The following is a 144,179-nucleotide window of genomic DNA, read 5'->3' on the forward strand; positions in this document are numbered from 1 at the left end:
GCCAGATATTACCTTGTTTAATATCTTTTAATCTGCAGCAACGTAATTCCGAAATCAGGCCTCCACAGCAGCACACACCTACTTCGGCCAACTCTCGACACAGAAGTACTGACGATGCTGACTCGACAACAGTACATGCTTTGGAATCCAGAAAGTTTCCTTTATACATGCACCCAGGAAATACGCTTACTGTTGAAAATATCATAAACAAAATTGCCATTTCTCTTAATGCATAAAACCTACGACTAAGACACGTTTTTGTGATCTTACAAAATAATATCTTCAAGAAATCTCGCTCAGAAAATATAATTAGCTTCTAGTGGCTGGTGTTTAAAGCAACGTAAATTTTGTAAATAATTTCACGGCCGACTTTTGACTGGAAAATTATTTATTAGTAAAACCTAGAATTGCAATTCCGATCGTGCGGTCGTTATCAAGTGAAAATAATTGCTTCTTAGCACTTACCAAAATCTAAAAATGATATGGAATGAAATTCACAGTAGCTGGTTTTATCGCATAGTAACACGACATAAATGTATTGAATACTAATTCTGTCAAAGGCTTGATTATTTGCTTGATTATTGTTGCATTTTCACGGAAGAATGATTCACGACGACCGTAAGTACACTCACCTACATCTACTTCCATACTCTGCAATCACTGTGAAACCTTCTTGTGTTTCTTGCCTGTTTTGAACTACATTGCCGGCCGAAATGGCCGAGCGGTTCTAGGCGCTACAGCCTGGAACCGCGCGGTCGCTACGGTCGCAGGTGCGAATCCTGCCTCGGGCATGGATGTGTGTGATGTCCTTAGGTTAGTTAGGTTTAAGTAGTTCTATGTCTGACCTCAGATGTTAAGTCCCATAGTGCTCAGAGCCATTTGAACCATTTTTTTTAACTGCATTGTAAATATGTTGCTCGTCTTCTGCTTAATTTTTGCTCGCGTCCTTAACACACTATCGAGTGGGGTAAATGGTTCCATAATTGTTTTTGTCTCTTATTAGGAAATAGCTGGTGTCGTCGCATGATATTCTGTGGACTTATATCTGTCTGTTATTGCTTTAGAATCTGTGTGTGAACCGCTGGATTTGAATGCACTGTAAGTGTACTCTTCGGAGCCTACGTTGTTTTTCATGGTTAATCACTTTTAAAAGAGGCCTCCGAAATTTTCATGGGAGTGAGAGTATGAGTCTGGTACCACTAATCTCTGATAAAATGTATTGTTTGTAGAACCTGTTAATAACACCTGTTAATAACGCGTGAAGACATTTGCTTGATTATTGTTGCATTTTCACGGAAGAATGATTCACGACGACCGTAAGTACACTCACCTACATCTACTTCCATACTCTGCAATCACTGTGAAATGTGTGGCAGTCACTGGCAAAAATCAACACCATTCAGGTCAGAATTAAATACTCTTTCCATGACAACATGTAACAAAGTTGAATACTAATTCTGTCAAAGGCTGCTAACATGGAATTCTCATTGTCTGCGAGAAAGTATGGGAAACGGATTCAAACCAAAATAAACTAGAATAGAAGCAATGTGCGCATTTAAAACGAGTGATTCAGAACCACTAACAAATAAATGTAACTTCACACAACATCATGCGACGAAACCAGTTTCTGTATGACACAGAGACAAATGTAGAATCATTTACTCTTCTGAACATTATGCATTCGAGCAGAAATCATATATATAGGATGCAGTTCATAGAGAAGTACACAAAAGAAGTTCTAATCAGAAAACACAATGCGATTTCACCAGAGTCTGTTTACTACAAAATAAAAATATATATGGGGCACTTTAACTAACGCAATAAGAAAACAGGGCGAAGAAGGATTAATAAAATTGCAGCGCTCCAAGTGGCCTGGCAGTGAACCAAGGTAATGTTACCGTAAGTCCATATATCCATGTATGAACCCCCCCCCCCCGATATAACCAGAGTCCAATGAAAATAAGTAATGAAAATCACACAGTTTTTTAATTTTATTTTTTGCGGCATGATTAAACAGAGTGCGAAACGATTGTCAAGTGTGTATATACGGAGTGAAGAAGCACATTCAAAATCTCAAGATCGTATTTCTGATGTTATTGTGGCGATATTAACATGGTTCATATGGTTCAAATGGCTCTAAGCACTATGGGACTTAACATCTGAGGTCATCAGTCCCCTAGACTTAGAACTACTTAAACCTAACTAACCTAAGGACATCACACACATCCATGCCCGAGTCAGGATTCGAACCTGCGAGCCTAGCAGCGGCGCGGTTCCGGACTGAAGTGCCTAGAACCGCTCGGTCACCGCGGCCGGTGAATATTATGGGTACACGCAAGGCGTAGAATAGGGGTAAGTCAAAAAATCTTTTGTAAGAATAAAAAGCAGATAGTCTCCAAGAATGTAAAAATCGTGCATAGTTTTGAATGTATTAAAATGAGTTTTTAAATCTCTAAGAAAACTCGCGAAACGAACGATGTTCAACGCAAAACATTAGAAAGAAAGTGGCAAGGAAGCGGATACACTAATAACCAGATCATTTTGAAGAGAAACACATCAGATCACAATTCATTCTTTGTTTTAAAGGATTTTCGAAGATGCAATTACGACTTGGCTGCTATGAACCGTGTGTATTACCCTGCGCTCAGATTTCCTTATTATACACCCATCAGTCAGAACATTAGGACTTTTTTTTTTTTGTCATCAGTCTACTGACTGGTTTGATGCGGTCCGCCACGAATTCCTTTCCTGTGCTAACCTCTTCATCTCAGAGTAGCACTTGCAACCTACGTCCTCAATTATTTGCTTGACGTATTCCAATCTCTGTCTTCCTCTACAGTTTTTGCCCTCTACAGCTCCCTCTAGTACCATGGAAGTCATTCCCTCATGTCTTAGCAGATGTCCTATCATCCTGTCCCTTCTCCTTATCAGTGTTTTCCACATATTCCTTTCCTCTCCGATTCTGCGTAGAACCTCCTCATTCCTTACCTTATCAGTCCACCTAATTTTCAACATTCGTCTATAGCACCAGATCTCAAATGCCTCGATTCTCTTCTGTTCCGGTTTTCCCACAGTCCATGTTTCACTACCATACAATGCTGTACTCCAGACGTACATCCTCAGAAATTTATCCCTCAAATTAAGGCCGGTATTTGATATTAGTAGACTTCTCTTGGCCAGAAATGCCTTTTTTGCCATAGCGAGTCTGCTTTTGATGTCCTGCTTGCTCCGTCCGTCATTGGTTATTTTACTGCCTAGGTAGCAGAATTCCTTAACTTCACTGACTTCGTGACCATCAATCCTGATGTTAAGTTTCTCGCTGTTCTCATTTCTACTACTTCTCATTACCTTCGTCTTTCTCCGATTTACTCTCAAACCGTACTGTGTACTCAGTAGACTGTTCATTCCATTCAGCAGATCATTTAATTCTTCTTCACTTTCACTCAGGATAGCAATGTCATCAGCGAATCGTATCATTGATATCCTTTCACCTTGTATTTAAATTCCACTCCTGAACCTTTCTTTTATTTCCATCAATGCTTCCTCAATGTACAGATTGAAGAGTAGGGGCGAAAGGCTACAGCCGTGTCTTACACCCTTCTTAATACGAGCACTTCATTCTTGATCGTCCACTCTTATTATTCCCTCTTGGTTGTTGTACATATTGTATATGACCCGTATCTCCCTATAGCTTACCCCTACTTTTTTCAGAATCTCGAACAGCTTGCACCATTTTATATTGTCGAACGCTTTTTCCAGGTCGACAAATCCTATGAAAGTGTCTTGATTTTTCTTTAGCCTTGCTTCCATTATCAGCCGTAACGTCAGAATTGCCTCTCTCGTCCCTTTACTTTTCCTAAAGCCAAACTGATCGTCACCTAGCGCATTCTCAATTTTCTTTTCCATTCTTCTGTATGTTATTCTTGTAAGCAGCTTTGATGCATGAGCTGTTAAGCTGATTGTGCGATAATTCTCGCACTTGTCAGCTCTTGCCGTCTTCGGAATTGTGTGGATGATGCTTTTCCGAAAGTCAGATGGTATGTCGCCAGACTCATATATTCAACATACCAACGTGAACAGTCGTTTTGTTGCCACTTCCCCCAATGATTTTAGAAATTCTGATGGAATATTATCTATCCCTTCTGCATTATTTGACCGTAAGTCCTCCAAAGCTATTTTAAATTCCGATTCGAATACTGGATCCCCTATCTCTTCTAAATCGACTCCTGTTTCTTCTTCCATCACATCAGACAAATCTTCACCCTTATAGAGGCTTTCAATGTATTCTTTCCACCTATCGCTCTCTCCTCTGCATTTAACTGTGGAATTCCCGTTGCACTCTTAATGTTACCACCGTTGCTTTTAATGTCACCAAAGGTTGTTTTGACTTTCCTGTATGCTGAGTCTGTCCTTCCGACAATCATATCTTTTTCGATGTCTTCACGTTTTTCCTGCAGCCATTTCGTCTTAGCTTCCCTGCACTTCCTATTTATTTCATTCCCCAGCGACTTGTATTTCTGTATTCCTGATTTTCCCGGAACATGTTTCTACTTCTTCCTTTCATCAATCAACTGAAGTATTTCTTCTGTTACCCATGGTTTCTATGCAGCTACCTTCTTTGTACCTATGTTTTCCTTCCCAACTTCTGTGATGGCCCTTTTTAGAGATGTCCATTCCTCTTCAACTGTACTGCCTACTGCGCTATTCCTTATTGCTGCATCTATAGCGTTAGAGAACTTCAAACGTATCTCGTCATTCCTTAGTACTTCCGTATCCCACTTCTTTGCGTATTGATTCTTCCTGACTAATGTCTTGAACTTCAGCCTACTCTTCATCACTACTATATTGTGATCTGAGTCTATATCTGCTCCTGGATACGCCTTACAATCCAGTATCTGATTTTGGAATCTCTGTCTGACCATGATGTAATCTAATTGAAATCTTCCCATATCTCCCGGCGTTTTCCAAGTATACCTCGTCCTCTTGTGATTCTTGAACAGGGTATTCGCTATTACTAGTTGAAACTTGTTACTGAACTCAATTAGTCTTTTCCTCTTTCATTCCTTGTCCCAATCCCATATTCTCCTGTAACCTTTTCTTCTACTCCTTCCCCTACAGCCGACCGCTGGTGGCCGAGCGGTTCTGGCGCTACAGTCTGGAACCGCGCGACCGCTACGGTCGCAGGTTCGAATCCTGCCTCGGGCATGGATGTGTGTGTTGTCCTTAGGTTAGTTAGGTTTAAGTAGTTCTAAGTTTTAGGGGACTTATGACCTCAGCAGTTGAGTCCCATAGTGCTCAGAGCCATTTGAACCATTTGAACCTTCCCCTACAACTGCATTCCAGTCGCCCATGACAATTAGATTTTCGTCCCCCTTTACATACTGCATTACCCTTTCAATATCCTCATACACTTTCTCTATCTGTTCATCTTCAGCTTGCGACCTCGGAATGTATACCTGAACTATCGTTGTCGGTGTTGGTCTGCTGTCGATTCAGATTAGAACAACCCGGTCACTGAACTGTTCACAGTAACACACCCTCTGCCCTACTTTCCTATTCATAACGAATCCTGCACCTGTTATACCATTTTCTGCTGCTGTTGATATTACCCGATACTCATGTGACCAGAAATCCTTGTCTTCCTTCCACTTCACTTCACTGACCCCTACTATATCTAGATTGAGCCTTTGCATTTCCCGTTTCAGATTTTCTAGTTTCCCTACCACGTTCAAGCTTCTGACATTCCACGCCCCGACTCGTAGAACATTATCCTTTCGTTGATTATTCAATCTTTTTCTCATGGTAACCTCCCCCTTGGCAGTCCCCTCCCGGAGATCCGAATGGGGGACTATTCCGGAATCTTTTGCCAATGGAGAGATCATCATGACACTTCTTCAATTACAGGCCACATGTCCTGTGGATACACGTTACGTGTCTTTAATGCAGTGGTTTACATTGCTTTCTGCATCCTCATGTCGTTGATCATTGCTGATTCTTCCGCCTTTAGGGGCAATTTCCCACCCCTAGGACAAGAGAGTGCCCTGAACCTCTATCCGCTCCTCCACCCTCTTTGACAAGGCCGTTGGCAGAATGAGGCTGACTTCTTATGCCGGAAGTGTTCGGCCGCCAATGCTGATTATTTATCAAAATTTAGGTAGTGTCGGGGATCGAACCCGGGACCGAAGACGTTTTTGTTTACGGATCAAAGACGATACCCCTAGACCACGGGTACTGCTACCTATCTAATAGCCGGTATGTCCATCTTTGTTACGGATAACAGTGACGACACGTTATGACATGGGAGGAGTGAGGCCTTGGTAGGTCAGTCATCTACACACTCAAGTCACCTAATTCCCGTCAATTCCGAGGAGCTGGGCGACGAGCTCTGATGCCACCTTCAATCACATTCCAGATGAGCTCGTTCGGAACCAGATCTGGCGAGGTGGGGGGCCAGCACATCAACTGGAAATCGCCACTGTGTCCCTCGAACCACTCCATCACATTCCTGGCCTTGTGACATGGCGCATTATCTTGTTCAAAAATGCCACTGCAGTCGGGAAACATGATCATCATGAATGGGTGTAAGTGGCCGGCCTGTGTGGCCGTGCGGTTCTAGGCGTTTCAGTCTGGATCCGCGTGCCCGCTACGGTCGCAGGTTCGAATCCTGCCTCGGGCATGGATGTGTGTGATGTTCTTAGGTTAGTTCTACGTTCTAGGGGACTGATGACCACCCATAGTGCTCAGAGCCATTTTAACCATTTTTTTGAAGGGGTGTAAGTGGGCTACAACCAGTGTACGTTACTCCTTGGCCGTCAGGATGCCTTGCACGACCTCCATTTGACCCATGGTTGCCCCCGTGTATGGACCCAGAGCATGCCGGAGTTGCCGCCAGCTTTTCTCCGTCCGACGTTACAGATGTCAAGATGTTGTTCCCCTACAAGATGGTGCATTCGCGTCCACCCATCGGCAGGATGAAAAAGGTATTGGGATTCATCAGATCATGTAACTCTCTGCCACGGCACCAACCTCTAGTGCTGATGGTCACGTGCCCATTTCAGTGGTAGTTGTCGATGTCGAGGCGTTAACATTGGCACATCTAAGGGTCGTCGGCTGCAGAGGCCCGTCCTTAGTAGTGTTCGGTGCACTGGGTGCTCAGACACACTTGTGCTCTGCCCAGCATTGAAGTCTGATGTTAGTTCCGCCACAGTTCGCCGCCTCTCCCTTTTTAACAATTTGCGCAACCTATGACATCTGACATGTCTAACAAAGTGTGGTCGCCCAGCATCACGACGTCTTCGTGTGGTTTCAACTTGGTTTCGCCAACTATTGAAGACACTCACCACAGCATCCTCAGAGATCGACAAATCGTGCAGTTTCCGAAATCCTCGTGCTGAGCTTCCGAGCCATCGCAATCAGCCCTCGGTCAAACTCAGATAGATAGCGCGCCTTCCCCATTCTTCAGCCGCGCGGTATTAGCCGAGCGGTCTCAGACGCTGCAGTTATGGACTGTGCGGCTGGTCCCGGCGGAGGTTCGAGTCCTCCCTCGGCCATGGGTGTTTGTGTGTTTATTCTTAGGATAATTTAGGTTAAGTAGTGTGTAAGCTTAGGGACTGATGACCTTAGCAGTTAAGCCCCGTAAGATTTCACACACATTTGAACATTTGAACCCATTCTACACACGGACAGCACGCACAGTGATCCTACGTGCACCGTACGTGTGTCTGACAAGTAGTCATTCCTCGCAGGTGACGCTGCTATCGCCTGGACATTTATATCGAGAATAATTCGGTGGTGGTACTGATCTGAGTGATTAGTGTATTCGTATGTTAACAGTAGCAGTAGATGATATGACATTAGTTTAATTACTTTTTCCTCTTCATTATCGTCCCCCCTTTTTTGCGCTATGAAGATTTGCGTCTGTTTGTCGTAGACTGTGATACAACTTCTAGTGAGCTTCTTTGCTCTATGAATTGTTTGGTAGTATTAAAGGACTTGGAGTAATGTTTTTCTCTACATAGTGCGTTTCAATCATTATGTTTACTAGAAACCGGTTTTTTTTCCTTATGAAGTATCCACTCCACACTTTCCAGCAAACTGCTAATGTCATGTCCAGGAGTTACAGTTGAAGAGTTTTCTAACTATCCGCTTTACCCCATAAAAAGCTGTCGCTAACAGATATCGACCAATTATTATTTTCACATTCGTGACGAACGAGCAAAATTACACATTTTGTTCTTTGAGAAAGATGTCTTAATACAGCTAGCAGTCTGTTGCTCTCTGCATCTGGGAACGTCGATGCTTTTTATTCGCTGTTTACTTGAAAAGGATAGACACTGGTAAGTCCTCAACTGATTTTAGTTCCAGTACGCAACACTACGGTCGGTGACATTTGCCTGTCGTAACTCAGTATTATGTCACATCCATTTTCTTTGTTGTTATTGTCTATTTTGTACATCTCGTCACTACGTCCAACCCCGTTTGATTTTGTTTATGACACTGTATACGCACCATCAAAGCAGCCTCTTTAATTACTTCACTGGCAGGAGGTAGGTCACATATCAAAGGAAAAAAGTGAATGGATCTCATTCGTTGAGCCGTTAGATGTACAACTTCGAGTGCTTGTAGATGCTAAAATTGTGGAGTAAGTACGAAGCAAATTGTAAGAATTCGAGATACATGCGTCCTTAAAAAAGTAATTTTGAAGACAGTTCGCCTGCTTAGATGGGTGGAAATTTGCTTGCCTCCCCTGCAGAGGGTTCGATTCCCGGCCGGGTTAGGCCTTTTCTTCGCTAGTGGACAGGTTGTGTTGTGTTGTCCTCATTATTTCATCCTCATCACCTGCACGCCTGTCGCCCAATGTGGCGTCGGCTGGAAAAAGACTTGCACTCGGCGGCCGTACTTCCCCGAATGAGGCCTCCCGGCCAACGATGCCACATGATCAGGTAATATTGAAGACAGTGATTATATTGGTACCCTGTATAGGGACACAAATATTACTCTGTAAGTACCTCGTGTTTCAGCTCGCAGTTTAGAATCCGATCTCTTTAGGAACTCTTTATTTGACTGAATTTGACCTCTTTTATGTTAATTATCGTTCCTTTAGTTCAGTTCTTAAGTTTTCTGATTTGCGTAAATTTCTGGTTTTCATACATTACACGGCCAATCTATACGTAATCATTTACATATCTTTATTTTCGGCGCATGTCGAGTATCGTGAAGCATCAAAAGGGCATAAAAATTTATACTAATTTTTACTAACATGAATGTGGAGAGTAGTTTAATATTGACAATGGTTTGCAGAACAGTCATCCTGCAACTACTGAAACACAGTAATCAAAAAACAATAATGTCAAAATGGACAATAGTTCTATTTTATTTGTATTTTTAGAAGTTGTTGTAAACATTTGTCGAAAAAGTAGTGATTGGCGTTTCAGTTGACTGATGTGTACATTTTATTGTCTCATAGTTCAAAATGGTTCAAATGGCTCTGAGCACTATGGGACTTAACATCTGAGGTCATCAGTCCCCTAGAACTTAGAACTACTTAAACCTAACTAACCTAAGGACATCACACACATCCATGCCCGAAGCAGGATTCGAACCTGCGACCGTATCTGTCGAGCGGTTCAAGACTGAAGCGCCTAGAACCGCTCGGCCACTCCGGCCGGCCTGTCGCATAGTGGGGAAACTGTAACTTCTACATACCTCTTGTATTTTTTGTTCCGACTGAATCTTTCATTTGAAATTTAGCTTTAACATTCACTTGCAGAACTTACGTTTACACGCGTATTTCATTGTTGCCTGTCCTTTGTTCGACAGTAAAATGCGCTGTATAGAGTCAGCTTTCGGAATGATGCTGAAGTAAAATAGCCCAAGAATGCTCTGAGTGTTTCAGAGAGTAAAAGTGTAAAATTACAATGAAATTAAGACCCCTAGCTGCATACAGGCGGTGATATAAGTCAACGGGGACAGTTGAAAATGTGCGCCCCGACTGGGACTCGAACCCGGGATCTGCTTACTGGCAGATGCTCTATTCATCTCTCTCTCTCTCTCTCTCTCTCTCCTTTTTTTTTTTTTTTTGTTTTTTGTTTGTTGATCGATGTGTTTGGTAGTTCCGAACGTCACATGACTTCCATTCACCATTCAAGTTCGTTTGTTGATCCACTCAGTTTTTATTACAAAGGCCAACTGGCTCTCTGACCGAACACGCAGAGCTATCGTGCCGGTATCCATCTGAGCCACCGAGGACACAGAAGAATAGTGCGACTGCAGGAACTTATCTCTGGCCCGGCTCCCGTGACAGCCACATTCGCAACTGATTGTCCCGCACTATCTTCATAGTTCCCCTGCCCATTATACTAATTACTCGCGGCTTTACGGCCGATTCCCGTAAGAGTTCGGGCACTCTTTGTGCATCCGCACAGAAGAATAAGGTCAAATGGTCGGTGAGTCTGAACGATATATATATATATATATATATATATGTTGTGGTTTTCAGTCCTGAGACTGGTTTGATGCAGCTCTCCATGCTACTCTATCCTGTGCAAGCTTCTTCTTCTCCCAGTACCTACAGCAAACTACATCCTTCTGAATCTGCTTAGTGTATTCATCTCTTGGTCTCCCTCTACGATTTTTACCCTCCACGCTGCCCTCCAATGCTAAATTTGTGATCCCTTGATGCCTCAAAACATGTCCTACCAACCGATCCCTTCTTCTAGTCTCGCCTGTCTCATACATCTTGCTCACCAGATGGTAGAGTTTTGTCATGACTGGTTCTCCCAAGGCCATCAGTAGTTCTAATGGAATGTTGTCTACTCCCGGGGCCTTGTTTCGACTCAGGTCTTTCAGTGCTCTGTCAAACTCTTCACGCAGTATCTTATCTCCCATTTCATCTTCATCTACATCCTCTTCCATTTCCATAATATTGTCCTCAAGTACATCGCCCTTGTATAAACCCTCTATATACTCCTTCCACCTTTCTGCCTTCCCTTCTTTGCTTAGAACTGGGTTGCCATCTGAGCTCTTGATATTCATACAAGTGGTTCTCTTCTCTCCAAAGGTCTCTTTAATTTTCCTGTAGGCAGTATCTATCTTACCCCTAGTGAGACAAGCCTCTACATCCTTACATTTGCCCTCTAGCCATCCCTGCTTAGCCATTTTACACTTCCTGTCGATATCATTTTTGAGACGTTTGTATTCCTTTTTGCCTGCTTCATTTACTGCATTTTTATATTTTCTCCTTTCATCAATTAAGTTCAATATTTCTTCAGTTACCCAAGGATTTCTATTAGCCCTCGTCTTTTTACCTACTTGATCCTCTGCTGCCTTCACTACTTCATCCCTCAGAGCTACCCATTCTTCATCTACTGTATTTATTTCCCTCATTCCTGTCAATTGTTCCCTTATGCTCTTCCTGAAACTCTCTACAACCTCTGGTTTTTTCAGTTTATCCATATCCCATCTCCTTAAATTCCCACCTTTTTGCAGTTTCTTCAGTTTCAATCTGCAGTTCATAACCAATAGATTGTGGTCAGAATCCACATCTGCCCCTGGAAATGTCTTACAATTTAAAACCTGGTTCCTAAATCTCTGTCTTACCATTATATAATCTATCTGATACCTTTTAGTATCTCCAGGATTCTTCCAGGTATACAACCTTCTTTTATGATTCTTGAACCAAGTGTTAGCTATGATTAAGTTATGCTCTGTGCAAAATTCTACAAGGCGGCTTCCTCTTTCATTTCTTCCCCCCAATCCATATTCACCTACTATGTTTCCTTCTCTCTCTTTTCCTACTGACGAATTCCAGTCACCCATGACTATTAAATTTTCGTCTCCCTTCACTACCTGAATAATTTCTTTTATCTCATCATACATTTCATCAATTCCTTCATCATCTGCAGAGGTAGTTGGCATATAAACTTGTACTACTGTAGTAGGCGTGAGCTTCGTGTCTATCTTGGGCACAATAATGCGTTCACTATGCTGTTTGTAGTAGCTAACCCGCACTCCTATTTTTTTATTCATTATTAAACCTACTCCTGCATTACCCCTATTTGATTTTGTATTTATAACCCTGTAATCACCTGACCAAAAGTCTTGTTCCTCCTGCCACCGAACTTCACTAATTCCCACTATATCTAACTTTAACCTATCCATTTCCCTTTTTAAATTTTCTAATCTACCTGCCCGATTAAGGGATGTGACATTCCACGCTCCGATCCGTAGAACACCAGTTTTCTTTCTCCTGATAACGACGTCCTCTTGAGTAGTCCCCGCCAGGAGATCCGAATGGGGGACTATTTTACCTCCGGAATATTTTACCCAAGAGGACGCCATCATCATTTAATCATACAGTAAAGCTGCATGTCCTCGGGAAAATTTACGGCTGTAGTTACCCCTTGCTTTCAGCCGTTCGCAGTACCAGCACAGCAAGGCCGTTTTGGTTAATGTTACAAGGCCAGATCAGTCAATCATCCAGACTGCTGCCCCTGCAACTACTGAAAAGGCTACTGCCCCTCTTCAGGAACCACATGTTTGTCTGGCCTCTCAACAGATACCCCTCCGTTGTGGTTGCACCTACGGTACGGCCATCTGTATCGCTGAGGCACGCAAGCCTCCCCACCAACGGCAAGGTCCATGGTTCATGGGGGGTCTATATATATATATATATATATATATATATATATATATATATATATATATATATATATAGTGTAAAATATTGCAATGTTTCTGCCGCTGCTGCAGATGACTTTTATCATCCTAGTGACAGAACTATTTTAATTACATTGCTGTTACACGCCTACAGAAGCGTGCTCTGAAAATCAAGCCTATTTGAATCTGGAAAATATCTCTGATATTATCTGTTTTGACACCTAATAGTTCTAATGATCATCGAGCAATGGGCGGACGTTATTCCCGTTCAAACAGAATTGAAATAGCTTGCGACAAACAGTCGTTCCGAATAGTAGTGCCGTCGTCGTACTGTGTCAGTACGTTGCTGCGACACAGGAATCAGACTTCAGATCACAGCTGAGGAAGACAACGCTTTGGAAGTGAACCTTTAATGTGGGGAGAGATACATGATTTCTCTGTGTTCTAGAAATATGATCCTGACAGCAGATCGTGTTTGCTGTGAAACGAATTATGACGTGACCAAAAATTGTTCTGTTGATATTGAGAGTACCTGTGTTGAGTGTCGCTATGATTCGGTCATTATATATCCGTTTGAAGACAGGAACATACTTCCTCTTATGTGTATGAAGTAGACTTAATGTATATGTGTTTGACGAAAGTCTATCTACATAATTTTTCAACCGTAACGAGCATTAGGGTTATTTACTCGTTTTAGAAGCAACAGAGTTTGAATAAAAATGTTTTTACCTGATAATATTCAAAAATGGCTCTGAGCACTATGGGACTCAACTGCTGAGGTTATTAGTCCCCTAGAACTTAGAACTAGTTAAACCTAACTAACCTAAGGACATCACAAACATCCATGCCCGAGGCAGGATTCGAACCTGCGACCGTAGCGGTCTTGCGGTTCCAGACTGCAGCGCCTTGAACCGCACGGCCACTTCGGCCGGCCCTGATAATATTGCTTGGACTTGGAAAAGTATATAAAATGATACTAGACCGGCGCTTTAAAAAGAAACGTTACACATGCCAATATAGGAACATTCCTAACAGCACAATTTAGCTCTTTCCTGTTCAAGCCCCCGCATAACGCTGAGTGCCTTTGATTTTAGCTGTACGACCGTTTCGTGATATACTGGGTGTTCCCAATTCTTTGCATGAAACGTTTAGCACTGATGGAGCACGTCATGATGAGCAACTCTTACTGCAAACAAAATACTTGCTGACGCTTCCCGGTGCCGGTAGGCGTCCCGTAATCCCCGGGCCGGCCGCTGTGGCCGAGCCGTTCTAGGCGCTTCAGTCCGGAACCACGCTGCTGCTACGGTCGCAGGTTCGAATCCTGCCTCGGGCATGGATGTGTGTGATGTCCTTAGGTTAGTTAGGTTTAAGTAGTTCTAAGTTCTAGTGGACTTATGACCTCAGATGTTAAGTCACATAGTGCTCAGAGCCATTTGATTTTTTTTTTTTTTTATAATCTCCGCCGCTCTGGACTGACGAGGTTTCACCGAATTAGCAGAGGTTAATTATCAGATAAACTGCATAGTACCTAACCCAGTAAACTGGTATAGTGATTTTCAACAAGGAACCTTGAGAATTTACGTCTCCAAGCTCAGAAACATATTTTAGGAGCGAATCAGGAACTTGAAATTAGCTTGGACTACCCCTTTTCATGCGAAGCAGCTGACTGGATGCAGGCAATGCATACGTCCTTCGTAGTGTACCTACGCCCTGCCATCTCTATCGCTCTTTATCAATATGAAATGATGCCTAGCGCAGTCGGGAGACTTCATGGAACATTTTGTCTCTAACGCAAGTTTTTACCCATGACGTGATTTGACGTGATTTATCACCCCGAGACATCTGATGCAATATGCCCCTCCTAAAAGTAGTCAGATGTATCATACTTACGTTCTGGCAGATGTTTGCATTGCAATCTATAGTTTGAGTCAGTACTAACAAATACTGCTCTCCCCTTTCTTCACGCGATGCCAAGTTTCAACGGAAAATTTCTGTTTCTTTCCCTTACAAATATAATTACTGCTAAAGCGGAATTTTACGTGCGCACTCGTTACATAGGCCTCAAATTAGTCTAGTGCGGCACAGAGCCCAAAGAATAACTAGTTTTCCAGCAGCAACAGCACCATCCCAGCCTACGATGACGGTTACTGCCTTACTGCAGCGCTGCTCAGTCGCTAGTGTAGTACTGGTTGTCATACGTATTTTACTCTGCCTGTTAATACATTTCGATAAAACAAATACCTTACTGGACTGAACAGGTACATGAAATGTATTCACATTTGTGAATACGGAAATCTCACGGTTAGACCCAGACTTGCGTATGTTATCAACCACTTGTTTACAGCCTGCACTCAGTCATTATTCTTGCGCATTATTCATATTCCCATACGAGGGAGACATTTCAATTGAAATTCACTTGCCCAGTGTCGGCAGATGAATACGATATTGCAGCGCCTGTGTTATTCAGAAGTACAATGCCAAGTTCTTTCAGACATGCATGCGTGTCGTGCTCGGATAGCCTAATTGTAAGGCGACAGCTTGCGACAGGCGGAAAATCGTGGTTCGAGTCACAGTCCGACACAAAATTACATTGTCTTCATCCCATTATGCAGCTGATGTTTGTCAATATTCGCAAATGCAAATATATTTCGTTCACCAGACCAGCGAATATTTGTTTTATCGAAATGTGTTAACAGGCAGAGTAAAATACGAAGAACGACAAGTACTCCTGCAGCGCCTGAGCAGCGCTGCCGCATGGCAGTAACAGACACGTTGGACAGGGACGTACTATTGCTGCTGTTGTGTTCTACATCTGCATCTACAAGGATACTCTGCAACTCACACATAAGTGCCTGGCAGCCGGCTTATCGAAACACCTCCACAATAATTCTCTATTATTCCAATCCCGAACAGCACGCGGAAAAGACGAACACCTGTATTTTCTGTGCGAACCCTGATTCACCTGCTGTTATTATGATGATTATTTCTCCTTACGTAGGCCGGCGTCAACAAAATATTTTCGCATTTGGAGGAGAATGTTGGTGATTGGAATATCGTGAGAAGCTTCCGTCGCAACGAACAACTCCTTTCTTTTAATGATGTCCAGCCCAAATCCTGTATCATTTCAGTGACGCTTTCTCCCATATTTCGCGATAATACAAAACGTGCTGCTCTTCTTTGAACTTTTTCGATGTTCTCCGTCAGTCCTATCTGATAAGGATCACACACCGCGCCGCAGTATTCTAAAAGAGGACCGACAAGCGTAGGGTAGGCAATCTCCTTAGTAGATATGTTACATTTTCTAAGTGTCCTGCCAATAAAACGCAGTCTTTGGTTAGCTTCCTCCATAACATTTTCTATGTGTTCCTTCCAATTTAAATTGTTCGTAACTGTAATTCCCAGGTATTTAGTTGAATTTACGGCCTTTAGATTTGACTGATTTATCGTGTAGCCGAAGTTTACCGAATGACTTTCAGCAAAAGAAAGAAAAAAATAAATAAAAATAAAAATAATAAAAAAAGGATGTTCAAATGTGTGTGAAATCTTATGGTACTTCACTGCTAAGGTCATCAGTCCCTAAGCTTACACACTACTTAACCTAAATTATCCTAAGGACAAACACACACACCCATGCCCGAGGGAGGACTCGAACCTCCACCGGGATCAGCCGCACAGTCCATGACTGCAGCGCCTTAGATCCTTTAAGCAGTCATCTGGATGACCTAACACTTTTCGTTGTTCAGGGTCAACTTCCACTTTTCGCACCATTCAGATATCTTTTCTAAATCGTTTTTCAATCTGTTTTTATCTTCTAATGACTTTATTAGTCGATAAACGACAGCTTCATCTGCAAACAAGCTAAGACGGCTGCTTAGATTGTCTCCCAAATCGTTTATATAGATAAGGAACAGCAAAGGGCCTATAACACTACCTTGGGGAACGCCAGAAATCACTTTTGTTTTACTCGATAACCTTCCTTCAATTACTACCAACTGCGACCTCTCTGACAGGAAATCACAAATCTAGTCACATAACTGAGACGATGTTCCATAAGCACGCAATTCCACTACGAGCCGCTTGTGTGGTACAGTGTCAAAAGCCTTCCGGAAATCCAGAAATACGCAATAGATCTGAAATCCCTTGTCAATAGCACTCAACACTTAATGGGAATAAAGAGCTAGTTGTGTCTCACAAAAACGATGTTTTCTAAACCCATGTTGACTGTGTGTCAATAGATCGTTTCTTTCGAGATAATTTATGTTAGAACACAATATATGTTCCAGTATCCTGCTGCATATCGACGTTAATGATGTGGGCCTGCAATTAAGTGGATTACTCCTACTACCTTTCTTGAATATTGGTGTGACCTGTCTTTGGGTACTGATCTTTCGTCGAGCGAAGGGTTGTATATGGTTGTTAAGTATGAAGCTAATGCATCAGCATACTCTGAAAGGAACCTAATTATTATGCAGTCTGGACCAGAAGACTTGCTCTTATTAAGTGATTTAAGTTGCTTCACTACTCCAGGATATTTACTTCTACGTTACTCATGTTGGCAGCTATTCTTGATTCGGGTTCTGGAATACTTACTTCGTCTTTTTTGGTGAAGGAGTGTTGGAAGGCTGTGTTTAGTAAGTCGGCTCTAGCAGCAATGTCACCGGTAGTATTTCCATTGCTATCGCGCAGGGTACGCATTGATTGTGTCAGGCCGCTAGTATGCTTTACATACGACCAGAATCTAACAGTAAACTTGGCCATGACACAGAATACCTCATATCATTTGACATTATTTTTGGGTGATTGATACTGAATTTCGATTTATGAGTTTCACGTTTTGATCTGATCACAATAGCTGAAACGTCATAATAAATTATGGCTGCATTTCATTTAGTGAACATTTTTTGTTGTTGTTGGTAATAGTAGATATAATCGTACTGCATTTGCAGCGACCTGGTTATCTACTTTTACTTTGAGTGGAAGAAGGTGTGTGTTTAAAGAAGTTGGATCTAGCTCTTATACGTTGCAATATGAAATGATTTCCGTTATGACAAAAGGTGGCCGAGTAAGTTACAAAATAAAACCTAAATTCATTACATTACAATTTTCTTTTATTTCGTCTACTTTTTGTGTTCCATAATTCTGCTACAAAATTTACACAAGCAGGAATTTTGTCGTTGCATGCCGTGTAATCCGCCCGAGCATTGCGTGGGCCCGGTTTTTTCTCTCTCTTCTCCTGCCCCTGTTTCTGTAAATAGTGTCTGTCTCCATTGTCTCCAGCGACGAGCTATATTCCATCTGCACGCATCCGCAACCTAGACACAGAGGGGCTGGAAGATTTTTGTGCTCGTACTCCGCTTTAGCGAGGCGGTAAGCGGCAAGCGGCAAGCGGGTCCCGTGAAATTCGCATCAGCTTGCCTGCCCGCCATTGTTCTCTTTCAGAGCTACCTCGCTTCGTACAGTATCTGCCGCGCGCAGGCGCAAGCGCTGGAGAGAGAGAGAGAGAAGAGGCTGGGGCGCCGTATATAAGGCTAACTGAGTCGCAGGCGCCCCGTATTATATTAATTCAGACAGACGTGCGCTCGAGTGGCCTTCCGTGTCCCATCGGGCGCAGCTGATTGTCTCGGTCCCGGCGTGACTTACGGTGGGTAGGCCGGCCGTTTCGCGGACCAGACGCTTCCCGCCAATCTGTCTGATCTCGTTACGCTGCCTGGCGGAGCGTGTCTGATCGGAAAAAAGACTTCCGCGCTCCCAACCCAGTCTTCTCTCTTTTTGGTAGACCAACGTCTCAATCTGCGGATTAGTGAATAAATTCTCACTCGGTTCTCAAAGTAAAATACCTTACCGTTCGTTTTAGTAATACAACGGTGGGAAACAGTGCATTACTAATTGCTGGACTTACATAAAATACTTTCTCTTCATTATTAGAAGTTTGCAGATACTTTTGATAATTCGGCTAGTGCGACTGTCAACATTCATTTTACACTTAGGTGACAAATGTCATGGGATAGCTCCTAATATCGTGTTTGACCTCCTCCTCTCCGGCGTAGTGCTGCGTCTGGAAGTGGTGTGGTCTCCAAAAGTCGTTGGAAGTCTACTGCAGAAATACTGAGCTGTACTGCTTCCATAGCCGTCCATAAATACGAACGTGTTGCGATGAAGTATTTTGCGTATGAACTGATCTCTCGATTATGTCCCAATAAATGTTCGATGGATTTTCGTCCGGCGATGTGGCTAGCCAAATCATTCCCCCGAACTGTCCAGAATGTTCTTCACCCATCGCGAACACTTGTGGCCCCGTGACATTGTGGACTGTCATCTATAAAAATTCCAACGGTGTCTGGGAGTATTACTTGGGAATATAAATTACTTGAATGGCTGCAAATGGTCTCCAAGCAGCGTGAGCATAACCATTTCCAGTCAACGAACGGTTCAGCTGGACCAAAGGACAAAGTCGTTTCCATTTGAACACTGTCCACGCCATTCTGTAGGCACCACCAGTTCGCACAGTGGGTTGTTGACAACTTGGGTCCATGGCTTCAAAAATGGCTCCAATCACATTGGGACTTAACATCTGAGTTTGTCAGTCCCCTAGACTTAGAACTACTTAAACCTAACTAAGATAAGGACTTCACACACACCCATGCTCGAGGCACGATTCGAACCTGCGACCGTAGCAGCAGCGCGGTTCCGGACTGAAGCGTCTAGAACCGCTCGGCCACAGCGGTCGCCGCTTCACGGCTTCGTGGGGTCTGCTCCACACTCGAATCCTACCACCAGCTGTTACCATCTCATATCGGCAGTCATCTGTTCAGGCCAGGGTTTTCCAGTCGTCTAGGGTCCAACCTGTATGGTCACGAAACCAGGAGAGTTGAGGCATTCAGTATCTTGCTGTTAGCGAAGGCGATATCTTGTTGTTATGGGCGGCCATAGCCCCTTAAGTCCAGATTACTCTGGGTTAACTCATTCGGTTTTCTCGTCAAAGGAAGGGTTCAGACTTCGAGGTAGGTCAAGCACACAGTTTTAACCTGCCAAGAAGTTTCAGTCCACATCTGTGTACCTAGCTCTCGGCGCATAACACCAAAAGTGAACATTCCCGGTGGAAGTGAGGGGGTGGTGCACTGGTAAGTATAAGGGACTCGCATTTGGGAAGACATGAGATTCAAATCACTGTCTAGTCACCTGTCTGAAATTTTCCGCGGTCCGGTGATTCGATGCGTTTGAATGCTGATGTGTTACGATTTAGTGGTTTAACACACAGTTAATGCCTCGCCACACTCGTCTTCTGGCGCCGAAGATGGTGATGCGTTCCTGCCGCGATAGAAGGCGAGCGAAGCACCAAAGCAGCCGAGCACAGCGTTACCCGGGTCGACGGGCAGGCGAGAGCGGCAGCAGGTGGGCGTTTGGTGCGTGCCGACGGAGCAGCCGCAACTGGAAACCAGCGCTGCGACCGTGGACGGAGGCCCACGGAAAACACTTGGCGAGTGGCATCAGACGCGTGGAGCGGGCGCCAGCGGCTGTTGCCTTCGTCCCAGAGTTTGTTGGTTCCTGAGTTTTGTACGCGAGCAGCGGAACCTCCAGGTCTGGGAGCGTGCGCCTGTGGAGACAAGTCGCAGTTGGAGGCTCGCAACACGAGTGGCCCCGTATGCACGGAACATGGGCCGGTCGGTGTTGCGTACGTTGAGCGGTAACGGAACCACGGAATCCTGGAGCGCGCGCCTGGGGGAGGAGTGGTATCTGGCCGTCGCCAACACGTGAAAGCAGCTCTCACTGTGTAGTGAATGGGGAAGGCGCTGTTGCCTTGTGTTGTGGAGCAACGGAAAAGGACGGCCTGGAAGAGGCGCCTGAGCAGTCGACTGGTAGTCGATCTGATTAACTAGTGTGGAGTCCTGAAGACTGGACGTAAGGGATCCGTGGTGTTGTCTTCGTGCTCAGATGTCGATGCTTTGCTGTTCATGGAGAGCATTGATTGGGGCAGCGTCCTGGACTGTTTCTGTCGTGCATACATCGTTCCGCAGTGGCCAGTACGAGTTTTTCCGAGGTTTCCCTGCTGCACTGCTGGCCTTGTACTTGCAGGAAACAGAGCAGGCGCTATTGGTACGTAGAGTGTATGGGCAGTAGCTCTAGGGCGTAGAGGAGTGTTCGAGACTAGCCGACGGCTTTGGCCTGTGACGTAATAGCTGTTGTGATGCCACGTTTTGGTGGTATTTCTATGTAGCCGTACATCCTATCGTCCGTAATCTCGTTTTTGTATTCGGAAAGTAATCTGTTACTCTTTGCGCGGAATGTGAAGTTTATTTTCAAGTGTTAGCAGCATCGCGAAATATGAGGTAAGTGTGGGGCCAAGTTCTGCTCCCGATTTCGAAGATACAGAAAATAGAGGGAATGGCGACGACGTATTCGTCACGTTCGCTTCACTACTGTGAAATTGGGTGATGAATTGAGGAAACTAGTGAATGTCATCGATTTTGCCAGACTGCTATTGTACGTGTAGTGTTTGTGGTAACGACACGACATTTTCCAAGGTTTTGAAGAAACGGATGAGCGATTTCTTTACGTGGCGCTGTGCAAAATATCGTGTGTGGTGGTCTGTTCGTTTGAGGGATGTGGTTTGAGAAATCAAGGCTTCCTATGAAAAGTATTTTATTGCTTTCTCACTTTTTTCGTTAAAGACCTCTTATGTGGCCGGCTGGGGAGGCCGAGCGGTTCTAGGCGCTACAGTCTAGAACCGCGCGACTGCTACGGTCGCAGGTTTGAATCCTGCCTCCGGCATGGATGTGTGTGATGTCCTTAGGTTGGTTAGGTTTAAGTAGTTCTAAGTTCTGGGGGACTGATGGCCTCAGAAGTTAAGCCACATAGCGCTCAGAGCCATTTTCTCTTATGTGGCTTGCTGCTCATGAGAGAGAAACAGGCCGTACAACTGTTATAGAGCGGAACTCGTTTTGCCGGGAAGTTTGTTCGGATTTTGTTATGAGAAGGAGCAAAAATGGTGGGCCGGAGATTATTATAGAAATTTAAGAATCGCAATTTGCAAAAAAGAAAGAAAAGAAATCGAGGTAAAAGAGGGCATAATGTTACTGAACCATGGGTGATGGGTGTGTGGGTCACTTGTTCAGGGAATCACTCTTTTCCAGACATGATTTTTAAGGTAATTAAAGATAGTACAACTTGTACAACATTTCAGTTAGTAAAACGTTATATAGCAGATGGGTCAGTCATAGTGTCAGATGGGTGGGGTAGTTCTAAGGGATTACACGAGATTGTGTGCATCCATTTGGCTGTGAATCATTGCGTTGAATTCAGGGAAAAAAACGGGGGCATGTACAGACACAATTGAAGGGTACCTTGGGAGGGGAGGGGGCAATAAAAAGTGTTCCAACGCATGGGAAAAAGAGAATTCGACTACTACATAGTTATTTAAATGGGTATGTCTCGAGCCAGAATGTTCCTTAATATAGGTGCTTGTTTGAGGTTTTTTCGAAGGTGTGAGTAGGCTGTACGTGCCAAAGAAAGTTAAGTTTCTGTTTTTGAACAGCGGTGTGTTTTCCGTTTCTTATTTTAGTTTTTGCAATAACTTCTGCTAGGGCAATTTTGTTTCACGTTTGGTTTTGAAGTATGAGGATGGTTTTTTTAATGGTTCACAGAAGGCCTTGATTTCTTGGATTTAAAGCATAGGTGATACTAATCTGCTATTGGTAAGTACTGGTACGTATCCAATTACCGTAATTTTTATTTGTATACTAGTTTTGTCTAACAGTGACTTGACGTGTGATGGTTCTTGCATTGTGCTGATGTTGGAGATTGTTTGACGTTAGAGTTAGCGAATTTATAAATAGCAGTTGAGTACATGTGGAGGAATAGGTGTAGTGAAAAGAGAGATGTATTTTCTGAAGTTATTGAAGAAGCTTCGAATTTCTGATAGATTGGTTATCTCGCGAGTCAATAGGACACTATAATGTCATTATAATGGACCAGTTTAACTGGAGGCCTTGGTTAGGATAGAATGTGACGATTTTGATATGAGTTTGCAAAGTCAACGAATCTTACAGTGGAAAAGGTGTCTCTGGGGACACACTGATCTGTAGCGTATCTCGAGGTGTAGGTTAAGTTGGAATGCAACAGTTTAGTTGTGAGTTGTCGAAACCAACGAATTTGATACCAAAAGATTTCTGTGGTGACAGGCTGATGAATAGCGTCCCCTGAAGTCTGTGATAGGTTATAATTCGACAGTTTTCTCGTGCTAAGACATTCAGCTGTAATGTAGCAAGAGATGTGTGTTAGTTGTAAGATGAAAATTTCATTAAGGTGTGGAAGGAAACGAATGCCAACAAGAATGTACAGTGTATGGCTGATCTGTATCGTATATCGTGACATATGATGCTCTTCGCAATATCCTACTTGTATTTACGACTTCGCAAAATATTGGACTGTATGGTTCAGTTACGAGTTATTAGTAGAAAACTGCAGCTAATATTACCTATTAATAAGAACTATTGTCATTGGCTGCTGTCTAAAATACTAACGATTTAACGTTATTAGTTTGTTCGTTGCAATGCTTGTATGGCTCAATTCTGAATATTACTTGATGTACGAGAAATTATTTACTAAAAATATTTCGCTGTTTCTGAGTAAAACTTGAACTGCAGTTATTAGAGAAGCAAATATTAATTCCGAGAATCATGGGAGCCATTATCAACACTAGCAGACTTTGGAAAAGTAGCTGAGCCTGTAAGTCTACTCCTAGTTTACTTTTTTGTGTGATAGTTTTGATTCTTTCGTTCAGTAGCATATTTTTTCAGTTAAATGGGCTGCATTTTGAGAAAATTAATGTGTAGTTTTTGTTTTTGAGTTTCTGGCGTTTTTAACAGATTCCGATTGTTACAGTTCTCGATTATGATTCGATTTAGTATCCTACAGTTCATATACAGCATTTGTAAATTCGTAATGAAATTATCTCTCTCTAAAATAGTGAGTAAAAGAAAAAAGCAAAACACACACTTCAGATTATGGACATTGTAAAGAAAGAAATAGCTTTTAGAACGAAAAAGGGATCGAGCATGCGCTATAGTAAAAAGACAGACTACGCTGCAATTGACGTCGGAACATAAAATATGAAGTGGAAAGAAATGATTGTGGTAAAAATGGAAAGTATTCGAAAATACACGTTTTGTATTTTCTAGTACTATCCATTTTTACCAGAATCATTTCTTTCCACTTCATATTTTATGTTCTGACGTAGATTATTGGCGTAGAGTGTGTTTTACGTTAGCGCCTACTCGATTAGTTTTTCGTTCTAAAAACTGTTTCTGTCTTTACAATATTTGTAACCCGAAGTGTTTGTTTCGTGACATTGTTAGTTTTTTTTACTCAGTGTTTCTATTTATTGCGTTCAAGAAATCCACACTGGTATGACATCACATTGGAGATAAAATTACGTCCAAAATTTAAATTTGTGATTTACTTGTAAATTTGCGTCTGAGAGGTGATATTCCTTCCGTGTTAATTAGTCTGTAACGATTCTGATTTCTTTCGTTGTCATTTGTGCGGGTTTGTCAGGCCGAGGAACTGAGGCAAAATTCTCGGTGCACTTTGTTGCTAGGATCTAGCGTTAATTAATTGTGCTTTGTGTTCCCATCCCATTGAGCGTTATTATAAAATTGTATCTATTCTTCTTTATATAAAATCTGTGGCGCGCCCAAGTATAAAACAATTATCTTGTTTTGGGTACAATTACTACTGTCCCTTCGTTCCTCCGGTTGTACTCTCCCATTTTTCGGATTTTAATTACCGTAGGATCGGGTCTTGTTATTCTGCATTGATCAGACAAGAATTTTGATGCTGTTACGACAAGTTAAGTGTAATTGCTATTATTGTGTATAACTCTCTGAAAGATCTACAAATGGTTGAAATGGCTCTAAGCCCTATGGGACTTAACATCTGAGGTCATAAATCCCCTAGACTTAGAGCTACTTAAACCTAACTAACCTAAGGACATCACACACAACCATGTCCGAGGCAGGACTCGAACCTGAAACCGTAGCAGCAGCGCGTTTCCGGACTGAAGCGCCTAGAGCTGCTCGATCACAGGGGCCGGCAAAGATCGACAAATGTTGTTGACTTTATTGCTTGTTCGAAATTTTTTGGCTAGTTAACGCATCCACAACCGCTACCTAGGCCACTCTTCAATCTATGCCACTGTTAAGCCTTAAGATTCCAGAGGGACGGTGTCTGTTAGAAGGACGCGACCGACTTCCTTCTCTATCCTTTCCTTTCCTAGCTTATGCTTTGGCTGGAACGACCCTGTTGAAGCCTAACCTTCCTTGCTTTCTCTTACGTGTCAGTAACCGAAAGAACGCCATCATAGCTGACACAGCATCGCCAAGAGGAACTATAACGGAAGAAGACGTGATCGTCAGTCAACCTCTTCCATGTAGGCTCTTCTAATTTGGAGTCGATTGATGTTTTTTCGGTCTTTTTTTGAACTGCAATATCATCCCAGAATACGTACAGTTAATACAAAGCAGACACACACAATGGTGTTTCACTCATGTGGATCGCGTCGCTAAAATAGTCGCTCTTTATAGTAAATGCGTCGCAAGATGTGATGTGGACTGGATCCTAGTGAAGGAACTAAACTGAAGTATGGTGGCTGAGGTCAAAGAGCCGACGTAAGAAGCTACTCATAACAAAAGTTGATCTGCAAGCCACAATACTTGTCGTCTGCCAAACGAAACGAAAGTGTCCTTCCACACTTCACACAGCCAATGTCTTCATGGGTTCCTGAACGTTTTGATACATACTCGTCGAGGTACTGTTTCAGTTCCATTTACTTTTGTAGAGTAGTAGCCTTGAAAATAGACTGCTCTGCTGAGGTATATCGAAACGTAAGATGGAGAAGTGTGATGGGTCCTTTCTTGTTCTCTAAATACATAAACCATGTGACAGATACGGTGAGCAGCACTGTGCGAGGTTTGCTGATGACGGTGTAGTACACGGGAAAGTATCGTCTTTTAGTGACTGCAGAGAGACACAGGATCAATTTCTGTTTGCTGCGCTGAATGGCAGCTTGCTGTATCGTAGAAATATGTAAGTATTCGCCGACGAGTGGGAAAAACAATCTTGCAGTGATAAAATTCAGTATTAGTGGTGTACTGCTAAACACACTCACGTTGATTAAACATCTAGGCGATATGAAATGGAACGCTGCACGTAAAGTCGACAGTAGGGAAGACTTATGGTCAGCTTCTGTTTATTGGGAGAATACTAGAAAAGTGCCACTTAAAAGTGTCACTTGTTTATAAAGGAGACGAGGTATAGAACGTTATTGCGATCCATTCTTGAGTACTGCTCCAGTACTGGGAATCTGCACCAGGTCGGATTAAAGGAAGACATCGGGGTAAGTTTCAGAGGTGTGCGGCTGGGCTTGATAGCGACAGGCTCGACTGACACGCGAGTAATTATAGCGGACATGCTCCCTGCACTCAAATGGAAATCCTTTGAGGGGAGACGATGTTCGTTTCATGAAACGCTGCTGAGAACCGACATTTGGAACTGACTGCAGAACCATCCTACCGCTGCCATCGTACATATCGCGTAAAGGATCGCGAAGACAAGAGAAAGCAAGGCTGGTACGGAGGCGTACAGAAGGAAAGGAAATGACTAGTAGTGGTACAAGGTGACCTCCGCCATACCCAGTACGGTGGCTTGTGGAGTACGTATGTAGATGTAGATGAAGACCTAGAACGCGTACATTTCGGCAAAATGGTGTTTATTGTACAAAGCTTTTTATATCACTGCAGTTTAGCACAATTGTATTAACACGAAGCAGACGTGACGATTATAATCAGAAAATGATTGCTTTGGACGGCCGGGGTGGCCGAGCGGTTCTAGACGCTACAGTTTGGAACCGTAACCGGCTAGTGTGGCCGTGCGGTTCTAGGCGCTTCAGGCTGGAACCGAACAACCGCTACGGTCGCAGGTTCCAATCCTGCCTCGGGCATGGATGTGTGTGCTGTCCTTAGGTTAGTTAGGTTTAAGTAGTTCCAAGTTGTAGGGGACTGATGACCTCAGATGTTAAGTCCCATTGTGCTCAGAGCCATTTGAAACATTTTTTTCTGGAACCGCGCGACCGTTACGGTCGCAGGTTCGAATCCTGCCTCGAGCATGGATGTGTGTGATGTCCTTAGGTTAGGTAGGTTTAAGTAATTCTAAGTTCTAGGGGACTGATGACCTCAGAAGTTAAGTCCCAGAGTGCTCAGAGCCATTTGAACCATTTTTTGACTGCTTTACCGGAAAACTATGATATGGAAAAAGAAACTATAGTATTGATCCAAATTAGCAATGAGTGTAGTACGTAATTCAGAAGTGATCGCCATGATTTTCCATTATGCATTAAAATGAATGTTGATCGTTAAGACACTACACTTTATTTCCAGCACTATAAAATGTATTGTTTAAGATTTCATAAAATACCATTGTTATCGCAGTGGGACACGGACAGCCAGGAATGCTGCCAAAGACTTTAGCGTCTCATCGACAATGCTGTCGTTATAGGTGGCACCCAGGTTGGGACGGTACAGGTGTGTCGTAAGAAAGGCAAGGATCTTTAATTTCGAAACTTTGCATAGTGCGCTGTCGGTATTACACGGTAATACAGATAACCTGAAGAATATTTTTTAAAGTTATTCAGTGAATTTTTATTTATATATCATTATTCCATCGACACCTCTTCTCTTGAATATCTATTCGAGAATTCTTCATCGCAGATTTGTCGCCATAGTGCAATTCATCATTGTTGAATTTAGAGCCATAAAGTTATTTGTAAGAAATCAAAATGATTAACACAATAATGAAATAAAAAAGACAAAAACTTCTGTATCATTGTTTTAAACACAACACCAGCTAAAGATACGAAACCAAGCCGCCCCTATGAACTAGTATGTTATTGTTGTCGTACACACCTCCATGGTTTCGTCCATTCTCATCAACTGTTTTTTCCACCTGTTGCAAACAAATACGTGTTCAGAGATTTAAGGAGTGGGATTCTTTGTATATGGCAGAGATAAGTTTGTTGCAGACTATTGCATAATGTATGTTCAAGTACAAAATTTCATTTTATCACTCTGTGTTAGATCTGGAGAAAAGGAGTCGGTAGTTAGTTACAAAAGAAAAAAAAATAGAACCTTAAATCGTTGAAAGTGGAGCAACAGCTCATAGTTTTCTGTACGTAATTTCTTTCTATGCATAAATATTTGATTATTCCACGGGATAAAAAATGTAATTTAAGCTCTTGATTTCTCTACAGTTTTTTTTTTCTTTTCAGTTCTGCAAACGAAGTTTCTTCTGTCACGGTACCGTTAAAGTATACTCCGGCAAGAGGATTATTTTCTCTGGAAGTAATTTTCTGGAAGTGACAATATTTTCTCTTATTGTTTGCCTGAGTGCGAAAATAAAGCTTCATTAAGACGGTAGGCGATGACAAAATGAACTGGCAACCGTTTATTACTGAGAGCTGAGAGCACCATCGGCTGCCTTGTAATCGCTAGCTATTATTCAGCAGACTCGGAGTAATTTGTTACGGGCACCTATCCACTTCTCTTGACCTCTGGCTGCAAGTTACCCTGTTATGCGGAACTGAACTCACAGAGGCTGTTGACGTGGTGGGAGTGGTGAGGGGGCGGGGGGGGGGGGGAGGGAAGCAAGATGGGTTTTATCACCAATAGCTTGAAATACATGCACCTTCCGTAAGGTAATGTTCTATAAAGGACGGAAAAGAAACTCAGGAATAGCGATTACTGGATATTTATTAATAATGCCGATAAACTTGAATTTATTTTTAAGGATTTGACTGTTTTCCTTCAAGTAATATTTTAATAATTTGTGCTGTATCTTCCAGTTTCTTGATGCGTACTATCTTAGTAAATAAACACCTACATGTTAATATTGTCTGCAGGCTAACTAGACTTCTATACTTTGTCCTAGAATAATTTACCAAAGCTACTGAAATTATCAATCGCTGAATATTAATTTCTCATTGCCAGTAATTCGATTAAGTTACAGTAGTTTGTTTCTTACTTAAACCAAATACTGTGAGACAGGTAAAAGAGGCAACAAATAAAATGTCCGATGACTACTGTGTTGAATTCTAGCATGCCTCTTCTTTAACGTATGCGACAAGATTACTATTACATACAGTCAACTCTACTGTAAGCGGAATTTTGCGCGTTTACGATTACCTTAGGTGGAGTGAAACAACTTCATCATCACTTTGGTTTCTTACACATTTTTGGAAACGAGCTATCATTGCACCAGTGACATACCAGTAAGGTTACGAAATGTTCACTAACGTTCTGAAAAATAAAATATTGTGCTGTTCACTAGGATGAGAGGAATAAGGTGTCGTTAGCGATTTTGATGCTGTGAGTAAGTAACCATCAGTATTTATTAACAGATATTTATTAACAGACTTTGAGACACAAAGATAATATGGACACATTCGAGTGTCTTCCTAAAAGTAGCCTAGCGATATCATTCCCCTAATTCATTTAATTAATTTCGCCAAAAAAAATGACTTGTCCAGACACCACACGCTCTATCGAAAGAGCTTCTGTCGGCTCCTCACCTAGAACACTCATTTGGGATTCGTAATCAGTAGCCTCTCAAGCACGTTGGTCTTCGCTAAAGTAGATTGTCCTTCTGCTTTCATGTAAATCGCCCAGCTTATTTTATTTCAAGCAGCGAATCTGGACCGAAATTCTTCATTTGCGTTGTACACAGAGGTTGGTTGTTCGCAGGAATGCCACCTAAAAATTGTTTTTAAACAAGCATGTCAAACAAAGATTGTAGTCACTGTACGTCCAAAATAAACGATCACGATGTAGGTGGCCTGCAAATATTAGCGTCTTGTGGCACAAGGAGTCATTCTGAGCCAGCCGGTGTGGCCGAGCAGTTCTAGGCGCTACAGTCTGGAAGCGCACGACCGCTACGGTCGCAGGTTCGAATCCTGCCTCGGGCGTGGATGTGTGTGCTGTCCTTAGGTTAGTTCGGTTTAAGTAGTTCTAAGTTCTAGGGGACTGATGACCTCAGAAGTTCAGTTCCATAGTGCTCAGAGGCATTTGAACCATTTGAAGTCATTCGGAATGTGCCAAATGCGTTATCGAAGATGCTGAAAGAGCAGACAGCTTATGCAGCCATCTTACCTTCATGACGGTGCTAGAGTGCAAGAATCAGCAATGATCTATTGCACGAGAATGAAGAAGGCATTCGAAACCAACGTATTAAAGACACAATGTATGTTCACAGGGCATGTGACCAGTATCTGAGGAAACCTCATGATCATCCCTCCATTGGCAAAAGATTACGGATTAATTATCTTTTCGAATTTTCAGTGTGGCACTAACGAGTGGGAGATGACCTTGAGACAAAGACTGAATAACAAAGACAGGATAACGTTCTACGAGTCGGAGAAGAGAACGTCAGAAGTCTGATTGACAGTGAACCCAGAAAGCTCAAAAGGTCAATGCAAAGGCTCAATCTAGAAATAATTGGTGTCAGTGCAGTAAAATGTAAAGAAGAGAATGATTTCGGGTGAGATGAATACTAGGGTAATATCAACAGTAGCAGATAATGAAATTGTGGGTATAGGGTTAGTAATGAATTCCAGCATGCGGTGTGAGTACTGTGAACACTTTAATTATACTCATTAGATTGGACATAAAACCAATGCCTACACCGTTATTTTTGGTATACAAGGAGACAAAAATTGCAGAGGAGATGAAGACACATAGTTAGCGAAACCACTGGACGGGTTACTCGGAATACAAAGGGCAAAAAAGATCTATGAATCATCGGGGTTTAGAGCCCCCATAGCAGTGAGATAATGGGATTTCACGGACTCGATACTGTGAGTGGGAAAAGTGAAAGACAAAATGAGTTCTTCAATACATTTTAGGTAGTAATAGCAAATACTAGAGCTGAAAAGTAGAGTCGATCCGAAAAGGCCTCGGAAGGCCCAACGGTACTGACCGTACGCCGCGTCATCCTCAGCCGATAGGCGTCAATGGATGCGGATACGGAGCGACAAGCGGTCAGCACAACGCTCTCCCGTCCGTTGTTCGTTTTTGTGACGTGACCGGAGCCTCTACTTCTCAGTCACGAGCTCTTCAATTGGCCTCTCAAGGTCTGAGTGCACCCCGCTTGCCAACAGCGCTCCGCAGACCTGGGTAGTCACCCATCTGAGATTTAACCAAGCCCGACAGCGCTCTACTTCGGTGATCAGGTGGGAACCGGTGTTACCAATGCGGCGAGATCGTTGGCAACAGCAAATACACGTCCAAGAATCACAAGATAATCATTGTCATTAGAACTGACCACGAGACACGTGAGGATTGCAGCTGGTCATGGTGAGACAGAGATTCTGAATTCAGGTAGTGGATAGTACTCATGGAGGATCAATCTAAAGTGAGATGGCACTTTGATAATGATGAAGAATAGATCGACGTTTAGGAGGATCGGTAGAAAGAATAAATATGTACGAAAGTGAGATGCTGGAGTACTTGGAATGACGAGATGCGTTTGAAATTAGTAAGGCTCTAGATACTGGGATCATGAATACCACAGACGGCGGATCATTTCAGGGGCGGATTCAGGATTCAGTTCTGGAGGCAGGGGGTCACATTTTACTATCTCCCTCTTGCTCAAATTCTACCACCCCTCCCCCCTCCCCACTCCCCCTCCTTACATGTACCTTACCGATACATCTACATTTAATGGGCCACACGTACCTAGAATTTTAATAAAAAATTAATTATACATAATGTTTTAATAGAATCATAATAATTTGTTTACATCAGCGGTTGGTACACGGCATTTGGTTTGTGAGAGAACATTTTGCGCGCTAAATCTCGTCACTTCTGCTTGCTTCTTATGCAGTTGGTACAGTAATATTGTGAAACGATGTGAGTAATCTTTCTCACATTGTTAAATTAGATGGTATCCCGTATGCCCCCAAGATGGTCGCTGTCAGTTTTACCGCGCGCAGAACGGTTAGTCCCTTCCTCGGGTCGTGTTCATGAGTTTGTGACACTTGCACGGAGTGACACTTGTACGGAGAGGGAATGTGTTCACATTTGTACGGAGCCGAGGACACTGTAAGCAGTGGACAGGGTTTTCCAGAAGTAGGATACACCACACTCTTCGCCGCTACCTGCGACGTATTCTGGGGAGGCCAAAGCCCATTTCCTGCACAAAGTTCCGTGTCCTCGCACCAGTTCGTAATGTACGTGGCTTTATCCCAGAGTTCAGTACTGCAGCTGACCCCTGTAGTGTTCCGTGTTTTAGTACTGAGATAATGGAGTTCACCGAGACTACGATAGGGGAAATCTTTAATGATTTACAGCGGTCATTGCTATACAGTGGGCTACACAAACCAATAGCCACAGCTGCCGGCAAAAAATGACATTTTAAAGATTTGTTAACTGTTTGTGATTGTACTGCATAGCACGTTTTGAAATAAATATGATTAGTATCGTTATTAATTATATGCACCCGCTCTTGTCGTCTTTTGTTTCTCAGTCCACATTATACTTACAAGTATTTTCAATTGTACATGTATGAGACGATTGAAAAACACAAAACGTCGATGAATTACTAACACCCCTACGTCACTTTCGCTTTTGTAGAAGCAGAAATATTGTTGATACGTTGGTTACCTGCGTTGGGTTCGATTAGTAGAGCTTGTTCCTTTATGGACGCACCAAACCGCAAAACTGAATATAGTAAAGTACAGTCTGTCGAGTGTCAAGCTTTTTATTTGTTTGGTGGTTCAAAAATGGTTCAAATGGCTCTGAGCACTATGGGACTTAACATCTGAAGTCATCAGTTCCCTAGAACGTAGAACTACTGAAACCTAAGTGACCTAAGGACATCACACACATCCATGCCCGAGGCAGGATTCGAATCTGTGACCGTAGCGGCCGCGCGGTTCCAGACTGAAAAACCTAAATCCGCTCGGCCACACCGGCCGGCCGAGCAGGCGTGCAGCGCACTTTGTACACATGTACGTAGTCAAAAGTTGTTCAGTGGGTTGACATAATTATTAAAATGTACAGCTGTATTATACATACTATCTGCTGCTTTCACAGCATCGCAAAATCAGCTGGTAGTGGCATTACTATTACTGTGTTGCTGTCTTTTGAGTATGTAAACAACGTGTTTTGGTGTGCGGTTTATACAGAAGTGCTTCCATTGTGTTAGCGAATCGGAACAGAACTAAAACTGCTGGTGCTTATAAAACGGCGTCTGTATTAATGCATATCTTTCGCCAAAAAAGGTTAACCATAGCAAGTTGTAAATACAGGCCATATTAAATGAACCGTAATTTTTCAGTGGTAATGGAAAACTCTCAGTTATTATGAAATTTAAGCCACTGTTTCGAACTTGTAGCATGCAGCAAGGAAAAAAATAGGTCCAGAGCTTGGCATTTAATCAAGATATAAAAAATAGATATTTCTCAATGTAACGTATGACGGAAGTACAACCATTTATTTCTATTTTAAGCTGTCGTATCGCAAGTACAGTGAAGCCGATGAAACGCTATCTGTCAGGATCTGTCAAGTGCGAACTTTGAGCGGTCCGGGTATGTTATAGGAATACACCACTATGATGGGTGAAGGTGCCAACAATGCCGTCTCTCCCCGCACCTTTCCTCACCCTTCGTCACTGTGCTCTTTACACCGCTCCATGCACTTAGTTCGGCGAATGGCGAAACTCCCAAGGAAACTACAACAAGTTACACATTTACGTCAAAGCACTACAGTAGAGTGATGGCCGTGTTTGTATTCAGTGTCAACTCAATGGAGAATCACCCCTGGTCTTTTCAGTGCTTTCGCCATACCTTCTTACTCCTGTGTGCAGCTTTATATATATATAATCAGCTGCAGTTCATCAGCAAGCATGTACACATAAGGCAGCAGCATTGCATGGCAGACCAGTGACCATTTCCCCCCTCGCGTACCTATTCCTTATGGTGACCTTCTTCCCCCTCTTCTGCTTCTTCTCCTTCTCCTTCTCCTTCTCCTTCTCCTTCTCCTTCTCCTTCTCCTTCTCCTTCTCCTTCTCCTTCCTCTTCCTGCTTTCCCCGTGCATGTAAGACACTGAAGTTCAACTTAACATCGACAAGTAATATATTGCCCCAAGTTTTATGGGAATTATTTTCTTATATGGAAGAAATTTTTCACTTAACAAGACCTTGAAAAAATAATTTTTGAGAATATTATGCAAAATTTGGGACATATTGACAGTTAATTATAACATTGCATTTTCTTCAGGCCATCAATCAAATCTTACTAGAATACAATATTCGTGATAAGGCAGCGGTAGTCGTTACAGACAACGCTGCAGATATGAAAAGAAGTGTCGAAATCTTAAGAATTCAACATTCATCCTGTTTTGACCACTGTATCAACTTAATAGTACAATACTGTTTCCGAAATTAATTAAAAACAAATCCTATTGTGACTTTCTTTCATAACTCTACACTAGCCAATAACAAACTGCGCAATACTCAAGAAAGAGCAAACAAAAAAAGAACTGAAACTGATACAAGATCTGCTGACTTGATGGAACAACTCATACTATATGCTCAAAAGGATTTTGGAAGTACAAAGAGAGTTTGCGATTGCGATCAGTGAAAGGTTAAAAGCATTGCCTTCTCTCATAGCAGAAAATTACTGAGCTCTGCAAGAGATAATTGGTCTTCTTGAACCTTTTGAAGTAGCAACAACAACAACAACAACAATCTCAGAGGAGTCGTATGTCGCTGCTTCCTTATTTGTACCTCTTGTATGAGGTATTTCTGTAAATATGTCAGACCGGGAAAGCACATTAACAACAAATGAAGCAAGAAGTGTTCTGGATTCCTTGATTAAGTCAGTAAGTGATGAAAGACTGAAACCATTTAACATATGGACTGTTGATATGCTTTCGACATTATTAGATCCTAGGTTTAAAAAACTTGGTTTAAGAACATTTCAAGAGGCAGACAAGGCAGCACAATTACTTCAAGAAGAGTATGCTGCTGTCATCGCATCAACACCAAGTGTAATACCTGAAACAGAAGCATCCATGTGCAGTGTTAATGCGTCTACTGATACATCTACCAGCTTGAAATCGGATGATGTACTTTCTTTGCCTAATCAGCAACAGTGCAACTAAGATGTGTTTACACCAGTCAGTGATTCCATAATTGACCTACGTCAGTATTTTGAAAAACCTGTAATACAAAAGCATGCTTATATATTAAAATATTGTGTAAAAGCTAATAGTATGTTGCATGTAACGGCCTCAAAGTGTTTGTGCTGTCCAGAGAAGGTTTTGTCCAAGGTAGGAGACATAACTAATGAAAAACTCAATATACTAAAGGAGAAGAAGTTAAATACCTTACTTTTTATGAAACAAAATTTGCATATTGTATAATGTATTTTAAACAACAAACTAAAGGCAACAATTTAAGTACCTTACTTATTATACAACAACATTTGCACATCTTGTATTGTTATCTTTGATCAATAAAAAATTCTTAGCAAGCCTTTTTCATTGAAGATACTTCACAAAACAACCGTTAGCTAATCGATACATCTATAGTTTTTAAAAATGTTATCGGTAATATCTTATGTGCCAGCTATCGACGTTTAAGTAATACTACACATAACTACAGCAGGCCTTCTGAGGATGCGGCTAGGCGAACAAAAGCGCTACTGCTTGTGACAGTTGCAAGCGCTCACGTTCAAATAAGACGGCCAGATGTCTTTAGGTAGCGCTGCACGACCGACTGGTGGCGCAGAAAAAGTGTAAACAATATGCTACCTTCAAAAGAATGACCATAATTAGGTTCGGCGTAATCTTGGGTACGAACATACAGTTTATACGGTGCGGTGCTGAAGGGGAGACTCTACCGAAAAATTTAACTTTTCTTCTACTTTGCCGACAGCAACGAACTTTTGAAATCGTGTCTGTTGTGTAAAGACGTAGCAATACCCAAGGTTTGATGAAGTCTATAACTTCATTAGTATTCAAAATTTGAATTTTTGTTATGATTTTAATTTTGAAAACCAACTTTCAGTAGTCACACCACAATTTTCACATGCCGGATTTTGTAGCTATATTCACAAGACATGCTTCAAGCGTTCTGTGCATTAATTTTACGAGAAATATCGATGATTTGGTTTCAGTGTTTATTTCAAATTTCAGCCTTCAGTTTTCTTTAATTATCGATACATAAATGTGATGACAGAATATATAAATTAAGTTTTCGATAATATTATTGCATAGAGGTGTGTAAACACATCAAGACTACTTTCTGAAAAAATTTCATTAATATTTATGATTAAAAAGTTGGCTTAGAAAAACAAACTTATGGTAAAAGTGATTGTAACATGTTATCAAAAAACGAATGTTACTACAAGACACATATCCATTAAAACCACCATTACGTTTTGCCTTCCTCCTTATATAAAGGCCTCTTGTAATTTCAACGTCAAGGTAGCCTTTTTCTTGAATTTTCAGTATAAAAATCTACTCTCAATAATCTTGAGAACGTATAGTGTTAGGGATATCTGATTCTAAGCGATTCCTATTTCCTTCGAGCTTGTTGACTGTACTGAACAGGATTTCAGTGTATTCCCTAAATGTGTATTTACAGTGAACAGGAAAACGCGTGGAAGACGATTGGCTGTCAGTTGTTTCGCTTCAGTTTTGCTGATAATCTTCCAACTTGTTTTTCCCAGTTTACGTTTATGCCAAGGTCAGAGTAAAGGTCGTTCTGTTTGACAGTAATAAAAATCAAAAATTATCTTCGGCATGTCTCGGTGTACCACAGTCCCTGACGCAGGCAGTTTTTCTAACACTTTTTAGGCGTACTTATAATTCGAATACAGCCAAACAATTCTTTGATCTAAGAGTAAATACACTAACGATGTTAATAGCCATGAAAATTTTCTTTAGGAAAATTGAAATTTTAGTGTGGAGTCTCCGCTTAAAATGGAGAATATTTGTTTTTAAAGCGATGAAAAGTAGCATGATAATTGGGTTAGGAACTTCAAAGCGGTCAGACACATCATCATCTACGTATCAGTGCAGGGTGCTTAGACTATATATTTTTTGTATGTGATGATGCCTTGCTACGCTTAGTGTTTTATTAATGCGCTTCAAAACTTTGAACACAACGAAAAAATTCAGTTTACAACTACATTGCAATGGGTTCACACACAACAGATTATGGATACTGGGAAGGCGAACAGCGAGAAGGCGAAGTGCAGAAAAAACTCTCCGCTTTTAAGTGATATGACTGAAGAAAGTGTTCATCACACGGGAGCAGAGAAATAAACGTCTCAATAATTTTTACAACATTTTCTCTATGAAAACACATTTTTGTTTTTAGAAGGAACACTCAGCGAATGAATCTACAGTTAGATCAATTTACTGTACTGCTATTCAAGTGTCAATGGATTGTGCAGTTTCACGGTTTTTCGGATTACATTGACAGTGTGGGAACTCTGCCAGAGCTGGAACTTACACACCTACAGTGTGACGTTTGCGTGATTCATTTCATACCAAAATTAGTCTCATTCACTTCTGTTTACCCAAAGTAAATTTCCACTACTTTACAAGTCTGTAGAACGGTTATGTCGATGTTTAGATTTACATGTACACGATAGTTTCTTACGCAATGAAGGGAAAGAAATCCACCCACAGAAGCTCACTGGCAGACTTCAACTTAAGGGATTGTCTTCGAATTAGCGTTACTCTAAAACTAGTAACACACATTGATGCCTCAGAGAATAGCAAACAAAGTAATATTCACTGACATTCTGCGATTTTATGTTTGACATTCAAATAAAATTGTAAAGAAATATAAATAAAGTAAAGCGCCCCCCCCCCCCCCCCCCGTTCTATTAATCATCAAGGTATGAAAAAAGATACGTTGAATTTCATTTTCATTTGTCATTAACACAACCGACTTCAAAAAAAATTGGCCAAGCTGCGATACATACACTACTGGCCATTAAAATTGCTACACCAAGAAGAAATGCAGATGATAAACGGGTATTCATTGGACAAATATATTATACTAGAACTGTCATGTGATTACATTTTGACGCAATTTGGGTGCATAGATCATGAGAAATCAGTACCCAGAACAACCACCTCTGGCCTTGATACGCCTAGACATTGAGTCAAACAGAGCTTGGATGGCGTGTACGGGTACAGCTGCCCATGCAGCTTCAACACGACACAACAGTTCATCAAGAGTAGTGACTGGCGTATTGTGACGAGCCAGCTGCTTGGCCACCATTGACCAGACATTTTCAATTAGTGAGAGATCTGGAGAATGTGCTGGTCAGGCAGCAGTCGAACATTTTCTGTATCCACAAAGGCCCGTACAGGACCTGCAACATGAGGTCGTGCATTATCCTGATGAAATGTAGGGTTTCGCAGTGATCGAATGATGGGTAGAGCCACGGGTCCTAACACATCTGAAATGTAAGGCCCACTGTTCAAAGTGCCGTCAATAAGAATAAGAGGAGATCGAGACGTGTAACTAATAGCACCCCATACCATCACGCCGGGTGATACGCCAGTATGGCAATGACGAATACACGCTTCCAATGTGCGTTCACAGCGATGTCGCCAAACACGGATGCGACCATCATGATGCTGTAAACAGAACCTGGATTCATCCGAAAACATGACGTTTTGCCATTGGTGCACCCAGGTTCGTTGTTGAGTACATCATCGCAGGCGCTCCTGTCTGTGATGCAGCGTCAAGGCTAACCGCAACCACGGTCTCCGAGCTGATAGTCCATGCTGGTGCAAACGTCGTCCAACTGTTCGTGCATATGGTTGTTGTCTTGCAAACGTCCCCATCTGTTGACTCAGGGATCGAGTCGTGGCTGCACGATCCGTTACAGCCATGCGGATAAGATGCCTGTCATCTCGACTGCTAGTGATACGAGGCCGTTGGGATCCAGCACGGCGTTCCGTATTACCCTCCTGAACCCACCGATTCCATATTCTGCTAACAATCATTGGATCTCGACCCACGCGAGTAGCAATGTCGCGATACGATAAATCGCAATCGCGATAGGCTACAATTCGACCTTTATCAATGTCGGAAACGCGATGATACGCATTTCTCCTCCTTACACGAGGAATCACAACAACGTTTCACCAGGCAACGCCTGTCAACTGCTGTTTGCGTATGAGAAATCGGTTGGAAACTTTCCTCATGTCAGCACGTTGTAGGTGTCGCCACCGACGCCAACCTTGTGTGAATGCTTTGAAAAGCTAATCATTTGCATCTTCTTCCTGTCGGTTAAATTTCGCGTCTGTGACACGTCATCTTCGTGGTGTAGCAATTTTCATGGCCAGTAGTGTAGTTGTTCACTGCTGTGGTGTGACCGTGAGCCCGCTCGCACGAGCAACTGTACTCTGAACTGCTAGACTTCTTAGAGAGCCTCTGCCTGTGAAAAGCCTGTTGGAATGGCAAGAGACTTCTGGCTCCGTGCAAGTGTCGCTCAGTGCAAGTGGTCCAACTTCGTTTCAGCTTTCATTCCGGGGTGTATGGGGGATTTAAATTCTTTTATGGACGTCTAGTAGGTGGACTTCAAAAAGTAGATGTTTGTAGCGTCTCATCAAAAAATAAAAAAAACCTTGAAAAATTTAGAAAAGAACAAATCGACGAAAATAATGTTTACTTCGGGACACTTCCAGAAATGAAAATTTAACATCGAATGACGAAAAAAAACTAAGATAAAATGAAGTTTAAAAATTTTGAGACCGCATGAGAGGAAAAATATCTTTATTATGACAGTTCCGATGCGCATTGGCATGGATCTGGTCGACGACGACATTACATTAACATCTGTTTACGACGTTGATCTCGTGACATCCACCTTGTAATAAAACTATAAAAAACTGTTTGTTCCACGCATGTGTAACATTGCTTAGTTTGCATATTTTATTAGAAACATCTGTTTACGACGTTGATCTCGTGACATCCACCTTATAATAAAACTATAAAAAACTGTTTGTTCCACGCATGTGTAACATTTCTTAGTGTGCATATTTTATTTAGAGCCGTGACATTCGACGGCAACGAGGCTATTTCGGATTTAGCATACGTCATTTCACTCAGAGTTTCACAGGTACGAACAAAACGAAGAACGAGTGTAAACTCTTGAAATGGATGGTTTTAAAATAACACAGTGTTGTATGGATATTATCTACGACAGAGATGAGTTGACATGGAATAGCAGCCAGTCCACACCCGATAACTGAATTTCGGAACAATATGCGCTTATCATTCACAGCAAGCATTATTGCTTGTAATTTGAGTTGTGGAAACGGTCGAGATTGAACAAATAATGCTTGGCGTCACTAGGGTACCACAGCGATTGTAATTAATACACTACAGTATCAAATGAATTGCTTCCATATTCTGGATCTTACAGTCTGGTCCGCAAGAATCCAAGGCAGACCACCGTGCATTAACATAACTGTGCTACGTGTTCTGGTTACGTTTAAAGAACGTGTGGTCTCTCTAACACTGTCTACAAGTTAGTGTGTAGAACCCATGAGACTGAATATATGTAAACGGATTTTCTAAATATCAATGAAACAAACCCTGAGACAGATTCTGGAAATTTGTGCTAAGTTCCTATGGGACCAAACTGCTGATGTTATCGGTTCCTGGGCTTACACACTACTTACTCTAACTTAAACTAAAGTACGCTAAGGGCAACACACACACCAACGCCCGAGAGAGGACTCGAACTCGGGGAAATCCGCGCGAATCGTGGCAAGGCGTCTGACCGTGAACGAATACATAGTCGGCTTGACAACTCACTGATCAGAATAATGTTTGCAAGTACTGAAAAGAAAACTGATGATGTATTAGCTGACGATCAGTATGACTTCAGGAAAGGCACATACACCTGAGATGTAGTTTCAACGTTAATACTGGTAACTGGAAAAATCAAACTTTCCGAGGATTAAAATGTCAAATCAAAACACCTTCAGCCGTCTTTATTCCCAATTGTATTTTAATTTTGCTACCAGTTTCGCCATTACGCTAGGCCATCTTCAGGCCCTTTGACCGACGTATACAAATTTACAGTCTGCAAGTGATGATCAAAAGGATCGCACTGAATATCCACCCAAAACGCATTGTTCTTGGTACAATTTGTTATAATTAAATTTCAATTAGTAACATAATTATCTACGACTAACGTTTTCAGCAAGCGGTAAGACAATACGTTAAAATAGAGGAACTGTGTTATAGCTGCCCTCTGTAAAAAAAAAAAAAAAAAAAAAAAAAACTGAGTTAACCGATGAAGAACGAACTTAAACGGATGTTTTACGATGTCCGCCCCGAGCAGGTGCAACGAAGAAAAGCGAACAAAATGACAAAATGAGATTAAAAAAAAGCGTAATGAGTAGCGTCATAGTCCAATAATGAGTTCTTTGCTGGGGCAGTGATTCGCGTCTTGGCACATCCCAAATTTTTTTCCTAACATTCGCTTTTTTATTAGGTTCTGATACTTTGTTATTAGTTTAATATAAGTATATGCCATAGTCTTCGATGTAATGTAAATATAAGTGCACCCTTTTTTGAGGGGTGACTGTTCGATTGGGTTAATCTACACGACAGCTTGCGCTACTTGTATAAAGATATTTTGCTCATTTTTCTTTTACGCTGCGTAATTCACATGTTGCAAAGATTCTGCTACTGGGTAGGAACAGTGATCAAGTAAGACTGAGCTTGGGGTTTTACTAAAATGTGAGATGGTTGAAATAATGTTTATATTATGCGGAGAAGTATTCCAAATTTGTAGCGCACTGTTTATATTGGAACTTTTATGAGTCTGTGTCCTTACTGACTGGACATGGTACTTTCCTTTTCGTGGACGATGGGGGAGACGTGCGGTTTAATAGAGCTAACGTGGGAATTTTACGCACGCCCGTTGAGTAAACAATGTGATTTACGAACTAGAAACATCCCTCAACTGCCGCTGGAGTGTTTTGCGATCGCGTCTACCAGGTTGGGGCCCACGTACCGTATGCACAAGTAGCATCGTTCCTGAGCGTTCAGCAGCACGTTGAACTTGGCACGATCAACGTTAACGTTCGACAACACGGTCCGTGTGCCGACGGTTTTAGATCTGCTTCTGAAAACACCAGACGGCTGTAGAAATTTCCCAGCGTACAGGTGTTGGTCAGCGCTTGAGGCCGTTGCCTTACCGAAGCGCATTCGTCGGTACATTGGGACGTGGCTAGCGGAGCGCCGGCTTGCAGCAGGTAGCTGGTTGGGGGGCAACGCCTGGCCACGCGGCCACCCGCGGCTCAGCGCACAAAGCACTGGGCCCTGCGGCGTGGCAGGGGGTGGGGGGAGCTATCCGGCCGTGGGCGCAGCTGGCGCCGCGTCGCTGGGGCGCAGACCGCAAGCTGGCCGGACAACAGGCGCGCCGTGGCCCGCCTGCGAGGGCAGGGCGACAACAAATGCAGCAGCGCGGAAGACTGGCCCGCGCTGTCCGGTGTGTCGGGTCGCAGGCGCTCGCCCGGACGGAACAGCACTAGTCTCCTCCACGACTGCGGTTGGTATTACACCTTTGCATCGTTACACACGAAATGTCGGGGGTTTCCGGAAGACGAGCGTCAGATCATTACATCTGCAATAAACTCCACCATGAAATGTTTACAGTGCGTATAGTGTTCATTTTACACTACTAGCCATTAAAACTGCTACACCAAGAAGAAATGCAGATGTAAAACAGGTATTCATTTGACAAATATATTATACAAGAACTGACATGTGATTGCATTTTCACGCAATTTGGGTGCACAGATCCTGAGAAATCAGTACCCAGAACGACCACCTCTGGCCGTAATAACGGCCTTGGTGCGTCTGGGCATTGAGTCAAACAGAGCTTGGATGGCGTCTACTGGCTCTGAGCACTATGGGACTCAACTGCTGAGGTCATTAGTCCCCTAGAACTTAGAACTAGTTAAACCTAACTAACCTAAGGACATCACAAACATCCATGCCCGAGGCAGGATTCGAACCTGCGACCGGAGCGGTCTCGCGGTTCCAGACTGCTGCGCCTTTAACCGCACGGCCACTTCGGCCGGCTTGGCGTCTACTGGTACAGCTGAGCTGCCCGTGCAGCTTCCACACGATACCACAGTTCATCAAGAGTAGTGACTGGCGTATTGTGACGAGCCAGTTGCTCGGCCACCATTGACCAGACGTTTTCAATTGGTGAGACATCTGGAGAATGTGCTGGCCAGGGCAGCAGTCGAACATTCTCTGTATCCAGAAAGGCCCGTACAGGACCTGCAACATACGGTCGTGCATTATCCTGCTGAAATGTAGGGTTTCGCAGGGATCGAATGAAGAGTAGAGCCACGGGTCGTAACACTTCTGAAATGTGACGTCCTCTGTTCAAAGTGCCATCAGTGCGAACAAAAGGTGACCGAGACGTGTAACCAATGGCACCCCATACCATCACGCCGGGTGATACGCCAGTATGGCGATGACGAATACACGCTTCCAATGTGCGTTCACCGCGATTTCGCCAAACACGGATGCCACCATCATGATGCCGTAAACAGAACCTGGATTCATCCGAAAAAATGACGTTTTGCCATTCGTGCACCCAGGTTCGTCGTTGAGTACACGATCGCACGCGCTCCTGTCTGTGATACAGCGTCAAGAGTAACCGCAGCCATCGTCTCCGAGCTGATAGTTCATGCTGATGCAAACGTCGTCGAACTGTTCGTGCAGATGGTTGTTGTCTTGCAAACGTTCCCATCTGCTGACTCAGGGATCGAGACGTGGCTGCACGATCCGTTACAGCCATGCGGATAAGATGCCTGTCATCTCGACTGCTAGTGATACGAGGCCATTGGGATCCAGCACGACGTTCCGTATTATCCCTTCTGAAACCACCGATTCCATATTCTGCTAACAGTCATTGGATCTCGATCGACACGAGCAGCAGTGTCGCGATACGATAAACCGCAATCGCGATAGGCTACAATCAGACCTTTATCAAAGTCTGAAACGTGATGGTACGCATTTCTCTTCCTTACACGAGGCATCACAACAACGTTTCACCAGGCAACGCCGGTCAACTGCTGTTTGTGTATGAGAAATCGGTTGGAAACTTTCCCCATGTCAGCACGTTGTAGGTGTCTTCACCGGCGCCAACCTTGTGTGAATGCTCTGAAAAGCTAATCATTTGCCTATCACAGCTTCTTCTTACTCTCGGTTAAATTTCGCGTCTATAGCACGTCATCTTCGTGGCGTAGGAATTTTAATGGCCAGTAGTGTAACTGATTTACTTTTAAGTGATGACATTGAAACATGTCGAAAACTACACCTTGGATCATAAAAGCTGTAATTCCAATATGTTTGTCTCAGAGGGGGCATGATGATGATGATGATGATGATGATGATGATGATGATGATGTTTTGTTTGTGGAGCGCTAACGTGCCCGATTATCAGTGCCCGTACAAAGTCCCAATCTTTACATAGTCCAATTTAGTCCAACACAAACACACAGTTCCCCGGCAGAGAAAATCCTCAACCTGGCCGGGAATGGAACACGGGACCCCTTGAACCAGAGGCAGCAACTCTAGCTACTTTTTTCTTGGGGGGGGGGGGGGTTCGCACGTGGAGTGCAGTATCGCCCGAAGCGCAAAGGGAGGGGTGGGGGCCAAGTGGGCAGGGACCGCAACCTGAGGCCTGGTCACCATGTGCTGATCCCGCCTTCCAGGAACCAAGGGAAGTTTAGGGAACGTGGAGTAGAGGTACAATTAACGTCGTTTGCTATTTATTTTTCTCTCTCTTTCTTTTTTATTTTTATTTATTTTTATCATTAATACCACCGACAATATCAGGAAACTGGCGTCACATGAGGAGGAGGGCGCAGGAAGACGTCAGACTAATTGAGGCTATCACAAAAAAAAAGGTTCAAATGGCACTGAGCACTATGGGACTTAACTTCTGAGGTCAGCAGTCCCCTAGAACTTAGAACTACTTAAACCTAACTAACCTAAGTACATCACACACATCCATGCCCGAGGCAGGATTCGAACCTGCGACCGTAGCGGTCGCGCGGTTCCAGACTGTAACGTCTAGAACCGCTTGGCCACTCTGGCCGCCTGAGGCTAACACAACGTACAATTTTTCCGAAAAAAACATTCCGTCTAAGAGTGAATGTATCGGCTCTACGTGTGGAAGAGGCGGGGATCAACTCTTCATGACAGGAACACGCCAGCTCTGGGGTAAAGGAACAAACTGCATAGGAAATTTGAGAGAAAGTTTCTTTATTGTAGATTGCGGACAACTGCACAATGGCGTTCATTAAGGGTTTCCTAAAAGTCAAGGATACTTTTCTCGCCATCAGCAAACAAGTAGTGAGTGTGCTGCGTGTCCACAAATCCACCTCACAGAGTTCGTTTCCGCTTGAGGAAAGTATCCCGCATACGGGAAGAGGAGAGGTTGAGTAGGAATATGATGAAGAGTCGTACGGGTAATTAGGGACAATATCCGTCGCACCAAGAACTGGACATTTCTCAACGATCTGTACTCGAGGCGGTGCTCATCTGTGTTTATAACATCACAGTCGACACACAGCGGGCCGAGTCACTACACCACGAGCTATGGACTCGGAGAGGACATCCAATTATACAACACTCCACGCACCGCCCTAATCCGTGCGCGTGGGTGGCGGAGCACATCTTTGAAATCCTCAATGGAAACCATAATTTTTTTGCAGCTTACGATTCTGCGGCAATGACGTATATTTTCAAAAGCGTGTGGTCGAAATGCTACAAATATTTACTAACCCAGACAGTCCCCAAAATTTCTTAATAAGCGAGACACTTATATTTAGTATGAAGTGCATTTGACCATACCGAATAAACGGTGTTTAAGACTTTTACCAAGACAGTGAATGTAGAAAGAAGGTATCAGATCAACCTTAAGGCTAGCAAATAGAATAGGCAATAAGGAAAATAAATCTTCAAACACTATTCTTGTAATTGAAATTAATATACAATTACAAATTTTCATAGAATAATAACTTGGGCTTCTATTTCAAACAACTGTTAACAATTCGCTATCATTCTGTTGTCATTCTGTTACACAAAAAAATTCTAATCACGGTCCATTGGTCAAGTTAGTGTACAGCCACACATGACATTAAATATAGCATACAAAAACTATTAAATGCGCTGTCTCGTATTATAAGGCAGATTTACTGACACGCAAGGCAACACACATGATGAACTAATCAAGATGAGACTTTAAGCAGTTCTCAAAATATTTAATAAATGGAATTTCAAGTTCATGACCTTGCCAGAAACTTTAACACAGCGAACTGTTCTGACGACTTGGTAGTTAAATTAGTGTGCCACAAATATTGTTGTTTTTTCTTTTACACTCAACCAACCTAATTAAATTTGCTTAAGTTTGCCAAGACCAATGAACAATCATACAACGATTTTACCATATCTTCTGATCATGGAGCAATTGCGTGCCAATACGAACCATCTTTGTTGATGTCAGTCCATGAGTTTAATTTGACAGCAATGATTCAGTATGTTTCATTAAACATTGTACAATATTATTACAAAACCAGCTTAGTCTGAAACACAGAATCTTATGTAACTTGCATGTTACATGACGAATATAATAATAATAATAATAATAATAATAATAATAATAATAATCCGTGGAGGCCCGAGAAAAGAATAGGCCTCCGATATGTTCTGCCAGTCGTAAAAGGCGACGAAAAGAACAAACCACTAATAGGGCTAACCCCCCTTTTAGTGTGATTAGTTGGTTCAGGACAGAACTAAAGAAGCCTCGGACAAGCGCCGTCATGGTCGGGGACGACGCTTGAACCCTATGCCCGCCCACAATGGTAACGACACTGCTAGCCAACTGGAAAATGATTTAAATCCAAATAGAGGTGTCTTGCAGGATATGCTTCCTGCAACCACCCTAGAAGGAAAACAAAGACAGAGGATGAGATGGTCAGATGAAGTTAATCGACACCTCATGTTCTGTTATTACCAAGCAACAAACCTAGGAACCAACACAACTGGATACAGATCACAAGTATACACAACATTTATTACCAGATACCCAGAATTAAAATTTTTAACAGAACAACGACTAGCTGATCAGATCCGTGTAATAATAAAAAATAACAGGATACCCCAGTCAGAATTAGAAAACATCAAACAACAAGTACAACAAATACTGGAACAAAATAATGTGCAATCAGTAGAAGAAGAAAATACAGTATTGGACTCAAATATCTCAGAGCAAACAAACAAAGAACAACACGCATCAGTTAAACAATCAGAGGAAAACGAAATCTTAAGACAGCCACGAGAACAAGCAATAATAGAACACGAAGTGACACACATGTTAGGTATAGAAGAAAAATTTCAGCTGACATATATAGAATACAAAGACACAAATACAGACATTAGACCATTCTTGCATAGACCGCCAAATAACCCACAAGTCGAAACAACAATAACAACTATCAACACAATCATACACAACAATATAAATGAAAACACAACTATGGAGGAGTTACAGCTACTGGTTGATATAGGCGCACTCACTACACTAAATATACACACTAGGCAGAGATCAGAACCAACCAACACACAGAAGAAACCCACAAAACCAGCATGGCAACACAGGCTACAGATCAGAATAGAAAAACTGAGAAAGGACATCGGACAGCTAACACAATTTATAAGAAATGAAATGTCAGAAAAAAAAAACGAAAAAGGTTAGGTAAAATCTCACAACAAGAAGCGATAGAGCAATTAGATGAAAAGAAACAGAAATTACGAGCATTGGGCAAACGACTTAGAAGATACAAAAAAAGTGAAAATAGAAGGAAACAAAACCAAACATTCAACACAAACCAAAAGAAATTTTACCAGACAATAGATAACACACACATTAAAATAGACAATCCACCAAACATAACAGACATGGAACACTTCTGGAGCAACATATGGTCCAACCCGGTACAACATAAGAGGCATGCACGGTGGATACAAGCAGAAACAGACACATACAAGATGATACCACAAATGCCTGAAGTGATAATTTTGCAACATGAAGTCACCCAAGCAATTAATTCTACGCAGAATTGGAAAGCCCCTGCAAAAAAAATGAAACAGAAAATTTCTGGCTAAAGAAGCTCACTTCAATACATTCCCATCTAACTAAATTATTTAACAGTTACATTGCAGGCCCATACACATTCCCTGATACACTTACACATGGAATAACTTATCTGAAACCTAAAGATCAAGCAGACACAGCAAACCCAGCTAAATATCGCCCCATAACATGCCTACCAACAATATACAAAATATTAACTTCAGTCATTACACAGAAATTATTGACACATACAACACAGAACAAAATCATAAATGAAGAACAAAATGTCTGTTGCAAAGGAGCATGAGGATGTAAAGAGCAACAGATAATAGATGCAGAGGTGACATATCAAGCTAAAACTAAACAAAGGTCGCTACACTATGCATACATTGATTACCAAAAAGCTTTTGATAGTGTACCCCACTCATGGTTACTACAAATATTGGAAATATACAAAGTAGATCCTAAATTGATACAGTCGACAAACATAGTGATGAAAAATTGGAAAACCACACTTAATATCCAAACAAATTCAAATAATATCACATCACAGCCAATACAGATTAAGCGTGGAATATACCAAGGAGACTCATTAAGTCCTTTCTGGTTCTGCCTTGCTCTGAACCCACTATCCAACATGCTAAATAATACAAATTATGGATACAATATTACTGGAACATACCAACACAAAATCACACATTTGCTATACATGGATGATCTAAAACTACTGGCAGCAACAAATCAACAACTCAACCAATTACTAAAGATAACAGAAGTATTCAGCAATGATATAAATATGGCTTTTGGAATAGACAAATGTAAGAAAAATAGCATAGTCAAGGGAAAACACACTAAACAAGAAGATCACATATTGGATAACCACAGCGACTGCATAGAAGCGATGGAAAAAACAGATGCCTATAAATATCTAGGATACAGACAAAAAATAGGAATAGATAATACAAATATTAAAGAAGAACTAAAAGAAAAATATAGACAAAGACTAACAAAAATACTGAAAACAGAATTGACAGCAAGAAACAAGACAAAAGCTATAAATACTTCTGCTATACCAATATTGACCTACTCATTTGGAGTAGTGAAATGGAGTAACACACACCTAGAAGCATTCAATACACTTACACGATCACAATGTCACAAATATAGAATACATCACATACATTCAGCAACAGAAAGATTCACATTAAGCAGAAAGGAAGGAGGAAGGGGATTTATCGGCATAAAAAACTTACATTATGGACAGGTAGACAATTTAAGAAAATTCTTTCTAGAACGAGCAGAAACTAGCAAAATACACAAAGCAATCACTCATATAAATACATCGGCTACACCACTGCAATTTCATAACCACTTCTACAACCCTTTAGATCACATAACATCAACAGATACGAAGAAAGGAAATTGGACAAAGAAAACACTACATGGCAAGCACCCCTATCATCTAACACAGCCACACATCAATCAAGACGCACCAACACATGGCTAAGAAAAGGCAATATATACAGTGAGACCGAAGGATTCATGATTGCAATACAGGATCAAACAATAAACACCAGATATTACAGAAAGCATATTATTAAAGATGCCAATACCACAACAGATAAATGCAGACTTTGCAAACAACAAATAGAAACAGTAGATCACATCACAAGCGGATGTACAATACTAGCAAATACAGAATACCCCAGAAGACATGACAATGTAGCAAAAATAATACATTTACAGCTTGCCTTACAACATAAACTTATAAAACAACACGTTCCCACATACAAGCATGCACCACAAAATGTACTGGAGAATGATGAATACAAATTATACTGGAACTGAACCATAATAACAGATAAAACAACACCACATAACAAACCTGACATCATACTCACCAATAAAAAGAAGAAATTAACACAACTAATCGAAATATCCATACCCAATACAACAAATATACAAAAGAAAACAGGAGGAAGTGAAGGACATGTGGCATCAGGATAAAGTTGACATTATACCAATTATACTATCAACTACAGGAGTCATACCACACAATATCCACCAGTATATCAACGCAATACAGCTACATCCGAACTTATATATACAAATACAGAAATCTGTAATTATTGATACATGTTCAATTACTCGAAAGTTCCTAAATGCAATGTAACATATTCCGTACAGTTAAAAGGAAGTCACGCTTGATCAAGGTCCGCGTCACTTTCCATTTTTGACCAGACATAACGTCTGAGACGGGAAAGAGAAATAATAATAATCCTTCAAAATATACCAGAGAGAGGGGAATCACAATTGGAATAAGTTAGTGGCTCTTCTAGAGTTGCAACGAATACCAGCGAGACCACTGTATGCTTACAAGTATTTCACCAATAATCTGTATCAGTAAGCTTGTAAATGTTCCTTTCCTTCAAAATCTTAAACTTCCGAAAGTTCTTCAGCAACTGCTTTAAAATTTTGACACAACACTGCAAGTCAATAATTTTTCATATGTCTGAGAGAAAAAATTCTCTCTACAACAAGAGGAAACTGTGCGACATGAATGAAAGCTCATGTCTATTCAAATATCGAACCAGTCGCATAGTAGCGTCACTATGAGGATGTAAATCAGGTTTGCTTGAAACACGTGCTGTAACGATCGTGAGCGTTAGTTACCTCTGAGATTAGACGTGGTGACCTGATGTTAGTGAAGAATGCCTCTAAGGCGACAGAGACTCCATTATCAGTACCTCACTGAGTTTGAGCAAGGTCATGTCGAAGGGCTACGAGAAGCTGGATGTTCCCTCTGCGATACTGCAGGAAGACTTGACACGAATGTACCCAAAGTACATGACTGCTGGCAGCGGTGGTCACGAGAATTTATGGTCGCAGGAAGATTGGGCTCCAGACAGCCACATGCCACTACCGAGAGGAATGATCTTAGCATTCGGCGTACTGCTCTGGCGCATCTACTGTATATGCAGCAGCAATGGATTAATTCATAATACTAAACAGAGTTGTATTTATGGATTTCATAATACTAAACAGAGTTGTATTTATGGATTTCCGAGTTATGATTAGAATGCTACTACAGAAGCATAATCAGATGAACAAGGCTCAAGTACAGTGAGAGGGGGGGGGGGGAATAGGAGACGAATGGACGGGTGGGAAGAAACGTACATAAAAGTTGGAAAGAAGGAGATGGATGGAGAGAAGCACAGGAGAAGATGGAGAGAAAGGGAGGAAGAGCAGATGGAGAGAGAAGCGGGAGAGGGAAGATGGACAGAGAGAGGGGGAAGAAGGTGAGGACAGAGAGAGGGAAAAGGAGGAGGAAATGGACAAAGGGAGAAGGAAGAGGAGACAGACAGAGGCGGGGGGAGGAGGAGATTAGGACGTTGTCAAATGGTTCAAATGGCTCTGAGCACTATGGGACTCAACATCTTAGGTCGTAAGTCCCCTAGAACTTAGAACTACTTAAACCTAACTAACCTGAGGACATCACACACACCCATGCCCGAGGCAGGATTCGAACCTGCGACCGTAGCAGTCCCGCGGTTCCGGACTACAGTGCCAGAACCGCACGGCCACCGCGGCCGGCGGTCATCAGTCCCCTAGAACTTAGAACTACTTAAACTTAACTAATCTAAGATATCACACACATTCAGGCCCGAGGCACGATTCGAACCTGCGACCGTAGCAGTCCCGCGGGTCGGACTGTAGCGCCTAGAACCGCACGGCCACCACGGCCGGCTAGGACGTTGTTATATGTATTAGTAACTTGTGCTTTCTCTTTTGTGTCTTTTTATTTAACCAGTCTGAGCCATAGCAACTCGCGTCCGGGAACAGCTACTAACAATAATAATAATAATAATAAACATAAAATATCGGCGTTTATCGCCAATACAGAACATGAGTGGAGTAAGACAGAACTGGCGTGCAGCCGTCAACACTTAACGGACAACATCTATAAAACTTCAAGCCCACACAAGCAAAATGGCGAGCCCACCGTTACAGTCCGTTATTTAGCAGTGAAATGCTTCCAGTATCGGCTTTCTTATGAAGATCTTCCCAGTACCATATTACAGGACAGAGATCACAGGACAGATCGGGCGGATGACAACACGCACTACCCCTTCCGTCACGGCCATAGGCCCATAGCCAATGTCAACAAGTCGCGGACAGTGAAATTCTCCACACCGCGCGCTCCCTTCCTCAGCGGGCACCCCGCCTGGGAATCCGGGAGTTCGTTCCAACACAAACCACCAAAGAGCACAAACTAAAAAGAATTGGTACTAGTGGACAAATAGCAAGAATTGTTGGTGCACCGGCGGCTGTGACCAGCGGTTCTAGGCGCTTCAGTCCGGAACCGCGCTGCTGCTACGGTCGCAGGTTCGAATCCTGCCTCGGGCTTGGATGTATGTGATGTCCTTAGGTTGGTTAGGTTTAAGTAGCTTTAAGTCTACGGGGCTGATGAGCTCAAGTGTTAAAGTCCCACAGTGCTTTGAGCCAGTTGAACCATTTTTTGAATTTCTGGTGCTCGGCAAAACCATACCCACTGGCGTCTATTGCTATTATGGACGCTAGGTACTTTTTATCTTTTGCTACTCTTTTGTCCACACATGCTGTCCTCAATGACGAAAACCTCCAAAACTTCTGTTATTCCATTAATGATCACAAAAAAGGTCATCAGACTGTAGATTTCGTTCCATATAAAATATCTTCACATTTGACGAAAACAAAAGCAGCTTTGTATTATACTAAACCAATTAAGCCAAAGTGGCATCGTAAACCAGGCCACAATGCTGTTAACAGCAACGCCATTCACATATGATTTTCCTGTCACTGTCGCCTGGTTTTCACTACATTATTGTGCTTATTCGACGATATAAAGCAGCAGATTTTGTTTATATCACTTGTGCGGCACACCTAGCTAGCCCGATGGGCATTTAGAGAATTAGGGCTATAAGGCTAAACAGCTGTGACCACGTCAGTTTTAATTCCACTGAGGTTGCACAGCACTGTAGATCATCTTTGAAGGTGGTGTCTTCTGGTGTTTGGTACGTAGATGATGTCAGTCATTTCGCGTAGCCATGAAATGGGCTGATTTCGTCAATTGATCACTAGTAATAGTTAGGAAATTCATTTTGTGTCTCTTTATGTCCATTGGAGATTGATATATAAACATTTGTAATATAAAAGGGGTTTTAATCTACAATAAATGTACAAGCAGCAACAGCATTTATCATTTTATAGTTACTAGTTCCATGGACCTTGCCGTTGGTGGGGAGGCTTGCGTGCCACAGCGATACAGATGGCCTTACCGTAGGTGCAACCACAACGGAGAGGTATCTGTTGAGAGGCCAGACAAACGTGTGGTTCCTGAAGAGGGGCAGCAGCCTTTTCAGTAGTTGCAGGGGCAACAGTCTGGATGATTGACTGACCTGGCCTTGCAACATTAACCAAAACGGCCTTGCTGTGCTGGTACTGCGAACGGCTGAAAGCAAGGGGAAACTACGGCCGTAATTTTTCCCGAGGGCATGCAGCTTTACTGTATGGATAAATGATGATGGCGTCCTCTTGGGTAAAATATTCCGGAGGTAAAATAGTCCCCCATTCGGACCTCCGGGCGGGGACTACTCAAGAGGACATCGTTATCAGGAAAAAGAAAACTGGCGTTCTACGGATCGGAGCGTGGAATGTCAGATCCCTTAACCGGGCAGGTAGATTAGAAAATTTAAAAAGGGAAATGGATAGGTTAAAGTTAGATATAGTGGGAATTAGTGAAGTTCGGTGGCAGGAGGAACAAGACTTTTGGTCGGGTGAATACAGGGTTATAAACACAAAATCAAATAGGGGTAATGCAGGAGTAGGTTTAATAATGAATAAAAATATAGGAGTGCGGGTAAGCTACTACAAACAGCATAGTGAACGCATTATTGTGGCCAAGATAGACACGAAGCCCATGCCTACTACAGTAGTACAATTTTAGATGCCAACTAACTCTGCAGATGATGAAGAAATTGAAGAAATGTATGATGAGATAAAAGAAATTATTCAAGTAGTGATGGGAGACGAAAATGTAATAGTCATGGGTGACTGGAATTCGAGAGTAGGAAAAGGGAGAGAAGGAAACATAGTAGGTGAATATGGATTGGGGGAAAGAAATGAAAGAGGAACCCGCCTGGTAGAGTTTCGCACAGAGCATAACTTAATCATAGCTAACACTTGGTTCAAGAATCTCCTGCAGGAGAGCTTCTGTAAAGTTTGGAAGGTGGGAGACGAGATACTGGCAGAAGTAAAGCTGTGAGTACCGGGCGTGAGTCGTGCTTCGGTAGCTCAGTTGGTAGAGCACTTGCCCGCGAAAGGCAAAGGTCCCGAGTTCGAGTCTCGGTCGGGCACACAGTTATAATCTGCCAGGAAGTTTCAGGAATACAGACGTCTCAAAAATGAGCTCGACAGGAAGTGCAAAATGGCTAAGCAGGGATGGCTAGAGGACAAATGTAAGGATGTAGAGGCTTATCTCACTAGGGGTAAGATAGATACTACCTACAGGAAAATTAAAGAGACCTCTGGAGAAAAGAGAGCCACTTGTATGAATATCAAGAGCTCAGATGGAAACCCAGTTCTAAGCAAAGAAGGGAAAGCAGAAAGGTGGAAGGAGTATACAGAGGGTCTATACAAGGGTGATGTACTTGAGGACAATATTATGGAAATGGAAGAGGATGTAGATGAAGATGAAATGGGAGATATGATACTGTGTGAAGAGTTTGACAGAGCACTGAAAGACCTGAGTCGAAACAAGGCCCCGGGAGTAGACAACATTCCATTAGAACTACTGACAGCCTTGGGAGAGCCAGTCCTGACAAAACTCTACCATCTGGTGAGCAAGATGTATGAGACAAGCGAAATACCCTCAGACTTCAAGAAGAATATAATAATTCCAATCCCAAAGAAAGCAGGTGTTGACAGATGCGAAAGTTACCGAACTATCAGTTTAATAAGTCACAGCTGAAAATCCTAACGCGAAATCTTTACAGACGAATGGAAAAACTGGTAGAAGCCGACCTCGGGGAAGATCAGTTTGGATTCCATAGAAATATTGGAACACGTGAGGCAATACTGACCTTACGACGCCGGCCGAAGTGGCCGCGCGGTTCTGGCGCTGCAGTCTGGAGCCGCGAGACCGCTACGGTCGCAGGTTCGAATCCTGCCTCGGGCATGGATGTGTGTGATGTCCTTAGGTTAGTTAGGTTTAACTAGTTCTAAGTTCTAGGGGACTAATGACCTCAGCAGTTAAGTCCCATAGTGCTCAGAGCCATTTGAACCATTTTTTGACCTTACGACTTATCTTAGAACAAAGATTAAGGAAAGGCAAACGTACGTTTCTAGCATTTGCAGACTTAGAGAAAGCTTTTGACAATGTTAACTGGAATACTCTCTTTCAAATTCTAAAGGTGGCAGGGGTAAAATACAGGGAGCGAAAGGCTATTTACAATTTGTACAGAAACCAGATGGCAGTTATAAGAGTGGAGGGGCATGAAAGGGAAGCAGTGGTTGGGAAGGGGGTGAGACAAGGTTGTAACCTCTCCCCGATGTTATTCAATCTGTATATTGAGCAAGCAGTAAAGGAAAGAAAAGAAAAATTCGGAGTAGGTATTAAAATCCATGGAGAAGAAATAAAAATTTTGAGGTTTGCCGATGACATTGTAATTCTGTCAGAGACAGCAAAGGACTTGGAAGAACAGTTGAACGGAATGGACAGTGTCTTGAAAGGAGGATATAAGATGAACATCAACAAAAGCAAAACGAGGATAATGGAATGTAGTCGAATTAAGTAGGGTGATGCTGAGGGAATTAGATGAGGAAATGAGACACTTAAAGTAGCAAAGGAGTTTTGCTATATGGGGAGCAAAATAACTGATGATGGTCGAAGTAGAGAGGATATAAAATGTAGACTGGCAATGGCAAGGAAAGCGTTTCTGAAGAAGAGAAATTTGTTAACATCGAGTATAGATTTAAGTGTCAGGAAGTCGTTTCTGAAAGTATTTGTATGGAGTGTAGCCATGTATGGAAGTGAAATATGGGCGATAAATAGTTTGTAAAAGAAGAGAATAGAAGCTTTCGAAATGTGGTGCTGCAGAAGAATGCTGAAGATGAGGTGGGTAGATCACATAACTAATGATGAAGTATTGAATAGAATTGGGGAGAAGATGAATTTGTGGCACAACTTGACAAAAAGAAGGGACCGGTTAGTAGGACATGTTCTGAGGCATCAAGGGATCACAAATTTAGCATTGGAGGGCAGCGTGGAGGGTAAAAATCGTAGAGGCAGACTAAGAGATGAATACACTAAGCAGATTCAGAAGGATGTGGGTTGCAGTAAGTACTGGGAGATGAAGAAGCTTGCACAGGATAGGGTAGCATGGAGAGCTGCTTCAAACCAGTCTCAGGACTGAAGACCACAACAACAACAACAGTTCCCTTACTCATTCATTTATCTTTATGTTGTAATTTATATGTGAAAGAGCAAGAAGGAGGAGATACCACCATTAAGAGATCCTAAGATCTGCTTCAGAGGGTAGTCAGACACAGCCAGATCCTCATTTTCGCGTTCAGTTTTTCCGTTGCGCACATTTATTTTACGCCTTCCTGGAGTAGAATCTTGGAGCTGCTATTCAATTGCGCAATTGGTTATCTCAATATCTCCCATTTCGAAGTTTATACGACGATTAAAATGAGGGACAGTGTACAATCTTCCGCGGTGAAACAACTTCGGAAGACCGAATTCAGTATTTCGGCCTTCTCTCTGTTAGCTTCCGTTTCGGTGCCAGTGTGGTCGCTGAGAGAATGAATAGATGATATTGACCCACTTACTGATTTTACGTGCGACGAAAATCTCTTAGGGTCTTTACTCAGGTCGGTTGAAAACGTCTTACTTTCAAAATCATTGAACGCTTCTCTCACTGTTCTCCATACGCTCATTTTCGCTTCGTTCAGCTATTCTTTGTCACCTAGGTTATTACTTCTCTTGAGTCTGAGATGAAGGGCTCTTTGTTTACATAGGGCTTTTCTGACACGGCTATTAAAGTATTGTGGATCTTTCCCACCACTTAAGAGCTTGCTCGGAAAATGATTGTCTAGAGCATATTGAACGATGCCTTTGTTTTTTTTCCATTTGTTCTCCACATCTTCGTCCTTAACACCGAATATTTGATGCTGACTGCTGAGATATTTTGAAATTTGCATCTTGTCTCTCTCGCTGAGCAAGTATATCTTCCTACCTGCCCGTAGTCATAGATCCTGTCACAGCCTTATAATACCTTCCTCAACGTTAACTGATCCGTTAAATTCACGTCTGTTTGTTGCCTGGAGGTCTAAGAAGTTACCCTCACTATTTGGTTCACTAACAATCTGCTCAAGGTAATTTTCGGACAAGACATCCAGAACAATTCCACACGAATCTCTATTTCTGACACCCGTTTAGATGGCATAATACGCCTAATCTATAACTGGCAAGTAGAAGTCACCACCTATAACAACGGCATGATCAGGAAAATTACTAATGATACTCTGCAAGTTCTGTCAGAAGCGCTGTACAACTACAGATACTGACCCAAGTGGTCTATAAAACATCCGACGACCATTACTTGCCGTTCTTTGACACTCAGTTTCACCCAGATTAATTCACGTTCGGAATTCGTGATAACATCGCTAGATTTTATCGAAATTTTTGCTGCAATAAACACACCGCCACCATTGGCGACTAAACTATCCTTACGATAAACATTCCAATCCGAACTTAGGATTTCGTTGTCATTGACATCTGGTTTCAAGCAGCTTTCTGTTCCCAATACTATCTGTGAATTATTACCTTCAGTAAGAGATACTGACTACGAAGTCTTTCGCGACGGAGTCCTTGCATAAAAAGTTCTCGGTTTACTTGTCGCATCAAATTTGGATAAAATCACAAGCTTTCGATGACTACCTCCGTCATATTCGTCAGGGGTAAAACTGACTGTCGTGGGCCGGTGAGGCTTCCGCTTTTAAAAGCAGTGGACGGCTTCTCATTGGCTGGATGACGTCACGGAGGGGGCGGCGTCTATATCCATAGATTTTGCGCGCTTTATCCAGCGTTGCTTGCAGCGCCATCCACCGCAACAGGCGGAGAACTGCGAGGAATGTAAGAAGTCTCCCTCTGCGCTCTTTCTTTATCAATTGCGCGCTTCCATGCATTGCTGAGTGCATAACCGGAGTCTCTGTTGAAATTATTTTCACAGAGTCTAATTTCAACTGTTTCCCTGATGACAGAGTCCCAATAGTTAGAAGCGTGAGCAAGTAGTCTAGTTTCATCGAATAAAATCTTATGTTTATTTAACAAACTGTGCTCAGCCACCGCTGATTTTTCTAGATACCTGTTTTTCAGGTGACGCTGATGTTCCACACAGCGATCGGCAACAGTTCTTATAGACTGGCCCACATAATTTTTCCCACACTCGCAAGGAATGCTGTAAATTCGCTGTACTCTCAGGCCGAGACTATCTTTCACGGGTCCCAGCATTTCCTTAATCTTCGTGGGTGGCCGGAAGACTGGTCTGATTCCCTGCCGGCTCAGGACTCTGCCGATCTTGCTGGTCGTTGCACCGCAGAATGGTAGCCGCGCGATGTGTTGGTCCTCTTGATCTGTTCGAACAGCGTCCTTCCTCGGTTTCTTCGCCAGAGTAGATCTGATATCACGATCGGAATATCCTTTTCTTTATGAATACCGTCGTCAGATGGTTAATCTCGGAGCCGAGATGATCCAGGTCCGAAATAGTTTAACTATAACTCTGTCTGTTCACACCACACAATAAGTGTGGCGGCCAACACAGTGATCAACGCTTCATCGCAAGGACTCAGTACAGAGTAGCACTCCGATTCGCTCTCGACAGAGGTGCTCTCCCAGTGAAGTACTGAGGTGTTCAGCATAGCTCTCTTCTGAGCCGGGTGGTGAAAACTACACGCGTTTAGATATAAATCTGTATGCGTCGGTTTTCTCTACACAGAATGTCCGAGACGTCCATCTGATTTCCGCTCCACCAGCACATCTAAGAAGGGTAACTTTCCATCCTTTTCCACCTCCACTGTAAATCTTATGTTCTGATTTATACCATTCAAATGATCAACAAACTGCTGCAGTGACTCATTGCCATGTGGCCAGATTAAAAATGTATCGTCAACATACCTGAAGAAGCAGGATGGACGTAAGGGTGCACTGTTCAACGCTCGTTCTTCGAAATCCTCCATGAAGAAGTTAGCTATGGCTGGTGACAGTGGCGAACCCATGGCTGTTCCGTCAGTCATTTCATAATACTTTCCACCATACAAAAAATAGGTGGTCGTCAAAGTGTGTCGAAATAATTTCAGTATTTCAGGAGAGAAATGAGCAGCCAACAGTTTTAACGTATCTTCCACCGGAACCTTTGTAAACAAAGAGACCACATCTATGCTGATCATGATGTCATTCGGACCAATCCTCATCTGCTTTGTAATGTCAACAAACATTTTTGAGTTAGTAATATAATGGCTACAGTTGCCGACTATAGGTGCTAATAATTTGGTTAAGTATTTTGCCAACCGATATGTAGGAGACCCAATAGCACTAACAATAGGTCTCAACGGAACCCCATCCTTATGGACTTTGGGTAGACCATATAACCTGGGTGGCCTTGGTGCTCTTGGTCGTAGATTCTTGACTAGTTCTTCTGGGAGTCCAGAGTTCTTCAGTAACTCCCCTGTCTTCCTACTAAGTGCTGCTGTGGGATCCCGTTTAAGAATACGGTACGTGGCATCTTCCAATAATATTGCCACTTTCTTATGATAATCGGTAGCATTGAGGATAACTGTGGCATTCCCTTTGTCGGCTGGTAGTACAACTAATTCTCCATCCTTCCCCGACAATTTCAATGCCAGTTTCTCCACTCTGCTTACATTGGACTTAGGAGGCTTGGCTGTAGCTAAAATCCGACTAGTTACAAGCCTTACCTCATCTGCTTCCTCTTCAGGAAGGTGCCAAACCGCTTGTTCTACTCCACTGATAATCTCCGCCACTGGTAGCTTTTGTGGAACTGGAAGAACGTTCAGTCCCTTACTGAGAACCGAGATGGTGGCTTCATCAATTTCCTTGTCGGAGAAGTTGATAACAGTTAACATTTAAACCACTCAAAAAAAAAAAAAAATACAGAATTCTCTCCAGAGCAACAGTTTCCGGGAACAATTGCACCGCAGTAAGTTAGAAACATTAAATGAAATAATGGATGGATAACTCATTTCACGAAAAATAAACAATTTGGTGTCAAAATTAGGACGAAAAAACGAGTATATAAAAAGGGAAGATATTGTCTCAAAAGGACAGGTACCTCATAATACGATCAAAAAAGCAACACAAGCAACGATAAACAAAGCACAACAGGCTACGAAGACCAAACGGAAATGGGACGGCCACGTGGCGAGGCTGCAAGACGACAGATGGATGGCACGAGTTACCACAGGGGACCCCTACATCGGCAAGAAACTCCCAGGAAGACCAAGACGCAAATGGTTGGACTTCCTCAGAAAACAAGCAGGAAGACAGTGGACCAGCATAGCCACAAAGAGAAAGCAATGGAAAAACCTAGAACTACAACTAAGTGATCAAGTGTAATTCAATGTGTAGTGTGCATTAAGTGCGGTACCCTCTTACGCAGACTAGCTCACCACGTGCGCCTTTAAAAGTAGATAGCCCTAATTGTAGGAGGCCTTTGCCCTCAATGGAACAAGACAGGCTATTTTCATTCATTCATTCATTCATTCACTCAGACAATATCTTTATATCATCAATCGCATGATTGAACCCTCATTCATATGACACCTCGTGTCTCTGTATGTACTACGGTTGTGCGCGTGTGGGTGCTATTCTGTCATTCTGCGCAACGGATTAATCTGAGATGTACCCTTTACCCTGTGGCTCTTGCAAGATGCAATTTCCACCCCCACACTACTACAGAAGTCAGACAGACGCTCCTAACGTTCTAAAGAGAAATGCCTGAAAAACTTTCAGCAATAAATATCTTCTGGAGTCGTACACTGTAAGGAAATGACACGAAAATTCACAAAATTTCTTACATAACTAGTGGGATACTTGGGTACTGGAGTAGTGCTAGTAAGAAAAACATGAAAGTAACGAAAATTATTACTTATTTTTCAAAAGTTCTGAGAAATCACAATGGCACTTTTAGTTATGAACTGAATAAGTTATTTCCGGTTTTTTTCGGAATGTGAAGTTACCTCTTAAGGATAGGATTCGCTAATGAAATTTCTATACAAAGTTTAAGATTGTTATTGACTTGGTAGAATGGCTGAGAGCCGCACCTACTCAACTTGAATAATTATCCATTAGAATGTTGCTAGGTACAGTCGAGGCTGTCGCGTGTGAAATGCAGTGAAGTGTACTGTTGTAGAGGAAATATGGGGCTCGCAAGAGCTGTAGCGCACAGTAACGTAAGCTGCGATGACTGCTGTCTGCGCTGCTCACTGCTGCCAAATAAGATAACTCTCATTCTATCTGGATTGACCTTCGCCAATCAAACTCTCACTATGCCTTGATGAATTCAGGGACTCCTATTCGCCCCTAGTCTAACTATTGGCGTGATACACCGGTCAGATAACCAGTCCACCGCAATGACACTCAAAAAATTCGCTCGCAGGCGTTTAACTATAACTCTGTCTGTTCACACCACACAATAAGTGTGGCGGCCAACACAGTGATCAACGTTTCATCGCAAGGACTCAGTACAGAGTAGCACTCCGATTCGCTCTCGACAGAGGTGCTCTCCCAGTGAAGTACTGAGGAGAGACTTTATTCCTCGCTCTTTGAGTACACGTACGAGCGCACACGCTCTCGTTACGTGTTTTCGCTCCAAGAGCGACAACGGGATGGCCCCTCTCCACGCCAGACGTGAAGGGGTATATCTTTCAGTCTCTTCCATTACTCCTTCAGCTCAAGGCGTCAGAAATATCGTCTGCCAGTCACCATTGCTCTTTTAAAATGGGACAATGACGTTTCGTTTAAGGTGATCAATCCAGATATCTGTAGCATCGGCGTTTGGCGGTTGCTGTCTCCCTGCGAAAATCTCTGAAACAGCATGCTATATTTGTAAAGAATGCTTAGTCTGGGCGTTCCCACACAATGTAGCAGAATTTGCTCTTAAGCCAAACACGGGGTCTTTCTTCCTTTCACTCGGCAAATGCTGTCTGCTCCACGGGCGGCCGAGGTTGACTCGTCCTCTGAAGGGACCGGTCTCCCGGCGTGCGGTCTGTCTCTCTCAAACTAAAAGCTCCTGTGACCGTCGTGTCTGGAATGTATGTGCGTACACCAGCCTCGAGCATTTCAACCACGGTGCACTTACTTGTTATTTGCATATCATTTACATGAATTCATACAACATTGACTTTATCTTATCGAGTTTGGGTTCGAATGAAGCGTCTTGATGTGCGGAATATGATTGTGAGGGCGGAATATGTAAGCAACGAAGGTCAGGAGACCACAACGTCTTACACGGTTTCGCGTGAAACGCCACACGTGGTTCGCATTCCCTCAGCGGAAGTGAGGCGCTGAACGGCGACTCCGCACAACTGCCGACCGGCGAGAGGCGCGAAGCCGTCCCATGCTCGCTGTGCCAATTCGATTCAAACGTGGCGCTCGCCCAACGCATCTAATACGCTGATATCACTTATCATTTTAATCCTGAACTGTCGAGCAATGGCAGAATCATTGCGTCCAACGAGTCTTGTTGCACACCCTTTCCAGCTTCTGGCTGAGTATATGACCTAAGAGTAAAACATGAAGGGGTTTCGGTGATGATTTGCGCAGCCATATCACGGTAGTCCATGAGTTACATGCTTACTCTGCAAGGTCGTTTCACTTCCAAGGATTACATGACTATTTTGGCTCATCAGATCTATTCCATGGTATAATACTTGTTCCGCAATGATGATTCTGTGTGCCAAGACGACAGGGACCCTGTTAACACAGCTCACATCGTCCAGGACTGGTTTTACGAACACGAGAATGAACTGTCACATCTCCTCTGCCCATCATGGTCACAAGATGTTAATATTAATGAGGCTTTGCGGTCTACTTTGGCACGAGGTTTCCGTGATCGCTATCCACCTCCATCATCGGTACTTGAAATTGCCATATTTTGCATGAAGAATGGTATAAGATTCCCATTAAGACCATACACGATCTGTGTTTGTACATTCTTAGTGGACTAGAAACTGTTTTGAATCAGGAATTTAAGTTAGCAATGCAAACTCGACTTTTTTGTCTGCCGTATGTTATGAGAAATAAGAAAAAGTAAATTTTTTACAAAAATGACGATTCGATATGTTCATTTAGCGTATGTTGATGAATGCTCTGGAACATGCACCTTTGTTTCAAAATCTTAAAAGTTAGGAATCGAACCCAGCCCTCTCAGTTGGCAGACAAGAACTCTACGACAAAGCCATTACATTCGAAAAATGACTATTTTGGCGTATTCCAAATGGTTGAGGAGCTTCGATTCCGATTCTCTAGACTTGCATTGAAGTGTTACGGTGGATTGCTATTTGTATTCTGAATTTCGGGTTCCACAAATATAAACAATTACAAAATCCGACTGTGGTGTGGTCTCCGCATAAGTCATAGAGCAGGAGGTAATCATAAATTTTGCGTGACTGTCAGATTGGTCAGCTAGAACAAGGACTTGTGAATGTGGTGTTCCGAGGGGCTTTATGCGTGCACGTCTCGTACCATACACCCTTCTGCAGTCTAGTCACGACGCCGACTAGATAGCCTGCGAGTGCTAGGTAGTAATTCAGCTGACACCTGGTGAAGGCGGGAGTGAAAGGGCCGATCGCGTGAGGAAGACAGGAGAAGAAACGGAAGGGAGGAATGGGGTGTGGCGGGTAGGGTTGGGAGGGCGCAGGGAAGCCCATTCTGCCTGCAGATAAGCCGAGATAGCGGGCCTGCTGCTACCGGGCGCCCCTATTCGCCGTGATAATTAAATCCATTCAGTCCCCCGTCCCCCACCACCGGCCCCCGCAACACCTCTTAACGCAGGCTTCGCCCTGCGTCACCGCGGCAGCCGACGAGGATAAATATTTACACTAGAGTTGGCGCGCCTGACGGCCCTCTCGAAGCGAGCGAAATTACTCTCGTCGCCGGGCAATTGAAACGCGAAAACTCCTAGTGCCGAAATTTACGCGCCGGGCTGCGCCGAAAGTTGGGGTCTGCTGACGACGGCACGGCTGCCTCCTTGTAAAGACGGTGACACAGGAATATTTCAGGGTTTTGAAACACTCTTGAGGCTAAATCGCTTTGCTGCTGAACGTTCTGACTAAAATTTTTCTTAATCTCCCGCTCGGAGGAATACTTGAAGAATGATTCTCCTCTTCCGACGCTACTGGTTAACGGTGTTTAAACAGTCTACAGCTTTGCCATTTGGATAGATTTGTACAAGCAGTGAATGGAGACCCTATTAATTGGATAAATATCGTTATAACAACTTGCCAACTTTTTGAGTGCCATGCAGCCTAAAGGTAATTTGGCATTTATGAATCGGAGCACACTGTCAGTGGGAAGGAAAGATATCGCAACTTCTGTCAATGCAATTACACTTACCGAGCCGGTTGCTGTGGCCGAGCGGTTCTAGGCGCTTCAATCCGTAACCGCGCTGCTGCTACGGTCGCAGGTTCGAATCCTGCCTCGGGCATGGATGTGTGTGATGTCCTTAGGTTAGTTAGGTTTAAGTAGTTCTAAGTTCTAGGGGACTGATGACCTCAGTTGTTAAGCCCCACAGTGCTTAGAGCCATTTGAACCATTTGAACTTACCGGTTTCCATATTATTTTTGATGACGAACTACAATTTCAAATATGGAAATTTATTGCTGGAATTCAACTTAACTGTAGGAGGTGTGAATGTTCTACGTGGGACTGATGACCTCAGATGTTAAGTCCCATAGTGCTCAGAGCCATTTGAACCATTTGTTCTACGTGAAGCGACATATGAAAATATATGCCAGACCGTGACTCGAACCCGGATTTCCCGTTCATCACAAAAAGCGGGAAATTTGCGTTCGAGTAGCGGCCACAACTTTTCATACGTCGCTTTAGATATTACATCTATACCTGTTACAGTTGAGTTGAATTTTATGAATAAATTCCAGCTGCTGATTTCCGCTAAGAGTCGGCTGTCGTGGAAAAATGTACGGGGGTCTGAATACGGAGAATATTCAATGTAACGGGTTCGCAGACATTATGAGGGGGACAGAAAAGCCAGGAAATCTATCACACAAAGAGGAAATCTGCGCAAAAATAAATAAATAAGATGTAAAAATAAACCCTAAAATCCATAATTTATATTACTTTGCGTGTTGTGACGGGTGGCGCATCATGTAGGTAATGGTCCACATGCATACTAGCAAATGAATTCGAAAAATTATTTATATTAAGCATCGATGACTTACAATAACGTCCATGCTGAAGGATTTTTAACATAAAAAAGATATATATATATATATATATATATATATATATATATATATATATATATACACTTGATTATCGGTGAGAATAAAACTATTGAGAGAACATTCCGAGGATCACGACACGGAAGGAACGCATGACAGACTCATTAGAAAAAAGATCAGATTACTGCGTGTGTTGGTGCCTTCTCAGCTGTATCAAAGAATTTTGTGCTTTACGACAGTTTGTAGTTGCAAAGATTTCCCGCAAATTTTATCAGCCCACTTGACATTCGCATGCCATTTTTAAACGATATTTCCATCCAGAAAGGTCAGGAATATGTCAGTGCATACCAAGAGTTTCACGCACTGACAGAAGAAGTAGAACTATCAGGTCAACTAAATTTCTTACAGGTTACAATAATGCTGGATACGTTGAGAATATTTGATAACTGCGAAGTTGCATCTACCAACAGCTTTTTGTAGTATTATCACCAATAAGCAATAGAAGTGGCTATAAAGGATTAGAGATAGGTAAGTCTTCTGTTGGGCAAGGTACTACCTGCGGCATCTGTTTTTGTTCGGTTCCAGAGGTGGGAAACATATTTAATTACTTTATCAACAACCATAGTTGATTTCATTTGCTTGATGAAATTTATACCTGATAAACAAAATAACAATAATGTATGTTATTTTGTAATGTGTGATTGAGTAACTGTCAATTTTCTAAATGTTTCTGAACATACGAGAAATTTGTGGAGAGCTCCCGCCATGTGAAAATTTATATGAGTAAAAATTTATCTTTCTGGAAATTCTTTGCTAAGAGGTACACTATGTGATGAGAAGTATCCCGACACCCGCAAAAACATACGTTTTTCATATTAGGTGCATTATGCTGCCATCTACTTCCAGGTACTCCAAATCAGCGACCTCAGTAGTCATTAGACATTGTGAGAGAGCACAATGGGGCGCTCCGCGGAACTCACGGACTTCGAACGTGGTCAGGTGATTGAGTGTCGCTTGTGTCATATGTCTGTACGCGATATTTCCGCACTCCTAAACATACCTAGGTCAAATGTTTCCGATGTGATAGTGAAGTGGAAACGTGATGGGACACGTACAGCACAAAAGCGTACAGGCCGACCTCATCTGTTGACTGACAGAGACCGCCAACAGTTGAAGAGGGTCCTAATGTGTAATAGACAGACATCTATCCAGACCGTCACACAGGAATTCCAAACTACATCAGGATCAACTGCAAGTACTATGGCAGTTAGGCAGGAGGTGAGAAAACTTGGATTTCATGGTCGAGCGGCTGCTCATGAGCCACGCATCACGCCGGTAAATGCCAAACGACGCCGCGCTTGATGTAAGGAGGTTAAACATAGGACGATTGAACAGTGGAAAAACGTTGTGTGGAGTTACGAATCACGGAACACAACGTGGCGATCCAATGGTAGGATGTGGGTATGACGAATCCCGGTGATCGTCATCTGCCAGTGTGTTTAGTGCCAACAGCAAAATTCGGTGGCGGTTGTGTTATGGTGTGGTCGTGTTTTCCACGGAGGGGGCTTGACCTACATTGATGTTTTAAGCACCTTATTATTTCGCACTGTTGAAGAGCAATTCGAGGATGCAAATTCATATTTCAACACGATCAAGCAGCTTTCATAATGCGCGGCCTGTGGCGGAGTGGTTATACGATAATAACATCCCTGCAATGGACTGACCTGCACAGAGCTCTGACCTAAAAGCTATAGAACACTTTTGGGGTGTTTTGGTACACCGACTCCGTGCCAGGCTTCACCGACCGACATCGATACCTCTCCTCAGTGCAGCACTCCGTGAAGAATGGACTACCATTCCCCAAGAAACTTTCCGGCACCTGACTGAACGTATGCTTGCGAGAGCGGAAGATGTCATCAAGGTTAAGGGTGGGCCAACACCATATTGAATTCCAGCATTATTGATGGAGGGCGCCACGAACTTTTAAGTAATTTTCAGCCAGTTGTCAGGATAATTCTGATCGCACAACACAACACACACACACACACCACACACACACGCACACGCACACACACACACACACACACACACACACACACACACATCTCATACTAACAAATGTAAATCCACCTGATGATGGAGGTTTAAAGCTTTGAAAAGGGCTGTGGAAGTAAATGAACAGTGGCTGGTAGCAGCAAACTTATTGTTCCATTTAATGTCAATAACAGTCACGGTAAAGCCTAACGTAAAATGTTCGCATTTAAAGCCTGCTGCGTTACTTGTGCTTTTCTCCTTCTCCTTCTTGTTCTTGTGACGTGGAGCTTCCTGAGTTATTTCAGCAAATTTTTGACGAGGGGAAGAAGTCGTGTATGCTATTTATTTGAGCAGTATGTATGTCTGATTTATATACAAAGCATATCGCAGGTCGTGCGTTGTAAAACCCCTCGAGAGGAGCAACCTGACGAACCGAAGTGATTATTTCAGAGCTACAGGTAGCAGATGCTTGACTCTTTGGCTAGCAGAAAGTAGTATTGTGGGCTTTTCATTCATTACTGTTTCGGGAAATTTTCGCTCCATCTAATTACTAGACGAATTTTGTCTGTGTGTGTATAGGATTATATATTATAGACTTACACAGTCAATGTTGTACTCGGATGTTACGAACATAACACATGACACCAAATTCGACAAACGCGAACAGTACGACCTTTCACTTCAAGGAGTGGAAGTTCAGCATGAAACCAATCCGATTTAGGTGGTGACTCAGGCATCCGAACCGTCGACAGCTTTGGAGTGTGGAACGTCAACATAATTTCATCTGCAGCAGCGACCTGCAACATGTCATAATCTCAAAACCAGTTAACATTCTCAGGAGCAACAACTATGTCTGAGTACCTGTACCGAGCTACGTTGCATTTTCGGAATGACAGCTCAGTGTCAAGGTCCTAAACTGGTCCACCTGCTCGATTTCAAGATTGATTATAAAGCTTCTAAATGGCGAATACTGTGCTTCAGCAGACAGCAATAAGTCTATTGTTTCTACCCTCAATGTCATATTCAAGGGGCAACAACTGAAAGGACGGTTCCCACTGTAGACCAGTTCTCAGATGAACAACACGCTCCAGCTTAAGCAGCAGTCGCAACAAGTCTCTGACGAGAAGTGCAGCCCTAAACTTCTTCATTCGAATGCACGCAGCTTAGCTTGACAACTGAGTTGGCTGTAAACTGACCTCCATTCCCCTCTTTCCCCAGCGCCAAAAAAATGGTTCAAATGGCTCTGAGCACCATGGGACTCAACTGCTGAGGTCATTAGTCCCCTAGAACTTAGAACTATTTAAACCTAACTAACCTAAGGACATCACACACATCCATGCCCGAGGCAGGATTCGAACCTGCGACCGTACCGGTCTCGCGGTTCCAGACTGCAGCGCCAGAACCGCGCGGCCACTTCGGCCGGCCCCCAGCACCAATCCATCACACAATCTCATGATAATCCAGATAAACGAGAGAGGAATGACCGTTTTGTTGGCCCCGGAACTCGTGGTTCCTATGCGATGTGAATAAACTTTGTGTATATTACAATGTATCGAAACATATTCTCCATATTTCGCATTTTACAATAAGGAGACATCAGCAAACTAAGGCATAGCACTATTGCACTGGGCGAAGTGGCACAGAGACTAAGACACTGGTTACGTATTTCGAAAATGTTGGTCCATATACCAGTCCTGCCAGCCTGATTCATGTTTCCTGCGTGTTCCCTAAACCATTTAAGAATAGCTTCGTCTCCGTCTTTAATGATCTCATCGTCGATGGAGCGTCGAACTCTAATAATGGTCCTTCCTTTGTTCTATTAGTGCTGTAGCGTGTTTAGGTGCTAAACAACGACCTATTATCTTGTTGCGAACACTTGAAGGGGAGATACATCGTGGTGATTAAATCTGGACAATGTGAGTACTTGTCTTTTATGTTATACGATACTGTCATTTTCTGTCAGAAGCCTTCATTCCATTTCTAGTTCTTCTGTAATATGTTCTGCGTGTTATAAGTTTTATTGTTGTCCAGAAGTTTTATCCTTCACCGGTCTCTTGCAAATTAGCTAGTTCCAGATTCTTAGTACTGTTTCCACACAGCAATATAAATCTCATAAATCTATTCTAACACGGCTTTTCTTCCCTTTTCTGTCCGATAATAATAGTAAAATATTCATGACATAATATTCATTCTTCGGGAGCTGGAAGATCACCAGTGGTATCTGTTGTTTCCGACACATCCAAAAGAACAGATACCATCTTCATATAGACAAGGCTTACCAGCCAATGATCTACTTCAGTGCGGATACACTCACAATGCTCCAACTCTTACGGGAATCGGTAGATTGACTGCCGCGAGTAAGTAGTACAGTGGGCAGGGGCACTATAAATGTAGTGTGTGGACAGTAAGTTAGAAATGTGACTCTCACGGGGATCGTGCCAGAGATAAGTCCCTGCAGTCGCACTATCCTCTGTGTCCTCGATGGCTCAGTCGGACAGAGCGTCTGCCATGTAAGCAGGAGATCCCGGGTTCAGGTCCCAGTCAGGGCGCAGATTTTCAAATGTCGCCATTGGTATTTATCAACCCATGTAGGCAGCTAATGGTCTGGATTTCACTGTAATTTCATTCTTCGAGAGCTGCAAGGTCACCAATGGTATCTTTTCTTTCGGACGTGTCCGTAAAATCATGACAATTATAAAACATATTTCTGTTACTAGGAGTATGGCAACAGCGATTTACAATTAACTACAAGGAAATATTAATTCATTGTTTCATTGTACATAATTTAATTATCTCAGCTCTTGATATGTTTGAAACTATATTAATAAGGTTCTTTTGTTAAGCGGATATAACAAAGTAATGACATTAGAAAATGGTTCTTTCCCAAACGCAATCGATAAGCTTAATCACATGTTGTGGAAAAGGAAGATTTGTGTGGGTACTACGGAGGAAGAATGCCACAGTGTAGTTGCTATTGTTGCAGCAAAAATTTCCTATTGTGACCTGATCACAAATCTTAAACATTACGATTGATGGAATTGCAGTTTTAGATTGATAAAATTGCGCACCCGAGAGAGAAGAAAAGAGGAGGTAATGGTTCCAGCAACTGATCTCCTATCGAATTTAGAAATACCATGCTCCAAACTTGATTTAATAAATCTACAAAGGCATTATTAAACTGGAAGCTCTGATCTGCCTAGCTCTGTCGTCCACAGATTGTCTGTTGCTGTCATATATGGTAAATCACTGCCCATTGTTGATAGAAAACTTTTCAGCTCGTTGTTCCCACGCAGAGTCTACAAGGGGAATTTATTAACGAAGCTATTTGTTATTATTGCAAGTTAAAATGTTAGCAGCCACTTAGTACTCGATTAAAATCAGGAGCAAACTTCGCTGGTTCGGTGCGCGCTGCGCAAAATTGCTGTTGCCATCGCCGCACGTGATTGCATCAGCAATCTGGAAACTGTGTATTTATTGCCTCGTAACGAAGTATCGGGTATTTGTTGTCCGTAGTAAACTGCTCCGTCGCTCCAATTAAGTAACCAGAAATTAGTAGATAATGGAATTATGCATGCTAATCATGTTAGTAAATCCTGTTACGACATAACTCCAGTAAACAGCCTTTTGAACGTACCCTACGTTGTTTTCAACAAGCCAATAGAGCAGTGACGTATTTAATGCAACAGAAATAGCAGAATATAGAAAATAAAGTTACCTGATATCGGTCAGTTGTCTAAAATATAGTTTCGTTACGGCAACAGGCACTGTGAACATGAAAAAAAAAAGTTTCAGTGACAATAGAGTCTAAGAACATATACTGGGAACGGCGGGTAATTTGGCCAGCGGGTAGTATGCGCCAGTTGGTACGAGGGTCACTCCAAAAGAAATGCACACTATCTTTTTTTTTAAAATGGTTCAAATGGCTCTGAGCACTATGGGACTCAACTGCTGAGGTCATTAGTCCCCTAGAACTTAGAACTAGTTAAACCTAACTAACCTAAGGACATCACAAACATCCATGCCCGAGGCAGGATTCGAACCTGCGACCGTAGCGGTCTTGCGGTTCCAGACTGCAGCGCCTTTAACCGCACGGCCACTTCGGCCGGCTCTTTTTTTTTTTTTTTTTTTTTTTTTAAATCCATCTTTTATTCTACATGTTAGAAAGTTTTACAGTGTGTAGATACACCCTTTAGGAACAATATTTTCATTTCTCCACGTAATTTCCATCCCTCTCAACTGCCTTACGCCATCTTGGAACCAGCGACTGTATACCCGCACGGTAAAATTCTGGAGCAACCTGTTGGAGCCACTGTTTGGCAGCGTGCACAAGGGAGTCATCATCTTCAAACCTTGTTCCACGAAGAGAGTCTTTCAGTTTCCCAAAGAGATGATAGTCACATGGAGCCAAGTCAGGACTGTAAGGCGGGTGTTGCAGTGTTGTCCATCCGAGTTTGGTGATCGCTTCCATGGTTTTCTGACTGACATGTCGCCGTGCATTGTCGTACAACAGCAAAACAGCCTGCTTTTGCCGATGTGGTCAAACACGATTCAGTCGAGCTTGAAGTTTCTTCAGTGTCGTCACATATACATGAGAATTTATGGTGGTTCCACTTCGCATGATGTCCACAAGCAAGAGTCCCTCGGGGTCGAGAAAACACCGTAGCCATAACTTTTCCAGCACAAGGTGTAGTTTTGGATTTTTTTCTTGGGTGAATTTGCATGATGCCACTCCATTGATTGCCTCTTCGTCTCTGGAGAAAAATGATGGAGCCATGGTTCATCACCTGTCACAATTCTTCAAAGACATTCATCTCCAGCATTCTTGTACTGTTCCAAACGTTCGCTGCATACCGTTTTTCTTGTTTCTTTGTGAGCCACTGTCAACCTCCTGGGAACCCACCTGGCACAAACCTTTTTTAACGCCAACACTTTCAGTATTCTGCAAACACTTCCTTCCTCTGTCCCAACGTAGCGTGACAATTCGTTCACTGTGATGCATCTGTCAGCAGTCACCAATTCCTTAACTCTCTGCACATTGTCTTGAGTGTGTGCATTACGAGGCCTGCCGCTGCGAGGACAATCCGCAATATTGCCGTGCCAGCTTTCATCACGTAACCTGCTTGCCCACCGACTAACTATACTGCGATCGACAGCAGCATCTCCATACACCTTCTTCAACCTCTTGTGGATGTTTTCCACTGTCTCGTTTTCGTAGCACAGGAATTCTATGACAGCACGTTGCTTCTGGCGAACGTCAAGTGTAGCAGCCATCTTGAAGATATGCTGTAACGGCGCCACTCACGGAAACAGCTTGAACTAAGTTTGAAAACAAACGGGAAGGATGTATCTGAACACTGTAAAACTATCACACAGGCAGAATGAAAACTGTATTTTTACAAAAATAGTGTACACTTCTTTTGCAATGACCTTCGTATTTCAGCTATTCACTACTAGGTAGCAGCACAGTTCACAGTATAAACCTTGCCGCCAGCGCCATTTCGCCAGTGTCGTAATATGTGAGCCTCCAGTGTCGTATCGTCTGTGAGTGATTATTGTTTGTATGTTCTGCTATAAGTTGTTGCCTCGAATACTTTTTAACATCACCCGGAATAATTACGGGTAAGAATATACTTGTGAAACTAGAGCTGTTATTTAGTTTACTCTATTAATATAAGACACTGTCAATTGAATTTGGTTTGCTCTAACAATGTTTCGTTTACTACCATGTTTACACATTAGTGTGAGACGGGTAGTACTGGCCATGCGACATTCGGCTGGCATGGGCCACGGAACGAAGAAAAACCCAGAAGGTGAAGGTCGGGGAGAATAGTCAGAGAATGATATGAAAAATGCTGTTGCAGATGTACTGGAAAATAAATATTCCGAAAGAGCCGCGTCTGGACGATACCATGTACCTAGAAGCACTCTGCAAAGAAAGTTCAAAGCTGTAAGAAATAATGAGCCAACTGATATGAAACCGCAAATGGGGTCTTTTAAAGCAACCTTTGATGAAAGATTCGAAAAACTGTTAGTAGCTCATTTGATGGATTTAGATTGGAGACTAATGCCCTGTGAAAAACAAAGTTTTTGAAACTGACCTATGGCCTGGCAGAAAATTTAAATTCGAGTCCCAGATTCCACAAAAGGACAAAAATGGCTGGAAAAGGTTTTTATGCCAATCGTATGAAGCACTCAAATCTGACCTACGAAATACCACAATCAACTACTCTCATGCGGTGTGTAGGGTTTAATAAGCCACGGGTCAAAGGCTTTTCAGCCAGTTTGAAATTCTCTTAAAAAATTCCTTTCGTCCATCCCGAATTTTTGAGGACGTGACTGGCGTATCCTGTGTGCATGAAAATGACAAGGGCATTACAGTGAAAGGCAAACGTCAAGTGGGGAATATTATTTCCGGAGGGAGGGGACGTGATGTTACACTTCTATTTCGCATGAGTGCAGCCGGGCAATTTAATCCTCCGCTTTTTATTTTCCCAAGGAAACGAATGAATGTCCACCTCCAACCGAAAGAATTAGAATTCCAACTTCTACCAGCTGGATGACAGCTGAGGCTTTACTTAAGTAGCTTCGATACTTTGTTTCCTTCACAAAGCCTTCAGCAGGAGATCCTGTCTTGCTGATTGTGGGTGGGCATGCCAGTCACAAGTACTTAGATGTCATCATGTTTGCTCGGGAAAACCATGTCCATATGTTAACCATTCCCCCACACACATCTCATAAGTTGCAGCCTCTGGATAGGATGTTCATGAAACCTTTCATAAACTGCTACAATACTGCTTCCAGTTTGTGGATGGGTGCTAATCCAGCGTCAAGAAATAATGAGTTTCATGTTGCAAAATTGGTAGCTGATACCTACAAGCAAGTATGTCGATTAGATATTGCTGAAAATGGATTTAGATGCACTGGCATTTACCCGACAAACCCTGACATATTTACTGATTTGCACTTTATGGCCTGCTGGAGTGGCCGAGCGGTTCTAGGCCCTACAGTCTGGAGCTGCGCGACCGCTACGGCCACAGGTTCGAATCCTGCCTCGGGCATGGATGTGTGTATTGTCCTTAGGTTAGTTAGGTTTGAGTAGTTCTAAGTTCTAGGGGACTGATGACCTCAGAAGTCCCATAGTGCTCAGAGCCATTTGAACCATTTTGTACTTTATGGGCAGTGATGTTACTAACATTGTACAGGAACCTCTCACCGAAATGGCGTCTGATGGGGTTGCTGTTGCTACATCTAGGACACCCACATCGATCTCAGCAGCAGCTGTGATAGCCTCCCCCTCAGCTTGCTTCCAGACAGAATCTACAATCAGTTCTAGAGAGACCACCACTTCCGCCAATGCACTGCACTCAAGTGAACATTTTATTCTTGCAAGTGTTTTAAAAGACGTGTCGCGTTTGCTCTCCTGCAGTGAAAAGAGGTTGACATGTCGGAAAAGAAAGGCAGAGAGAAGCGAAATATTGACATCAACTCTAATACAAAATATGCTGACAGACAAGAAAGATTCAGAGGAGCAAATGGAAAAAGCGCAACAGAAAAAGAGATAAATGAAATTTTCAAAACAAGAACAAAAGGTGATCGACAAGAAGGAGAAAAATGAGCAAAATCAAAATTTTTTATGTTGACAGTCCTACACCAAGCACTTCTCAAGACGTTGTAGATGTAAAATGTATTGTGTGTGGAGAAAGCTATGAAGAAAACTGGACTCTGTGCATCAATTGTGAAGGATGGGCGTACGAGCTCTGTGTGGACATTGACGAGTTACCTTTTTACTTTTGTGATCTGTGTAAATTAAATAAATCATAAGATAAATGATTTGTAATATGTTACACATTGTGTATAGTATTAAGCAATAAAACTTTTATTCAAAACAATATTTTTAATTGATAAACATAATAATATTGGTGTGGCCCATACTAGCCACAAATTTTTAAAACGCCCAAAATGTAAGGTTAATTCTAATTACATTTTGTGTTATGTTCCCTCCATATATTGCTAAATATATTTTTATTACTTAGAGGAAAGAAGTTGAAAATATGATTTTTTCGCTCAAAACTGAGTTAAGCTACAATAATACCCGCCGTTCCCCTACTATCTGATCAAAAGTATCTGGACAGTCCTTCGCAATGCGGAACTAATCACCAGACGTCACTAGAGGTGGACCCGTCAGTATAAAAGGAGGCAGGGAGTGCTGCATTGACAGCAAAATAGTTCCTGCCTCGTTGAAAAGCAGTAGCAGTAGCTCACGTCAGTTAGTTTGAATGCGCGCAAGTCTTTGGATATAACCAGAGTACGAAATACGAGGGTTGTCCAGAAAGTAAGTTCCGGTCGGTCTCGAAATGGAAACCACTGGGCAAATCTGGTAAAGGTTTGCACAGATGTGTTGGGCAGTGTCTCTAGTATGCCCATCAATAGTGTCGCGTCGCTCTTATCAGTGTTGAGCGAACTGTGAACACATAAAGATGCGTAGGGAATAGCATCTTCCCTCCAAGTATGAGGGCCTGGTTAGAGATTTCGTCCGTGTCATGCAGCCCACATAAAACAAATGTCGAGCAGTCCCTTCTTCATGCCAATTCTCGGCTCCACACTGCAGGGGCAAAGAAGACGCTCCTGCAGCGCTCCCGATGAGAAGCTTTTGATAACACGTAATACAGTCCGTAATTGGCTCCCCCTCAGTCTCATCTCTGCTCACAAGAACCGCTTGCTATGAAGACAAAATTTTTCCATAGACAACGAGCTGCAGACCAGTGCAGATAATTGGCCGAAAGCTCAGGCGGCTGCTTTCTATGACGAGGATATTGGAAAGTTGATACAATACTACGACAATAGTCGTGGTTGGAGCGGCGACTATCTAAAGAAGTAGGTGAAAGGTGTACCTAACTGTTGCAAATGAAACATTTCTGATTTTCGCTGTGGTTTCCATTTCGAGACCGATCGGAACTACTTTCTGGACAACTCTCGTGTGTGTGTGTGTGTGTGTGTTCGAGACCGATCGGAACTACTTTCTGGACAACTCTCGTGTGTGTGTGTGTGTGTGTGTGTGTGTGTGTGTGTGTGTGTGTGTGTGTGTGTGTGTGTGTGTGTGCCGAGACCAGACACATCTCATGGACACGTATCGTCGAGCATTGCGGAGAGCTGTAAAAAAATCACATGAAATCATTGGAAACAATCACTCGCGAATTCCAAGTACTACTAGCAGTGCAGGTGGCAACGCGACCGCACGTAGGAAATAAAAAGGAACCTGGGGTTCTCTGGTCGAGCAGCTCCTCGAAAGCCACAGGTCTCTGTAGTAGTAAGCGACGTCTGAGGCAGCATATAGAGCTAAGCCACTGGGCAGTGAGTGATTGGAAACTAATGATCTGAAGTGACGAATCACGCTATGCCCAACGCAAGGTTTGAAGCTGTATGTGGACAATAACATGACTGAAATGGACTGGTTACCCAGAGTCATGGCTTGAACCCAAAGGTACATCTGTGGGATGAGTTAGAACGTGGACTTCTCTAATCACACTAGCGTTCTGCTATGATTTCGGCTCACGAGGAAGAATGCGCAGCAATTCCTCCACTGGCACTGAGACATCTTACTGTAGTATTCAAGTCGTCATAAAGGCTATGGGTGGACACAAACCATATTGCACTGTAGTTTTCTTATTAAAACTATGTGGTTGCATATCTGGAATGTCATTGCAACGCCTCGAATTTCTTCTGCACATTGCGTGTTCTTTCTGTGACAGAACTGTTTAAATGATTGTAGGATGTAACTATAGCTGCCCAATGTTAAGGAGCTGAAGATGACAGTTTATATTGCCAAATCTAATACTTAACATGGCGCTCTTGGCAAATACAATCTTCATAAGAAGACTGCAGTACAAATTTATAGATCGCCTCCTGCACCGACTGATCATGTCAGGTAACCACAAACCATATTAATGTCCACTAATAGTTGCTCAGATCCTTTCGATTAGGCATAATTTCTTTTAAAAGATCAGCTGATGACAAAGTAACAAGTTAAATCCTTTTTTGTTGTGATTCTTCTTTATTAAACATGTAAACTTCATGTGATTTGGATGGCTGCATATACACAGTCAGCAAAAATGTGCGCCTTTGAGATGTTACTGAAGGGGTCGCATGACTTAAATCTGGCTCTAATGTTATTCCCATAGACTTGCTCTACAAATTCGTGTGGAACACAAGTCAATTAAAAGCCAACAACAATCTCCTGTAATTGAGAAACCTACACTATGTATCACGGCTGTTAGTAAGAAAGAGATCAGTTAGGGCATACAGATTATCGAGGAAATGTCATAGTATAACAATGAAACTTTCACTCTCCAGTGGACTGTACGCAGGCGAAAGAGAAATAGATACAATAACTTGCTAATTAACTGAAACTGCATTGTGAACAGGAATAAAAACAAAGACATGTGCCTTTCATCCTCTCCATTGGTTGCAGATTATAAGGTGACAAATAAACAATGAAATCTAGGATGTTAATCAAAATGATTATTTAATCTTGAATGATGACATCCTAGTCGTTTGATTTAAAACGAAAGATATCATCTAATTTTTATGGTAATTGGAAAACACATTTTACACTTCAACATATTGCCGATCGAGCGTTAAGAAAGTCAAGTACGCAATGTCAAGTGAAATATTAGTTGCTGTCTTTTCCTGTATTAGTTCTTTTCGTGTCACTCTAATCAATGACCGACGCACTTTTAATGTCAAAATATACACAACAGTGGATCAATTACAAGCAGCATATACACGGCGTTCGGAAATTCCCGTTACAAACTTCTAGGACTCGTAGAGGGAAGTGAGTACATAATACTTTGAGTATGAAACCATGTCCGGAAACGTAACTGCATCGTTCTACGACGGTTTCAGTTCAGATATTTAGTTCTGCTGCTTCTGCTTAAGAAACTGAATTAGGACTGACGCCATAGAGTTATTAGCTAACAATTAGAAGGGAAACATCCATTTTAACTTAAGCATATTTGTTTGTATTAACGCTTAAACAAGACGTATTTACATTATTCGAAAACAAAAAATAACCGAGCGTACTGTACGTATAGAACAGTACTGATGCATTATGTTCTACCTACGAAGCTTGTTCGGGTACTCACTTACCATCCCACCTGGTGTCTCTTCAATTTCCAGTGCAGCGGCCAGAACTCGTGTCAGCAGATCTTTCTCTGCTTCTACAGGAGTCTCGTAAATCGAACTTTGCATACGACCCCACAAAAAGTAGACAAAAGGAATACATGCCATCCTGTCTACGCTATAGCCTGCCAGTGCAAACAACTCTGAGACTTTTCTCTTTTCCTCGTCAGATGTGGCGGCGTTACACATTTGAACTGGAACCGTCGTAGAACGGAAACGGTGCGTTTCTTGACATGGGTTCCTATTCAAAATATTATGTACTCACTCTCCTCTACAAGTCCTACAAGTCTGTAACAGGAATTTCCGAACACCCGGTGCTACTGCCCGCCCCTGCGATTTAGAGTGCAGCTGTAACAGACTCCTAACTGAAGACCATAACTGACCCTTTCTTTTCCCAGTGCAAACTATAGTTTGTCAGGGCTCGTCTGTTACCGCCGAAGTTCTTAACAGGATTACTTCATCAAAATTATTCGAAAGATGAAGTTGAAGTACGTCTATAGCTTTCAGCAGGGTCAGTTTATAATTTCAAAGTGTGAAATATTAATTATTAATTTTTAACTTCATCCTACTTGGCGTCAATCTTCATAAGGGTTTATTTCATGTATGTTTCATCACAGGGTCTCAGTCTCCACTCGAAAGACTCACTTCCACGTTCCTGACTTCAGCGGCTGACTATATGTCATGCTGTGGCACCTTGTCTATCCCCCCTTGAGAAGTGTACCTGTATCAGTAGATGTGCCTGAAATAAAATGATGAGAAAGATGTGGCATAAGTGCCACATTGGCACTAGGAAGAAAAGCTCTCATTACGACTAACACTCAAGCACACAGTTTCTTGTCGCAAGCAAAATTCATCGTGATTGCTATTTGTTCTGTTATTAGTGAGTGAATGGAAATATTTATTTAAATCATTTCAGAAAATAAATTATGACAATGAACATTAATATGAATATTTCTGATTCATTAATTGTACCTGTTATTAACAATAAAAGTCTTAATAAATCTAATGAATGACATTCTGGTAAAACACCTTAGGCCGTATATGTGAGACTTCTTTATTTCATTGCAGCACAAGTGGTTGCGACCTTCTAGCAAATTATGAAGTGCCTAAATATAGAAATATAAGTATGATTACGAACTACATGTAACATTGTACGCGAAAAGTAACAAATATATAAAATCACTCAAGGAGTAAAGGACAATTACATTACAAACCACCAAGTGAGTTCGATGAATTGATAAACGTGAAGATTTACCATTGTCAAATTATTCGAGTTTAAAATCATAAAAACATATAAAACCATGTTACTTCGTACCATGGTGTGTATGTGGTTTACGTGTGGAAGCAAAGTTTGTGACTACAAGGAGAATGAGTGAAATACTGTGAAATTCTTTCAATTGTGCTGCGACAGTGTAGGATAGCTCGTGGTACAACAATTTTATAATATCGCTTTGAGTTCCTTGACATGTTCGTACTACAAATTTATCAACGGATATTTTTTTAGTAAACAATAGTTCGAGAGGTTTGGTACCAAGTGCCTTCTATTTTGTGGTAATATATTCATTTAAGTACACAAAGTGTAGTCAGAATTCTCGATGATCTGTTTCACATGTGTTAATCTTTTTACACCCCTACAGTTTTTCGCCCTCTGTTGACGTTCTAGCTCTTTTCCACAATATGTAGAAGACTTCGGATATCTCACATTAATCTGCTAGCATCTCTGTTAAAGATTTTGTTTTCGTGTCTATTCTTTTCATACTCTTTCTAGAAATACCTCATTTCTCGCTTCATCTGTTTAATTAATTTTTAACATCCTTTTACAACAATTAATTACCAGTCCTTCAAGTTATTGCTTCTTTTCCCTGTGGTTGATGTTCCACTTTCCCACAATATCGTAGCGGCCCCTTATTAGTTAGAGGGCTCACATAACAGAGAAGCAGGGTGGGTTGCCGCGGTCCCTTCAAGAACTCAGGTCGAAACATCGCCAGTGCATGTAAACGACAACAGGCTTTCCGCATAAACATGGAACTATTTCGAGTAAAGCCATGTGACAGAGATCCACCAATTGGAACTAATGTGACTACATGTAGCACTCCGCCAAATCGGCATTATAAGCACACCAGCAGAGTAAGACCAGCAGTGTGTACCTACAGCTAGGACAGCTCCAGCCAATACCTAAGCTGGCTCTAGCATAGTAGACACTCACCGTAGCGAATAGTAGAAAGTTGTATCTTTGTAATTGCGTAGATTCGTATTTTAGTTATTATTTTCTTTTCATTATCTTGTACTCTTATCTGATTTTGCCGCCACACGAATTGTTGTGTTTCTTGTTGTTCTTATGTTTGAAAATCAGTGCAAGCCAAGAAGGCGTTCCACTTACAATAAAGTGTGTTCACACTTGATCGATAGTTCTTTCCTGCCGACCGCAGGACACTACAGTTATTGGTGATGAGGATAAAACTTTCATTTTCTAAAGGAATCACTTTCTCAGAGGAACTTCTTCCGGCCTTGGTGGAAACTCTACAGTAGATGAAGGCAGCGCTCTCAAGAACAAACCATCGCCCTCAGTCGCTAGCGTTGCAAGACGTGGCTCATATAGTTGATTCCATCGTGGGTAAATTGCACACTTTGTACAGTTGAATCTTAGTAATTGTGTAAAGTAGTATTTTGGTTATTATTTTCTTTTCATTGTCTTGTATTCTTACCTGGTTTTGACACCACAAGAATTGTTGTGCTTGTTGTTGGTCTTGCGTTTGGAAATTAGTGCACACCAAGAAGGCGTTTTAGTTATAATAAAGTGTTTTCAAACTTTGATCGTTAGCTCTTTCCTGCCGACTGCAGGACACTACACACAGTACACTGCATCAGATGCAAGGTTTCAGGAACAACCATCACAAACGTAAATTTGCAAGCGTAGATATCATTAGTCGTTGAATACATTAACTATTTTCTGCTATTGCATAGATAATTTTACCTAAATTTGCTTCCATTTCAAACTGAACTGCTCTCTGTTCTTATTGAAAAAACTCCAAGTTAATTTTTATTTAGTAAGTTATGAATAGTGCAAGGAGTGATACAAATAACAGATACAGCTCCACTCTTGTCCTCTATACATAACTAAGTTGAGTGTGATTTTGGCATTTGATTACATAATATCCCAACTACTTCACGTATTACAATTACCGTCTGCCTTACTAAAATTATCTTCCTCTCATCTTCTAATATATGCGAAGTCGCGAAACAATTCGCGCTGTTGTCCTGCAGGCTTCTGAGGCGCACGCGATCTTACTACAGCACGTAATTGCAGCGTTGGTGGTATATCAACCGTTAATTGCCGGAGCACGATAGCCTCTCTGCACTACTGCATGACAGAAATACACTTTGATAAGGGTCGTTAGCTTTGTTTTACGTCACAAGGTTAAATTGTCAGATCTCTGACGCAGTTGAGCACTGCTCTGTGGCAACCTGCTTATACACCAGTAACTTGCAAAATCTGATCGTTACAGGAGTAGCAGTAGTAGTATTAGTAGGAACTTGGTGCATTATGGATAGCTTTTACAATGATATTGAACATGTTATGGCATTAGAGCATAGGAAAAAAATGAACATGTCTAGTTCAACAAGGATGAAACGCTTAGTCAGGCGTGGCATTATAATAGAAACCATCCCGGCATTTACCTGGATTATTCTGAGGAAACAGCGGAAAACATAAATCAGGATGGTTGGATGGAGATTAGAGCACCATGCTCTTGAGTACAAGGCCACTCTGTTTAAAACAATGCATCTCCAGTAGGTTTATACCTAGCGTACAATACCATTTTGTTTATACATTTCAGATTTCATAACGTGAACGGTCATACTACAGTGTTCATGCATTTCTCAAAAATTATCAACTCAGACACTTCACACTCACACACTCACTCACTCACTGAAACTTCCTGTCAGATGAAAACTGCTTGCTGGACTCGAATACAGGATCTTAATATTTTGCGGGCAAGTGCTTCATAGACTGAGCCAGCCACGACGTTTCAGGAGCGGCTGTCACAGCTTCTCTTCGGCTAGAGCTTGTCTGCGACCTACCAAACTAAACAGAAGTTCTCCTCCATACTTGGAGGAACTAGTATCTTCAGAGGAAAAAGCTCTAAGGAGAAATGGTATAACCACAACCTCGGGGAAACTAAGAGAGAGGTACTCACAGAAGTAAAGCTGTGAGAGCGGATCCTCAATTGCACCTGCATGGCAAAGCCAAAGGCTGGGCAGACAGTCTTAATCTACCAAAAAGTTTAAAACCAGCGCACTCTTTAAAGCAGAGTAAAAAAAAAAGCATTCTCGAAACAGTCGTCTAGGCTGCGGCTAAGTCGTTTCACTGCATAGGCCACGGCTAAGTCGTTTCACTGCAATATCTGATTTACAAGTCGAATTTATGTGTTTATTGATAGTGAAAATAACGTGTTACGCTTGGTGTAAAAAGGAGGCTGCAAAAACGTGCCGGAAATCGTCATCGGCAGATCTCTGCCTAAAGGAGTTACAGCTTATCGTTCCGCGATATTAAGGCTCACGTTGGTCGGGATTACACGACAGTCATGCGAATATGAACCGATAAGTTTAGGAGGCCCATATTCAAAGCCTTGCATGTTCTCAACGGACCCACTCGATTAGCGCCCAAGAGGGCAGATATTTTTTTATTTATTTGGCCTCCAGAGTGTGCACTCCATTTAGCCATTCGAAACACATGGTTAAAATTTTCACTGAACTGAATGAAAAGAACATATAAATTCACATCTGCGGATATAAGAGGTCAAACTGTCACCATTTTGCCCACCATAATCAATAACATCTTTCGAAATAAATTAGCCACTTACGGTTTATTAGTTCAAACCATTACTGGAACTGCATCACTAGTAAGACATAAAAATGAAAAACGTACACCAGTACACGCTACAGATTTTTCACAATACTCTGAATTGAATTTACAATCCCTTTATAAAGGCGAATTCTCTAGCAAACCAAAGAGACGAAGCTGATAGAGGGAGATGGTATCCCATACTCAGTGATGTCTTAAAAAAATCCAAACTTTCACAGTCAAATTTGGGACATGAAAATAAGATATGTTTCATATAAGCTTTCTGTTCAGAAGAGAGAACTGTAGGTGTTGATTCGATTAGATGGAAGAGAAAAGAGGCATGCTTGAAGGGGAGACGAATGATTGTGGAAATCGTTGATCAGTCCCAGTATGTACTCGTAAACTACGGCTTCTCAGGAATTCGTGGTTGTAATACCACGTAATAACCACCTTGTTGGGACAAGTTACAAACCTCTTGTCAATGATGTTTCCCGTGGCTCCTGATATCACAGAAATAGTTCAGATCAAGGTCAGTGCCTATAGATGAATATTGTTTTGCTTAAGCGTCACCTTCGTCATTAAAGTGGATGCCAACGTGGGAATGCAATTCGAACGTATTCCAAAACAACATTCAACGTAAAACTGTTTGTTGTTTTATTCCATCTTCGGTGTGGAATATTTCTGACGACGTCATGGGAGTCAGTTACGTTTGAGAAGGGAGATGAAGATACTAAACTGAGCTCTTTCAAAAGTGCCACTGCCTCTGCGGTAAAAATAGAAACTTTATTTAGCAGTTTGAAGGGTTCCTGAACTTGGAGATGCCAGACATATTGTTCGCTCCACCATGCAGGATGGTACAGCTACATCAAGTGACTTCAGAAGACATTGGCTTGTTTGCAGCACGACAAGTATCAACAAAGATCGCCTAACCACAGTACTGGACACATAACACTGGAATATTGCCGTGAGTTCTTTTTAGTATAGTTCTGTGCACAGCATCAGCATGGACGCATTCGTATGTAGTGGCTCAATGAGAACAAACTGGTGAAGGCTCATTACAAATAATGCAGCAAGAAACAAGAGTCCAACTATCACAGTGCCAACAAGGATGATGGCCTCGGTAGTAAGCACGAACAAAGTGACTTGGCTGCGTCTTCGTCTCATAGGGAACTGAAAACGCTCGAAGTGCTAGTGGGGCCAACCTATATTGTGACGGCAGAGAGCGCTCGTAGCCAGAGCAGCTGGAAGCGTGGTTCAGTGGGCGCACACCATTGGGTCTGCCAGATTCCGGTCGACCTCTATCGTCGTCAGACGGAAACTTGCAATTCAGTTGCCAACCTAAAATGCCCGTCAGTGGTATAGATACATGATACCATACAAACACTGTCAATCATAAAGGCGTGGCACTTGAAGTCATAGTAAAAGAAATCAGTTAGTACACAACACAAGTATCTATGGTTCGCACAGCTGATAATTTGAGCAGCTGCTCTTACATTTATGACGTATTAAGACTGGAGACTGTGCTGATCATCGAAGTCTTAGTGACGATAACTTTCACCATGATAACGCTAGACTGCATGACTGCATCTTTACGGTACTGTCTTGATCTTTCTCGATAAGGAGGGTGTTCACCTTTTGTCCTGACCAGAACGTTTTCCTCATCTATCCTCCCGTACCTATTGTAAACATCTGATAATGGTGTGGCTAGAGGTGGGCACACCACAACTTGCAGCTGATATAATTAACTAACTCTGGCAAATAATTGAGGCAGCAGGTAACGACATACAAGCTGCCCAGCTGAACTAGACGCATTGTTGCTGCTAGAGGGTGTACAAAGCTCTGCACGGTGTACATTTCAATTCACCCATAAGTTTAAACAAGGTGGAAGACTGATACCGGATGTTTCAGTTTGGTCACCAATACACAATAACTACCACACGATTTCTCGTCTCGATACAGGTGCTAAATGCATTTCTACAATATTGCTGCGAGCAGTGCTGCATGTCTTGTGGAATAGGGTTTACCATTGCTGGCAGACATGGTGCGGATCGCCAGTTCAAATCTTGTCACCAGCAAATGTTAGTCATTCAGTGATTATCATTTCTTGAAGGTTCTCGAAATTTATTATATTTGTATATTCAGAAATATTCGGTGTTTGTATAAACAGCAACACCGTCCGCCAGTTCTATCTGTACTTTGGTGTCAGTTACGAACATGCTTTCAGAGCTAAATGTTGTACTACATCGACGATCCTCCTTTCGGATTTGGACTTTGGTTACGACATGACAGTATAGGTGTACATCTAAAATTTCGACAGAGCATTACTACATTGAACATGGAGCAATTGTGACTCATGGTTGCACAAAAGTGGCGTCTGTCTCTCATTAATGCCCTCAGACACAAATTCTCCAGTTAGTCCAAAATCTGCTTTCCGGTTTCGCGAAGCACAAATTAACACATGAAATGTAGGTAATACGGCTGCAATTGTTGCGTATTTAATCGACAATTTTGGCAAGAGATAAAACCAGATTTCTTCATCACATGTAATAGGACTTCCAGTGGAATTACTTCAATCCGAATGAACGTTTTTTTTATTGATGTTAAGGATCGTAAACCCATAAAGTTAAGGTCTGACATGAAATCTTCTTTATTTGGATTGATCACTAGTTTCGGCTAGCAATCTACGCATCTTAAGATCATAAAACATTCTTGATTAGTGTTGGTGCCATTACAAACACTAATCAAGATTGTTTTATGATCTGAAGTAGATAGATTGTTAGCCGGAACCAGTGATCAATTCAAAAGGAAGATTTCATGTGCGGTCTCGATTTCATGGGTTTCCAATTCCTGACATGGATGATATGCTTACAGTAGATCGCGGGTCTCTTGGTTGACAACGTCAACAAACTTGATGAACGTTTTTCATTTGTAAATTACCTTGTCTTCGTTTCATCACAGAGCACTGAACTTTCCCGATCACTTTGTGTGTCGTACGGTTATTGTTGTCCTTCGGCTGGAAAGTTACCAATATTTTTCTTCTTGATTATCCGAGCAGACGTGAAATAAACAGTGTAAAAACACTTACGTGCTTCGGTGACTCTAGAAATATTTAGAGTTTAAACCCTGTCCCTTGCATTAGACAGCGGCTAACGATAATAAGGAAAATAATTTGGTGCCTGCCAGCAGCAGCCTTCGGAAAAACGTCGGCAGCTTCCTCGGGGGGAATTGCATTCCTCGACATTCGACCGGAGAAGGGGCGGAGAAAGGGGTGGCGGATACCGATTGGAAACCCCATGAAAAAAACCTGCGTCGTTACTTCGGTGGGAGCTGTGCACGGGAAGGGTTTCTTTACAAGCACCAGCGGTCAAAGGAAGGACAAAGCAACATTAGCTTACTATAATGTTTCCCATATTTTCAACAGTTCATCTGAAGGTAAGCTTTCCAGTTTGTCTTGTGAGATTGTGAAAGTCAGTGGAATACAAGTTAAATACACGTCGCACGCCGGCCGCGGTGGACAAACGGTTCTAGGCTTTTCAGTCCGGAACCACGCGGCTGCTACTGTCGCAGGTTCGAATCATGCCTTGGGAATGGATGTGTGTGATGTCCTTAGGTTAATTAGGGTTACGTAGACCTAAGTTCAGGGGTCTGACGACCTCAGCTGTTAAGTCTCATAGTTCTTAGAGCCATTTGAACCAACATGTCGCACAAAAGTCATAATAGTCCATGGGGAGAAGCAAATTTTATGAAAAAAATAGTAAAAAAAATCCGGAAGTAGATGTGATGGTCAGATATAAAAATAAATTATTGCAAAGCTGACCTCTACAATGATGAAGACAATAGAGATGGAGTATAATCTCGAAGTGAGGACGAATCCTTTCCAGAGGAATTGCTCTAGATTTTCCTTACACGATGTAGGAAAATCTACATCTGGACAATGATTCGATCCGCTGTCCTGCTGAATGTCTTAGCCACTTTCTTTCATGATTCTTTTTTAGAATAGGATACAAAGTTTTACACATATGCTCGGGAAGATAACTACTCTAATTTTCCGTTGGCCGGCAGCAGAAGTAATTTGGGATAAGGTTTGTATCTTCGAATTATCAGCAAATAGTGCAAGTATAAAAAACTTCCTGGCAGATTAAAACTGTGTGCCCGACCGAGACTCGAACTCGGGACCTTTGCCTTTCGCGGGCAAGTGCTCTACCAACTGAGCCACCGAAGCACGACTTACGCCCGGTACTCACAGCCTTACTTCTGCCAGTATCTTGTCTCCTACCTTCCAAACTTTACAGAAGCTCTCCTGCGAACCAAGCAGGCTGTGAGTACCGGGCGTGAGTCGTGCTTCGGTAGCTCAGTTGGTAGAGCACTTGCCCGCGAAAGGAAAGGTCCCGAGTTCGAGTCTCGGTCGGGCACACAGTTTTAATCTGCCAGGAAGTTTCATATCAGCGCACACTCCGCTGCAGAGTGAAAATCTCATTCTGGAGTGAAAGTATACTTTCGTAAAAGATACTTTGTCGGTGAAAGCTAATGAAAATATGTACAAATGTTAATACAGTAGTGTCACTTGAAACTGGGCATAGAAACTGAAATAAGCTGACTGAATAGGACATACACAGGGGATTTGTCAAATTATTACACTCAAGTGAAGGACAAGAATGAGTTTACCTAATCATGAAGATTGATAGATAGACCCAAAGTATAGTGAGGTGTCAAAACATTGTAAGTATTTACGTGAAAAATGCAGTCTATTTGAATCTATTGCTGTATCAGGGCATGCACACGTCACTGAATACCGTACAGGAACAGTTGAACTTAGTGAAAGTAAACTTCTAACTACAGTTCTCTATAGGTCCCCTAACCGACATTGCTTTTCAAGTTACAAATACTTCTTGGTTCACTTTATATAAAACACTAAAGATTTTCAAAATGGTTCAAATGGCTCTGAGCACTATGGGACTCAACTTCTGAGGTCATTAGTCCCCTAGAACTTAGAACTACTTAAACCTAACTAACCTAAGGACATCACACACATCCATGCCCGAGGCAGGATTCGAACCTGCAACCGTATCGGCCTCGCGGTTCCAGACTGCAGCGCCTACAACCGCACAGCCACTTCGGCCGGCACCAAAGATTTGTCGTATGCGATGACTAATATAATTTATAAGGGAATGTACAAGGAAACTTACGTTAGCAAATCTACTAAACTCATATCATCTGATGCAGGCTGTTTAGAAACGTTACCTCTGTAATACCAGTGACTTAACTCATTAAGGAACAAGTGTGACAGGATGTCCATAGTGCTGATAACGTAGACGATAAGTATGATCCTTTCCTCGAGGAATTTGTCATGTTTTTGAAAGTTGATTTCCATTAGGTCGTTTAAAACAGGGTGACTGCACTGGCAGACAAATTACGTGGCTAATGGAACAAGGACATCATTTAGAATGGAGTGGAAAATATTTAAAAACGTTATAAATAGTCACAACTGAGCTGAAGTGACACTTTACAAACAGCACTGTAGACAGTTTGATAACATCGTTAGAAAGGCTAAAAGCATGTGCAAAAACGGAAGCTAATTCCTGGATAAAATTGAAAGAATACGGTATGGTTAGTCGTGAACAAAGTGTCTGTTCAACAGCATAAAACTGAGGATACGTAGTGAATATGTTGGTTCGAATGGTTCTGAGTACTATGCGTCGTAACTTCTGAGGTCATCAGTCGCCTAGAACTTAGAACTAATTAAACCTAACTAACCTAAGGACATCACACACATCCATGCCGGAGGCAGGATTCGAACCTGCGACCGTAGCGGTCACGCAGTTCCAGACTGAAGCGCCTAGAACCGCACGGCCCCACCGGCCGGTAGTCAATATGTAATGAAAATATTTTTGTTACTAGTAAATCAGATGAACAAGTTGATTTCATTATGACGACGTTACAATCTTTCCGGAATGATGGAGGAGTGCAAATGCATCAGTTTGAAGTAAAAGACCTTGGACTGGAAACGATCGAGTCGAAAGTTAGAAGCGAAAATCGTTCTGATGTCTCTGACAAAGGACTGCTAAGATTGTAGGGTAGGCAACTTTCAGACATGATAGTATGAGCCAAAATTATCAGAAAATATGGGCTCTAAAGTCGTACCATAGGAGCTACTGTCAAACACATCTCCTCTGCTGAGCAAGAGTTCATAGCACTCAAGGTATGTATTTTAGAGACCATTGCTACTGGACAGTCTTCTTTTTTTAGTCTGTACTGCCTCCGCAAAAAGTGTGCAAACCAAAGAGCTTGCTGTAGAAGAGAAGTATCACAGTATCAATTAACAACTGCTCATGAACAAGTGCTCATAGCTCAGGTATGCGTTTTAGAGCCCACATATACTTGACATTCTTCTCTTGTTTCTGTCCATACTACCACCTCTGAAAATTGCCTACCCTACAATCTCAGCAGTAACAGTACCCTTACATGTACCCCAATGTCAGAGGTATCAGAACGATTTTCGCTTATAACTTTCGGCTCTGTCGTTTTCAGATCTGGGTCCGCTACCCATCATCCGTGAAAGTTTGTAACATCATCACGAAATTACTCTGTAACGAATTTAACAATCACTTTTTGTGTATAGCAGTTGAATTAAATAAGAACTTAGTTTCTACAGGGAATCATGTAACTTTAGAACATTGCTTTGAAATACTACTGTCTAGAATACACCTCCTTGCTACTAACAAGCGCAAATTAAGTGAACATTTAAACCTAAGGACTCTCATGCATATGATAAGGTATTTTGCAGGATAGTAAAGCAGTGTGACGCGAAAGTTATTCCTGTACGTGAAATGTATTCACAGTTGCGATTATGGACAACCATCAGCTGTATAATGGAATGGCGACAATGAAAATTTGTGCCGAAACGGGACTCGAACTCAGATTTCTGAATCATCGCAAGCTGTCGCCTTACCATTGGGTTACCCGGAAGTGACTCACGGCCAGACCCAATCTTCCATATGTCATCAGTCATGTGTCTACAACCTGTACTTGTACTTCCATTACGTACGTTTCCAAACATGGGAGATTTTAATTTAAACTCGCTTGCCTGTGCCGGCAGATAAATATGATATTGAAGTGCGTGTATTGTTCAGAAGTACAATGGAAAGTTCTTTCGGACAAGCATGCATATCCGAAGGAACTTTCCATCGTACTCCCGAATAGCACAAGCACTACAGTGTCGTATTTATCCCTGTACTTATCTGTATTTGTAGTTCTTCCGTTAGGAACGGTCAGTTGCCTGAACGATTAAAGGACAGGGTACGGATACCGCTTTAGAAAAAAATAGAAAGGGGTAATGCATGTGTCAGTAAATATTGGCTGATTGCAGTGCATTTTTTGTCGTTAGTTATGTATCACAAATGCATGTGAAATAGAACTTTTGCTATTGCTCGCATTTTCAGAACTTCAGTTAAGTGTGGAAGACGCTCCCGCCTGTAACAATGGTGCTTAACTGCCTGATTTTCCTTCCTGACAACGTGCTACTGGATGTTTGGTTTTCTGAAGCCCATTTATTGCTATTTGCGATAATTCCGTATGTTACGTTCGACTGGGTTAATTAAATCAGTACGAAGATAACGGAGCTCTCACGTTTTGGATGGTCACCAATGTGATGGTATTTGAGTAGCGTCAGTATTTTACACCATTTTTCATAATGTGATATAATGGCACGTTGGGCGGCATTTTTTCTTTTATGTCGTATTTACCTTTTTTGTGGAGTGGGTTTTTACCTAGGGGGAAGGAGGGTAAATGGTAAGAGAATGAAAAGATATCATCGGCATTGCAGCTACATCATAATATCACTACCAGTCGCTCGTGAGACCCCTTTTCGACATGTGCAACCATTTCTGCAGTTTTGTCACTCTATTTACTGTCTTCTGATACGGTACTGATGTCTAGCAATGGGTTGAAATGCTGTATAGGAAGTATTATGTACCGTAGAATGCAACGTTCGGATAAAGAACGAAGATATTTCCTAAAGATAGTGTTACCTTTATACCGTACCCAAACGTGTCACCTCCGAGGTTCTTTCATTCTCGCAGTAGCCTCATTAGATACTTCGCAACTGTATTTTGTAGGAATAACTTTGTCTGCGTTCTGTCCAGTGCTGTATTTCATATGAAAATAATTAAATCAATGTTGTTTTCTCTATATTCCAGGTGGGTAACCTGTTACCTATACCAGTATGGCCAAGGATTTGTGGTAAGTGACAGCAGCTACCTACTAATCTACAGCAGTGAAATTCTTTTCCTCTAAGTAATGTATCGTGTATCGTGTAATTTATATACATTTTCTGAAAGCCAGTTGAGTGTACATACCGTGCAACGGGCGAGCTACAAATATACGAAACGAAATCCACTACGACGGTAAACAAGATAATCTCCAGACAAACCTATTAAATCATAAATCAGAGTGTAAAACATGATAAATTATTGGATATGGAGCAAAGTATGATGTTCTAGGTAAAGATTATCTCCTTTGTCCTTCTGTGAGCACGTCACTTACCTGGCAGTATCATGCATTACTCATTTTATGCAACTGATGTACACTGTAGGGATTCATTTCTCGCGTCCTTAAGCGTTTAGCATCAGCCAAGTTAACATAGGCAATAACGGTTCGATTGTAGAACAATTTTCTGGAGCGGGGGTAGAAACAAATGGAGGTGAGGATGAAGGGATCCCCAGAGAACTCCACGAAATCAAACGAACACACGGGTAAGAACGCAGTACAATCCAGCGTTTCTTTATACATGCGCAACTCGTAGAAAAGTGGCTATCTGCGATGTTAGTCGTTTGTCTCTGTGGCCGCGGTAGCTAACTTGAAGTAGTGTTTTAACAGTCCTGTCACTGTAGAATTCCAGTGTTAATCCTCAAGCAGGCGCGGCCCATGTTGTACACATGTAGTCAAAAGTTGTCATTATGGTACCAAGGCAAACATTTATGAGCTAAAGTACAGTTTAATTTTAGTTTATTTAAACAACAATACAAGAAACTTATATTACACCGCTAATTTACTATTTTATTAAACAAATAAGAAACTTTCATATTATTCCATTGTCTTAGTTGACATATAAATCTCTTCCAACACTATTTCAAGCACATACATAACAAAAACACTGTTTTATTGCAATATAAAAGGGCAAAGGCTTTATCTTGTATATTGAAAAAGTATCAGTTATTACAAAGTTCCTTCCATCTACATATTTAATTGCTTTGCGCATTTTCGGAAAATGCTTTACACTTCTCACATATATGCACTGTTTTTACATGTCCTTTGCTAACAAAGCTATGGCACAGTTCCATCTTATGGTAGCACACGTGCTTTTCGCTCGTCCACATGTCACACACCGACCTCTTTTCTCTGTGGAAGGCTCCTTAGTTCTTTCAACACTTTGATCTTTGTATTTCACGAGGAAAGGTGCAGTGTTGGCAGGAAGTGGAGAAATATTCGCTCTTTCCACTAGTTGAGGTTTCATAAGAAAAGTGCTAAATCTTTCAAGAAAATTATTCTCTTCTTTTTTGGCTTTATCTCATTTGTATGAAAAAGTATTTGAGCATTGATTTCTGCTGTATCCATCAGAGCATAAAATAAAACAAATGGCCATCATCTTGTCACCCGTGCGACGGAATACGCAACTCCCACTTCATCGACTGTGTCGACTGCTCCCTTTGTTATATTGTAATCCCAAACTATCTCTGGTTGACCTGTAACTTCGTCAATGGTTCCAAAATCGTACATAGTTGAAAGTAATGTTACTGCCTTGTTTTGTTTCGGCATATACGAAACTAGCGTCATATCATTCTGAAAAACCAAATAAAGAGGAGTGGATAGCCATACACTTCCAAGGCAAAAATTCTTGTTAGATCTCGCGTTTGTTTTTCTCAACGTGTCGATGCATGTTAGTCGGTTTTTCAAAAGGGATTTGGCTAAGGAATAGTTAGTATACCAATTATCCACTGTAACGTTTCTTCCTGAGCCTTCAGTGTGAGTAACTAGCGTTCCTAGAATATCACAGGGAGAACTAGAAAAATCGTATGGTCCTGTGGGTTGTTTTTCACAATATACTTCAATATTACTAGCGAAGAATGTATATGTTCGTGTATTTTACAATTTCATCAATCTTTTCAAAGCGAAGCATTGCCCATAAGGCCTACGTTTCACTTGTGACCCTCTGGCAACACGTGTAGGCCCAGGGAATGTTTTCGTAATATTCTGTCCTTTTGTTTTAGAAGTCACATTAGGACATATTTTATTCCATTTATACATTTTGTCCCTCCCAATAAAAAGACCATCAGTGGAGATGCGACTCTTCATAGTCATCATCTGAATCGTGGACTTTATCAGAATCAGAATCGTGGTCATTTTTTGTGATTAATTCCTGTTCTTCTTCAGAGTTTTCATCGTTTTCGTTGTCTAGTACAGAGTAGAATTCTGGCTCCTCGTTGCGTAACCAATCAAGCTCGTTGTCTGTCAGCTTTGATCTCGCCCTGCACAGTGATAAACTCGCTTGTTAAGTGTTATCTTGTGATTCAATTAAAAAGAAACGAAATAAAAGTGAAGGAAAAATTACTTACATGACAGGGCGCGTGGCGCACTTTGTACGCTAAGATGACACACTCGCAGTTTATTTCAAATTACTGTAGCTCACGTAAACCTATGACAACACAATTTATCACTGTTCTAGCTGAAATTGTAATGCAGGAATAGGTAGGGGCTTGCTATTGTGCAACAAAAATGGAACTGGGCACGACGATGCTATTTGCGGTTGGCGCACTTTATACACAGGCGCGCCCGCTCGAGGGTTATTAAGTTGGCAGTTGGGTGTTCTTTTCCTGGAAAGTCCAAGCAGAACTACGAAGAGTATGGTGATCCGGTTAAAATGTTTCACACATTAGCTGCGATGTCACAGTGTGCCTCATCGACAGTAAGATTCTTCATATGAAGTGCCACAGCCGCAAATCGACGAAAAGACAATTCCGTTTTCCAGCTTTCCTGCCCACGGGCATTTATTTTCATCATCAACTGATTTCACCAATATGCCGTTTCAGGTGCTTGAAAATCGCCGAAATCAGCTTATCGTCAGAAATAAAGGACTGTAACCAGCCAGTGTGGAAAACTGAATTTTCTTTTTCAGAACAACAATAGTCTTCGCATCCGCGACAAGGTCTGTTTTTATTCTGAAGTAATTGGAAATTGGTTACTCTAGGAGCCTGACACAATGGAATGGAATAATTTTTACAGGAATTGTCTTTTCGTAGATAGTGATTGCGTATGTGGTACTCGTTTTTCAGATTTGTTTGGAACCACTTATACAAAATTTTTCAAAGGGCTTTATATTTTTTGCAGATTTAGGGTTAAATGCACGAAACCATACCTCTAATTTCATTTTTCTCGTTCATATTTAATATATATTGATTAGTGTAACATTGGTAATGCTGGAATTCGCATGAAATGCACGTGAACTTGTTAGACCCCGTGAATCCACACGACTGCCTTATAGAACTTCACTTCTTTTGTTTCTTGTTTTCCTTGCATGACAAGAATGTCCGTTGACTGCAGATCGATTTCTGTCAGTCAAAATGCTTTAGTGTAGGAAGCATCTATTTACAGAAAAACATTACAAATATTTAATCTTTCATAACTAAAAATGTATTTTGTTCACAAAATTAAATGTCAGATGTTAGTATGTTCTTTATCATACAAATAATTTACAAGCGAAAGTTTGTGTATGTTTATTACTCCATCTCACTGCAACGGCTGGACGGATTCGGAAGAAATTTTGACTGGAAATTAGCTTATAACTCAATTAACACGAAGGCCACATTCAAATGTGTGTAGTACAAGTTATTTATTAATTTGAAGAATAAAACGCGGAATGTTGAACAATAATTACTGTTAGAAAAAGCTATTTACTCTTTGTCTTTTGAACTGTATCGTATTTGTGAAAATGGTTTTACTGTTTAACATGTCCTACATCATAGACCATACATAAAACAAACTGCGCGTGACGTCAATTTACTGAAACTAACAACTAAGTCATGTGACTGGGGTACGAAGCGGGGCATGTCATTACGCATATACAGTGCGCAATTTATGACATTTTTCTTACAGATCAAATGTTGTACTTTTTATTCGATGCAGAGGTGAAGACCTTCACATATGCTCAGATTGGACAGTTGTTGTGTATCCTACAGATTAGGTAAAGTGGCGAAAATCTAAGTTGTGTAAGTGAATTACTTTAAAATACTTGCAGAGGTATTTCCGTAAGTTTAAAGTTACTATGGATGTTGGTCCGTGGATATAAAACTTCGTGAATGACTAAGATTTTGGGACGACATATCGTTAATATCTAGCTCCCTACATCAGTAAACCAACGTTTTGTAATATATTGTGCTTTCTATCTTGAAATCGTTTCGGTGTCTGTACTGGTTTAAGCAAAAATCAGAAAACATACCTGCTTGTTTTGTGTAAATACCTGACACTATGCACATAAACGAATTTCCTTTCCTACAGAGGCTTACTAAAGCATTTCACACATATTCTTATCTAGTCGTTAGAAAACTAATGCTGCGCTCGAAATTGTTATTTTGTCTTCCACGTCTGTGGAAGCGGCAAACTACAAGAATCCACAGTAAAAAAAAAAAACTATTCACTGAAGAACAGACATTCTGTCGCTTTTCAGAAGAACTGTCAATACATTTCAACTTGAACACATGTAAAAACGATAACCGCTGCTTTATTATCAGAAATTTTGGAGAATCCAGGTTAACTACACTACTGCACGTGTAAGAGTAGTTCTACAGTTGGTTGAATTGTCAAAATCTATGCTTTATTTCAGATAGAAATGAGAGAAACTGTAACTGTTAGCTCCACTTCACACAGCGCGCAATCACAGGAACTCGGCTGTCCGCCCCGAGTAACGTGACTTAAATGTTGGTTTCAAGCGTTTACACGGCAGAGAGAGGAACATACACGGTCTATGTTATATATGGTCTGTGTCCTACATAATACGATTCAACGTGATAATTACAATGCTATTCTGCTATACAGTTTCGTAGCGTTTTAGCCGCTGAGCGTTAAGCATATCTTTCATTTCTGAGACGTAAGCCGGCCAGTGTGGCCGAGAGGCTCTAGGCGCTACAGTCTGGAACCGCGCGACCGCTACGGTCGCAGGTTCGAATCCTGCTTCGGGCATGGATGTGTGTGATGTCCTTAGGTTAGTTAGGTTTAAGTACGGTCTAGGGGACTGATGACCTCAGAAGTTAAGTCCCATAGTGCTCAGAGCCATTTGAACCATTTTTGAGACGTTTGAAGAGTCATAGCGACAGTGTCATATAAATGCTGCACGAGATATAGACGTCGTGCATTCATATGTAGTACATGTTAGGCTCTGAATGATACGGGATTTGATTATGATATATCCGCACCAAGACAATTATGATCGATTAACTGCTAGGCATGTCGCAAACAGCCGTGAAATTATCTACCCAAATTCATCATCATCGTAAACTAAAGGCTATGCCTTGTCGATTTAGCCACGTCCCTCTCTCCATTGTCGTCCTCTTCAATTCTTCATACGATTTGATCCCCATATCTTCTTTGATGTTATTAAAATACTTTGCTCTTGGCCTGCCTCTTAGTTTTTTCCCTAAAACTTTTCCTTCAAACACATTCTTTAGGGATTGGTTGTGTGTCATTATGTGCCCTATCATTTTTTATTTTCTTCTTCCTATATAATTTAGCACCGTTCTGTTCTCATTAACTTCTGTTAAGACCTGTTCATTACCAAAATTAGGTGGTTTTTTTCTTTTTTATCGATGTCGCGGGGCCGGCCGCGGTGGTCTAGCGGTTCTAGGCGCGCAGTCCGGAACCGCGCGACTGCTACGGTCGCAGGTTCGAATCCTGCCTCGGACATGGATGTGTGTGATGTCCTTAGGTTAGTTAGGTTTAAGTAGTTCTAAGTTCTAGGGGACTGATGACCACAGATGTTAAGTCCCATAGTGCTCAGAACCATTTGAACCATTTTGATGTCGCGGGGTTTGCTAACCCACAAGTGCCTCGCGCCTCTGTAACACCATATAGATTTTGTGTTGGCGCATACGCGTAGATATGGAGTTTCAGAGTTCACATTTCTTTATAAATAAATGTTTAACCACGGATAATACCGCCTGACCAATCTAGTAGACCAAAAAGCCAATGCCTTACACCAGATCTAACTTAGAAAACTATAATCATTTAGGTTGAGCCATGTAGTGAATAGAAATTTTACTTCGACAGTGAATGTCTTTTTTAAATAAATGGATAAGGTAGGAGGCTTATTCGAAAATTAAAGAACTCCATGCAGCGAGGTAACTCTTTAATGATTTTCTACAACACATTCGTATTCAAATAAGAAGCACCCCGTTTCTAAACTAAATATAAACTTAGTGGCGAAAAGTAAGGGAGAGGGTTGTCACTTTTGAAGATGTGCACTAAGTGACACTCGAATCTTGTGGCTAGGCTTGTCGTACGGCACGACTGAAGGCACGACGTCTGAGTTCTGTATTACAGGCAGGTGTGCAGTGAACATAGCTGACGTCGAGAGTTAACTGACGTTGAACGTGGGATGATAAACGGTGCAACACGCATGTATCGTAGAACGCCGGGCGTTGTAAGAGAAATCGGATTTCTAAGGTCAGGTGTTTCGAGGGTGGGTTTTGAATATCGCAGTGACATTGTTTCCGCAAGTGTAAACAGCCACACGGTTAATAGACGGACGCATTGCCATCGCGGCACAGTAAAAGAGGCAAACGCAGCGCTCTGGCTACACCAGCTGACGACCGGTTCGTACGCCTGTGCTGACACCTAGACACAGTGCTCGACGATTGATATTGACCCATGAACGTCGCGAGTCGACCATGGAACAGTGGTGACGTGCAGCGTGGCCCCATTCAATTGCACCGAGCTATTGAGCCCCTGCGAATGTGACGGATGCGCATGAAACCACAGATCCTGCGTGTCAAAGAGGTTACGTCCAGGCTGGTGGCGGGTCAGTTATGGTCTGGGCTGGAATACGAGATCGCAATTTAGGCCTTTGATCATTATCCGGTTAACTCAAAATTGGTTCAAATGGCTCTAAGCACTATGAGACAACATCTGATGTCATCAGTCCCGTAGACTTAGAACTACTTAAACCTAACTAACCTAAGGACATCACACACATCCATGCCGGAGGCAGGATTCGAACCTGCGACCGTAGCAGCAGCGCGGTTGCGGACTGAAGCGCCTAGAACCTCTCAGCCACAGCGGCCGGCTCCGGTTAACTGAGCACGTATTTAATACGAGGCATTACTTCGGGTCATTAAATCAGAGTATATCTTATTGATGCTTTTCGGTCGTTGTCAGAAGCAAAATTGATACAATGCTTACTAACATCAGATGAGTCATATGGTCCCAATCAGACCCTATTGTCCGGCTGCAGGCGCGTTCTTAGAGACCAGCTGGATGCTTTACCGGCGTTAGCATACCCTTACGAAGTTGCCAAGTTTCAACAAGAGAATACGACATTTCACCGCTCAGTGGTTGCACGAAAGTGGATTGATGAGCACTCCAGTGAATTAACCACAATGGGTTGGGCCACCAGATCAAACAATCTTAACTCAGTCGAACACTGATTGGATTCTGTCGATACCCGTTCATGCACGATAAATTCAACAACCACTACAAAAAGAAATTGTATGTAGTACTGTAAGATTACTGCATCATCTCTCCCGAAAGGCCGGCCGCTGTGGCCAAGCGGTTCTAGGAGCTTCAGTCCGGAACCGCGCTGCTGCCACGGTCGCAGGTTTGAATCCTGCCTCGGGCGTGGATGTGTGTGGTGTTCTTAGGTTAGTTAGGGTTAAGTAGTTCTAAGTCTAGGGGACTGATGACCTCAGAAGTTACGTCCCCTAGTGCTCAGAGCCATTTTGAGGACCGTCTCGCTACGAACAATCCATCCAGTGGCATCCAGTGACATACGGTCTCCCATTGTATGAACTATAGATGTATTAAAACATATAAAACTACGATTTGACTGAGCTTAGATACATGAAATTGTGTAGTACATATAGTTGACGTGACGCTTATCACCAGTAAACGCACGAGTCACTATAATATCGATAATGACGAAGTCTATGTCCAAAATTCCCAGATAATAGATACCGCTAATGAAATACAAATGTGCTTCTCTTAACGCCGACAGACATTCACAACAATGCAAATTTATGTAAACAAGAAGTACTGCCTTTTCGTGCAGCGCAAAGCGTGTTTACTGCTTCGGAACAGGACTGTTGAAGCCTTTTGTAAACAGATCACTCGTCAGAGCACGTTACTTACGGAAAACGGATTTGAGCTGCGATCGTCTTCAAGGACTGCACCCTTACAGGATAAAGAGCTTCCACTCCACCGACTCTAGGGGGTTTCTTGCCGTACGTAACATTAACGTTACTTACCAGTGTAGAAGATCGATTTGTCTCTCAGGCACAACGTCTTTGTTTGTTTGTTCTTATTCACAGAAGCCTTTTGAAATAACGGAAGAAATAAATTGGTAAATTTTTCTTATCCGTGTGCAAATGCTATGAAAGGTAAAAGTTGAGACAATAAAAGTTGACTACATTTACATTTGAAGCGAATCCAATTGTCAGCAACTGCGTGATTTTCGCGTTTGCCGTTGAGCAACGCTTCGAGTTGGCTACCAGGGACGTTCGCTTCAGAAGCCCCTGGTACGGAAAGCGGTGTGTGACCACCGCAGGGAGGAACCGATGCTCTTTCGAGCTGGCTCCGTCATCGGGCGCATGCGCCGACAAAATCGACTTTCTGTACATGCAATCTGCCTACGCCGCTGTGTGGGGAACCAGGCTCGTCAATGTGCCACAAAACACCTCTGAGGAGCGGTACGGAGTAGCGAGTCGCAAAAATTTACCTGTTGCTCCTCTTCGTTCACAGTATGACATTTGCATTATTCTGATCAAGTATCTTATGACATAATATTCAGAAGCTATGCAGAACTGACACTGGAAACATTTGGACCAAAAAAGGGATTAGTGAGATCAGTAGACACATTTCAAGACAGTGTAGGCAGCTACCTCAGGAGTGGCTAACATAATCAACAACTGCAAAAATCAACAGTTGTAAAAATTATTATTGATGAATATATGACATAAAAATGAAAAAATTGTAGTCTGCAACGTAATACATCGTTACCCTCTGCTCACATGTGTTTGACTGCGAAAGAATTCAATTGTGTGGAAAGGCAGGGCCTTTGTTACCTGCGAAATTATGTCAGACAAACGTGAAAAACTTATCAAAATGATATTTTTTATTTTGTGTTGACATTTAATTGTTCTAGGAAGCGATGATGTTTGTCATTCGTATCTCTTAAATCTGTATCTGTTCTCTCTGTTTTCAGATGAAAAGTGCAGGCGCCAGACTTACTTATTATTGTCCTCACTAGGAATCATAAAAATTGTTGTTGCAACATTCCACAACTTTCCATGGTGGAGAATCTCAAAGTCACTGAGCTACATCACAAAAATCGTTTTTGGAGTACTACTGCACCATCTCATGGAATACCAAAATCCTAAAGTAGTACTAAAACATGCAACGTTTCGGGTTGGGTTGGGTTTGGTTGTCCGGGGAGGAGACTAGACAGCGAGGTCATCGGTCTCATCTGATTAGGGAAGGACGGGGAATGAAGTCGGCGTGCCCTTTCAAAGGAACCACCCCAGCATTTGCACCGAGCGATTTAGGGATCTCACGGAAAACCTAAATCAGGTTCGCCGGTCGCGAGAGCGACATTTCAGCCGTTTCGCAGCCGTGTCACAGAGGATGTAGAGTGATTTAAATGGTTCAAATGGCTCTGAGCACTATGGGACTCAACGGCTGAGGTCATTAGTCCCCTAGAACTTAGAACTAGTTAAACCTAACTAACCTAAGGACATCACACACATCCATGCCCGAGGCAGGATTCGAACCTGCGACCGTAGCAGTCTCGCGGTTCCAGACTGCAGCGCCAGAACCGCGCGGCCACTTCGGCCGGCTAGAGTGATTTATCTGGTGAGTGAGTGCTTCAGTACATTGATTCTGAAATATCACTGGTATACTAGTTCTATATACTAGCACAAGGAAGGATCTATGGTCGTGGGGGAAGTGTGATAAGCACGGCGCAAATTCCCCCAGCTGTCACTGCCAGTTAATGAATTCTAATGAAGCCAATAGCTCTTTATTCACAGCAGTCTCTGCACAGGTACATTTCTCAAGTCCTCAACAAAGACGCTCAAGTAGCACCAAGTGTGAAGGCCTTATAGAGACCGTTTACCGTTTTAGTCACACAGGTGCCAATGTCGCAATGCAGCGCGACGATATCAATAGAGAATGGTTGAATGCGTAGAGTGTCAACAGCGGCGAAGATTATCAAGAACATTGCCCTGTCGCACATCGCACTGCAAACGGTCGTTTCCGACCTCCAGAAGTGTGTTAATGAACGCCCCAAGGGAAGGGGTGGATTCATTAACGCCATTTATGCCACCTCCTGAGGTCTTTTCGTGTCGATCCGGAGCTGCCATGTGTCTGAGATTTTTCCTGGGTCACCCATAACAAAACTGAGTGACTTCAACGCTGGGCGTCTAGGTTCTGACCTACATCGCAGAGGCGTCGAAGGAAGGGGTGTGATGTAGATAAGGGAGTTTGTAACACCACATTTTAATACTGTAAATAATTTGTGTTGATCTATTATGAGTAATGTAATTCTTTAATATGTAAAGTCTTTGATCTACTTTAAAGAAATGTAAAGGTTTTGTCATATGTTAACTCTTTGCAAGTCAAGTTCTTTGTATTATTTGCAGGAGAGTAGCATTTAATTATGTTTATTTGCGTTGACTTCTTAATATGCTTAAATGATGAGATTTTTTAAAATATGTTTGTTGGTAACTACATTGTAACTGGTTCATACATAGGTACTTTGCATTACATAAAGAAAAACCGAATATAGTTTCCTTCTGCAACGGAAGCGAGTTGGCGCGCTAGGAAAAGGTGGATGTGGCTCTCGTCTGGCCGCCAAACGAGAGAGCGCAGTAGGCAGTCGACAGCAAGTAACAGACGAGCAAACAGCGCAGGTGCCGGGTGGGGCTTGCAGTATTAAAAGTGGAATGGAATGGCCACGGATTTAATATGCGACTGTAAAATGCTGCTCTCGATTTGGGAAAAATTCTAAAATTATTATTAACAACACCAAGAAGAGGTAAATAGAACTTAATACTGCCAATGGAAAGACCACCTAGCCGTCACATACCCGCCACCTCGATCGTGCAACCATTTCGTCACTCTCACGCAAGGTCAGAAATGTATTAATGTGTGAATCAGTAATGTTGTGTTTGGTTCTATGGAAATATAATCCTTATGTTCAAAAGTGTGTTTGATCAAAGTGTCCATCCTATGCACTTTTCCAAGTAGGATCCTCTCCGTTAAGTAATGAAATCCGAGAATGTCCTGTGCATGAAAAGCATTAACAATTCTATGGTGCATTTTTTTGATGTATGGCAAAGTTTTTTGCCAGTACACTTACACTGGGCAAGAATTTCTTTATTCTCATACATATAACAGTGACTGTCCATGTTTGAATGTTTAGAAAATTTACTAGAAAATGAACCTAAAGATCAGTTTAGGAAATATTACTTGGAAAAGAGAGTAATAATGTTTACTGATTTAAAATTGTACTTTAAACAGATTGTCTACAGGTTGTTTGAAGTAAAATTTTACTGGAAATTGTCTTTGTTTTGTAGAGGTTATTGTCTGGGTAAAGAGTGTTAAGGTCGTACAAACTTAATGATCTCAAATTGAAAGCGTAATCAAGTCCTACCCTAATGATACATAAATTTGAAAGTGTATACAATTTTGTTGCTACAATGAAACTGTTAATTTGTGGGATCACATTTCTTTTCCATCATAACAAAAAGAATGAATCAGCTTAGTAGGTTTCTAGCTAATGATTCTTGAAGTAATCTCTGAGAAACAAAGATAGAAGGTTTGTATACTGTGTGTCCTATTCGCTTCTGTATAGTGAATGTGTGTATTAATTGTACTTCACTATTATTAGGTGCTATCTGGTCTTGTGTTTTTAGTGAAGGGCAGTTTTAAGCAATATTAGTTAAAGACAAAAGTAATGATTAAACTAAACAAGAGAAGGGCTCATTTACAAATCTAGTCGTTACTTAACTAAAGTGACAATTACTGCTATCCACTGTTTAATTTGTCCATTTGGGTGAGTCCATTGCACTTCATAGACCAGTATTTAATGAAAGTTCGCTTTGAAGTAGTAAAAACAGGTTCTTGATGAGTAATGCTTTTGCATTATTATGCCTAACTAGGCTGGCGACCGTATAACTATTTCATTTAACAGTAATCAGTTACTGTTACTCCTTGAAAAATTATTTCTTTCTGTCATCTACCTACAGTTATTCTTACGAAATTAAGGTTCGATTTCCGGCCGGTGTGGCCAAGCGGTTCTAGGCTCGTCGCGAGTCCGCTACGGTCGCAGGTTCGAATCCTGCCTCGGGCATGGACGTGTGTGATGTCCTTAGGTTAGTTAAGTTTAAGTAGTTCTAAGTTCTAGGGGACTGATGACCTCAGAAGTTAAGTCCCATAGTGCTCAGAGCCATTGGAACCATTTAAGGTTCGATTCAAATTTTCCGTTAGGTAAACTCGGTCAAATTTCTAAATTCCTCTCAGAGGGTAGCATTTACTGCAAGTTTAGGCCATATTTGGCAAATTTACTGCCGCTGTAGTGTTATACGTGGCTGCCTTGTGACAAAAATAAACCTTGTCGTCACTAGGTAACCTGCATGTCGGTACAACGAACGGAGCAGCAGTATTACAAGTTGTGACGACCTTCCTATCGTTTAAACTGCGTGTAATTTGATGTCAGTGTGACACTATTAACCCAAGTTACACCTCACATGAATTCCTGAGCTCTGGCCTTTTTTTTGGCACGTGTCGTCACATTGCTGTTTGAAGTGTCACTGAGCCCGAAGGCGACGTCGCAAGGCGCCATGTTTTTGCCCCGTTACAGGGGAAGACTGTAGGCACCTTTGAGCCAAATTTCAAACTTCTGTGTTGCAATGACAGGAAACACATTGGGTGTCGAAAAGTGTTCATTTATTTCTTTTGCTCAGTATACTGTAGTGAACAGATTATCGAAGCTAAGATAGAAACGAAGGCAACACTCAATATAGTAGTGAAGCCTATATACAATGTAACGTGGCAGATGATTAAGGGATTGAAAGAATTCCGTGGAGGGGAAAGAAAGTGAAGGAATAGTAGTAGGAGAACACAGATATAGAGAAAGAAAGAAAAAGCCACCTGCTGGAATTCTGTACCGAGGATAGTTTAACCTGTGCGGGCACTTTGATTAAAAGTCGTGAAATAAGGTAATATACGTGGAAGAGACTTGGAGAAGCCAGAAACTTTCATACAGTTTACATGACGGTAAGACAAAGATTTCAACGGCAGATTTTCAAACAGCAAAACATTTCCAGGGGTATTTTTGGACTCTGACCATGATGTATTGGCTGAGGACAGCAGATTCAAACTAAAGATTGGAGATAGGAAGGAAACTAAGGAGAAGGGGATTTTATAAATTCAAAGAGACAAAAGTTGCTGAGAGTTTCAAAGGGAACTGTAGGCAACGATTCACTGAACGAAGCGAATGGTGTAAAGACGAACGGGTATCACTGAGAGATGAAAGAATTAAGATACCTCTGATACAAATAAGCAAAAAGATAAGGCCCAGCATAAATCCTTGGCTAACACAGGGGAACTGAATTTAAATGACGGCTGAAGAAAATATAGAAAAGCAGCAAATGAGGCAGGCGAAAGACTGACATAAATGTAAAGTGGATAGGCAGCAATGGTTAGAAGAAAAATTAGTAGCGTTTACTTACTGCCGTAAGAGAATGCGAAACTGTTTTATTCTGAAAAGTGGAGTTTGGCGTAACGGAGGAGATGCGAAGTCTGCAGAGAAGAAACCGACGGGTATATCATGAAGAGGGGCGCTGTTTGAACAGATCTTTAAATTAGTTTCCTGTTTGGCTGAGAGTCAGAGCCTCGGCGAATGTAATAAAATTCGTTCGTGTGCGAGATTATTTATGGTGATGTCAACAAGCAGAAAGTCGGACACGAATATTGCGTAGTCTTACGTCATCATGGCCTCTATTCTGTCACTCGTTGCTTAGCAGTGTTTTTGCCCGCACGATGACATCCTTGTCGTAGGTGTGTTCGTCACGTTTGTTAACATGTGGTGAACGAGAGTTGGAGAAACAGTCGTGATATACGGGACAAGGCTGCACAGGGAAATGAAAGACAAAATGCACCGAAACTCACTCTGTTGCAGTTCTTGCGAATATTTTTGAGAAATATGCACCAGACCCAGAGGATGTTACCTGTGAATATTGCATCCTTTTTCTATTGTCGGTGCTACTAATTAAGATGTTTGAAGTTCAAAGAGTGTGAGCTCTATTGAATGAAACGTCCCTTAGGCTGTGGCTAAGCCATGTCTCCGCAATATCGTTTCTTCCAGGAGTGCTAGTTCTGCAAGGTTCGCAGGAGAGCTTTTGTGAAGTTTGGAAGGTAGGAGACGAGGTACTGGCGGGATTAAAGCTGTGAGGAGGGGGCGTGAGTCGTGCTTGGGTAGCTCAGTTGGTAGAGCACTTGCCCGCGAAAGGCAAAGGTCCCGAGTTCGAGTCTCGGTCCGGCACACAGTTTTAATCTGCCAGGAAGTTTCATATCAGCGCACACTCGGCTGTAGAGTGAAAATTTCATTCATTGTAGACGAGTGTTGTTCCATATTGACTCTTAATCATGTCATAAATAAGCTGAGCTGTAGTGGCATTCGCGTGTGATGCATGGAGGAAGACAACTTAAGACTATGGGAAGTAACTCCACGATTCGTCGCAACACTTGCCTAAGTTCACTGTAGAACCATCGTGCTGGGAACCTGAAGGGAAAACATGACAACATGACCGCGAAAAATAATCATCGTGTTCGTTAGTAGGACATCTGAAGAAGAACGAAAGTTACACTCAGAGAAATATTGACTCTATGTTGGCTTCCGCGGAATTCGGAAGCAGCCGACTTAAGTTTTGATGAAAGGCAAACTATTGTGGCTCGTTGTGGTGGAGCGAAATTTCTTGCCTCCAGTCGAAGGTGAGACATAAACCTTAACAGAACAAAGGAGCTGCAAAAAAGGATTTTTCTGGAATGGGTAACGGACAATATTTGTATGAAGAACAACGAACGCTCATACCCATCCGCCGAAAATGATACAGAGTCTAGTTCCTACTGAAAAACCGGTACTTCCGTGGCACTTTCGCCAACGAAGCAAAGACGGAACGAACAATGTTGGTCCACATGGAGTCCAATTTCAAAGGCTCTTGACACTGGGTAATAATAGCAATAGACTATATGACGCTCGCTGTAATGCCAGTTGCTGCTATTAACAAACTGAAAGAAGGTCAGGTAACTTGTAATGGAACGGATGACAATTATTCCTCCAATCTCCTGACCCATTATATATATGAAACGCACTCTGATCTGGAAGAAAAGGCAGGAATATTAGGATTTACCTTCCTCTCGATGACAAGTTCATTAGGGCCGTATTTCGGAAGTAAATCGCCTGATACTCTTAAGAAAAAACAGTTCCGGGATTTAGATAAAGTAATTTAGAGAAACCATAATAAAACTAAATCTAGATGCGACTTCTTTTTTCATAGCCCAACAACAGTCATTATAAAAGTATTTTTGTCGTTAGTGCCTACCATACTATTCGTCTGTTGATAACACCAAATTTTCCACTATTTTGATGAATGTTTGTTTTCTCCGAGAATTGCATTCCAGTGTAACAAAAGTCATCGGTTGTAACACAATCTGTTATCCAGGAATGAGAAACTTTTTTCTGACTGGTTTCAGAAGCAACTCATATAACCAGATACAATGTTATTTTGTATTCTGGATCTGATTTGTCTACTGTGTAGATAACTTGTAAAATAGTACCTTCTGTTTAGAATATTTTTTGGTCATTTGTGTGGACAGTCTGATTCACTACTTGTGCGCCTGATGATATCCACGTCCCTAAAAATGTTGGAAACTTTGGCGGTGCACATTGCTGCATAGACCAAATCTAAATCATATCAAAAATAAACATAAAACTGAAACGCATACCAAATAGAAAAGAAGAAGTAACTTCCAAAGTTGTAGGATAAAGAATACGACCTAAAAAAATTTGGATTAACACAAAGTGCGAAGAAAAAGTGTAGGAGAGAAGAAATGCGAATAAGGTGTGGATTCAAGAACGGTTGGGGCAGGGGACCAAACAGCGAGGTCATCGGTCCTGTCGGATTAGGGGAGAATGGGGAAGGAAATCTGCCGTGCTATTTCAGACGAATCATACCGGCATTTCTCAGAAGTGATTTAGGGAAATCACGGAAAACCTAAATCAGAATGGCTGGACGAGGGTTTGAACCGTCATCCTCCCGAATGCAAGTCTAATGTGCTAACCACTGTGCCATGTCGCTCGGTGATTCAAGAAAGGAACAATACGATACTGTCAGAAAGATACTATGAAATCCGCCACGAAACATAGCAAACGCACAGAAAAAAGGAAAGTGATTACTACAACAATACTACTATAGAAGCAGAGGATTATTTCAAGCAGTACAGGGCAGCGCAGATGTATCAAAATATAAAAGCAATCTTTTTATGGATTTACGAAAAGGAACATTTTTGAAAAAGGACCATCATGGGAAAAGACTGACCGACAAGAGTGGCATATAAAAGGTGGAAGACGTACTTTACACAACTACTTAACTATACTGATCTTCAGTCTTACTTTAAATTTGATAAACTTGATAATTTGATGTACGAGTCACCACCCTGTCATAAATGAATACAGCAAGCAATAAAGTAATTAAATAATAACAAGGCTTGTAGTGAAGACTAGATGTGGGCTGAGGTATTAAGGGGGGATGTAACGGAAAATGTAAACATTTATTTTAAAAAAAATCACTACAGCTTTTGCATGTGTAAAGCAAAATAGCTGTATTTTAACAGAAAAATATAATAAAATATGCAAAACTAATATTTTTCCCGAAATCTCAAATTTTAATTTTTTATTTTCTTTCTTATAAAAAGCGATAACTCAAATTCCAATCATGCAATTAATCTGCAAATTTTATTGTAGTGTCCTGAGAAGGTTATAAGGTAACTGAACTACAGTTATTAATTTACGGTGCAAATTGTATCATTAACAGAGTTTTTAATTTTGCACATCTAAAATTAACTTTTTTCTACATACAATTATCTAAAAATCAGAATGTAATTGCAGCATCTCCTATTTTTTAATTCTCGGGAGACAACAACACGTTGTGAACAGTTCCTGAAAATTTAATATTATTAGCGCATACACTTTTTGAGAAAAAGTTTCTAATAACGTAAAAAATGTAAAACAGAGAAAATGAGGTTCAAAGCTTTCTTCTCATACTTATATATGTAAAAAGTTTACCCCAATTTTAAAATCCTCCATACTGATACTCCTCATCCTCCAAGTTTCTCTTCTCTCCTCTTCGAATCTGCCTGGCCTGTATTTGCAGGTAAGACACTGACTGATCTGTTAGTTTTTTTGACCCTGCTCTCGTCGATGGTGTAACACGCTTTTCTTGTCCCACAATCTATACCAACTCTCTTTAGCACTTCAATTCTGCCATTATTTCTGTTACTGTAAAATAAAACTGCATCATAGACACCTGTTTTGAGTACTTCAAGTCCACAGAATGTCCCTTTTGAGGATCTAATCCAAATTAAATTATTGAGGCTTTCGTTTGCATTTTGTATCTTTCCGTGAAGACACTTCCTCAATAAATCAGGATTTGCAAGAAACGTTAATGTGGGCTTAATTGCATTCATAAGAGCTTCTGGTAATGAATGTTTATGTGAATACGTTTCATTTTTGTTGTTGAACTTACACCAGTCGTCATTCAGACACAAATTGTGCATTGTTGTTTGGTCCATGGATAGTTTGTGAAAAAAAAAATTTTTCCACACAGCACGCTCCATTGCCTCTAAATTATGTGTATTTTTCCCTATAGCTCTCCCATAAAATAATTGAAGAGAATAAATTTCCTTCAGAGTAATCCTGCCTTTTCCTCCTAGTGGTTTTCCATCGTCAAGTACTTCACCTTTCTTCTCTTTCAGCAAGCGACCAAGCCTGCGACCAAGCCTCTTTTGATGTGGCCAACACATTTCAACTTTTCTATTGTTGAAATGTGAGGATTTTTATCTGTTACAGCTTTGAACAAAGAGGAGTCCCCATTACCAAGGTATTTAGTATATCTAACACCATACTGTTCCTCAGTTCTGGAGAACATCCTCATAACTGCAGCAGCCTCCATGCCCCCACTTAAGCCAGTATAATTTTTAAAGCATGCTACTGCATGCTTTTCTTGACACAGTTTCTAGTGAGACATTTTCCTTGTTGCACACTGGTGGCAATATTTAGACAGAATTTCTACACTACTGGCCATTAAAAATGCTACACCGCGAAGATGACGTGCTACAGACGCGAAATTTAACCGACAGGGAGAAGATACTGTGATACGTAAATGATTAGCTTTTCAGAGCATTCACACAAGGTTGACGCCGGTGGCGACACCTACAACGTGCTGACATGAGGAAAGTTTCCAACCGATTTCTCATACACAAACAGCAGTTGACCGGCGTTGCCTGGTAAAACGTTGTTGTGATGCCTCGTGTAAGGTGGAGAAATGCTTACCATCACGTTTGCGACTTTGATAATGGTCGAATTGTAGCCTATCGCGATTGCGGTTTATCGTATCGCGACACTGCTGCTCGCATTGGTCGAGATCCAATGACTGTTAGCAGAATACGGAATCGGTGGGTTCAGGGGGGTAATACGGAACACCGTGCTGGATCCCAACGGCCTCGTATCACTAGCAGTCGAGATGACAGGCATAATATCCGCATGGCGGTAACGGATCGTGCAGCCACGTCTCTATCCCTGAGTCAGCAGATGGGGACGTTTGCAAGACACCAACCATCTGCACGAACAGTTCGACGACGTTTGCAGCAGCATGGACTATCATCTCGGAGACCATGGCTGCGGTTACCCTTGACGCTGCGTCACAGACGGGAGCGCCTGCGATGGTGTACTCAACGACGAACCTGGGTGCACGAATGTCAAAACGTCATTTTTTCGGATAAATCCAGGTTCTGTTTACAGCATCATGATGGTCGCATCCGTGTTTGGCGACATCGCGGTGAACGCACATAGGAAGCGTGTATTCGTCATTGCCATACTGGTGTATCATCCGGCGTGATGATATGGGGTGCCATTGGTTAGACGTCTCGGTCACCTCTTGTTCACATTGACGGCACTTTGAACAGTGGACGTTACATTTCAGATGTGTTACGACCTGAGGCTCTACTCTTCATTCTTTCCCTGCGAAACCCTACATTTCAGCAGGATAATGCACGACCGCATGTTGCAGGTCCTGTACGGGCTTTTCTGGATACAGAAAATGTTCGACTGCTGCCCTGGCCAGCACATTCTCCAGATCTGTCACCCATTTAAAACGTCTGGTCAATGGTGGCCGAGCAACTGGCTCGTCACAATACGCCAGTCACTACTCTTGATGAACTGTGGTGTCGTGTTGAAGCTGCATGGGCAGCTGTACCTGTACACGCCATCCAATCTCTGTTTGACTCAATGCCCAGGCGTATCACGACCGTTATTATGGCCAGAGGTGGTTGTTCTGGGTACTGATTTCTCATGATCTATGCACCCAAATTGCGTGAAAATGTAATCACATGTCAGTTCTAGTATAATATATTTTTCCAATGAATAGACGTTTATCACCTGCATTTCTTCTTGGTGTAGTAATTTTAATGGCCAGTAGTGTACATCTAAAACCTTACCTGAGTTAGTACCAATAAGAGATGCAACTCCATACAGAGATTTGTGACCCCTTTTCATCCAGGTCCCATTTACAAACACACACATGTCAGTAACATTTGTAGGAGGTTCACTGTCATGAATATTTACGCCAGGGTCTATTTCTTTTTGGTTTATTTCCAGCAATTCCTCCACTGCTTTCTTAGTAGAAACTTTGGCGTTATCGCATACAGCATCAGACATTTATTATTTTTTCAAACCTTCCACAAGGTGGATGCATGTTCAGAAAACCACAGAATAAATTACGTCCTTCCCTGGCCTGTCCAAGGCATCTCAGAGCATATGTTAACCTAAAATCGCTTTCATAGGTACCACTGTCAGTTTTTTTGGAAGAAGAAAATGAAAATTCATAGCCACACGAATTACAAATTAATTTAATATCACAAGGTATTCCCACTCTTCTTTCTTTAACAACAATCATGCATTCCGTATTTTTACAGCTAACACATGAAAATGAAAACTTTATAGCCTGGCAGAGAAACTCTAAATTAATAAGTCTGAATCCAGTGGAATCCATATCAACATCATTCACGCACCTGTACAATTCGCCTGTCCCAAGTTTCGATGCTGAAGCTGAGAGCTTATGTTCTTCAGATCGAGCTGCTTCCTCTTTCTTTTTGGTAACCCGATTTTCATGCAACTTCAGTTTCCGAAACACAGTTTTTCCATCAACCATTATGCATAAATCTAGATTTCCACGTGAAAGTTTGCGATTTCAACCTTCCACGTACTAATATGGGTTAGTATTGTCAAAACGTAAAGAAACCACATGCAAGAAAGCTTTCAGGCAAAGATATAGATGTCAACCAGAGATACAGATGTCAGCCAAAGATATCGAAATAAAATAGTCTTGAAACTGACGAGAATTCCGCCGAAGCAAGCCCTTTTCCAAATGTCGGAAAAGGTGGAAGTGGTCGGCAGTGCAGAGTTAATCAGTTTAACAATTTAAAAGTATTTCTAAAGCTGCTGTACGACATAATTCACACACAACATTGATTAAACTGTGTAGATCAAGAATATAATACTTAAAAAATAGATTTTTTGGATCATAATCCATTAAATCCCCCTTTAAAGAATTGTGGGACTCAACTGTAATTAGAACTACAATCCGTAACAGAGAAAATTTGGAATACAGAAGCAATACCTGCTGACTGGAAAACCACAATTAATTTAGAATACAGAAACAATACCTGCTGACCGGAAAACCGCAATTACACGTCTTACGCTTAGGAAGAATGATAAACTTGTGTGTGATAACTAAACCGGAGTTGCTTTACCGTATGTCACCAAGTCATAGAGATGTGCCTGTTATGAAGGGTAATCCCAAGAATTGAAGAACTAATTGGTGACAACAGGACAAAGATGTTCCAAAGGCCGTGGAGGACATGAGAGCGGAATACTGACGTGATTGAAGCGATTGCTCCAGATGTGTTGACGGCAGTGAGTTCATCGGCGATAAGGCCTGTACGAAAATGTGATAGAAATGGTTCTCAATGTGGGAACACTTCTTCAAAAAAATACCAACAGAAATGAGACAGTACACTACAATGTGATAATATTTTATACCCAATCTTCGGTTTAATTTATTTCATATTATTTTAATGTATGATTTTATACCAGTGCAAAAATGGCATGGCATATGTAAAACATGGGAAGAAATCATTTTATTTTCATTTAAAATGATGAGTTTTATCCTGGAAACTATAATAATTTTGAAACTTAACAGACGTTACTTTGGCGAGAATCAGATGTTCATATGGATGTCTGACCATTTATTGAACATTGCCGTAGTAAAATTGTTAATTGTCTCATTGAAGTGCCATATGAATGACCTTCCTGTCATAAAACATTATCGTTAGTATTAAGCCTCTTTAAACATTTGTGAAGTCTAACGCACGAGCATCTTAACACGGTGGCGTAAGTATCGTTGGAAAATGTCTTAACTTCCTGGTGGCATTCGACGGCAGCAACGACAGCACAAAAATCTCTGTACTCAATGTATCGCTACTTATTTTTAGATGTACAACAGAATTATACCATTGAATCTATTTCGTAGAGATGTATTATTCTGCCGCAAAAGAAATAGAGCATGGTTCAGTTCGGAATAAAGAAACTGATACCTGTGTCTCGGTTTCTAATGAGGTTGGGTGAAAGCATTATTCTTCGTTTAATGAGCCCCTTGTCACTGTTGATCTACGTGAATACAGATTACAAATGTATTTCGCTTTAGAAAGTAACTTGAAATACAAACGTTGGTCACATCACCCTGTATACACGAACGACAACATTCGCTTTTGAAAGTCTTACCCTGGATGACAGTGCGGAAGAAAGGAAGGATCTGTTGTTTCAGAGTGAAGAAAAAGACGGAACTGTTAAAGAGTAGCAGAGGCAAGATTAGCAACAAACAACAAAACGTAGAACCACTTATTAGCTCTGAAGGAATCTAACATAGGACTCATGAGGCAAGGAGGATGTGAGAAGCAGACTAGCAGAGGCAAAATGTGCATTCCTCGCGAAAATGAAAATCAGACATTGGCTTTATTTTTAGAAAGAGAAATTAAGCATACACTCAGCAGAGACGAAGTTCGTGAGAGATATCTAAGGGGCTGTAATAAGAATGATAAAATAAACAATGAAAAGATAAGATGAGATTTAAAAATCTTTACAGTTAATGACAAGATAGAAGAGAACTCAATGAAACGAGGGACCAAGTTGCCTAGATTGCCAAAAGAGACAATGAATTATCTCCCGATTGGAAACGAAAAACTACGTAGAGATCGTAAGAGATGGATGGATGGATGGATGGATGGATGATAGAGACCAGAACAGGTGACTGCAACACACAATCCTTGGAAGAAGAAGATTATGATAAAGTTTTTACCGGAAAACTTTCAGAGATGGTGCTACGGACCATAACTAGAAAAGAAAAAATTTCCAGTAAAGAGGGGTTCAAAAATTTACACGTTAAGAGCTGTGAGAACTTCTGCAATAGACGACAAGTTTTTCACAGTGTCAAAACTGAACAAGTGCTCACAGCTCCAAAGGTATGCACTAGAGCGCCCATGTTTACTAGACCTGTTTTTCTTCTTTGGGCCATGCAACCACCTTCAAAAGTTTGTCCGTGCTGTTTTGGTTCTTCCTGTACACAACAAATAATTGATCACGTTGGGTGTCGGTGCTACTATAAGAGGGAGATACAAGCACGTGAGAGGAAATCATGAAAGTATTCAGAAGTCTGATACCTGAATAAACAAAATTAAAAACCAAAAAGTTATGTTCTTTACATCTCGTGTTTTCTGCTATATTTTTATGAACAAGTACGAAATCATTTGCCACTGACAACTAAATCAAGGATCGTGACAGTATATCAACATCTTGTTAGCCTATGGGAAACATCTTCATAAACAGCTCATTATGCACTCCGGCCAAGCGCAGCCCTCGATTCTGAAAACGTAAGACACTGAATTTAGCAGGAGTAGGTACGCACGGGGATCCCTAACAAAGAGGCCCGGGACAGTGCCTGGGCGCTCCCTTCTCGCAGGAGACGTCGCGGCCGCCCCGGCCAGCGTCCTTCATTTGCAACCGAATTCCCGGCGCGCGGTCTGATCTAATTTAGGGAGCCGGAAACGAGGGGGTCGTAACCCGCGGGACGCGGCCGGCCCCTGTGGACCAACTTGGTCGGTCGAGGCCCACGCCTTCTCTGGCCGAGAGCTGCGCCGCGGGATTAGGGGGGACGGGGGGCGCTCGCCGTCCACTGTGCGCTCTAGCGGCCGAAGCTGTGGCGGCGGGAGGTTTGAGTGGGTTGGGGAGGGGGGCGGGCGACACATTTGCTTCACAAGGAACGACATGGTGCCTAGCAATCCAGGCTCACGCGTGGAGGGAGTAACGGATCGCGCCTCAGGGACCTCTCACTGTGCTTCCTCTTTGGGAGTAGTGGTACAGTCCTTAACTGTTACGGAGGGAAAGACATCCAGTGCGCACTCCGCATGCAGACCCAGTAGAGCCGATTTGAGTGGTCGAGCGGTTCTAGGCGCTTCAGTATGGAACCGCGCTACCGCTATGGTCGGAGGTTCGAGTCCTTCCTCGGGAATGGATGTGTGTAATGTCCTTAGGTTAGTTAGGCTTAAGTAGTTCTGATGACCTCAGATGTTAAGTCCATAGTGCTCAGAGCCATTTGAACCATTTTTGAAACCCAGTAGGGTAATCCCAGATGTGCAGTGGCACCCTCCGGATTCAATGAAAGCACAAGATGCAGTGGACTGCAGGTGGTGGCTCAAGTTGGTACTAATGGGGAAAGTGGCGTTTGGTAGGAAGAGATTCTCTCTGGTTTCCGCTTGCTGTCTGCAATGATTGGTAGCCAGTCTTGCTTGGATTGTAGCAGCGTTGACGGGACAAATTGTAGGTCTTTGGTGCAGAATTCAATGGCGGGTCTGAACCACAGGTTCACCGATCCTGCGACCTTTTACGCTGCAGATTCTTTGGCTGGCGTCAGAGGAGCGACAGGTATTGGGGTCTGCTTAGTACATATGCAGCCTAATACACACAGTAGGCGGTTGTATGGGTAGCGGGGCAGTGCGGAGGCGATGTTCAGAAAAGATAGATTAAGTTCAGTTGAAGCTGGCCTGTTTGTTGCTGTTAGAAGTAGTTCATCTCGTAGTAAATTGAATTAGATAATGGCTGAGAGGTAGCATACTTAACAAACAAAATAAATGGAATAAATTAACAAGTATTTCCTTTTACCACCCACCCTCTCCCGAGTTCGGTGAAATAGCTGCTGAAAGTTTCAAAGAAATTCTGAGTCTCACTTCCGACTTCAAGCTACCCTCAGTATCTCAGCGAAAATACATACTTAAAGAGGGGGGTAGGCTTTCTCTGAAAGTTACTTTGAACAGTTAGTCCGGTTTCCCATTTAAAGTGCAAATGCTTGCGAAAACAAACTTGACCTCTTAACAACGAATAACGGTGTCAAATATGAAGCACCGTGTCGGATACATCGATCAGTGACATAACGGCGCTGGTCAAGAATTAATACTAAAACATACAAATTCATCAAAAATATACGCAAAATACATTATGTAAACTGAGAGACAGTGCCAATTTCTTCCATACTACGTAAGTGTAGACTACATGTGGCTTGAATTTAAAGATACAGTATTGAAAACAGTTGGTATATTCATACCAAATAAATTAATAAGAAACGCAACTGATTCTCCGTAGCACATAAAACATGCCAGGACATTTCTAAAGAAAAAAATTTTAAAAGAACACGAAACCCCAACAAAGGTGACGTTTCGCAGAAACTCTAAAGTTAGCTCCTACTTCAGTGCTAGAGGCTTTTAATACTTCACAACGAAACTGTCTCAAAATCTAGAAGAAAATCCAAAGAGAATTTGGTCGTATATGAATTACGCCAGTGGCAATACACTATCAATACCTTCAGTGTGCAATAGCAGTGATAATGTTAGTGATGACAGTGCCAAAAAGGCAGAGTTAGTAAACATGGTTTTTTCGAAACTCTTCACCAAAGAAGATGCTGTAAAATTTCCAGAATTTGAATCTAGAACACTCGTCAACATCAATAATTTGCAATACATTCCCTCGGTGTGGCTAATCAACTTAAATGAGTTAATAAATGCAAATCCTCAGATCCAGCTTGTGTAGTGGTTACGTTCCTTTCGGAGTACTCTGATGTAATAGCTCCGAAGTTAGCAGTGATAAAAACCGCTCGACGATAGATCCGTACATAAGAATTCATACTCCGTTCGAATACTATGAAACACCTCGAAGAAAACGACCCACTGACACACAGTCAGCAGGGAAACACGAAATATCATTCTTGTGGAACATACGTGGTCATTTATTAACACGATATAACGAGTGCTATCGACGGGGGATATTAAATTGATTCTATATTTCTAGTTTACCAGAAAGCTTTTGAACCGTTCTTCGCAAGCGGCTTCTAATCGAATGTACAGTCTTAGACATAAAAACTGACCGCCGGCCGGCCGCCACAGAGACTAAGTCCGAGTCTTTCACTTAAGGTGGCCAATAAAACTGACCGCCCCTGACAACTCTAAGTCCGGCCATCTGCACAATCTGGCACCACTGTAAGATGGGGCAGTGTTGGGAGGAAGTGTTGTCTACTTCCCAGTTCTTCCCAGGTTGTGTGAGCCCGTGGTCTAGTGGTAATCGTCATGTATTCTAAACTTATAGTCAGTTCCGTTTCAGCCGCGCTCGCGAGTGGCCGTTGTTAACAGTTGCGCTGCACTTCAGTGTTTACATCGCTGTACTTGTGCTTCGCCGAGTGTCGTCCGTCCGTTAATCTCCGTGTTCGTTCCTGTTCCTTGTGATCTGATCGCTCTTTCTGGTCTTGCTGCTTCTACTTGGAATTTCGGTTGTTTAACCGAAATTGCTTCGCTGGATTAACCATGGCTACAAACCTCAGGAAGAATACTCTGGTATTTGCTTTTGACAAGGAATCCCGTCCTGTTCAGCCGACATCCCTGGAAATAGATGACTGGATTACACAGGTAAGCCCGCATCTCGTGGTCGTGCGGTAGCGTTCTCGCTTCCCACGCCCGGGTTCCCGGGTTCGATTCCCGGCGGGGTCAGGGATTTTCTCTGCCTCGTGAAGGCTGGGTGTTGTGTGCTGTCCTTAGGTTAGTTAGGTTTAAGTAGTTCTAAGTTCTAGGGGACTTATGACCACAGCAGTTGAGTCCCATAGTGCTCAGAGCCATTACACAGGTAATTGGTCTAAATTCTGAAACCGTTCATACCTGGCAACTGGATCAGGAAAAATACTGTGTTTTTGTCAAGTTAATCAGTGCTTCGACTGTTGATAAAGTGTTACGAAAGTGGGGCTATGAAGTAGATTTTGTGCGTAGAAATGGTTATAAAAGTAAGGTTTCCATCTATAGAGCGGACATTCATTACAAAACCGTTCGTGTCTTGAATCTTCCCATTGAAATATAAAATAATAAGATTAAGGAAGCTCTTTCAAACTACGGAGACGTTAAATCAATAGCAAATGAAAGATGGTCGCCTCGCTTTAAACTGCAGTGTTTTAACGGGGTCCGCTGTGTAGAGATGGACGTTAAGACGAATATTCCGTCTCACATAACTGTTTGTGGGTATAAGGCACAAATTGTTTATACAGGTCAGGAAGCTACATGTCATATATGTAACAAAACCGGCCACTTCAGACAGGAATGTCCGCGGCGAACTGTTGTTCTTAAAAGTAATTTGATACAGCGTCAGATGGTTCAAATGGCTCTGAGCACTATGGGACTCAACTGCTGAGGTCATAAGTCCCCTAGAACTTAGAACTACTTAAACCTAACTAACCTAAGGACAACACACACATCCATGCCCGAGGCAGGATTCGAACCTGCGACCGTAGCGGTCGCGCGGTTCCAGACTGTAGCGCCAGAACCGCTCGGCCACCAGCGGCCGGCACAGCGTCAGAAGCTTACCTTAAATGATCTGTTACCAAAGAATAGCCCGGAACAACTGGTTGAGGATGTTAACGCAGCGGGCCAAGCTGATGTCTCCCTTCACGATAACAATTTCCCCCGTTAACAACAAAAGGAAACCCTGTTGCCACTACTCGTGAAACTGAAACGCAACCGAAAAAACGACCTCTGGAGATAACTGATAGTTGTTCAGAGGACGAGCTGTCGTGTCCCACTCCCTCACTTCGCAAGCAAAAACAGTGCGATGAGAAGGCAGAGGAACCTGAAGGCAAAATTCGAATGGAAACTAATGAAGAGAAAGATAATACACGTACGGTACCAGAAAATGAAGGGGGTGTAAGCAGCATTAATTTTCAAGAAACAACAGGTGCAGTAGCCGATTGCAAAGATCAGAATCTATCTGTTAATAAACAAATTCAGGGAGAGGTTGCAAAACTGCAGTCTCCATTTGTTTCCCTCGATCAGAAAGTGAGTGAAATTAATAAAGAACGGGGAAGTGGTGGCCAAACTGAAATCACGGTCAACACCTCAGGGCAGGCGCCGGCAACCGAAATTGCTAAAGCGTCTGCTGCTGTTCCAGATAAGCCGCGAAGTAAAATGCCGACGTAACCAAATGAGAATGTAGCTCGTAACCAAGGGAAGGGAAAATCCGGTAGGGGCGACCCAAGCCCAAAGAATGTTCAGTCCGAAACGGTCGTACACGAATCACTGGAGGAAAAATCTGAAAGTTTACCAGGAAATCAGCCTGCTTGCGGTACAAGAGAAAACATCAGAAGTAGAAAAAAAAAAAACGGGACAGTAACTAATAAACTGATTGAAGTGTTATTCCACGTTCAGCCTTGCGAGAAAACTGTTACAGCTTAACTGAACCCTGAACCACAGTAAACTAAATTAGTTCCTGTAAACAACTACATAATGACAGCACAATGACGCAATCTTATTCTGTCACCACTATAAACATAAATAAAATCACGACCGGTTTGAAATTATCGGCCCTTAAGGAATTTTTGTACGAATCCGCGACTGACATTGCCCTGTTACAAGAAGTTCTAATGTCGGATTTGGTTATTCCCGGTTTTGTCAGTTACATAAATGTGTCTCCCGAAACAAGTGTTGGTACAGCTATTTTGATGAGGGCAGGGATTACAGTAAGCGAGGTGGAACGACTGGAGTCCGGAAGGGGAATAGGACTAAACATCTATGATGTGACTATCATCAACTTGTACGCCCCTTCAGGAAGTTCTCATCGAGCTGACAGGGCACGTTTCTTCAAAGATGACTTGGTATACTTGTTAAGGAAATCGCCAAGACAGTTATTACTTGGAGGTGATTTTAATTGTGTTTTAAATCGAAAAGATCAGTTACCTAGTTTTAATTTCTCAAGTGAACTAAAACAATTAGTTACTGGTTTAGAATTAAAGGATATATGGGAAAACAAATACCCCTCCACTGTTGAGTTCACTTATGTCACGGCAACATCATGTAGCAGGATTGATAGACTATATATCTCTAAAAATCTTGTAACTTCCGTGACAAAAGTAGAAACCATTCCTACGTACTTTTCAGACCATTCAAGTGTCTTAGCTTGTATAAATCTAACAAGACAGCCGGTTCGCCGATTCAAGAATCAGTGGAATTTGAACACATCCTTGTTAGTAAATCATGATTTAGAAGATCTGATTAAAGAAACATGGGCAATATGCCTGCGAGCCCGTAGTAGATACGCCACTGCTATTGACTAGTGGGTTAAAATGGCAAAGCCAAAGTTGAGGAAAGTTCTTATTCAATACAGTGCCCAGAGCGCAAGGGAAATGAAATGCACTATAGAGTATTACTATTCCGTTTTGAGAGATCTATATGATCAAGTCTCAGCAGGTTTATCACTTCGGATAGCAGACATCAAGAAAGTCAAAGCCAAGTTACTTAATATCAAGAGAAGTCAAATGGAAGGGTTGAAAATAAAATCGAAGGCAAATTCGGTGTCAGAAGATGAAACTACTTCCCTTTATCATTTAGTGAAGCATACGAAAAACGGAAGAAGGACTTTTATTCAACAAATTCTAACAAAACACGGTACGATTCTCAGAACCCAGCAGGATATCATGGACGAGATTTATCGCTATTATTGCGAGCTATATTCTGTACATCAAAGTAGTGATGCTTCCTTGGAAGAATTCCTTGACATCCTAGCCCCACAGCTGACAGAAGATGACAACGAAAATTTTCTCGAGGTTGTCAGTGAAGAAGACGTGTATGAGACTCTGTGCGCCTCAGCACCAAAAAAATCCCCAGGACCGGATGGTCTGCAGTAGAGTTTTACATCCGTTACTGGCCAATAGTAGGTGGGAAAATCACGGACATTGTAAATGAGGTTATTCAGGGTAAAATGATTCCGGCTGAGTTTAAGGAGAGTAAAATTATGCTGGTGCCAAAAAATAATGGAAACAAAGATTTAAATAATTTTCGTCCAATTTCACTGCTGAATTCTGATTATAAATTAATAGCTAGAATAATAAACAAGAGAATTTCATGCCTTACAGATAAAATTATTAATCAACATCAGAACTGTGCGCAAGGCAGAACCATTTTACAAAATCTAGCGGAATTCAGAGATATCATTGCAATAACTTCTGTAACAAACATAAAGTGTGCTTTATTGTTTTTAGATTTTTATAAAGCGTTCGATGTAGTAAACCATGAATATCTTCTACAGACATTGAAGAAAATAGGTTTCAACGATAGGGTCATACAGTTGATTAAGAACATAGCAACTGGAATAAATGCTAAAATAGCGGTTAATTGTAAACAATCCAGGCCGATGCAAATACAACGAGGTGTTCCTCAAGGAAGTCCTCTGTCCATGTCGCTCTTCGCCATTTCACTGGAACCTTTCCTCCGACATGTCCATGCTACATTAAAAGGTTTAACATTATCAGGAAATAAAACAGTTATAAGAGCCTATGCTGACGATATAGGGGTCATTATAAGGAATAATGACGAAGTAACCACGCTAGCAACAGTGACTGATTCGTACTGCAAAGCATCTGGAGCCAATGCAAACGGAAAAAAAAGTAAGATGTTAAATCTCAGAGATTTTGATAATATCAACGTCGAGTGGGCAAAATTAGTCCGACAACATAAAGCACTTGGGATCACCCTGACAGCATGCCCTATGAAAATGACGGCTTTAAATTGGAAAGCTGCAGCAGATAAAGTGCAAGGAGCCATTGTAGAGAATTTAACTCGATATATGAACCAAGTTCAAAGAACACAGTATATCAACTCATGCATCCTTGCTAAGGCTTATGATACTGCCCAGCTGTTTCCAATACCGACAATGATAGCGAGGAGAATAATGTCCAAAATCACAAACTTTTTGTGGAGAGGTGAAGTGTTCAGAGTACCTGCTAAAGTAGCCACTTTAGATCCTAAAAATGGTGGACTAGGATTGAAACGTCACCTTAGAAAAATTATACAAGACTGTGCTTAAACGGACACACAATATTTTTAGCGCAACGCAATCTGACTTTCAAAAACCCCTATAAAAGAATGGCCGTGACTAACATTAACCTATACCTTTCACAAATCACTTACCTCACCAAAAATCTTCGTTACTCGAACTACTGAAATACAGCGAGCGCCACTACTGCCAGCTAAATAAAAGATTCAAACTACGGAAGGCACTAGCTACTGATAGGCATAGTTAGCAAATGAAAGATTTTAATAGAGAACAAACAATGTATTTACCTTAATAGTCATAATTGACATCCAGTCTTACAAATTTCAAAACTCTGCCATCTCTCTCCCCACATCCACCACTACTGGCGGCTCACCTCCAACTGCGCAACGCTATGCGCTGTTAACATCCAGCTGCCGCTGCCCAACACTACAATGGCAGACAACAATGCAAACTAGCCACAGACTGCACACAGCACAGCCAGTGATTTTCATACAGAGCGCTACGTAACGTTGCCAATAAGAAAACATAAACAGCCTACTTACAGGATTAACTGATACAACGGATAAAGCCTCTGCTCTTTTTATCAAAAGGCAATTTAATAAGAGACTCGCGAGAAAGCATAACCAGCCAACTTTTCGAGATCATTAAACCTCTAAGCCTGCTTCCCCCGATTGACGTGCAGAATATCAACAGTCGCTTACAGCACGTGACGATTTTCTATGTTGAGTTTAGTTATGTCAGTGTTGAACTGAGGCAGTCCCGACACTTAACATCGAGAGCCATAGTGCGGGAACGAAAGAAAAGCGAAGGAAGAAACAAAATAGAACGACAGTTTCCAAACATTGAGTGGACTGAGATTTGGAAAAACATTAGTTCTAATGTGCTCACGTTAATATAAAAACGTCAGTTAGCACCAATGAAAGACTGCACGCAATCGGACTCTGTGAAACAAATTTATGTCAACAATGCCATCTAGTTGACACAGTAATTCATAGATATACTTGCAGTGGTCACATGAATAGTTGGAAGTGGATCCGGGAGCAAATAGCTCTGATTACAAGAACATCCCCTGAGTATATATCGCTGTCATTGATACACAGGCCTGAAGCACGCTATTTCCTAGAAGCAAAAAATAACGCTGTGTACTGGTTGCTGGGAAATTTTGTTAACTACGTCCTTAACAAATTAGGATCCGATAGCATCTTAGAGTTCAAGATACACATGCTGTGTGAGTTCCACAAAATTAGAAGCTATTCGAATCACAAGAAAAAGTTCGGTAATATGCTAAAAATTGTATTTGAAAGAATGGGCATTGGTTAATATAAAAAAGAAGACTGTGTTGACAGTGATGTATTGTAGTTACCTTACGGATACTATTTAAGATTTTACAGTATATTTATGATGTGTGCTTTTTCTACTTGAGAGAGTAGTTTTTTGAAATTTATAAGCTAATGTACAGAACTTATCTGACATTGAGATTGTGTGTCTAATAGTGCCAAACACAAAACATTGAAGGTGCATTAATGGCTTATACTAGAAATTTGGAAATAGACAGTTTTTATAGAAATGTCCATATCGATTGGTTAAAATCATAAGATTCTATCTGATGAATGTAATATTCAATGGCTGGCACATTGCCGTGTTCATTTTGCAGTGAAAGACTGATTATATAGATCTGACCACTTCAGATACATAGATTCAATTAATGTCCAGAAAGTGTAGTTGGAAGGCTAGTCAATTTTACTATATATCTCCTTTCCGCCATTCTCGAGTATTTCAGAAATTGTCTAATATGATTATTAAACTGCTTTATATTTAAAATTATCCCACCAACTTCCTGATAGCCATCATAAAGAACTAATTATGCTTCTGTAAAGATTGCAGCTCATAATTCAAAGTGCAGATTTTACTTCTTCAGGTTGAATTTTGAATGTCTTTAAAAAATTTTTTTCTTGATGTTTAATTTAATTCTTTCTGGTAATGTAGTCAGTAACACAATCTTCTGTTGTCTTTCCTTAACGTCAGCGTAATTGAAATGATCAAACAGTTTTGTTTAAATAACTTCATGTATGTATAACTTATTATGTATTTGGAATGTGTAACATTGTTTTTTTTAATAAAGGTTTTTATAAAAAAAAAGAAAGTGGTAATCGTCATGCATTCGAAACTTATAGTCGCCTGTTCGCGTACAACTGTGTATTTTTTTCGTTTTTACCACATTTCGGTCTAAAGTTATGAGTCTGATTGAACATCGAAGATAATTCGCTTAACATTCTACACACCAGCAATAACAAGTACTTCCAGAAACAATTCCACAGGACAGCTTGTGGCTGCGTCGCAATCATAACAGCTTACGCTCGAGCGTTTCCTCGCGCTGCAGCGGCTACCGGCCACCGGCCAGACGCCACCCGCCGCCTGAAATCCGGCGCCGCCCACGTGAACGCGGCGCCACGCTTTCAGTGTATGTAGCAACTGTCATTTTTGAATTTGAAGTTCTAGTTATCATGTTGCAGCTAAGCATTGGATTTTGCATACTTGAAAATCATGAACTACGGTTAAGCATTGTAAAATTTAGTCGCAAGTGGAAAAAGGTGTAACATCTGCAACACAACGTTTACTTTTGGTATAACATAGGGGTGAATGCAGAGGAGGCAGCTAGGAAGATTTGAACTGTGTTTGGAGCGAGTGCTTTTGGGAAAAATACGCCAGAAAAAGATATTCTTGTTCCAACAAAGATCGTTCTGGCATGAATGATTTTCCACATTAAGGAAGTCTCGAGTACAGATATATGTGATAGATTACAATTTTACCATCATGCGACATTTGCATTCAACAGGCAAAGTTCAGAAGTCTGGTGTAGGAGTACTGCATGCTCTAATTCGAAACAACTAAAATCAACGGAGTGACTATTACTGAACGTCATCAGGTCGCTCATTGAGCATTCCTATGCAGTACTGTTACTGGTGACGTGTTATGATGTTTTTATCGTTAACTTCCTAAGAAGAAATGAAAGGCTGAGCCCCACCAAAAGACGTAAACTAGTGCAAAGAGTAGTGTGAACATAATATTTTACATGTGATAGCTCCAAACGTGTGTTTTGGGCTACGAATTCTGCCCAAAGGGGTGTGTGCAACAAAGCTGGAATTAGTTGTCAACAAATGAGACACCTTTCGGTCGCAGTGTAAGAAAATCGAGCAACAAAACTACATCACCTATGCTACTGCATGATAACGCACTACGTTGATATGAGAAACAAAACTATCCAGGAGATTGAGAGGAAAGTCGTCTCTCGGGCACTTAAGTAACCTAATGGAATATGCAATTAAAATATTCACTCCTATTGTAGTTGAATTGTTGGCAAATGCCAGTGAGACGTGTGCCGTTGGTCTAAGCGTTTCGGTGTGTTGAATTTGTACCAATGATTTTTCTACAGGTTTTTTCTGTCACAAATAGAGTGTTGAAGTCTTTCATTAATATTTTCACGTCATCTTGGTGAATTTTGCTCATAGTATTTTCGACTGTGTTCCAGAATTTTTCGACATTTTCGGTGTTTTTCTTATTTTCGATGTTGGTGGCGGCATGTGCATTGATGAGTGTATATTTTTTACTGGGGCTCTGAATGGGCATAGTCATAAGTGGATTGTTGATGGGCCGACCGCGGTGGCTGAGCAGTTCTAGGCGCTTCACTCCGGAACCGCGCGATTGCTACGGTCGCAGGTTCGAATCCTGCCTCGGGCATGGATGTGTGTGATGTCCTCAGGTTAGTTAGGTTTAAGTAGTTCTAAGTTCTAGGGGACATGACCTCCGCTGTTAAGTCCCATAGCGCTCAGAGCCATTTGAACCATTTAATTGTTGATGGGTGTGATTTCTTTGACAGAGTTGATGATAGATCTGTGTTCGAGAAATGCAATGCCGAAGATTGGTACGCCTTTCGCTACCTTTTGTTGTATTTTTCTCTTGAAGATGCATTGGTTTCCGTAATGCAAGGTTTCATTGTCAGTTAGTCGTGGTTCTTGAAGAGCAAGGATAAGAATTTTTTGTCGGTCGCTTTCTTTTGTGAGATTATTTCGTTTTCGTGCTTGGATCAATGTATCGATGTTTAGTTTTCAAATGCATGTTTTCTGCTTGTAGGGAAATTTACCAGAGATCTTCGATATTCTCTGCCGTGCTAACCTGCACTCCCCAGAATCCGAAAATCCAGCTGCCGCCTGCCGACAGCCGGGTTGTGTACCACCTGGGGTAAAGTTGACTTTGTTTGCACAGTTCATGTTTGTTTCTGTTTCATTGGTTTGACTTGGACCGGACAGGACCAGAGGGTGTTGAAGCCTTCGGAAAGAAATATTTTCAGCCGAGCTCATTGAGCTAACAGACGGTGACCAGAATAGCAGTGATTTTCATTCAGACGAGTCTCTGGATTTTGGGTTCAACGGATTGAGTAGCCGTTCAGGATTGTGTTAGTATTTGGTTCACCCCAAATATTTGATTTCCTCGGTACCACCCATACGGGGGAGGGTTCCCCTATCGGCCACACGGTATTTTTATTATTATTATTGTCATTATGTCATTAGCAAATCGGATATGGTGTATCTTCCCACCACTGAAACAGATGTGTATTGTTCGATTCAGTATTTCCACCACATAAATATGGGTTATAATTACGTTACATTGCTGCTAGTAGGAATATTTCTCACTTTTTCTTAGACAGTTGCAACCTGTTACTCCATCATAGGAATTTATGTGCGCAGCATTGTTGCAATACAGACGTTCAAATTATCCGATTTCTGTAATTTCATTTCGATACCAGATCGTTCGAATCGGATTCAGCCAGTCAGTCTTAATAAGGATATCCGACTACGACTCTCATCATTTGATAGACTGGGTAAACCACGTTCTTAATCGGACTGTGGAATCTAGATCAGTTATCTATGACAGGGCCTGAATTCTTAAACACTGTGGAAAATAATAATACAATGTGCTTATTACCAATACGTTATTTAAATATAAATATATGAGCTAACGAGATAACAGTTTATTTACAGGAGCAAAACCCCATCCATCATAGCAGAGCAGTGCGAGATTGGTTTCAGGGCCAAGAGAGGATAAAGCTGTTTCCGTTTGTTCCACGATCATCGAACATCAACCAGATAGAGAATATGTGGGCACAGGTAACAATGTCGTTGTCATGTGGACCTACAAATGCAAGCGACCTTTGGACGAATATAGAAAACGTATGGTGGGAAGTAAACCATCACGCTACACTGTCGACGACTTAATGAAAACAATGCCCCTACGCCTTCGAGAAATCTTACGTAATGATCGTGGGTGGGTTGCTTACTAAAAGTATACTCGTCCACAAAACCCATGTGGACAATTATCTGATAATCGGTCAAGCTTTGCTTTGTCGCAGCTCTTTAGCATACAAGTCTCCTCCTTACAATTCTTGCAATGCAAGGTAATTTAAAAATCTCATCCACTCGACGCCAACTGAGGAAATGACTGGTGCATGTGTTGTTCAACACACAGTAGTAGTCACCCTCACTGAAATCAATGACTGTGTGTGTGTGTGTGTGTGTGTGTGTGTGTGTGTGTGTGTGTGTGTTTTCGTGTTCACGCACAATCTGAATCAAAAAAAATGGCTCTGAGCACTATGGGACTTAACATCTATGGTCATCAGTCCCCTACAACTTAGAACTACTTAAACCAAACTAACCTAAGGACAGCACACAACACCCAGTCATCACGAGGCAGAGAAAATCCCTGACTCCGCCGGGAATCGAACCCGGGAACCCGGGCGGAATCTGAATCAATACTATTAACATTAGAGAGACAACCATCAATAAATATTGCATCAAATATGTCAGTAAAGTATTTTAATGCGACGGGAAGTAACAAACTTACTTTTTACCCATCCCACAACCTGCATATTACGTTAAGTAAGATCTATTAACTCCACAGTATCGTTAGCAGAGACAGTGCGCTCTTGTTGACGAGGCTCGCGATAAGTGCAGCTATTAGTAGTGCCCAATGCCGCCGCGACTTGCTTATGTTGACTGAGCGTGGACACTGCAGCAAACGCTTTGGCATAAACAGAAAGAAATCACCTTGTCTCTGACTGCAGCGAGCGGATATCACTGCCTGCATGTTCCTATAGTAACCTACGTGAGACTCTACTCACAGGTGCCATGGAGCAATTGCTACGGGTATCATGTCATTAGTCATCAGAATATTAACCAGTGAAGAAATGTCCACTCTATTTGAATCCCAAGAAAATAGGAACCTTCTCACAAAGTAATGTGAGGTGATATCAAAATTTATCCAGCATACAAAAATTAACTGCCGGTCTTTCATGTATGCAGTAGTAGCACACAAGGATCATGGGAGCGTATATTTCATTTCCTCTTCTCATCTTAACGCCCTTGTTTTAGTATGAAGTGAGAAAATAAGCACGAAAAACTAAAGTTCCTGAGAAACATATCAGTCATTTCCTCTTCTCATATCATAACTTTTGTTTTAGTATGAAGTAAAAAGATAAACAGTTTAGGGTTGTGAAGCATAATATGACACCAGATTCTTATCGTAGGCGCTATCTGAAACGCAAAAAGGAGGGAGCTGTCCATTCTTTTGTCCAACAGTCTGTCTCCTTTCATGCATTACTCCCGCTAGGAGATTCATATTTAAGGACCGGTGGGCATCAAGTATTTCAGCAGAACAAGCCTTATGTTATTGTGCTAATTACGGTATGGAAAAAATGCAACAACGACGATTTCCGCTAGGGCAGTGGGGATATTTGCACATGTCTGTATTCAGCAATGACTGCCAGCTGCCACAACACTTCACAGAATCCATGCGGCAGGCAACACAACTCTGCGTGCACTTCAGACTTCATTCACTAAGACGTCAGGAGATGGATGGGAACGTCAAATTAAGGTCGCTTTCCGGATGGTTCAAATGTCTCTGAGCACTATGGGACTTAACATCTGAGGTCATCAGTCCCCCAGAACGTAGAACTACTTAAACCTAACTAACCTAAGGACATCACACACATCCATGCCCGAGGCAGGATTCGAACCTGCGACCGTAGCGGTCGCGCGGTTCCAGACTGTAGCGCCTAGAACCGCTCGGCCACCCTGGCCGGCATACTTGTATACTGACCATTTGTTATTTGCCTAAATATGAACTACAATCTGATTCGCATATATATGACATGGGTTAGCGCCGGCACAAAGCAATGACTAAGGGTTGGATGTCGTTGAAGTTTAGTTTATAAACTGAACTTTCTGCAGTCGGTCAAACGATTGCATGTCATAGTCCTTCAACAAGGTTCCGATGACATTAAGTTTCCGCTCCGCGTTTGGTCGTGGCCATGCGCTTGGGATTCACCCTTAACCACAATCCGAGTTGGAGTCTCTATTCAGTTACATCTAACCAGTGCGCACCTACTGCACTATTGTAAGAACCGAGATGCAGTATTTGGTAAGAGACCATCTCCATACTGCGACAAATGTCGGTTTGTAGAAACTGTAGCGCACATCTTCTTATGTGAATATAGAATCAGAATTTGTAACTGGACTAGGAAGAAATTAGCACTATCAACAGAACCACAGAACTGTCATATACCGATAAGTGAAGCTTTACAACCCGACTGGAAATGTTACCCATCCGCAAAGGATAACAGTTATTCGTGGCTTCTGGAACAGTTTGTGTTTTACGTCGTAATAAACCAAACTTAGAACTTAGAACAGTACATGTTTTATATTACAGAAGCACATTTTAAGCTGAAGAAGAATAACAAATATAAGGAATGGTTTCAAACTTTTATCTATTGCTGTAAGTGGGCTAGGAAGAGGAGGACAGTTTTTTTGATTAGAAGCAGAATACTATTCTTTCACTTTTTTTTACTGGCTCTGAGCACTATGGGACTCAACTGCTGAGGTCATTAGTCCCCTAGAACTTAGAACTAGTTAAACCTAACTAACCTAAGGACATCACAAACATCCATGCCCGAGGCAGGATTCGAACCTGCGACCGTAGTTTTTTTTTTTTTACTCCTGGAATATTCTTTTACGTTGGTTCTAAAATCAGAACTGTTCTAATATGGCAAAACCCCTCTGGCTCCGAATTTTTTTTCATTTGTTGAGAAATATATGGCTTCCTAACAGACCTCATATGCATCCAGTGCATAATAACTTAAATTGTGAATATATTTCTGAATGAATGTTTGTTATGTATTTTTCCGTCACCCTTTTCACTGTTATAAGTTATGTTCTACAAGGAACACACGTCATTGGAGGCGGCAATCTGTAATTTATTTTACCTTAATTACTACTTCAAGTTTGTTCTACAATTTAAAGGAATATATGGGTGCAAACATGGAATACATGGGTATAGTGCAGCTGCTCAGTGACAGGTATGGGGGAGGCATTGTGGCCAGGCCTCGGATCTTCGACCCCTGCCCTCTTTGCCTCCGACTACCTGGCGCTGAAAGTCTTCTCAAACTTTTTAAAACAAATAATAGTGCAGTGATCAGCACGTCTGTCTAGTAAGCAGGAGATCCCGGTTCGAAGCTCAGTCGGTCACAAATTTTCATCTGCCGTCGTTGCTGTATTTCAATGCGCTGTGACAGTGTGGACGTCGGTCCTTCGATATTTAAGATGCAATTGTTTTTTGAGGCAATAGAGGTGATTTGCGAACATTTGTCTTGCCATCAATGTAACGGGACTTCAACGACATCCAACCCTTAGTCATTGCTTTGTGCCAGCGCTAACCCATGTCATATATATGCGAATCAGATTGTAGTTCATATTTAGGCAAATAACAAATGGTCAGTATACAAGTATGCCGGCCGGGGTGGCCGAGCGGTTCTAGGCGCTACAGTCTGGAACCGCGCGACCGCTACGGTCGCAGGTTCGAATCCTGCCTCGGGCATGGATGTGTGTGATGTCCTTAGGTTAGTTAGGTTTAAGTAGTTCTACGTTCTGGGGGACTGATTACTTCAGATGTTAAGTCCCATAGTGCTCAGAGCCATTTTTTTGATTCAGATTGTGCGTGAACAAGAAAACACACACACACACACACACACACACACACACACACACACACACACACACACGCACACACACACACACACACACACACAGTCATTGATTTCAGTGAGGGTGACTACTACTGTGTGTTGAACAACACATGCACCAGTCATTTCCTCAGTTGGCGTCGAGTGGATGAGATTTTCAAATTACCTTGCATTGCAAGAATTGTAAGGAGGAGACTTGTATGCTAAAGAGCTGCGACAAAGCAAAGCTTGACCGATTATCAGATAATTGTCCACATGGGTTTTGTGGACGAGTATACTTTTAGTAAGCAACCCACCCACGATCATTACGTAAGATTTCTCGAAGGCGTAGGGGCATTGTTTTCATTAAGTCGTCGACAGTGTAGCGTGATGGTTTACTTCCCACCATACGTTTTCTATATTCGTCCAAAGGTCGCTTGCATTTGTAGGTCCACATGACAACGACATTGTTACCTGTGCCCACATATTCTCTATCTGGTTGATGTTCGATGATCGTGGAACAAACGGAAACAGCTTTATCCTCTCTTGGCCCTGAAACCAATCTCGCACTGCTCTGCTATGATGGATGGGGTTTTGCTCCTGTAAATAAACTGTTATCTCGTTAGCTCATATATTTACATTTAAATAACGTATTGGTAATAAGCACATTGTATTATTATTTTCCACAGTGTTTAAGAATTCAGGCCCTGTCATAGATAACTGATCTAGATTCCACAGTCCGATTAAGAACGTGGTTTACCCAGTCTATCAAATGATGAGAGTCGTAGTCGGATATCCTTATTAAGACTGACTGGCTGAATCCGATTCGAACGATCTGGTATCGAAATGAAATTACAGAAATCGGATAATTTGAACGTCTGTATTGCAACAATGCTGCGCACATAAATTCCTATGATGGAGTAACAGGTTGCAACTGTCTAAGAAAAAGTGAGAAATATTCCTACTAGCAGCAATGTAACGTAATTATAACCCATATTTATGTGGTGGAAATACTGAATCGAACAATACACATCTGTTTCAGTGGTGGGAAGATACACCATATCCGATTTGCTAATGACATAATGACAATAATAATAATAAAAATACCGTGTGGCCGATAGGGGAACCCTCCCCCGTATGGGTGGTACCGAGGAAATCAAATATTTGGGGTGAACCAAATACTAACACAATCCTGAACGGCTACTCAATCCGTTGAACCCAAAATCCAGAGACTCGTCTGAATGAAAATCACTGCTATTCTGGTCACCGTCTGTTAGCTCAATGAGCTCGGCTGAAAATATTTCTTTCCGAAGGCTTCAACACCCTCTGGTCCTGTCCGGTCCAAGTCAAACCAATGAAACAGAAACAAACATGAACTGTGCAAACAAAGTCAACTTTACCCCAGGTGGTACACAACCCGGCTGTCGGCAGGCGGCAGCTGGATTTTCGGATTCTGGGGAGTGCAGGTTAGCACGGCAGAGAATATCGAAGATCTCTGGTAAATTTCCCTACAAGCAGAAAACATGCATTTGAAAACTAAACATCGATACATTGATCCAAGCACGAAAACGAAATAATCTCACAAAAGAAAGCGACCGACAAAAAATTCTTATCCTTGCTCTTCAAGAACCACGACTAACTGACAATGAAACCTTGCATTACGGAAACCAATGCATCTTCAAGAGAAAAATACAACAAAAGGTAGCGAAAGGCGTACCAATCTTCGGCATTGCATTTCTCGAACACAGATCTATCATCAACTCTGTCAAAGAAATCACACCCATCAACAATTAAATGGTTCAAATGGCTCTGAGCGCTATGGGACTTAACAGCGGAGGTCATGTCCCCTAGAACTTAGAACTACTTAAACCTAACTAACCTGAGGACATCACACACATCCATGCCCGAGGCAGGATTCGAACCTGCGACCGTAGCAATCGCGCGGTTCCGGAGTGAAGCGCCTAGAACTGCTCAGCCACCGCGGTCGGCCCATCAACAATCCACTTATGACTATGCCCATTCAGAGCCCCAGTAAAAAATATACACTCATCAATGCACATGCCGCCACCAACATCGAAAATAAGAAAAACACCGAAAATGTCGAAAAATTCTGGAACACAGTCGAAAATACTATGAGCAAAATTCACCAAGATGACGTGAAAATATTAATGAAAGACTTCAACACTCTATTTGTGACAGAAAAAACCTGTAGAAAAATCATTGGTACAAATTCAACACACCGAAACGCTTAGACCAACGGCACACGTCTCACTGGCATTTGCCAACAATTCAACTACAATAGGAGTGAATATTTTAATTGCATATTCCATTAGGTTACTTAAGTGCCCGAGAGACGACTTTCCTCTCAATCTCCTGGATAGTTTTGTTTCTCATATCAACGTAGTGCGTTATCATGCAGTAGCATAGGTGATGTAGTTTTGTTGCTCGATTTTCTTACACTGCGACCGAAAGGTGTCTCATTTGTTGACAACTAATTCCAGCTTTGTTGCACACACCCCTTTGGGCAGAATTCGTAGCCCAAAACACACGTTTGGAGCTATCACATGTAAAATATTATGTTCACACTACTCTTTGCACTAGTTTACGTCTTTTGGTGGGGCTCAGCCTTTCATGTCTTCTTAGGAAGTTAACGATAAAAACATCATAACACGTCACCAGTAACAGTACTGCATAGGAATGCTCAATGAGCGACCTGATGACGTTCAGTAATAGTCACTCCGTTGATTTTAGTTGTTTCGAATTAGAGCATGCAGTACTCCTACTCCAGACTTCTGAACTTTGCCTGTTGAATGCAAATGTCGCATGATGGTAAAATTGTAATCTATCACATATATCTGTACTCGAGACTTCCTTAATGTGGAAAATCATTCATGCCAGAACGATCTTTGTTGGAACAAGAATATCTTTTTCTGGCGTATTTTTCCCAAAAGCACTCGCTCCAAACACAGTTCAAATCTTCCTAGCTGCCTCCTCTGCATTCACCCCTATGTTATACCAAAAGTAAACGTTGTGTTGCAGATGTTACACCTTTTTCCACTTGCGACTAAATTTTACAATGCTTAACCGTAGTTCATGATTTTCAAGTATGCAAAATCCAATGCTTAGCTGCAAAATGATAACTAGAACTTCAAATTCAAAAATGACAGTTGCTACAAACACTGAAAGCGTGGCGCCGCGTTCACGTGGGCGGCGCCGGATTTCAGGCGGCGGGTGGCGTCTGGCCGGTGGCCGGTAGCCGCTGCAGCGCGAGGAAACGCTCGAGCGTAAGCTGTTATGATTGCGACGCAGCCACAAGCTGTCCTGTGGAATTGTTTCTGGAAGTACTTGTTATTGCTGGTGTGTAGAATGTTAAGCGAATTATCTTCGATGTTCAATCAGACTCATAACTTTAGACCGAAATGTGGTAAAAACGAAAAAAATACACAGTTGTACGCGAACATGCGACTCTAAGTTTAGAATGCATGACGATTACCGCAAGACCACGGGCTCACTCCATCCTTATCAACTCGTAATTAGACAACACTTCCTCCTAACACCTCCCCATCTTACAGTGGTGCCAGATTGTGCAGTTGGCCGGACTTAGAGTTGTCAGGGGTGGTCAGTTTTATTGGTCCCGTTAAGTGAACGACTCGGACTTAGTCTCTGTGGCGGCCGGCCGGCGGTCAGTTTTTATGTCTAAGACTGTACGTGCCTATGAGTATCGTCGCATTTGTACGGTTGGATTGTGATTTCCTCACTGAAAAGACTCAGTTTGTAGTAATTGTTGGAAAGTCGCCGGTTGAAACATAAATTTTCCTCGAGGGTGTGGTCTAGACCCTCTGCTGTTTGTAATCTATGTGAACATGTTAGGAGACTGTCTGGTGCGTAAAGTGACAATGGACAGAGCAATAAAAGTGTTGGTCGTACACATGAATACTAAAAACAAAAGCACACTGGTTCTTAAATAACACCTGTTTTTTATATTGTTGCTGAGCGTGACCATTTGTTAAATTGTCGAATTTATATTAATATGAACAATTTATACACACAAATATTTTGAAAAACAAAAGGTCATCAGGAAATTATTTAACATAATAAACAATTTAGATAGTATTTTACATTTATTACTCACATACAATGCAAATAACTTCAATCTCCTATATAGTACACTTTATATATGCAGAAAATATAATATCAAATGCGGAAATTTTAAAGCAGAAATAAATAAATAAATAAATTTAAATGAACCATAAACAAGTATTGTTATACACTGGTTGCAGACCAAGTAACCCCTTCACGACGGCAGTGGCATTTTTGATCAACATGATGCACTGTGTCACAAGGCCACGAGTGTGATGGAGTGGTTAGAGGAACACAGTAGCGAGTTCCAGTTGATGTGCTGGCCCACCAACTCGCCGATCTGAACCTGATCGAACACGTCTGAGATGTTACTGAAGGTGGCGTCTGAGCTCATCGCTCTCCTAACGGAATTTACAGGAATTAGGGGTATGTGCAGACGTTGTACCAAATCGCTCCAGGGTCCTACCAAGGCCGCATTGCTTCCATGCCACGGCACGTCTCCGCTCTTATCCATGCAAAAGGTGGCTATTAGGCAGTTAATCGTAATGTTCTGGTTGATCAGCGTAGTTTGCGCTTCGGTTCATGTTCATAACGATCCAAGTTAAAATCAAACATGGCGAATGTGACGCAGTAACTATTGCATGCCGTGCATAATAATCAGCCCTCACAGACTGCCGGAAACTTCACCAAGATCGAAGTGATTGCAATAGACCATCCAGTCACACCATCACAACAAATTTTCTACTCAAAGGTATGCAACCACGCTGTAGGAATACGCACCACACACGAAATTAGACAAATCAAAATCGAGCCAAAGAAATAACAAATGTAACGGAATCGACAAAACTTTGCGTCCCTGAGCCGTAGATTTCACGTTTTGCCCCGCTCGGACAAGAGGCGATGGCACACTTAACCAAACAACTGTCTAGCCTTCGTTGATGGGACTACACACTCTCCTCTGCCAACTCGTGGTTTCCCTATATGACGTACAGAACACATCTTGATTGTTCCACAGCCACCGTGATGCAGGAATAGCATCAAGCTGTAATGGCGATACCGTAAATCAACAATTAGCGACAGATGCAGATAACGACTGAACTTACAGGCCGTTTGCATACGACAGTAAAAGTACTCGTCCGAAATACCAAGCCCACGTAACTGTCGGAACAACATCAGTCGTAACTCGAGTTCCCAATGCGTGATGTCACTGTGTCAGAGGCAGGCTCCATACAAGGTGCCCAACTCTGCGTTATGCGTGCTTTTCAACGGCAGTCCGAAACCACCAGCGGTCCACTAGGTAAGCAAGCATCCTCGGCCTTGACTAAGGGTCGTACTAAGACCGCCGATGCACTCTTCTACATAGAACGATACCAGGAAATGAATCAACCCGCCGTACATACATACCATTCCTCGCATCAGTAATTAATCGCCGATGTAAACTTCTCGCCAAGCGTGGCAGGTGAGATCGTCCACAGTTTCGGGGAAGCGGGCGCTAGCGCGCCACAACGGTCAGCAGCGCTGTGCACGATTAACGGCGGAACGTCACAGTCTCGTGGATGATAGGCACTTGGCGCACAAGGAACTTCAACTGGAACCATCACATAGGAAATGTGGGAAACATAAACCAAAGAATGCATTTTATTGGGAGCGCATTTAGAAGATGCAGCAAATCCATTGAAGAGCCTGCTACATTACGCTTCTACGCCCTCTGCTGGGTACTGCTACGCGGTATGTAACCCTTCTATTGTATTCTATTGTATTGTATTGTATGTTAACCGGGGGGCCTAGAAACGACGGAGAGGCTCCGTCCCCGCCACAGCCGCAGTGGTCCACAACTACACGACGACTACCGCAGTCCACTTCACCCCTCCGCCGCCCCCAAACCGAACCCAGGGTTATTGTGCTGTTCGGCCCCCGGTGGACCCACAGGGAACGCCTCACACCAGACGAGTGTAGCCCCTATGTTTGCGTGGTAGAGGAACGGTGGGGTGAAGAACTTGTTTGCGTAGCTGAGGAGGAATAAGGGGAACCAGCCCACATTCGCCGAGGCAGATGGAAAAACGCCTAAAAGCCATCCACAGACTGGCCGGCTCACCGGACCTCGACACATGTCCGCCGGACTGATTCGTGCCGGAGACCAGGCGCTCCTTCTCAATTCGGAAAGCCGTGCGTTAGACCGCACGGCTAACCGGGCGGGCTATGTGACCCTTACCAGAAAGGATTTACGAAGGACATCGAAAGATTCAAAGGCGGACACCTAGGTTTGTATTATCGGGAAACAGGGGGGAGAGTGTCAACAATTTACGAAGTTTCTACTCTGAGTGCGAAAATATTTTGCTGACTCCCACCTGTATAGGGAGAAATCTCAACTCTCGCGGAAAGATGTAAGTGCTCGTATTTCCCATGTACTAGTCGAGAATGAAACGGGAGAGAAACAGCTTGAAAGTGTTTCTATCACCCTTTGCCAATCACTGAAGTGTGAACTGCTGAGTAGTCAAGAACATGCCAGCAGATGAAGATTCGTTGAGCACTTTATCCGCCGGACTGATTCGTGCCGGAGACCAGGCGCTCCTTCTCAATTCGGAAAGCCGTGCGTTAGACCGCACGGCTAACCGGGCGGGCTATGTGACCCTTACCAGAAAGGATTTACGAAGGACATCGAAAGATTCAAAGGCGGACACCTAGGTTTGTATTATCGGGAAACAGGGGGGAGAGTGTCAACAATTTACGAAGTTTCTACTCTGAGTGCGAAAATATTTTGCTGACTCCCACCTGTATAGGGAGAAATCTCAACTCTCGCGGAAAGATGTAAGTGCTCGTATTTCCCATGTACTAGTCGAGAATGAAACGGGAGAGAAACAGCTTGAAAGTGTTTCTATCACCCTTTGCCAATCACTGAAGTGTGAACTGCTGAGTAGTCAAGAACATGCCAGCAGATGAAGATTCGTTGAGCACTTTAATCCTTATTCTCCACCTTGAACGTAAAGTACAGTACTTACGTACCATGTAGCTAGACTATGATTAAAATACAGGGTTATTAAAAATGGACCCATTTCTATTAATCTTTATTTCGTAATATATGAAATGAATGCGAATAATACAGATAGGAAAGGGAAGTTTTAAGATTTATAAACACATGTTTTAAAGTTCCGTGTGCTCCTCTCCTACTGCACTACAAACATCTAAACGGCAGCCGATCTCGGGCTTTCATCCTACGTAAAAAACTCCAGTTTGTTGAGATTCGTTAAACCAGCAGCTCTTGCTTTTCCCATGTGGTGGTTCCATGCCGAGTCGGAGAAGAAATAGTCTCTGGCCCGAAACTGCCGACTCACTCTTTCTGAACAAAGAAACGCCGAACACCTTTGGTACTGTCTTACTAATTATTGGTGCAAACTGGCTGGCTTTGGCACGAACACTCTAAGGGTCTGAATGAATTTTTAAACTGGCTGGAGTGTGCAGTGATTTGAAACTTCCCAGCAGTTTAAAACAATCAGTCGGATCAGGACTCGATCCCGGAACCTCTGCCTCTCACATGAAAATGTTCTACCGACTGAGCTTTCTGTCAGTAACTACGTCCTCCTATAGAAACTTCACAGAGGGCTATGAGGCTATCAGCATTCTATCTCTTCTTTTCAACAGGCCCATCTTTATGGATAACCTTATATTTCAATAACTTTATTTCGTTTGCAGTCACTTCGCTGTCAGATATCAATATGGATACATTGCATTTGTTGTTTACATATTCCTGAGCTATGTTTTCGTAGTTTGCAGAAATGTTTAGTATTTATAGTTCAGATATTTTGTGACTTTGTAGACGTAGTCGAACACTGCAGATATGAACCAAATGTGAATGTTGATGACAAGAGAAACTGATGATAATACAGACATAAATCTACGGAGAACGATAAGGGAGTCGTAGCTCTGTAACATGTCCGACTTCAATAAGAGAGGCAGAACATGATGACAGCGTATTCGTGACCGGGTAATGATGGAGATCCACGAAACAGGCAGATTCTTGTGCCAGTGGGATGCCTTAAAGGAAACCACATCTTTTAACAGAGACTGAAGAAAATACGAATGTATGGAATTGAGTTTTTAAAGGCTGCAGGTATTACGTGGTCAAGCAAGTCCAGTGCTTTCGACTGGGAGCTTAACTCAGGAAATACAATTTGAATTTCACATGAGGAATCTGTATCCATATGAGGAAGGTAGAAGACGTACATTTTCTACATAACAAAGTTTCTAAAATTCATGACCCTGGACCGACCGTAGTAGAATGTTGACATTGTATGAGAAACAATGCACATTATTACACGAGACGTTAAAAAATAAAATCACATCTGGAGGAATGTTGTCAATGTATAATTATAGAAACCATCAGGAAGAGCCCGTTTTCTATCAAACTTTTAGATTATCAGAGCAACATGTACAAGCTGATATTCAAAGTGAAAGAAACATCAGAGGGAAACCTGATGCATGATGATGAAAACGAGAACAGGTCACAATAACAAAAAACGTCAATTTGCGCTCCATGTTCTGGGCATTTGTGATCTAGAGGTTCTATCTGAGTCTTCCGCTGGGGATATTTCAAGGTGCGATTCTCTACTGTAGACTGTCGGCCTGGGTGGCCGAGCGCTTCTAGGCGCTGCAGTCTGGGACCGCGCGACCGCTACGGTCGCAGGTTCGAATCCTGCCTCGAGCATGGGTGTGTGTGATATCCTTAAGTTAGTTAGGTTGAAGTAGTTCTAAGTTCTAGGGGACTGATGACCTCAGAAGTTAAGTCCCATAGTGCTCAGAGCCATTTGAACCATTTCTACTATAGACCTATCGCCCCCATCTGACCACTTTGTGAGGACCATTGCCACTTATCGTCCATATTACTCCATGTTTCACCTCACCCAATGTTGCTTTCTTTTTATCCGTTAGAGAATGAGGGTATTTTCATCACTACTAGCTTTAACCTGAGTCTACATCTTCACCAGGCTGCATATAGATGAATTCAGTAGAGTAGAAATGTCCATACAAATAACGAAGAGTAGCAAGCAAATTTGTTTAGGCATTCTACGAATGGATGGAAAAAATAGATGTGAATCATTCTTACTTTCTGGAAAATAAAATATGTAGAATATAATCTAAGACGTTTAAAGGAAGAACGCCAATTTTCTGTTGCCGATACTATAGTGTGGACGGAAACAATAATAATTTTAGCTTTTAGTCCTGAACTAGTTTGAAGCACCGTTTAAAATACCAGTTCAGGATCTTTCAGTACCTCTCGATCACACATTAAGGCTAAGAGGGTAACTGTAACATAGCCACGATATTAATAATTAAGCAATTGGCGGCGAAGCAACCATGCAAGCCATTTGCTAAGGTATGTTAGTGAAACAGTTCACCTCAACCTAACTTTAATCAGTAAGACAATGGGAAAAAGTCACAATTCTGCCAATGAGGATCATTATCCTGGAGTCCGCAGCTCGTGGTCTTGCGGTAGCGTTCTCGCTTCCTGCGCACGGGGTCCCGGGTTCGATTCCCAGCGGGGTCAGAGATTTTCTCTACCTCGTGATGACTGGGTGTTGTGTGCTCATTATCATCATTTCATCATCATTGATGTGGAAGTCGCCGAAGTGGCGTCAACTAAAAAGGACTTGCGATATGGCGACCGAACTTCCCCGCAAGGGGCCTCCCGGCCATCAATGCCATACGATCATTTCATTCATTATCCTGGAGCGATCAGAGTAGAGAAACTCCTTGATCCGATACCGCGGCTAAAACAGAGCACCAACATGTGTATTTTCACTGGAATGCTCTCGCGCGTGTGATTACCAGACAGTGACCACAGATGTGCAGCTCCAAAGTTCGGACCTCCAGCGTTAACAGCAATAACTCCCACTTGTCAATCGCTTGTTCCCATAATATAAGTCGTACATGGCGCCCCAATACACGGGTTTAGCAGCAAATTATGTCACACTAGGAGGAACTCAGGGAGATGTTGGAATTATCAGTTTTCTGTCTTGTCTGATGCGCCCGCTGCAACTTCCTCTCTTGTGCCCACCTCTACATCTCAGAATAGATCTTCCACCCCACGTCCTCAGTTATTTGTTAGATAAAGTCCAGTCTTTACCTTGCCGTGTAATTCTGTAATTCTTACTCTCTACAGCTTCTCTAGTATGGCGGCAATTATTCCCTGATGACTTCACATCAGCTATAATTCTGTCCGTTTTCTTTGCAGTGTTTTCCATAATTAGTCACTTATTTACATGTTCCATAGGTCGAACTATGGGACTTTCTTTGCGATTTCTCCCCAGTTACCAAAACATTCTACCCTTCCGACACTGTTTGCATTATTTTTCGTTTCTTCGCCGATTCTGTGCAGAACCTCTAATCCACCTAATTTTCAACATTCTTCTGCTTAACTTCATTTCAAACTCTTCGATTCTCTTCTTTTCGGTTTTCCTCGTAGCGTTCTGAAAAAAAAAATGCATTTGATAATGTCACTGTATTTGATTGATGAGCTTTGGATCTTCGTTTGCTAACTGAATTATTTGTTAGCAACTTTCATTGCTGTTGCCTAATGTCCCGCTCTCCTACAGTACATGAAACAAACACTTACCACGAAGATTCATCTCAAAACTTCTTATCTAATGTATAGTTCAGGAATACCAGAAATACTCCATATCCTATTGGCTCATAATTATTGGTGGTTATGGTGGTGGTGGTGGTGGTAAGCTCCTATGGGACTAAAATGCTGAAGGTCCCTAGGCTTACACACTACTTAAATTAACTTAAACTAAATTACACTAAGGACAACAAACACAACTCAGCCCGAGGGAGGATTCGCAGGTTTGACGGGGCGAGCCACGCGAACCGTGACAAGGCGCCTTGGGCCACACGGCTAACCCGAGCGGCTCGTAGTTATTATCAGGTCCTTACGCAGCCTAGCAGATCAACAATTTACTGTTCCTTTGGAGACGTCGAATGGGAGAACGTTATTGCCTGATAGCTTCAGAAAGTCTAGTCAGCTTGTCGTTCCCTCGTACCGATACCAGTGATGATCCGAAAGTAGGTTTCGTTACTGTTTCTCACACGGAAACTTTATTGCCATGAGCAAATATACCATGGCATCACGAACTATACACCTTGTGCTATTTTTCGGCATAGTCACCTAAGACCATGAGACATTTGTAGTAACGTGCAATCGGTTTGAAGAAACCACTTTGGTAAAACTGGTGCCCTGAGATGCAAAGAATTATCGCACAGCCTGCTCCACCTCAGCACTGGCTGGATGTGACGTTACGATAGTTCGTCTTTAGTGCAGGCAACATGTGAAATCCCTCCCATCCTAAATGACGGATGTAATTTATTTGTGAGCCTTGTGGTGGGTGGTTTAGCCTTGTCGTCCAAGAGCACAGCACCTGTCGAGAGACCTGGTCCGTTTCATCGAATAAAAACATGAGTTTGGTGAGGTTGTTATAGTAGCGTGCAACATTGATTGCCTCTTCCTGAAGGAAACGAGGGAGAATCACAAGCCGCGCGGGATTAGCCGAGCGGTCTAAGGCGCTGCAGTTACGGACTGTGCGGATGGTCCCAGCACAGGTTCGAGTCGTCCCTCGGGCATGGGTGTGTGTGTGTTTATCCTTAGGATAATTTAGGTTAAGTAGTGTGTAAGCTTAGGGATTGATGACCTTAGCAGTTAAGTCCCATAAGATTTCACACACATTTGAACATTTGACCATTTTTGAGAATCACATCTTTCACGTCCCAAAACACAATGATCGCAACATTTCCTGCGGAGGGTGGCACTTGAATTTTCTCCAGACGCTTCCCCGTCATTGATGAGGTCTAGAATTCTGGGGCAAAGTTGTGCACCCATGTCTCACCCATGACGTATTCACCATACACGGTCACGGATGACGAGCGAACTGGACCCACGTAGTTATTCATGCCGGCTAACAGCACGCGTTTCTATTGGCGATCACGTTGTCCGTGTACGTCCGTCTGACATTGTGATGTGCACTGGAATAACCTGGGCCACGACGGTGTGTCGCTAGCGCTGTGCACATGTGTCACTTCTCCTTTGCTGATGTCCCTTCCGTTTTTGAAGCAGCAACGTGTGTGGATTCACATGGCGTTTGTTTGTGTCACCTGGTGTTCCAGCTTCTCATGACTGTCGAAATTGTGTTCCATGACGACCCCACGTATAAGGTTTTTGGTGCTACTAACTACATATGGCTCTGAGCACTATGGGACTCAACTGCTGAGGTCATTAGTCCCCTAGAACTTAGAACTAGTTAAACCTAACTAACCTAAGGACATCACAAACATCCATGCCCGAGGCAGGATTCGAACCTGCGACCGTAGCGGTGTTGCGGTTCCAGACTGCAGCGCCTTTAACCGCTCGGCCATACTAACTACATTGATTGGTTAATGTCCGAATACATTTAAGTTCAAACTTGATCGCATGAAGCAAATTGGAAACTGAATGTGTCTCTAAACATTATGTTCTGTGGAACACTGATAAATTATTAAATATGTAAAGCAGGATAATCTGTTAATAGT

The sequence above is a fragment of the Schistocerca nitens genome, chromosome 1 (genome assembly GCF_023898315.1).
Source record: "Schistocerca nitens isolate TAMUIC-IGC-003100 chromosome 1, iqSchNite1.1, whole genome shotgun sequence".
NCBI lineage: Eukaryota > Metazoa > Arthropoda > Insecta > Orthoptera > Acrididae > Schistocerca > Schistocerca nitens.